The sequence below is a fragment of the Poeciliopsis prolifica genome, unplaced genomic scaffold (assembly GCF_027474105.1).
Source record: "Poeciliopsis prolifica strain line A6 unplaced genomic scaffold, Auburn_PproV2 SCAFFOLD006, whole genome shotgun sequence".
Lineage (NCBI taxonomy): Eukaryota > Metazoa > Chordata > Actinopteri > Cyprinodontiformes > Poeciliidae > Poeciliopsis > Poeciliopsis prolifica.
The window spans coordinates 10803091-10929915 of record NW_026562381.1 but is presented as its reverse complement, the minus strand read 5'-3'; the positions used below and the strand labels follow the sequence as shown (position 1 = coordinate 10929915).

The following is a 126825-nucleotide window of genomic DNA, read 5'->3' as shown; positions in this document are numbered from 1 at the left end:
CGCCGTGTCTGAGTCAGAGACCCTGAAGATGGAGCAGGAGAGCCGGGTCCTGGAAGAGGAGGACTATTCCTGTGTCGCCTGCGGCCACTGACACAGCGCGAGTGTTTACTGCTGTGCCACGCTGCCTCTCACAGTGGGAGCGGCTGAAGGATGACGACTGACATTATTGTGCCTCCAGCCTGAAGCAGGAACGGCACACAGAGAGCTTATTTAACCATCGGGTCACCAGACTGACTGCAGAGAAAGGCCCTCTGAGTTAACTCGGTTCAGGTTATCCAGAGGAATTGAGGTTTGTCTCAGAGAAACGAGGAACATTTTAATTTAAAGGCAGTAAAAATAGGAAGACAGAGCAATAAAAATAGAGAAATACATCCTTCTTTTTATATATAAATATTAGAGCAGTTTAACTTCCTGTCCACAAGATGGCAGTATTGATACATGTGTTGGATTGGAGAAATACAGAAACTCCTCATACATTCAGGTTTTCACCATCAACATCCAAACAAACGAGGAATTATTTGAAATGAAAATAAGCAGCTGGGAGTGAAATCTTTCCTGCATTTCTGATAAATAACAAAAAGCATTAATTCACTGGAAGGATTGAGTGAAAATGTCCAAACCTCTGGCCAGAGTGGAGGGAGGGCAGGGATCCTCTGAACTGTGATAACCTGGTAAATGCTCGGTATTTGTGTTTATCCTGCTGAGCAGTCACTCTTTTCCCCTCCCTCATCAAAACAGTGATAAACTGGAGCTGCAGGGGGTTTTTCTGTATGAGATGCATGAGGGAAACAGAGCAGGACTTTATTAGAAACGACACATTCTTTAATTTTCATCAGTGAGGGAGGAGTTCGCCGTCACTGAGCGCCTCGTGTCTGATGCTGGCAGAGTTGAGGCACTTTGTGCGACACAAGAACGCAAATAAACAAGATGTTTGAATTTCACAGATTTTATTTATTTTTTTTAATGAGAAATAAACTTAAAGTGTTTGTTCTTGTTATGTGGAAAAGGCTTTTGCATGTCAGTTCAGGCACCTCAGATTTTGTATCTTGACTTTTTAAAAAATGTATTTACAGTGGATGATGCTTAATGAGCCATTAGAGAATTATTTATTAAGTTGCAGCAGCTTTTACAGAAACTGGGTCAGATTCCCAATTTGTGTCTGAAGTATCGAGCAACTGCTGTACGGAAACGTTTCTCCATCAGGTTCTTCCCTGCAGGGCTTCGCTTCAGAAAAATGGGAAGAAAACAAAAACTTGTGGATCAGGGCAGCTAAAAGTTGGTTGAATTGAGGCGGCGTGATTTAGATGTCTGTGAATTTCACAAAACATCATCCAAACGGAGAGAATGTGCCAAAAATCACAGTACTGGGACACACAGATGTGAGCAACGGCGCAACGTGGCAATTACAGATTAAAAAAGAAGGATTCTTCAAAACGCAGAGATTGATTCTAGAAAATGTCAAGAACATTTCTGAGCTCCAAGTCAAAATTTGCTTGAAAAACTCAGCAATCAAAAAAATTTGACTTTTGAAACCCAGAAATGTTGCAACATTTCTGAAACTAAACTATTTTTTTTTCTTGTAAATTTTGTACTTTTGCAGTTCACAAATGTTCTTGGTTTTTTATTGAAATTTCTGAACTCAATCTCACAATTTCTGAATTATTTTCAAAACAATATTTGCTTTTTCTCACACTCTGAAACTTCCAGGCTTCTGAGATGAATCTAAAAAGTTCTGAGTTTTTCAATCACAAATTTTAGACTTTTGGAGCTCAGAAATGTTGTTTCTGAGATTAAGCTGAAAATATCTGAATGTTCAAGTTTTCAAACTCAGGACTTTCTAGTTTTTTTGTAGAAGACTTCTGATATTTAAAATGTTCATGTTTTTTGGCTTATATTTATTCCTCGTCTTTTTTCACTCTAATGTGGTGTCACAGTTTCTCCACTGATGGGCGATAAAGGATATTTCTCCTTCTGCTCCCATCAGTCGCTGAATCGTTTAGGAAAGTGTCTCCGGTATTTGATGCGTTAAATAGTGAGGAATATTTTATCCTAACTCTTGATTTTATGAACTTTTCAGAAACTTCTCGGGAGGCTTTGCGTTTCACCTGTCAGCGTTTTGAAATGTGTTTGCAATTACTGAATTTAACACACAGCAGCTTTATTTTCACTTGACACGATGCTCTGGGCTATTGGCATTATTGATTTAAAAATAACAATCTGGTTACCGTCTGAACTATGAACATGTTCACAAATCATTTGCATACATTTACATGGCGTTTGAGATAACTTTCTCCTCCACCAAAAGCAACGTCACTGCCAATTATTTTTGATTTCATTGACATTATTATCATATCAAACCCACGTGAGTCAACAGGCATATTTACATCGTAGGCGAGAGAGACGCCGTTATATCCTCATGAAAAGACGAATTATTAGTCATCAGATGCACAGAAGTTGTAAAAAAAGAAACAATAAGCGAATATATATCTGTTTTATCTCACCAAGCTAATGAGGAACGGGATTAATGGAGAGGAGAGACGGATTTGACTCTTCCATGGATTCAAACCCAGACTATCAATTCTCACACAAACACCCCTGGGTATCAAGAGTCTTTCAAGGAAATTATAACATTTCACACAATACAACCACTGACATTATTCATACAATGAAATTTTAATTGGAAAACAGCATCGAGAAGACTTCAAACAGCAACTCGACTTTTCATTCCCATTGTTTCCCTCTTGTAGCTTTGGTTCTCAGGGGCGTTCGCGCACCTTGTTATTGTGATGACAGAACATCAATTACAAATGCATATCTCTCCTGCTTATCTGTTATTTACAGATGAGGGTTTTTCAAGCTCAGCACGGCGACATGCGTTGTTTCAGATTAGAACCGTTTCAGCAAAGCAGGAAACACAAGCACCATTTTAAGCATTTTATATGTTTTTTTTTATTTTTGCAGACTGCAGCAGTGGAAACAAAGGAGGACAGATCAGTAAGTACAAAACAAAACACAGCAGAGACTCTTGCGACTTTAATTACACAAGCAAAGTTTAACTTGATGCCAAAAACAAAAAAAGAAGAAGTCACTTTGCAACATGAAGTCATCATTGTTTGGTCTCTCTTTCGTTTACCATTTTAAACCTCTTGTAACTTTTCCCTTGATATCGTATGTAAAATTAAGTGTAATTTTTACACCAAAAATGTCTTTCAATGTTTTTTCTTCACCTTTGTTTGTTGTTGTGCGTCTTGTTTTTGGAGCACGATTCTCTTCCTGTTGATTCTTTCACAATTTCTTGTTTTGCCCTTGGAGGGCTGTCGTTGGTTTTGCAAAAAACTTTTATCTGCAGGTTATGTAAGCGGGAAAAGAGACAGAGATATAAGCCGAAAACTTTACTGGGAATACCTCTGCAATCTCATGCAACCTTATAAAACTGTCATAAGTTTGTCTTCTAAATGTTTTAGTAGAAACCCTGAGAGAGGTGATCATTTCTTTTTTTTATTCAAAAAGCAACGTTCAGATGTACCAGACGGGAGAAATTCAATATATGAAAATTAATGCATGTTTATTGGATAAAAAATACAGGAATTCTTTTCAGATATGTGGAGAGCAATAAATCAAAATCAAGAATGTTTAAGCTTTACAGTTTTATTCCTGGATTGCGCTGCGGATCTTTGATCGTTTTTTTTGAAAATGAAAATACGTGAACGATGTGTCAAAAGGCCTCTGAAGTAAAGCAGCGTTGAGTTCAACATTCGAATGAAAAGTGGCCTTTCACAGCTTCTGAATGGAGCCGAAAACACTTTAAAGAAAGTTTATCTGCATTGTTTTTAGTGGAGATTTACTAAAAAACTGTTTTGACACCACCAGCAGCTTTCTTACCAGTGGTTGAGATATTATTGCAAAATTTAGCAATTTTAAACTGCAAATGTTCCTTTTCATAAGTTTCACAGCTAAATTAGTGGGACGTAACATTTTCACTTAAATGCCAACACTTCTATACACTGTTGTCTAGTTTTTTAAATTGTGTGTCACCAGGCTAAACTCACAGGTCTGCTGAGAGAGTCTGTGTCAGGATTTTATTTGTGCAACAATATCAAAGATGAGAAAGTAGTTTTTTGGGAATTATCTGAATAAACTAAAAGTCAGTGGATTGTTGCATCCAGTGAATATTACTTTCATTTATTTATTAAAAATAGCAGAAATGTAGGATGACATTGGTTCAGTAATAGGACATTGCTTAGATGAGAAAACTGTGAGAAAATAAAGAACAGTTAATTAATGTAAATAATTAATACAAATATATAAATGTTTTACAGGTAGCTATGAACCTTTTCAGTTTGTTCTAATTAGCTAAAATTAGCTCTTAGATAGGGCTAAAATATTTTTAAATAGCAATACAGACTTTACTGATATAGAAAACAGTGGCAAAACCAAACAACACCCTCCAGTGAAACAAAGTCAGCTAAGCTAATGTAGCATTGTATGAAAAGATTCAGTTAGTGTTTTAAACTGCTAGCAGTTAGCAGTTTACAACTATGTTAGCATAGTGACAGCACAATGGACATTGATAAACTGAGAAACTGTAACTAGGAACAGTTTTTAAAGTGTAGTCAGCTAATGCAAATATAGCATTGATAACATCAGCTGAAATGCAGGCATTTATCCAACTAGCTAGGTAATTCACTAGCTAGCTAGTTCACTAGATTATGCACTGCATAGCTATCTACATAGCTAGCTAAGGTAGCTAGCTACGTACCTTAGCTATGTAGATAGGTTTGTTTGACCCATCTACATAGCTAGCTAAGTAGATGGGTCAAAGCATAGCTAGCTACCTTAGCTAGCTATGTAGATGGATGGGTGCCTCTGTAAGCTAGAATGCTAGCTAGTGAGGTCTGTTTGAACATTTTCTGTCAGTAAAACAAAATTTACAATGATTTTATACAAAAACAGTTTGCTTTTGCATTAGCTTTGAGGTCTTTTTGAAAATAAAAAGATGTTTTTATTTGCATCATTTTAAAATCTGAAATTTCCTCCTTATATTAGAAAGTGAGAAGCTACGATCTAAAACAGATTCATCACAACATTTGTAAAATTTGCTTCCTAAAATATAGATTTGCAAAAATTCTTACAGATTTTTTAAAATTGAAATTTCCCCCAAAATGTTGCTTGATAAATGTTCTACCTTTTTAGACATTCAGAATAAATAAAAACCACAATTTATTCATCAATAAAAACAACAACAGAGAACAAACTTTTTTTCAAAAGGAAGATTTTAATTGAATTCTGGAACAAAGTTGGAGTCAAATTTAAAAACATGTAAAGAGAGTCCAAGCGAATCAAACAAACCCGACCAACACTTTGGGCATGTTTACCATAGTTCTTTTTTTTTTAAAAAAGCACTTGAATTACAAAAACGTTAAATAACAGATTTAACTTTCAATGACTAAAATGAATAAATTGTGAACAACTGTAAGTGTGTGTAGTTTATATTATGAATCTGCATCCTTAAAGCTTTAGCTAACAATAACAAATAAGAAGCTCAGGAAATACATCGACTGGCACAAACTCAGCAGCCGCAGAATCACTTACAGTAATAGAGCTTGTCCACTAAATATAAGCAAACTGTTAGTATGGCTCAAAAAGTCCAAACTACTCATTTACATAATACAGAAAATGTGCTTCACAACCTGAAAGTGTTTGATTATTACACAGAACATGCTGCTATTAGATATAATAGTGTGGTTAAATCTTTATTGTAGCACCAATCAGGAAAGTTTGCATGTGTATTTAAAGGGGCAGTATCATGTAAAATCAACTTTTCTTAATGTTACAACGTAGTTCCTTCATCAAGAACAACTTTTATCTATTAATCCTTTAATCTCCATGGCAACCATTCAGCTGTGCAAAATGCTGCAGTTTCCAAGCTTCTGCCTCACAGAGCAGCTCCTTCAGACTAGCCAGCATCAATTAGCAAACGTCTGGAGGAACTGCAGATCCGCTGAGGTCGTTATAGAAACTACTTCTCAGTTCAATGCTGGTAGAAACGTTGTAAAAGGGCTCTTAAAGAGACGGGCGCCCAATTTCAAAGCGTTAAGCCAGGAAGTAGAATTTCTTTTAAGTGATAATTGACATCACTTTTATGACTGACGATAACATTGTTAGTGTATTATGCCTGGAGAACACAAATATTGCCCTTTTAAAGCACTGAACATGCGCAAACAGATTTAGTGGAACATAAAAGTTTTTAAAAAAAAGAAGCATTGATTTCATTTGCTAGTATACAACACGAGGCAGTTAATGATGCCTCTGAGAATATAATCAATGAATATGAAATGCTCTTTTTCTACAAATGAGGTCTGGAATATTTCTCAGATTATTTCAGATCCAGAAACCATTAAAATTCAGCGTCAGACTCTGCCCAGCATGCGAGCGATCCACCAGTCGCACGGCATCACGACCTGGCAGATGACCCGGCCTCCTTGGTAGTAGTACGGCCAGGGGTTGAAGCCGCCCAGGGGCTCGAAGTAGCGGCGGCAGTAGCGGTAGCCGCGGCGGCAGTACTGGCAGCAGTAGCCGCGTTCGTCCAGGCGGTTATCCAGCTCGATGCCGACGTCCCTCTGCAGAGGACACAGCGGGGCCGCCATCACACACACATGACAAATGCCGGTCCTCCAGAGGCAAGGGCAGGAGGAAGAGGAGGAGGAGGAGGAATGACTGATAGGAATTGATGAGGTTGCTTTTGGTTCTAGGTCGGAAAAATGTACGCAAAAGGCAAAAAAGAGCCAAAAGATCAGAGCGAGTGTGTGTGAAAATACAGAGTTGTGTCGCGCCTGAGACGAAGCGATCAGGAGGATTGAATGAAGCTACAGGAGCTTCGATATGATGAAACCCTTGACATTTTCTATTATGACTGAGGCAAAGCGACTGACAGTAGCACAGTGAAGCCACCCTTCATAACCTCCCAACCAGCGCTGTTTCCTGTCAAAGGGACTCTTAGTTGCTAGTTACTAACATAATTGCACTATTTCTTTCATCTTTGACCTCTTAACTCCCTCGAATGGAGCATAGACTGCTCTAAAATGGCCGCCCCTCCTCCAGCAGAGCATTCAAATTAGAGATCCTCACTTTTCGCTGCCCTCGCCGTGACCTTGACTTTAAGTGCATGGCACATTCCTAAAGCAATTAGTAGAGTAATGATCGCCTAAGAAGGATTCTTTCATTTGCTCTTGCTGGCTGCCTCTGAATTTATAGAGGGGCCAAATGAAACCCAAACGAAAGGTAAATTGGGTAGAATTAATGGCCCTTGGATTTTTCCATTGTGCTGCTTGGTTCATGCCCCCATTGACTCTTTGGGCTGAGTGCCATGCCTCAGATCAAGAACCTCTGGATGGGGGTTCGGAGAAGTGCCACTTAACTGGCAACACGCGGGTTGAGGTAGCAAAATGCCCTCGGTATTCATTTGACCACATTTCAATCTCTTTTAGTAAATGAATCCTCAGAGACAATCCGGCGCTGGTTAATCTCCTCGGATCCGGAGATTTGGCCTCAACCCGGACACACGCAATGACTCAGCTATACGCAACCATGCAGAACAAAACACATCCAGAAAATGTGTGGGAAATGCTTAACCCTGAGGGAAACGGTCCTGTTTGTCCCTACCACCTCAGAAATAAAGGGATTTCTTCACTCCACTCTGCAAGTCACACAGCAGTAAATCCCTCTTTGTTTTTGTTTATGTCTTTATGCAACAGCGCCTTGTGACTGTTTTTATATCCCTTGAAACTTCCCAGTTTTTGTCACATTACAACCTGAAGGTCAATACCTTTTACTGGGATTTTAAGTGGTAGACCAGCACATAGTGGGGCATAATTGTGAAGTGGTGAAGTGAAAACACTCCAGCAGCAATCGAAATATTAGGAAACAGCTTCATTAGCAGACCGCTGTGTCCTTGTTTCTGGTTTTCATGAGGCGTTTTACTAAACATCAAACAGTTTGTGCTGAAATAAAAAAGTTTACCATGAAAAAAATATTCAAATGGCTCAATCACATCAGCTTTAAAGCTGAAACATGTGGTATATTATGAAACAGATAAAAATGCCCCGCTTCCGGTCAACAACAACCAATCGGAGCCAGGAGGCGGGTCTTAGCGCTGTCAATCAATCTGGTGTATGCTGCTCAATGTGTGAATCCATCATTACAGGAAAACTAGCATTAGCATTCATGGCAGGCTATATCGTAGCAGTTGAAGCTTATGAGCAAGTGAGAGTGATTGACAGCACTAAGACCCTCCTCCTGCCTCTGATTGGTTGTTTCTGACTGAGTGGCGTATTTCTGTAGTTTGTACTGGGAACACTGGGAACAGAAAGAAAGAGGAGATAACATTTTTTACATATGGGGAGACCGATGGTTTCGATCCGGTGAATAAAACCAGGTCGATATTAATAACCAATATTTTTTCACAAATTGTTGCCATTTGTTTTATTTCGTTTTCTGGTGTTGAAGCAGTAAAGAAAATGAAAGCCACTGAAAACCTCCCAGTTATTCCACCAAATATTGATCTCTGAAGTCTTCCTGAGATCAATATTTGGTGGTTTTGTTGTTTTCTTTGCATTATTTGAGGTCTGAAAGAATTGCATCTTTCATTATTTTGACTATTTCTCATCTTCTGCAAATAAACACTAAATTTTGCTTGTAATCTCAAGAGACATTTTGTCTGTAGTTCATAGAAAAAAAGAACAATATTCATTCTACTCAAACATTTACCTATAAAAAGTAAATCAGATGAACTGATCAATCCAGGTGGTCTCTTAACTTTTTCCAGAGCTGTAAATATCAGTAAATATCAGTTATCGGCCATAGCAGCCGTATTAAAGTCTGATATCAACATTGGCCCATATTTTTTTATTAATGTCCTTAAAACTCATAATATGGGAAAAATTAAAAAGTTTTTGTTCCACTTCAGTTTTCATTTTTTGTTCAATATTTAGGAATTAAGCGGCTATTTCTTGCTGAAAGTTACCTCAAGGTAATTTTGTCTTATTTCAGGTGAACTGATGTATTTGCACCAGAAACTGAAATATCGTACTTTAAGATTTTGTGTTTTTAGAGTATAAAAACTTTTGCCTCAATCGGTTTGATGGCTACATAAAATCCGAATAACACGTATTGATGCTTTAAAAAGTGAAGAAGCTGACGGCGATGCGAGTCGTTCTGTGAATTTGCTAAGAGCCAGAGCAGTGAGGGAGTCTGTCATGCGTCTGATTGGAGCGTTGATAAGGCGAGCGGCGTTACTCACACTCACGAGACATATTTAAAACACACAGAAACGGTGCGACAGATAAACATCGAGCATAGCTGCGTTTGATTTATGACTATGACAGGCTCAGGTAGGCTTTTAATGATTTATTGTTCCAGTCGGGTTTCAGGTCATCAGCTTCCAGGCAACAATCTGTTATGGAAACAACACGAAGGCTGTCAATGGACCGACGATAATCTTATCTGCCGCTCGCAGCCCGAACTGGGATGTAACCAAGTCTGGCGCTTCGACTCAGAAGAAATGAAGGAAATATTTTATTCAAATGACGTTTATCAACACAAACAGCCAATGGGCAGCATTGTAGCTTAAAGAGAATTAATCAGAGCTATCCTTTTGAAACGCAGACTACATATTAAACGCCTTCGCTCTGAGTTGCCGTCTCTCATGGGAAGCTGAGGTGATAAGAATAGTTCACCTTGGGAAATCTGAGACAGTCACTCACAAACAAGCCGCATTAATGAAGAGTAAAAGCCATTACCCCCTCACTGCCTCTGATTTCATCACACCGTCCTCACACACACACACACACACACACACACACACACACACACACACACACACACACACACACACACACACACACACACACACACACACACACACACACACACTCCTCCATGCATAATACGAGACACTGGATGTGAATGAGTCGGCAGAGTAGAAAACTGTGTCAGTCATTCAATAAGATGTAACGAATCAAAGCATGACTCCTCTAATCTCCACACTTGTTGGTATTATTTCACACACCCTGATCGCCGCTCTTCATGAAGCACATCCCTGGATGTGTTATTAAATCTCATCACATTCATTCTGTGATCAAAACAGCAGCGATAACGCTTCGTTCCCTGCTTTGTATTCAATAAGCCTCTGTTTCTTTTACTTTAGGTACGAGGGATGGAGCAACATTTGAAACGTGTTGCTGTGAGTCCCGGCCTCAGATTTCCATCTCTGTGTTACAGTGAGGAGGGATGACAGTGAAAACCCATGTACTGTAATTCAATAGCGCAGTCATGTTTTCCTGTATACTCAGAGTGATAAGGAGCTTTAGGTTCAGAGTGAAGATTTCTCTGCTGCCTTTACATTCCTGCAGCGTTAGGCAGGAATGAAACCCAGTGCCTTACGAAAGTACTTATGTCTCCATATTTTGATACATTTTCAACAATAACATCTATTTGTTAGGTTTTTATTTGACAGACACAAAGTACAGTAGAGCATAAAAGTGAAGTAGAAAGATTCACAGTTTTCAAACTTACAAAAAAATTGTTCATTAAATTTTTGCACAAAATCATTTTCAGATAATGAGATTCTAGTCTGCTCATTTCTGCATAAAAATGGCTGCAAGCAGATGTGCATTCAAATGTATGTCTTTGAAAAGCAGAAGTGGAGCCTGCTGCACAACCAACCAGAATGAAACAAGTGGTTTCTGAATGGTCAGTTAGCAAGAAAACGCATGCCTTTTCCAGCAGCCTTTATAAAGCACATGTAGCAGTAAAACCAGCTGACCAAACATGCTGGAGCTCCACATGGGTTGCTAGGCAACAGCGCATTATCTTAAGTTTCTGGAGGTTTTCGAAACGGCTCATTTTTGTCTTAAAAACATTAACTTTCTGCCAAAAAATGGCTGTTTTTTTAAGTGCTGTGGTTGTTTTTAGAAGCAGTAGAAAGCTAAATGGAAGTAGAAATATATAGGTAAAGTAGAAAAATGCAAAAAAATAAAAATTTTCATAATAGGGGTCCTTTAAAACATCCTGTTACTTCATATCAAAAGCTCTGTTTTGCTATTTGGGTCAAGGGCGGCGGTGCCATCTCTGTACGGGCCTGTCAGGGGAGGCAGTTATTTAGTTCGAGATGTCCAACCTGTGCTCCAACAGGGCAGCTGTGGCAAAGTTCAGCAGCATATATCTGTCGGGCTCAGCTGATTATTCCGCTTTGTGAGCGCGCTCTGCGGGCCGGAGTGGCACCGGATCCCAGGTCTGTGAAATGCAGATGAGCTGAGCGAATGTTTTTTTATGTGTGTCAGAAGAAAGGAACCAGTATGTGTGTGTGCACATCTACATGAGCGCAGGAGGAAGAATAATAATAAATAAAAATAAATGCGGCTCACATGTGGCATCCCACCGACATGAGCCAGAGCTCAGACTCCCAATTACAGACTGCTGCCTGCCCTCCGCTCGGCCACAAAGGCCTTTGTTATCAGCAGACCCACAAACAGCGGACTGGAATGGATTGCAATGGTGCGCATTGCTCGGCTGATAGCGGCAGAACATTTCAAAAGGAGCAGAGTTTTTCATCCCCTGGTCTGTTTTAATTGCACGGACAGAAGCTGAGGTGTTTCTGGGACGGGTCTGATAAATGTCAGCGCTACGGGACGACGTCTCATTTCTCCGTTTCTCATCGCTGTGAGGAGGCGTGCGAGCCTGACTCATTATCCTTGAAGTTACCTGAAGTGGCGACTCAAGTGCTGAACATAAAGCTGTATAACCTGTGTGTCACCTGCATCTTAAATCATTCGGGTGCTTGGAGGCCTTGAAAATACTTGAATTTCAATTATGTGTTTTCAAGGTCAGTAAGGTCCTTGATTTCTGTACGGACCCGTTGAAGATCCCGCCTCCATTTTCCTGCTGGTGGGCTAAAAGCTGCACGCTAACCATGACTACCATTGGTTTTAGCTGTTAAGCTATCAATATAATCCTCTAAATCTGAAATGTACACCTGATGTATAAAAGAAAATAAAATTATGCAGTGCTTTGCAACGAGAAAGAATATGACAACTAGATAACAAGGTCAGGAAAAAGCTTTAAGAATTTGCGAGGGAGAGGGCAGGAGTTCAGCTATGCTAGCTTGACTATGACAACCACAACATGTAGATGTGCTGTGGAATCTGGTGAGTTTTGGTTCAGTTAAAAATTTCAAAAAATGGCAACTTACACTCCAACTCTGACAGATCTTCTGTAGACAGCAGCGATAAATTAGCTTAAATTAGCTAATTAACCACCGCAGTGTTAGCTTAGCTGCAGCTAATCTACCGCAGCGATCACTTTTCAATAATCTTAAAATAAGCATCTCGCCTAGAAACGTAAAAATGTATGTTCTGTTTCCTGTGTGGGAAATGTTTGAGTGTCTTTTTGGGTTGAATCCTGGCACTGAAGTAACGAATCTGTGTGTAGCGTAACCGACAGAGAGCGAGAAAAAAAGTGGTTTTGAGTTGTTTTTTCTGCGTTATTCTTCCCTTTGCTGCACTAAATTAACACTACTTACATTTCCAGGTTTCATTTGATTAACTGAGTGGCAACGCAGAAATGGATGGTATGTAAAAGAATAGAATCGTCTTTCATTTGTTGTTTCTGTTTTAAATGTCTTCCAGTTCCAGTGTTAAATGTTCAATAGAATTTAAAGTTTATTGATCTTTGAGGAAATGTATTTGTGCGTTTTGGTGCCATTAGCATTGCAATTCTTGAAAATTGTCTCAAAACAACAACATTAATGTTTATCACAATAACTTGTGGGAAAATTTATCATCAAGCAAAATTTGCCTAATCTAACATTTGATTAAAACCTTAAATATGGGAAACGTAAAGTACAGCTGAAAGCAGCTGTTTTCAAATACCTAATAAGACTTTTTTTGTTCTCTCTCTCCGAGGTTAAATCAGAGTAATGGGGAGATAATTTTGTTTTATTTCAGTTTAAAAGATTATTACTAACATTAATAAATCATATCATATTATGAACTGAAACAGTTTTTTTTAGTTCATTTGTGTTGATTTTATTTCCAAAGTTTGGGGAGTTTTAAAACTTACCTTGAAAATGCTTGAAAAGTGCTTGAATTTTCTTGAAGGAAAAGAGTCTGAATTGCTTTTGTCACTGCGCTGTAATGTACGGCGCGGCGTGATTTTCCCTCAGAGCCGGCGATAATTAATCACGCTGTATTGAGAGGTCTGGATGCACGATGCAAAACCCCAACGCTTGGCCTCTGCATGCGGTTTATGTGCTTTGATAATTAAAGCGTTATTAATAAGTGCAACTTATCTGTGCAGCAGCGAGTGACCTTGGGAGTGCTGCTTTGTGCAGAGATGTCCGCTGACTGAGGAGGGGGAGAAAATGCTCCTCCAGCCGCTGCGAGGCACAAGTTGCTGCCTTTGAAAGGCTGGATATTCCTCTCAATTAATGGGGAGACATTAAGGGAGTCTTCAATGAACTAGCCTTGCTTAAACAGATATATAGAGCAATTGCTATGCCCTCTGGTGCACAAAGTCAGTTTTAACATCAATTAGTGAGCAATTTATATGCAGAAAGAGTCGAGGCAGAGCGGCCTGATTGAAGTAGCTCACTGTATCTCGTGGTGTGGTCTCTGGCAGAGAGGAAGAAGAGAGGAAGAGGAAGAGCAGATCCTCCACTTACGTAATCGCTCACTGGAATGTGGTCCGGGACGTCCCGGGTGAAACGCTGACCTGTGACCTCAGTGTCGGGCGTGTCTACGTCCTGAGTCTCGGCGTCTGCAGGAGGGAAGGAGATGAGGACGGTGAGTTTCTGCTGTTTGAAAAGGAAATGAGGAAGATTAAAATTTCACCCTGTTCTCCCTGTGGCTTTTTGTAATTAACAAGTGAAATGTGCTCAGATTCAACCTGGGCTCTTTTTTTTCCTTGTTCAGTTAAACAATAATGTTCTTGTTGTACTAACATGAAATTATAATTTGTGAAACATCACGTTTTACAGCATGTTGGAAGGAATCCCAGGAATCCCAGTCTCACCACAACCAAGCAGGCGCGTTGGTTTTACACTGCAAAAACACAAAATCTCACCAAGTATTTTAGGCCTAGATTATCATCCAAATAACTGACTAGAAATACGACAAAACTAACTCATACACAGGAGCTTGTGTTAAAGTAAATGATTCCTTAACACTGATGAAAAGTAATCAGAAATTGGATCTTCTGAATTGATTACAGTTTTGTGACATTATCACTTCATTTCCATTAATATTTCTCATCCAAACAAGGTTTTAGGAGAAATGTTTTCTAACGAGTATATCAGTTAAATATTAAAAGCCTGGATTTCTGTAAATTGAATAATAAACACCGATACATGTAAAGTATCAATGATCTCTCACTAATCACAGATTCTCAGACTTTGCAAGATGTTTATATTTAACAAAATGTTTTCAGTTCAATTTGTTTAGTTTTATCATAAACACATCAAATCCTACTCAGCCTTATTTATCTTGATGACTACAGCTTTCATTTTTACATTTATCTGACAATTGGCCAAAACTAGTTTGTTTTTTCTATTTTCCATAAATATTCTCAGCAAATATACAGAAATATTGTTGTGATGTTCTCGCCAAAACAATGATTTTCTTGTCCTTCATCCACTTTATCTAATTTGGCAGCTTGCTTAGGGTCACGGTCACAATACGTAGAAAGCTTCAACTTCCTGGCTCATATCTTCAGATGTTGATAAAAGATTTCTACAGAATGTTGTTCTTTCCTCTTGATACCATCTGTTGGTGTTTTTCGGCTGGCGAGCTTCTCCCTTTACTCCTCCAAAATGTCACCATGATCATTGTGAACAAACACAACAGGACATTTCTGCATAAATCATCCCAGTTTATAGTTGTTTCTTTTGACTTCTTCCTCTCTTGAGTCGCCTTTCAGTCCAGCGGGACGGGACTTGTCTAATTATTGGAAATGATACTTTCTTACCTGCTTCAACAAGAATCTTCACAAGATCTTTTCGTTCTGAGATTTAAAAACAGATTTTACAAATCTGTTTTTAAAGAGACAGTTTTGGTTCTGTTCATCACAGAACAAATCAATCCCTCAAATCATTTGCATAATTATCTTGTGACACTTGCAGAGCTTCAGAAATATATTTAACCAAATGAGCTAATTGTTCCAGAAACACAAATATTATCAGGATGCACAAAGTCGGTTCAATAAATGGACCTTTTAAGACTTTTTTAAATATTGTGGTATCTAAGATACCAATTTTTTTCAAATCTATTTTTATTTGGCCAAATTTTACACAATTTTAATAAAAAGTTGTTTCACTCTTTCACTGTTCAACAAAACCGCTGGACAAAAAAATTATTTTTAGAGGAATGAAAACATGAAACTCTTTTCCTTTAGCTGTTATAAATGTAACAAATGCTGGAGCTTTTAAAAGAGCCTGCGTAATTATTTTATTACAGAGTTATAACAGTGAAAATATGCTATGTGTCTAATAAAATGTAACTATTTCATTATATAAAGTGTTATATGTTATGTTTCTAATATTATGTTGAGTGTGTGTAACTATTTTTATAATAAATGTTTTATTTTTCATAATGTGGACCCTGGGAAACATAATCTTACTTTCCATGTTTTCCCAGTGTTCAACAGGGAAGCAGTGTGTTTGAGGTGTTGCTTTAAAATTCCTGCACAGATGTGCCTCCATTTGACTCAAATTTCAAATTCAGTGGTGTTTTTTCCTCTGATTTCTCCCTCCATCGCAGCCCTTCAGCCTCTAAACTCTCCTGACACACAAAGAGCAGCTTGAACAAGCTGCTCATGCAGTTGGTAAATCGTGCCGCCTCCACGGACCTCCACATGGCCTGTGGGGAAGCCCTGCAGCTACAGTCTTAATAGTCTGCATTTAGAGGCAGATATGCCCCCTGCTCTCACCAGTCATGGGGGAGGGATGGATCCAGTGGATGGGCATCTGCTGGCAAATCTCCCAGATCTTGGAGTCAAGCAGGAAGTCCGGGTTAACGACGGGCTCCTCGGCAGGAACCCACACTCTGGAGTCCTCCACCTGCACATCCACGGCCTCGGCCTCGTCAACCTGCCGGACGACACCGCACACAACACTCGCGGCTGCACGTCTGTTACACAAACACATTAAAAAGCATGTCGGCTCCTGCTAAAAACACCTCGCTGTCCTGCATTTGCACTCTTCTCCCTGGAGCTGTTCCAGCCTTGTAGCTCCATCTATCACCTTTGTGTCTTCAGAGAGGAGAGCAACCTCCTGACTCCTGACACCCACTGCCCTCCCCTGCTCTCGCCCGCCTCTCAAGCTCCTGGCATGCTTCTTTCTAATATACATCATTGAAATTCACAGAAGCTGATGATTTGACTTTTAAATGACTTTAGAAGTGGTCTTCATTACTCTGAGAGTGGTAGCAATGTCGCGTAATGTGACAGACACAATAAAGTCGTGCATTCTCCCTCCACCCTCCAGACTTTACTTTGCACCCAACGCCATCAGACGGCTTAATTTGTTGGTACTGTAGTTCATGAGCTGTAAAGTAAACTATTATTGCTTAATGATAGGGACTGCATGTCAGTGTTGTCTAATAAAGACATATGACGGGGATTTGTTAATGCTCTCCCCTAACAGTGCAGATATTTATTTTCTCATGTACATACACACGCAAACAAACCCTCTCTTGTTCCTTGTTAAGCAGGACAGAGAAAGTTCACTTGACAAATGTTTTTACAAGGTGATTTTCTTCCAGTCTGCAGCTTAATTGCACATTAGTTAAGCTTGATGGTGTAGAATCCTGGGGCAATAGCAGGAGTGGGAATCATTTATACTGGGTCCTGCCCCCCTCCCTCATCTAGATGCTGTCACTCTCACTTGAGTTACAATTTCACTCCATTTGCTGCTTTTTGTTTATCAGTAGTAGCAACTGCCCCCAGAAAGCTCAGTTTAGAGGAGGCGCATTTCACAAGATGCACATTTTGCCTGTTTTTGTATTTCCATGTGGGTTTCTATTGCTTCTAAAAACAGAACAAAAACAAAGTCTTTTAGTGTCTAGAAAAAGAGCTGTTTTCAAAAACCTTCTGAATGTAACGTCACCAATCAGCACAGATTGCCCAGCCCGTTACCTAGCAACCCCAGGGAATTCCAGCCCGTTACCTAGCAACCCCAGGGAATTCCAGCCCGTTACCTAGCAACCCCATGGAATTCCAGCCCGTTACCTAGCAACCCCAGCTGAGTGCTAGTTCTGAGTTCAAGTGTTTCGATTCGTGCCACCAGCTAATTTGAGCATTTGCTAGAAGAAATACTTGGAGGGAGGGTATTTGTTTCTATTCCTATGTCATTGTAGTTGTAAAAGTAGTGAATGATTGCAGGAGAATAAAAACAAATAAGGATAAAAATGGTTAAAACACATTTTGCTGGACTGCTACTGAAAAAAAAATCAGGTATTTGTATGTGCCTGTGAACAATAATCAAAAGTAATAAATTGTAGACATTATATAGTCTACAATCTGCTAACACCTTCAGTTAATGTCATAAAAGATGCGATTATTATAAAAATAAAGTCTTGTTTTGTCCATGATGAGTCCACTAGAGGGCGTACTGACAGTAGTTTACCGTTCCAATGGGTCCAATACACAATCCTCGACAGAATTATAATTTATGGATTAAATTATGGCAACTATTATCTTGAAACAAGTATTTGAATTAACATAAATAAATATGCTACACTTTATTGAGATACATTTTAAAAATAACCCAGAAGTATTTCTTCGGTGCATGAGCCAACGGTACGATTCGTCATTCAGTGACCAGTTGGGTGACGTCTCATTTGGATTTAAAGAAACAGGAGGCCATAAAATAACTCATTTTTAAATGAGCTCAAAACAGGCAGAACTGATCTCAGAAGGTTTTTGAGCAGGTTTTGTATAGGCCATTGACCCATCTCAACCTGTTAAGGGAAGCATTATAAGTCACCTTTAAGCCAATTCTGCTAGGTCAGAGGTCATGTTGGATGCAGGAGGTATTCACCCTTTTTTTTTTACACTCTCCTTCACTTTTAATCACCAAGCAGAACAGTAATGATAACTGGGACGACTGGAGTGTGCCGCATGGTGATGGTGGTACGACAACAGAGGTGGTGCTCCGGCGCTGTGCAGCAGAAATTAAAATCAAACACAAACAGCACTCTCTAATTGGACCTCTTAACCACTGGAGCCAAGTGAGACTTCACTGGGAAGTAAATGGAGGTCAGGACACGGGGCTCACAACAAGACTTTGACTTCACAGTTGAGAAACGACTCCAATAACTTGCAGTAGGAGAGAGAGAGAGAGAGAAGAGAGAGAGAGAGAGAGAGAGAGAGAGAGAGAGAGAGAGAGAGAGAGAGAGAGAGAGAGAGCACCCAGGGGGAAGTGGGAAAGGTCAGTATTTTAGCATGGGGCATGGATTTCTAAATGCCAGTTGACAAGCACAAAGACAACATGATTACACACTGCCAGTTTGTACACACTTCTGAAAGGCTTTTCCATTTTCTATTGACAAATGATATATTATTAAGACACAAGCAACTTTTTATCATGTATTGGACCTTGGAAATGATGGCAATTTGTTTTCCAGCAGCCTGCTCCTGGAGCATGTATGGCTTTCGCCTACAGTGCACAACTTAATTATATACCAGTTGTGCTGTAGTTAACAAATTTACCCTCTCCTGCCACCGTGTCCCAAGGGGGGAAAAGCCTGTCGACATGACACATTGTTTAAGCGCCACTGTTTGCCAGAGATCAACAAAGATTTTCTCATCGTACCCAAGAGCTTTCACATGCCAAAGCCACGGAGGTTTTTTATCTGGTTAACTAGTGACTGACAAGTTCTGCTAAGAAAGTAAAACATCTGATTCACACACTGTAAAACGTTTGAGCCGCATTTAGTTGCGTTTACTGTCTTCTGCTTGCAAAGTCGAATAAATTTACGTTACATTGATCTGACTCTTGTGGTTATTTCAATGTCCTGTTCACACAAAATGTTTTTGAGTGGAATTCATTGTGATGTTTAACAAAATTTATTAAAATTTGAAATTTTATTATTCTAAATAATTATTTTAATGTGATATTGTGAGTAAAATAATAGATAGAAGTTTTTTTTCTTGCATATTGTGCAATAGTTATATGGTTTACATTGCAGCATTAAGTTAAAACCCACAATTCAATATTAATGAACTTAAAAACAATGTTTAGACAATTTGTCTCCTGTTGTCAAATCGACTTCATGAACTTTAATTTCTGAGTTAAAACCAAAACAATTTTCTTGTTGACTTAAATTGTGTTTTCCAGGCAGCAACTGGGCTTTCATTTTCAAGTTAAAACACCTTCAAATGTTTTACAGTGCAAAGCAAATAGCAACAATATAATACTAAACATGTCCAACAGGGGGCAGCAGCTTATTAGCTATTTGCATTGTTTTTTGTCCAATTGCACTTCTCTTTTATTTTAGTTATTTGACACATATTTGTTAACATCTGGATGAAACACATGTTTCACAATTTGTTTCCATTAAAAACATGCACAATTTTTTGTTGATATCCTGCTGGAAACACAATTGTGTTTCCATTAAATAAGGAATAAAATTAAAATCCCACCTAAATAAACTTGGTGATTAAGGCAATAAGTATGTCTTATTGCATACTTGATGCAATAAGGCATCAAGTATCACAGCAGCGATGGACGTAAACTGTTAGATAAAATATATTCATAATTCAGCCGATCAGAGCTGCGGTCTCTATTAAGCAAAATTATTTTTGTAATTTCAATTTGTGAGATTTGATGGTCAATGAAAACACAGCCAATGTTACACAAGAATAAAAATTGGTTTCAGAATATAAAACAAGGTTTTTAAATTATGTTTTAATAACAAGAAACTGGATTTAATACCAACCAAAAAGTTTTAAAGTGACTGAATATAAATGTTGGTTAAAAGAAATTTAAATTACATTAAATTACACCTTTTCACTTTGAATAGCACATTTCATCAAAATGGAAAACTAAAAAAAAAACCCCAGTCAGTGTCGGAGAAAAGCCTGGATAAATTGGTTCTAAGAGAAAAAAATATTTTGGCTCAGGTGAAGCCCACCTTAAGCCTGCCTCTCTTTTTCTGACCACTTTACCTTTTTAGCCTGTTTCTTTGAGCTGCAGCTTTAGAAACAGCCTGCAGTAGTTTTAAATGTACCGTGTTCAGTGTGGGACAAATTACGCTGGTTTTTGAAAATCAGGTATTTTATCTAGTGGTTGTAATCTAGAGAAAAAAGCCATAAGTCTGTGAGACTTTTTTTTCTAACCTCATGCAGCAAACCTTGTTTAAATGAGACTGATGCAGAGAGAAGCCATATGCTTGGCAGCAGAGCATAAGGTACCAGGTTGTGTTTTGAGGGCTTTGTAATTCACATCGACAAAATCTCTTCTGTTATTGTTTAAGGGACAAAAGCTACAGGATCTTTTGAGTGCAGAGATCCCAAAACGGCAGATCATGATCTCAATGTGATTAGTAATAACGGCTAATCTCCACAGATTTACTAGATTTCATAATAATTCAGCAGGAGCCGGTGGGTTCAGTGGAGAAGAAGAGATGTGGAAAACCAGAGTGGGTTAAAGAAGAAACACCGCCTGGTTGCCTCCAAGCAGAAGACCCCAGAGGTGACAGGAATGTTTTTTTTAGGCTGGTCAGACCCACAGGTGCTCTTTTCTTCTTTAGAGAGTTAAAAACCTTTGCTTCATATTTTCAGATTGCAAAGAGGATTCAATTTTGCATTGGATTGTGTTGATATTAAACACAAATTACACAATAATTACATTTCTGCAGACATAAAAAGTAGACTTTATACTTTCTATGCTGAAGTCATTTACCATAAAAATACTAGTAAGTACTTTATTGATGACTATTATAAAAGTGATGTATGTCATTTTTATTAAAAAAATATTTTTTTTTTTACATATTTGTTAAAACTGTTGCTATGCTGTGACAGATAATCTGTGAAGAAAATCTCCTCTGCAACTAGTGCAACTAGACAACCAATCAGAGCCAGGAGGAGGGCCTTAGTGCTGTCAATCACAGTCTTGTGTGGCGCTGCTCATTCTCCCTCTCCATTTTCCCCTTGGTCTTTGTAACGCTGCAGCTCGCATAGGCTATTTTGAATGCTAGGATAGTTAGCATGGCATAATGGCAGCTAAACAGTTTTCCTGTAACGGTAAATTGTTTCATCCACATTAGCGTATTTAACAGCAAGTACATGAGATTGACTGACAGCGGTAAAACCCGCCTTCTGGCTCTGATTGGTTGTTTTCGCCACATTTCTTTAAACGGCCGTAGCAGCTCAGAGACAAGGTAGAGATCAATCTTTTTACAAATTATCTATATTATGACAAACTGCCACAACATGGTGACAATTGTAACAAATACGTAAAAAAGTAATTACAAGAACCTCGGCTGACCAAAGTACTTCATAATAATCACAACATCACAGGCTGATAAATGATAAAACAAAAAATAAATAAAAATTAAGTTTGCTAATAATAATAATAATAATAATAATAATAAATACAATTCTAAAATTGGCAGAAAACACAAAAAAACCCCCCAAAAAACACTTAATTTCAGCTGAAATTCCCAAAGCCTCTAATCAATCAAGTACAAATAACTCCCTGAACCCTTTAAAAAAGTTAAGGCTAATGAGCCAATTTTCCGTCATTCTTTTCTCAAAATTGTAAAATACAGTAAATATTACTTTTTGTAAGTTGGTGTGACTTTAATAAAATCTTGACACTGACAGTATTTCAACTTCTCAAAACGAATTTAAAACACAATCGTTGCAAATAACAGTTATGTTTTTAAAGAGTGTCAACCAAATGAAGATTGAAACCAAATCTCGATTTAATTTTGCTGTTCAGCTTTACGTTTTCTGTGATTTTGCAGCACAAATGTCAGATTTCCCCCCGAATGTTTCGGTCCATTCACCGACTTTCTGTAGAATATTCTGAAACCATTCACACAGTGCACCGCAGGACTTTGATGTATTTACATCCTCTGCAGTGTTTTTGTTTCTTTGCGCACCGTTTTGTTGTCTTGAGTGGGCGGTTTGGGGTCGGTGGGTGAACGCTGGCCATCCATATTAAGAAGCTGCTTAATGGACCAAACATCATCTACTGACAATGTTAAAGACTGTGAGGGAGGGAGCTGCTGATTTCTGACTCACACTGCAGGGAACTGGGATGAAGCTCAGGGATTACTCCCTCAGACATTTCATTGAGAAGGAAAATTGAAAAGTGGAGAAAAAAACCTGGCGAACAATTCGTATTTGTCACCTGGTTCCCCCACCACATGGGCTGCATTTCCTTATCAGCGACTTGCAGTTTTCTTACAGTTTTCTCTTTTGTTTTTCCCATCAGCTCCTAAGCCTGCTGCTGTTCCTCTGAGCCCCTTTTTTTCTTGAAAGCCTGTGTTGAGTTTAAGCTGGGAACCATTACTGCTTAGGTTTAACCCCTGTGTGCTTCAGCACTTGAGGAGGAACTTGTCGTGTTGATCCTTTACAGGGTCACATATGGGTGGATGCTCATGGAGGACAGATTAGAGGGGGGCGCACTGAGTGTGAGGACAGATTTGGGTCACCGTTTATTACCTGAACATGTTCTACCCCCAATATTGAGAAGGAAAATATTAAGTTTAATGATTCTGCTTGTAGGTTCCCGTAACGTGTGACGTATTGAGCACGCTCCCTATTTATATCCAAGATGGCGTTGCGTTATATTTCACAGAAACAGACGAAGCTGGGGCCACTTGCACCATGTTCAGGAGTCCAATCATAATAAAAAGAGTAAACAGTTGAACGACTGTAGCGTTTGACTCTTTGCTTAGCCCATCCTACATGCATAATCTCCATCTCACATTAACATTTATAGCATTTATATTTTCAGTAAATTAAAATATATTTTCCGACAAGTGTACGATATTAAAAGCATAAAAGCTTTCGAGGTGCAAAATGTTCGTTTGACGGAGGGATTTTTATTGTTTAAGTTTTAATTTTGTTTAAATGGAACACAACAACATGGTGCACATTTTGGACTTCAGATTTTATTTCCTAATTCAATGAGAATCAATAAGGAGCCGAATCGATAAGTCAGACTAGCAATGGGATCGGTATTGATGACTTCTTATCAATTGGCATAAACCATGAAGAGGATGACAGGAAGTAGTTGGCAAGTATTTTGAACCATATTTTGAATTTAATTTTAATTTAACCAAAATTGCGAAATTGTGATTTTACGACAAAGTTTTGTCAACCTCACCAACCCTGTGCGTCACATCAAACTTCATCGCATTTCTCTGTTTGGCTTTCAGTCAAAACCCACAAAAAAATCCCCAAACAGGTGTGCATGTTCCCACAGAGTGGTGTCAAGTAGTTTCTCAAAGGCACCGCAGCACATCTGGTAGAATAACAAGCATTTTGCAGACGGGGCGCGATAAACGCTGGAAAGACACTGAAATGTCTCTTGTGGAATCGGTGAAGGAGGATCAGGACAGCAATTAGATGCTTCAGAAACTGAAAACAACTGGGAGATGTGACACTGTTTTTATTGAACCTTCATGATTGTCATTTGATACAAATCTCTTTTGTGCATCAGGTTTTTATAATTCTGATGTTACAGTCCTCAAAATGTAATGGGCGTTGAACTCTTCTTCTGCAAAAATGCCAAATATTTAATTAAAAAGAAGGTAGTTTGGATAACCCTGTATTTGAAGGTCATGACATAAACATGAAGGAGACTTTGTAAATGTGTATAAATGTTGTCATAAAGTGTCATTTGGTAAATAATGACACTTTTAATGCAAAGTGGCCTTTTTTATTTCAAATTTTAAAGCAGTTTTGCTTCAAAAGTGAGTAGAATAATACAAAGTTAACTCTTTTAATGCACTTAATTCAACATTTAATACAACTTTGCATTAAAGATGTCATTATAGAAAAATACAAAGTCGACTCCTTTCATGCACTTTTTACTCAACTTTTAATGCAACTTTGCTTTAAAAATGTGATTATTTACCAAATGACACTTCATGAAGGAAGACTCCTTCATGTTTATGACAGTAGTTATGTCAGTCTTAAGCAACACCCCTTCAAATAAAGTGTCATCGTTGTTTGTGGTTAAGATTGTTCCTGAAATATAGATAAATTTGTAATAAAAAAATCAAATTTGTAAAAGTTAAGGCAACCTTTGATAGTCAGGAATCCCACTTGACTCTTTGCTTCCTAAAGGCAAAGTTGCACCAGTGAGAGCAAATTGCAGTGAAACGTGGCTTAAATGGCCCTTTGAACCATTATTTTTATTAAACATAAGCGTGTCTGTCAATACTGGGATGAGCCCAAGTCACTTTGCTGTCCTTTCATGCTTCACTCTGGAGCTACGAATTGAGCCAATTAGGCTTTCCGGTACACAAAAGAAGACGGAGATGGCACGGACATATGGTGCTGCCTGGGCAATTAGTATCTGTAAACGCAGATCAGACAATATGAAGATGAGAGGAACAAAAAAAATGCTTTTTGGTGTAACAGCTTGTGTTACTAAAGTTTAAAAACTAAAGCTGGACTGACAATTGGCTTTTTTTAGAAAGATAAAGCGATGAGTGGGGAGCGATATTTGCCAGCCACTTCTTCTTAGCTTAAATCTGAAATGTAAATGAGAGCATGCTTGGAGTTGAGACGTTTGAGGAAAGGATTTTCTCTTTCAACGCGCGGCCCACTCGCCGAATTTTACTGTGACACTGAAAAATGGGAATTTTGATTGACTGAATTTTTTCCCACTCCTTGTTCTGAAGTTCACATTCGACTTTAAGAAGCCTGATAACTAAAATGAATCACCCTAAACTTGGAGAAGGGGAGTCTTCTGAATTTTACAAAGAAAGGCATTGCTTAAAAATACAATTTTAATGGTTTACCTCTCGCTCAGACCTCTGCAGCAACCCTTCCCCCTTTAGGCTATTTGGGTAGAGTCTTTGGAGGAGATGATTAAAAATTAATGGTGGCTCAAGATTGACAGCAAGCACCATTTGATGTGAGCCACAAAGAGGCAGAGGGTTTGTGGTTAGCTTTCTGGCAGTTTCACAGGCACCACAAACCCCAGCTTATTCCTCAGTGAGGGTAGGGGAGATAGGATGAGATGGACAGACTGAGGATTTGAGTGCTGGTTATCTTCTGACAATATGCATGGCCGCCTCCTGCAGGTCGGCATATAGGAAGAGCATGAAGGTGTACTGTACCGTCCTTTCCCCGCCGTCAGCCTCCGCCTCGTCCACTGTGGGTAGTTTCTTCGTTTGGGTCCTGATGTAGCACCTCTGATGTTCAGCAAACCGTATCCCAGTGATCCCCTTTTTGAAAAGGAAAGAGAAATGAAGAGGCACTCAGAAATTCAGATGTATGTATCATTCATCGTGCCGTCTGTGATGTGGATGTGCCGTAAGAAGTGCGGCGTTCATTTTAAAACACTGCTTTTTACTGATAGCCAAAGTTGTTAAAGTTAAACCTAATGAATGAGAAGAGGTGTGTTTTGAACTCCTTCTGCTTATATAAAATTGATGACTGCTTGGACCTTCACAACTCTCCGCTCGCTTCAAAGCTGGATGAAGCAAAAGGAAAAAGGCAGGGGACGTTCCACCGGGGCTGCATGGCGGGATGCATCACGCCGGAGAGCCGAGTGACATTGTTGAGAATGAAGTGTTTTCTACAGAGAGCGCTCCCATTGAATTAGCCAGTCATAGGACCCTGTCACTCTCTTAATCTGCTCACTGGAGTGTGGAGATGCTCTCTTCAGCTCCAATGATGATCCTCCACCGCGTGGACGGCGGCGCCATTCAGTCTGACACACAGGGCCTCAAAAGGCAGAGAAGATCTGTTGATTTTTCCCCTCATAGCTATTCTGTGTTAATCTAAGATATTCAGCCAGAATAAGGCTGAAAGACTTTCTGGAGCTCATTTTAATTTTCCTCTTCTTCTTTTTTGCACAGCTTCCTGTATTAGAATAGACGGCTCGATCTACATCTGAGACCGCCGCTTTAAACTTGTATGAAGTGAAATTTGCATGAACCAGAGCACAATAATGGACGTGGTTCAACCTAAATTTAATTACAGTAACACATAAGGCTGTTACAACGTCTCTTATTAATCTGTTAACGTAACCATGTGGTTATAATTTCACTTTTTTGTAAATTTTTGCAGTACCATCACTCTGGAAACTAGATAGAAGAGACGCAGAACAAAGTGATGGCTGCCATAATCTAATACAAGTGATTTTTATCTCTGAAAAGAGCAATAATGGTCTGGAGCAGGAGAGCATGATGTTTATGCCAGGCTTTATTGTGATGAGTCTTTGTTTAATTTGGGCCGGCTGTGTTGGTGAGAAGAAGGAAAGAGGGCAACGCCACGATGAGATCCAATGATTACCGGGCCTGGTCAAGCAGAAAATGAAGAAAGACACATTAACACAGGGAATGGGAATGGAAAAGTGATTTCATTTTAATAGACGCTGCTGAAATATTTGTATGTGCATGCTCCAAGTCTCTGATAACATGTTGCTGCCTGTCAAGACATCCGGCTCCGTCGCAGCTAAAGTTGTGAGAGTTTTCTGGAAACATATTCAAACTGTAAAAACTCAAAACTACATTGATAAAAAATGCAGAACTCTAAAGTCCAACCTTTATCTTGAGTAAATTTATTAAGGACTGTTAAGAAATTACTGGTCTTAGACAATTATTGGGTTTCCTAGAAATAATTTTTTTCATTGATACTTTATTTTTTCCAATTTGAGAAAACTTTAATTAGTAATATCTTGCTTTTTCTTTCCTTGGGATATCAACATAACTAAATGCAAAGTTCAGTTTTCTTCAGCCTCTGGCCATTTGGCTGGACAAGCAGCCATTTTGTTTCTTTTGTTCCTCACACACATCATGAAGAATTTGCAGGAGTCTTTGTTGTGATGGAGTTACAATCTCCAAAACAAAATTTAGACGCCATGTTCTAACCTTTCTTTTAAAAAAAAGCCTTTATTGGTTCATGTCAGTCTGTATTAATTAACATTTAATACATCAAAAATGCATTATAAAGAGGGAAAATATACACATTAGTGACATCTGACTTTAAGTCATAAAACTCAGAAAAAAGTTAAACTTATAGTCTGTAAGATATGATATTTTTGACATGGGAATTCCAAAAAGTAAATCTATTCAGATAAAGGTTGAATTTTTCATTTTGAGAACTGAAAATAAAGACAGTAATGTAAATATTCATTCTTTAACGTTATACTTTTAATATCAGAGCAAGACTTAGAGAAACTCCTGTTAGTTTACAAATCTAGAACAAAATTAAAAAGTACCATCTTCTTAACAGCCCAGAACAATAATCGAACATGGAGAACCAACATTTAGTTTTATACCTCACTAATCTTAAACTAGTTTTATCAGAACAAGAATCCAGAGAAACTAGTTTATAAATTCAACTTATTCTTATTACACACAGGGAACCAATATGTAGTTTTATACTTTTACCTTTTTGTTTGTATTTCCTTCTAAACAATGTAAAGCTCATTGAAATGCCTTGTTGCTGAAAATGTGCAACATAAATAAAATTACCTTACCTTGATATTGATAAAAGTACCACATTATTTCACTTACAACAAACATTTTTCTCATAAGTGAAACAATCTGCCAGTAGAACTCACACTTTTTTAATGTTAAATTATTTATTTGTTGAAAGTTACTTATAATTTAATTTAGTCTTACTCCAAGTGAACTAAGACATTTGCACCAGAAACCAGGCCAAATTACCTGATAAGATTGTGCGTTTGCAGTGATATTTTACATCTGAAGTGAAGCATCAAACATAATGCAACACATTTTCCAGGTTGGCTTTGCTTTTGTTGCTGCATCTGGACCTTCTCCCACTGTTCGGGGGTTGCACTCAATCATGTACATCCAGGGAGGATGTTGAGTTTCTGTAGGCTATCCTCCTCACTCATCATCATCATCATCATAATCATCATCATCATCAGTAGAGTTCCTGGCAGTCATGAATTTATTTTAAAAAATGCTCCAAAGAAATTTCAGATGGATGAACGCCTGAGGCAAGTTTTGATGGTTCCGTTTCATTTGCAGCAAGAAGAGGAGGCAGCAGAGCACATGGCAGAAGAAAAGAGGTTAGATTTCTTTTAAATTCCCCTTTGACCAATATATTCTCACCGCTAACAGCTATCTGAGAGAAGATAAATGCATAAAGCCTGCATAACCACCTTTGAGAAGCAGCTTCTCCTGCACCATTTGCAGACAATGAGAGCTTTAATTTTCTGTGTTTTACAGATAAATTAAAGCTTAACCCCCCGAAAAAGAAAACAAACTAAGTCAATTGCCATTTTTATTTATTTTTTTTATTAAGAATGTCTGAGCTCACCCGCTATTTCCCGAAACATCTGTGTTGATTTATTGCAGGTGGCTACCTCATACTTCAGGCTAGATGCCATTTGAAGGTAGGAAGCCAAAACTGATTACTGACAGCTTCTGGACCACGAAAGGAGCCAAATATCCCCGTATCTTTGCAGAGAGGTGGCAGCACTCATGTCTGAGGGTTATGTCTGATCAAAACCTGGCAGGTGGTAAATGAAAGAAAAACACTGTTCACTCTTGTTAAACATGTTCTGCTGTAGTATAAAATTTGAAGAAAGAATCTCTGCTTTCCTTTCACACATGGATATTTGTCCAAATGTAACTACTAATTCACATAATTATCTTCAAATATTGCATTTGCAAAGTAAAATATCTTCCGACTGTGTTTCAGCTGTTGTGTAGGTTTTAAAGCTTTGGCTTCAGACCTGATCTAATGAATATTTCAGGCCGGCGTGGTCAGTGTAACAGCATGAACACATTTTTAGCAGCCAGTCGGTTTTCAAAACTGGTCTTATCTATGAAGTTTATTTGGTATTCTTCTTCAATCGCTCTTCAATACCTCTTTGGTGTAGTTTGGTACAATATTTTATAGTCTGTGTATTCAGGAGAACATTTCCCGCATACCAATGCGATGACAAACTTAACACACTGGTAGGCCTTGTGTTTGTCTCAAGCAGTAATGTTTTACTGTCACCCCGCTAATGCCGCTGTTTGACGCCATTAGCTCCGCCCTCACTCTGCAGTACCATTGTGATATGGATCCTTTCCAACGCATGTAAGATTCTGCTACAAAACTGCTTGCTAACAATGACTAGCATTGGTTTTAGCTGTGAAGTTATCAATATAACTGGATAAATCTTAAAAATATGCCTGATACGTTGAAGAAAAACACATAGTTCATCAACACTACAACTAGATGATAAAGTCAGGAAAAAGTTTTAATTAAGAAGAAAAATAGCGAGGGAGGGGGAAGTAGTTTAGTTACGCTAGCTTGACTTTGACAATTGGGACGTGTAGATGTGCTGTGGAATCCGATTTGATTCGGATCAGTTAAAAAGTATTAAAAAGAGACCTAAACAATCTGACAGATAAGTGGAGCATCTGTTTAAATGAACTAGTCAACCACCGCTGGTTGGCTTAGCTAATAGCAGCAGTAGCAAATATACCACAGTGATCATTTATTAATAATCACAAAATAAACATCAAGCCCAAAACCATAAATCTGTAATGGACTGCATGTTCAGTTCTTTGTGTGGGTAATGTTTGAGTGTCTTTTGGTGTTGAATCCTAAAACATACGGTCTCGTTGTTGCTATGTTCAGTTGTATAGGCCTCTTTTACAATGGAACCAACATGACGAACCGAGCCACACCGACCCGGACCATAGTGGTAACTGGGCCAAGAGGCTTATTGTTTGGGAGTTACTTGGGTTCAGTAAAACTATCTGCAGCTAAACTGGAAAATCTTTTTACATTTTAAACACTTATGGGTTCCACTTTTTGCAGAAATTGTCTTGGTACTCGTGCGGCCACAGGTACAAAATTTTGCTGTTTTTGTCAAGTTTTGACAAAAATATCAAAATGTGCCCAGAAACATAAAAATTGAACGCTAAATAACTTTTTAAGTGTGTCAGCAAAAAAATATTGATTTGGGGATTATTTACAGAGTAAAACTTTGTTAAAGAATCTGTTAGGTGACATCAAACTACAACTTTGGGGAACTTGTTGTGTTTTTGGAACACTTTCTTCATTCCTTTGTTTCCTACTTTGTTTGATAAATGATTAATCTTAGGTGCTTTGCTTTTTTCTACACCAAACAAAATATTCCCTGTGATCTTTATGCCTGGAGGAAGAAAAGGACATGGTAAGCACTTCAACATGCAGGGGACAAACTGAGGCTAACTGTCTGTCAAACATATTCTCTTTGTTGCAAGTTTGAATTTGAAAACCTCTCCTATGGTTTTGCTTTCTATTTCATTGTCAAATTTCACAACAGAAATACCAAAACATCTTTTAAATCATCCAGCAGGTCTCTGATTTTCCTCTCTGGCAGTCCAACAAGATATTTTGATTTATTGGTCTACCACTTTAAAACTATTATTCATGCTGACTTCCACTGCTTAATTACATTACAAACTGAGGAAATGACCCCTGAAAACACTTTGCTGTCCTCTGACGGGCTTCTCCTGCTTTGTAAGCTTAGATGACTTTAATTTTCATAATGCCAGGGTGCTGCTTTAAGCTGCTGATTGCTGTGATGAGGTTTAAGGAATCAGATATTAATGAAGCTTTAAATTGTCGTCAGCTAACAAAGGCTAAATAACTGACACACCTAACAAACTAATCAAGATCTGATTTAAAAGTTATTTGGGAGGTTAAAGGTGTATGAAGTTTTGCAGCTACCTGGATCTTTGTTAATGAATCTACATTTTTAACTTTATATCTATTAGGAAATATTTTGTTCTCTACTCAGTAGTTCCAGATGTTTAAGGCAGCAGTGCTCAAATAAAAAAGTTTAGATTTAAAGTCATTATGTGAGGGGAAAACATTACAGCTTCAACAAAAAAGGAGTTTTCTACATGACAAGGTCAAACTGGGATCACCGGAAAAGGTTAAAGGAGAAATGTTCAGTGAAAATAAAGCTAATGCAGACGTGTGGAGTGATATAAAGTATTCGATACACACAATAGAGTTTGTTTGAGGGCAGGAAGTCTCTTCACTCAAAAAAAGATACCAAATACAACAATTTTGAGTCTTGTTAATAAACTTAAAGTGTCTTTTTTTTTATACCTTTTTTATCTTCTGCTGTAATTCTGCAGAGGAAGAGGAAGCTTGATGGAGGTAACAAATTTATATGCAATATGCTAAATGTACGGGCCTCGTTTTCCTGGACACTTTTCACGTTCAGTCCAGAACATCTGGGGGATTGTCATTGGTTGACAACAATGTTTAGGTTTTCATTAAAGGGACGCATTATGTGTTTTCCAGGCACATAGTGTCATTTTATAGCACAATCAAGTATCTCCAGTTATAAAAAATGCTATATATGTCAAATATGACTTTAAAAAAATGTTGTTTCCTGATTTAACCCCTTAATGCCTTGAAATTGGGCCTCTCTCTCTTTCTGAAACTCTACCTTCAGGAAGTCACCACAACATGGCTCCTCTATTAACCCTTTATTAACCCTTCACACTGAGAAGTAGCTCCTATAATGAGCTCAGCAGACGTGCACAGAGGTGTTCGCTAATTGATGCTGGCTAGTCTGAAGGAGCTGAGTAGAGCTGTTTTGTAAGGCAGAAGCTCGGAAGCTTGGCAACTGAAACTCTGAAGAGGAGCTTGGTACTCAGAGGCGGAGCCAGGTTCACCTGGTTGTCATGGAGACTAAAGGATTTGTCAAGCATGCATGAAAGAATCCAGGCAACACGGCAGGTGGGTTTTTGAAGAGGGAATAACATTATAGGATGAAGTAAAACTCAAACAAAGTTGATTTTAAATAATTACATAATGCCCTTTAATAATAAAAAAAATACAGGATGGAGTGAAATGAGAAAATTGGCACAACAGCTCAAGAAAGGAAAGTTCATGCTACTGGTTTGGCAGTACTTACTTCAATAATTATTAATGTTGACTGATCTATTATTTCAGCTGCTGCGCTCCTATTCCTAACCCTGTTTCATTTCTTATTTATGTTGTTTTTTCTTGGCTATAATTTGTACATTTCCAGGCCTATAAACTCTTTCCTTCTCTTTGTCCACCCTCCCTGCTGCAACTAAGTCACACAATAAAAAGCAACAACATGATGTTAGAGAGGTCAGTCTCAAAGCATTATCCTAACATTAGGTGGTTTTGATACAGATGATACAGATGAACCATTTTACAGATTTAAAAAAATTCATATTGATTGCAGCAATACATTCTCTCAGGTTGTCTTCTTTCCCCAGCTAGGGCAAATATAATGCTCTTCAGCCCCAAGGGGAATAATAGTTTCATTTTCCACTTTCTCAACAGCTCCCAGGTTTGATTGAGTTCATGTTAGAAGGTGCTTCATAACAACCAAGGATATTCACCTTTTCTTATCCTAAAAAATCAATTCTAACATAATTGCTCAAGCACAAACTACCTGCAAACTATTGTGAGCTTTGTTAGTTCCTCTCCTCCAATGAGGCCTGAATCATTGTGTTCAGTCAGTTGCTTTTATTCTTTAATGTCGGAGCGCCGGATCAAACAAACCTCCTCAGGGACATGCTTCACCCGCAGGAAGCGGGACAACAGCGAGCAGATGTGTTTATGCACGTTTCCGATTTATTCACACAGACATACATTCAGTTTCTTATTGGTGTGGAAGAATGAGACTTCAGAGGTTAATGCCGTCTTTCGCTGTGCTGGTTTCCATCATTGATTCATTTTCCACTCACAAAGACCATTGTAACAAAAACAATACCCGCTCAGTGTGGGGTTTTTGTTCGGGATGAAGTGCAACCTGTAACTTTCAGCCTTGCAACCCCAACATTTCACAGTAAATAATGGAGTGAGAGTAAGAGCATTCATTACCCAGTCAGGCTGTGCACTCCTTTCTCCCAGATGCAGAAGGTGTAACATCCTGCACACTCGAGCAGGATTTGGGAATGAAAGGTAAGTTAATGAGTTTTACTGCAGACAAAATAGCAGCTCCAGAAAGTGAGGAACACATAAAGGAAGGCTACTTAATGGTGTTTGTTTTTGCACTGTAAAGAAGTTGCTGTATAGAATTAGTGTGAAGAAAGCACTTCTTGTTTCTTTCTTTTTTTTTTTTAGCAAGACTGATCTTTTTTCTGTGTTGCTGAATGCTCATAAATCTCAACATCTGCTGCTGCTTTAGCACCATTTACTGATGTGTGTGAACATTATTTAAAAAGGCTGATTAAACCTTCAGTATTTATAAAAACATTCATGAACATTCATATATTCATATATATATATGTATATATATATGAATATAAAAAGCTTTAATTTTCTTTTCCACTTTCTATTTCTGTTGTTTGTCAAACATTTTTTTTTCTGTTCAAAGGATCAAAATCTAAGAGAAAAACATGACTGGAGGGAAATGAGAAGAGCCGTCTTTTGGCTCTTCAGCATGACCGTTTCTCTTCTGAAGAGAAGATATGATTGTGTTTTCGATTAGCATCAACGAAGGGTCAGCTCCATACGGACTTGTTTAACCTTTTTACTTACATTCTTGAAGTCGTGCACCTCCACAACCTCCTTACTGCCGTTCCCCATTCTGAAGATCTCAGTGAGGTCAGCTGGGTCAATCTCCATCACACTGTTTGTCTCTACGCCGTCCACCACGGCTTTGTACTCATGGTCATACACCTGCAATGATATGAACCACCAGAAAACTCTTACAATAGCTCAGACCGTTAAAGAGATGGTGAAATTCAGAGTGTTTTAAGTTGCAGCTACAATGTCTGTCAAAAGTGCTTTGGGCTTTAGCAACACAGCATCTCAGATTTTTAATTCAAACGGGTCTGGATCTTACCGACAGCTGTTCTTCCAAATGGAAAAAAATATCTTAATGAGGATTAAATAATATTATATGCCGAAAGAAAAAAAACAGTGTTAAGAAGAAAAACAGAGACAGAAAAATTGCAGCTAGCATGGCTTAGAAGGACATCATCACATCTTACAGAAAAGCAAAGGACAACAGCTAGAATGTGCTAAATATTACATTGGCTCATATTAAATAAAGAAGCTGGTCAAAAATGACTATACTCATTTTCATTTTGAGAAAATGTTATGATATATAAGTGTTCTTAAGAGACGGTTGTGTCAGAATATATTGATAAAACCCCTTAAACTATTAAAATATAAACAAATAGCAGTCTATCCTTACAAAAAGTACTTTTGAGTGAATATTTGCTAAAACTGGAGGAACTGATTGATGTAATTTGGCGTCGAGAATCTAAAGGGACTCTTTAGCTATGGTGGACCATATTTGGCCTTGAGTTTGACACGTGCAGTAAACAGTATTTACCTCGTTGCCAAGTCGTTGTTCAGAAGCTATTTAGTTGTTGAAACAAAGTTGTTTAATCACTTTGCTGATGAAAGGATTGAGGCAACAAAGCAAAACCTCCTTTATTTTCCAGCCCCGTCTGCTTCAATGTTTAACAAACTTTTTCACTGACCCCATTTAAGAAACCCTCACAGACCCAAAACTGCCCCTGAAATAACACATCCTAATATACGCAACCTGAAACTAAAGTATTAGTCTCTTATCTCATCGTCTTTGTTGCTCCTAATGTGAAGGGTGGCGCTGTTTTAGAAATGCGACAATGAAAAAGCCAACTGGGGTGATTTGAGTTATTTACAAATTCTGAAAGTATGGATTCTAATTTTTCCAAAGATTGAAAATACATAGAAATCAAAAAGGTTCTTTACTAGAAGTGTTGTGTGAATTAACATTTTATTGCTGTTTGTACTTCAGAAACACAATAAAAGAAAAATAGACTAAACAAATATTTTCTTTCAGCCAGTAGAGAGCCCAACATTAATTTTATTATGATGTACTTAGTCAGCGTGGGGTGCAGCACTGTTCACCATTTTGAGCTCAGAATGTGACGCTACTGTTAGCTTACCAAAAGATTGTGTTTAAAATGAATGATAATGGATAAATAGCTGAGACAGTCATTAAAAAAAAACCCTGAAGATACCGGTGGAGACTTTCTCAGGGTGAGTTGCAGAACTTTTTTTTTTAACACTATTTCAACAAGTAAGCAATTGTTTACATGCAGTACCTGGCAAACCACTAGGGGGGGCCCCTAATGAGAAAGACTGATCTACTTGATAAAAAATAAAAATAATTGTGAGCACCTTTAAACTATAAGAACTTGATTATTTCTTTTAAAGCCTCACAATATTCTCTGAAATACAACAGCAGGAGGGTGAAAAGAAAAAATACCCCCACAAACTAATGTTGATGCAGTGGAATAGCTCACATTACTTTTAAAATGTAAAACTATATGGATAATGTTGAATTGTTGAAGTAAAATATTTGCGTTTGCAAACTAAAAGGTCAAATATGAAAATGCACTTCTCGAACTTTGCCTCCAGAAATCAAAATAAAGACGTTTTAAATCGGTGGTACAGTTGAGGTTTTCTCTCCAGTGCGTTGCCTTTAAGCAATGTTGTTTATCACAACCGCTCGCTTATGTACTGTTCTTGGACACGCATGGATAGCTCTTAAAATTCCCTGTCTGAAAAAATGATTCATGCCCACCAGCTGAAAATATGCTATTAATATTTATGTGAGGGTTGTGTTATGATGAGAAATATATTGCTGGGTTCATCTTCATCTGTCTCAGTGGCAAATCAGAGCCTCGCCAATGAGACACATGATTAATGAACACACTCATATGGGGAGTCCATCAGGATTTATATCCCCCATCAGAACCATCTCAATGTCCTCTAACACTCTAATGCAAAATTAGCTTTCAGTCTAAACTCCTCCTCTTGTTCCGTATTTAACGTGTTTTGTATTGACTAGCTTGTACACGGCTATAGGACATGTAGGTGTTCCACATTACAGACAATGATCACTTCTCGCTTTTCTGTGGTGGAGAAAGAAGTAATGGGATATGATTCCTAATGCCATAAGCCAATAAATTTCTGTTAAAATGGGTCGCAGAGCTCTGAAAAGTAACCTAAAATTATGAGGAGAAGGGAAATTAAGATGGGCTTGGAATTTAAGTGTCAATTGAGTAGTGATAGATAAAATTGGGGCTATTAAACCTCCTGGCTGTGTGGTGCATTAAAGTCCTATTTGGGAATTTCTTTTGTATTAACATAAAGGTGGGAGAGAGGGAATAGATTTTGGAGGCTTATTGATTTATACTAAAACAGAGAATTACATTTTCAGCAGGCTATCTCGTCTGATGAAAATCCAGCAGCGAGAATCTCCCCACCACACCGGGCTGAAATAGATAATAATGTATTACAACAGTTTGACTTAAACTGGTTCAATAGCTAAAGCTGCTGCTGTGCACAGTAATTGGCATTCTGAAAATAGAAATGAATAGCCTTTGAAAGCCTTTTAATACTCATGCTCAAGTACACAGAAGAACCTTCAGTGCGATTTATGCCACAGATGCCTTTTCAGCACAATGTAATGCTTTACCTTTGTGTATTGAGGATAATGTTTTTGGATAGTTTATGAATAGATTTTGTGCATGTTTCAAAATCCTTGTCAACAAATTTCGATTTAGAAGAGAAAATATTTATGAAATTCAAAGAAACTCTGTCTAAGTTTATTATCTTCATACAATAAAAACACTCAAACATCCGACATCTGTCTACATTTCCTCTAAAGTTTCTACATTTTCACTTGATGTCTGTGAGTGCTTAAAACTATTCTTGTTTCTGGATGATGAGTCAACAACAAAACCCTTATCTTTTCCAACAGCCATTGTAAAACCAAAAACCCAGCTGACCAAACATGCTAGAGTTTAACGTTGGTTGCTAGGTAACGGCGCAGAGCGTGTAGATTGTGATTTAACAATTTGGAGGTTTTTGAAATGGCTCATTTCCCAGACATCAATAAATATGAACGACTTGCCTAAGAAATGGCTGGGTGCATGTAAGCTGGTTTTAAAAGCAGTTGAAACCCAAATGGAAGCATAACAGTGTGGAGATGTGAATTTAGGACAACAAAACAACTTTAAAGCACATATTGGATATATATTACTATAGTAGTGAAGCTGCAGAGGCAACTGATTCCTCAACTGAAACAGAAGAAGAATGGGGACAACTTTATCAAGTTAGCTGAGGGCAAAAAACAGACTCAGAGTGCACACATCCCCAAATTGCACATTTGCAGAGAATCAAGAAGCTGATGGATTCATCAAGTTATATTTTTAAATTAAAAGCGAATTTACAAAATGGTAAAAGACAAGACCTCCCATCATCCTCTATGACGAGGAGAGGGGACAGTCTACAAACATTTTAGTGTGATTATAATTGTACTGAACAGTCAGAACCGACAGACACAAGTGACCAGTGGAAAAACAGTAGTACGTACAGTGAGAGATGATGGTGGTGCAGCACCAAACATGTCTGGCATCAACAAATCAGCAGAGAATGCTGAGAATCTCATTCTACACCTGATTGAATATGATTGCATATTACTTTCTGCTAGTCAGCTGTGAATGAGACAGTGATTGTGACAAATGAATAAACCAGATGATGCAAATAAATTAATGCAGACGCCACTGCTGTGCCGCGCTCAAATTAGCGCTTTGCTCCACTTTCCTGAATCGGCCACATTTCACAGGTCTTGTCACCTTGGCGGCAGCAGAAGCTCACGCCATCTGACATGCTCTGGAAAACACACAGATTTAGATAAAATAGAACCTGTTGATGAGCCGAAGCCTGAGGTAGAATCTATAAAATAGATCTACGTAAAAAGGAGCAGTGATTTTTCTTTCTACTTATTGTGTCTTTGCTATTTAGTTTATGTACAACTAACCAAAATTGAAGTTATTCCTGATTTCTGATACTTAAATCACAACATTTTATTTTTACATGTTGCAGTATTTAATTTTTTATTTATTTTTTTAAGTTATAATTCATTTTTTAAGTAAAGTTCACTTAATGTGCAGATTTGATTACAGAGGACCTCAAGGGAGAAGGAGTGGCCATCGAGGTTGCCTGACTTCAGCTCTGGTGGTAACTGTAAAGGTCTGTGGCAGCAGGATAAACCCAATAACTAATAATTATTTTAATGAACTGCATGTCTTTGCCCATGAGGAGTGTGCAGAGACTCCTCAGGATCGCTGCCAAACGCTGCCGCCTGGCTATGAATCACTTTAACAGCAGATCAGGGCAGCAAACGGGCGCTCTACTAAGGAGTAAAGATGCTTGTCATAATTTGGAGTCATTAAAAAGAACATTTTACATTGAATTTAAAGAACCCACTGTGATATTAGTTACGGTTTTATTTGTTTACTGGAAACAGTAACGCATACTAACCTGCAGTAGGGTTGAATAAATTTAGATGCATAAATAACCTTAATGGAAGACAAAGCAATAGGTTTATTTAAAGATCACAATGTGCTGCAAAGGTCAACATTTTTATCGTTTATCAGTTATCGTGACAAATTTCTTATTATAAGAGTTTTTGACTTATCACTGTCACAATTAGCACCCTAGGTTGATCATTTAAAAATTTTCTCCAGTTTGTTCAATGAAAGCGTCAATAAATACCAATAAATCTGAAAATACAGTTTTCATGTGCAAATTAGCAATTAAAAAAAAAAAAAACACTTTTACGTGACTGTATTCTTAAAGAAGCATATTACCATCAGGAATGTTTTTCAAAAGCTTATTTAAAAATATAAAAAGCTTACTTCAATAATGAAATATTGAATCACTATGAAGATATTCTGACACATATGATGGTGTAAGTCTCAAATCTTAGCCATTAAACATGTTTTTTCTCTGCTTATAACTATAAAGCAATAAATAAACGCTGAAAGGAAGTTACTAAAGAGATGCGGTCCTCCCTTTACATAAATATTCTTTTCTATCATTAAAAGCTTCCAGTAAAAATTTCATTCTCGGAGTGCATCTTCTCCTTCCTCTCAGCCTGGCTGTAAGTCATATTTTAGAATAAACTGTCTTCTTTGATACATCTGACCATTCTTTGAAACGTTCGTAGCCCACCGAAAATCACAGCCTGCGATTTCTGGAATTTGACATTTGCGAATTCAAACGAGTTTCCTTTTTACATGTGAAGTTTCTCGCTGCCGCTGTAAGCAACAGCCTCTCATCTCAAGTTCAGTGTCGACTCCCAAACGTCTCACTAGCCTTGCAACATCTAAGAGCATGCTGAAGTGCAAAAACAAATCTCAGGGATGGTTTATAAGAAACACCAGGAAGGCAACAATACAGCGGTGTGTTTGGACGGACAAAACTGAGAGATGTACTTGAACACTTCAAAGTTATTGCATTAAAGTGGAAGAAACAGTAGATGCAAAAGGATTATTTCTAATAAAACTACATATGATTAATTTAAAAACCTCCCTTCAAGGGTTTATGATAGCCCTGAAGGACTGCTTGCATCACAAGACACCTCCGACTTTTTCTGAGTACAAGATAAAGAATTCAGATCTACAAAAGAAAGAAAAAAATAACATTCAGGATCTGGAGGAAGAAGCCTTCACAAACAATGCCTTGTTTATTTCCTCTGCTCAAGGTTTCCATCTGAAGTAGTTCTTTACAACCCCCACCTTGAAGGTTTCAAGCTTAGACTCTCAGGGAAAGGGAGCGAATGAGTAGCGGCAGGCGCAGCCGGTCCTGCAGGCTGTTTGTGCGAATGGGTTGTGGTGTGGCACCCGAGGACATTAAGCAAAGGTCACGTAGATGTTGTTACAGGTGACTGGCTCGCAGTAGGCTGTGTGTGTATGTGTGGAGGAGGCAGTCGTGGGAATGAGAGAGATGAGCTGATGACAATGTGTCCTCTTAGTTGTCCTTGAGGGTTGGAAGAAAAAGGCTCCAGTCAGGCGGAACCGGATGCCTGTCACTCATGGCGGGGTGGTAATGGCCGTGGAGGCTGTCGAGGGGCAGGAAGGTTGAGGATGAGGGGTGAAAAGACGGCGTGGGGGCTGCACATTGCACATGGCCTCCTGGGAGCCATTGGCAGTGTCGTGATAGATCGAGGTGGGCACCGGCTATGACAGTATAACCACCAAATGTTGTGTCCTTTTGGTTTTAGAGCTTCCCAAGTCTTCCATGGTTTGAAATCAGCAGTAATGCTACATAAAGGTAGCATTATGTGTTTTCCTGCCGCACAGTGCAATTTTATAGCATAATAAACTAAGTTCAGTTGTTATAAAAAATGCTATTTATAGCAAATAAATTTTACTTTGAAATTTAATGGCTTAAAATTGAGCCTCTGTCTCTTTAAAAACTCCTGCTCTTTCTGAAACTACTGAAGACTCCACTGTTAACCCTTTAACAAAAGTTTTTTTTTTTTTAACCAGTGTTTCACTGAGAACTTGAATAATGAGCTCAGCAGATGTGCAATCCCACCAGGTGTTTGGTAATTGCTGCTGCCCCTAGTCTGAAGGAGCTGAGCGGGGGGAGTCTCATGAAAAGGCTGGCCTAAGGCAGAAGCTCTGAAGTTTGAAAACTGCAGTTCAAAGAAAGAGCTGAGTCCTTAAAGGTGGAAAATTTGAAAATCAGGTCAATATTCAGAAAACAATATAGTTTAGTTTAAAATATAATATTGATAGGACCACATAATAAATCAATAACAACATATATTGTGATAAACACATGATCTATATCATGTGTAACACATCTGATAGAACATTCAGTGTTCAATAGCATATTCATTGAACTCTGATCCAGAACCGCACAGAATTCTGGGAGATGTAGGCAGAGGGTCGCACTAATAATATATATCTATGTAGAAACAGTGAACTCAAGATTTGATTTCTGCTTGGACTCAATAGAATAAGCAGATTATCAAAGTCTTAATTTAATCTATCTAAATCTGATGTTTTAACACTTTGAAAGACATTTATAAAGAAAGTTTTAATGGAGCAGAAATTTTCTTTCACTCTCCTTGTCCTCATAAGTCACTTTCCTGAATGCCTTTCTTTGAAGTGTTTCAGACTTCCCCCTCTTTTTTTAGATAAGGTCAGAGGGCAAATATCTGCTTTGAAACTCTTACACCATTAATGGTCTCTTTAACCTTGTCTAAGATGTGCTTTTACATCTTGTTTCTGATTCAGACAAAACTATATGTTCAGCACTTTTTCTTTCTCTCTCGCTCAAAAGCTAACTGGTGTCTCAGCCAAATAAGAACTAAGGATGTTTTACTCGGGGTGAAGAGCGACCTGCAAAATATTTGAACATTTCTTTAGTATTTTTTTTCAAGGTTTGAAGAATAAGAGACATTATCACCTCTAAATGTCAGTCAGGTTTTTTAACCTCCCTGAAAGTCCTAATGAGTCAATTAAAGCCCAAGAAACCAGTGGAGCCAGTATTTTGGAGTTCATTAAAATGCAACACCCCATTAACATAAAAAAGAGGCCAAAATTTCAATGCATGTTTACTTCTTGAGCTGTAATTCCTCATTTTATTTCAAATACCACAAACAGTTTCTTTAATAAGGCTAACCTTTCAAATGAAGATGAAACACGCATGTTCATTCTATCATGTTTCCATATATTCTCTGTTGGGAGATAGTAAGCTCTTTTGAAGATCAGAAAAAGTACATTAATCCTCTCCTTTGTGCTAAAAAGGAGCTTCACCTTGTTATCAATGACAGTAACTCTCCCACTTGAGCCTTTAAATGAAACACTTATCCAGGTTTGAAGCAGCAGCCATTCTTAAACGATTCTCAGGGAAACTGCTGAATGCCACTCAATAAACTGCAGATAGCTGTGCAGCCTGAGCGCTGAGTCACTCTGAGTTTGACATCTCTTTGCTGCAGTACTGTTGTTTATGTAACGTCAGCCAGGTGAGTATATATTTACTGCGCCTTTCACTGCTTTTTTCTGCGTCTGACTGTCCAGAGTTTCCGTCTAAGAAGTGATATTGTTGCAGCATGTTGCAGGAAAACTATCTAGACATGCTGCGGCTGGAGCATCACATGTCTCATAAATGATTTAACTGACTCGTTCTTTTTTCTTACAGCAAAACTTAAAACTTAAGACGTGGGAAGCGTCCGATGATCACCTCAGCCAGCGACGCAGAGGAAACTTTATTTCTCTCAACTTCAGTTGTAACTTCAGAATCCTGAAACTAAAATGCTTTGAATCTACAGAGCTCATTTCTTACATAGATACTTATAGAGCAACTATATTACCCTGCAAAAACAAAAGTATTTTTGGTGTAGTGTCTAGTGCATTTTTTGTACACTTGAAATGAGATAAAACTAACTTACAGGTAACTTTTCAGCTTGGTTTAACTCAGTAATTTCTCAATAGTGATGAAAAGGTTGTTTCATTTATCACAGAATAATTTCCTGCAATAAGTGAAATAATCTGCCTGTGGCACTAGTACTTTCATACATATAAGAAAACTATTTACTAAACACAAATTCTTATACAGCTCTGGAAAAGTTAAGAGATCACTTAAAATGATCTGTTTTTCTGATTTTACTCTTTATAGGTCTATGTCTGAGTAAAATGAATATTGTGTTTTAATTCTATGAACTACTGACAACGTATCTGTCAGATTCCAAGCAAAATGTAGTATTTATTTGTAGAAAATGAAATGGTCAAAATTAAAAACATGCAGGGAGAGTCTGGAAATCAACATTTGGTGGAACCAGGAGGTTTTCAGTGGGATTCACAGCAGTGGGCTCTTAGTTTTGTTTTTTTTCCAGAGCTGTATCTTGCTGAATAGTTACATTTAAGTTACTTTGTCTTATTTCAAATAATAATATATTTGCACTAGAAACCATACAAAAATACTTAATAGAATTTGGTGTTTTTGCAGCAAAAACACCAACTATTTTACATTTTCCCATATTACAACTATTAACTTTCATCACAAAATTGGGATTTTATGTGGCAGACCAGCACAAAACGGTGCATGCTTTTTTTATAGTGAGGAGGCTTTAAAAATCAGCAGCTCGAGTTTCAAGTTTTAGAAAATGTGCAAGAAGAAAACTGGTTTGATGACGCGCTAAAGCGTCAGAAAGAGTAGGAGCTTCTTAAAGAGACAGAGACAAATTTCAAGGCGTCAAATTTCTTTTAAGTCATGTTTGATATATAAAGTCTTTCTTATAACAATAGTGACTTGATTGTGCAATAAAATGGTACTGTGTCTGGAAATTACATAACAGTTCCCATTAGTTTATTACATTAAAGCCCAATAAAACTTATTGACAATCGTGTTTGTAATGTGAAAAATCATTTTTATTTTTCAAAGACTTTCTTTTCTTCTATTGGGGAAAAACGTGACATCATTGTCACATACAGAAAACATTCACTCCAGAAGCGTAACCTTTTTACAGTCACTGCCAGAATAATTAATCCTCCCCTACAATACAGACAAGGAACGGGTAACAAACACACACCAGACTTTACCCTGGACGCAAAAATATTATAAATATGAAAACAAATGCAGAAGAATTTGCTGCAACAGAACACATTTGGCTGTGATAAAAGTGGAGACGGGCTCCAATGGAAGTATTACTTGAAAATGAGGATCCACAAAGGACATAATTACAGCTGGCAGAGCGCCCCACCCAGAAACAGCAGTGCAGATGGCCCTCTCACACGTGAACACATGCTTCTTGATACCATGTGTTGTGCATATATATTTATGCATGCATTTTCCATAGTTAGGTAATTTTTTTAAATCAAATATGAAACAGAGAAAGTAGGGTGCAAAGATTTGATTGTTTGTTGTCTTGCGGCCGTAGGGATTTCGCTTGTGGACGCTGATTACCAAGCCTGTCAAGTCTCAAGGTCTGGTGAATTTGGATAAATGAAGTAGGAATGTTTTGCAGCTGCCGTACGCATGCAGGCTGGTTTTTAGGGATGCCTGCTGAACACGAGCAGCGGCGTCTGGATGGACGCCAGCTCGGGAAAATTCAATTTAGAAAATACTGGTCAGTCACTAATGCGTCATCAACTTAGTCAGAACAGGGTAAAATGAGCCCACTGGCAGAGCATGACATTAATCTCACTGAAGTCAGCCTGACAGAACATTACAGTATGCTGCTACATGTTGCAAACTAAAGTAATGCAATATGAGCTTGTACAGCAGCATTTTATCATCACTCAATTTTCCTTTCTGTTTCAGAGTCTCATCAATATGTTCAGCTGAAACCAGGGATTTACGTAGGCTGAATAAAAATAAAATCCTTTATTTTTCACCGTCTGAAAAATAAGAGACTAGACTGTTGTCGTCAGCAGCTAGGCCAGTTAGGATTGACAAAGTTGTCTTTATTTATTGAATGCTAGAATAATGAGAGAACAAAAATTAGAAGTTTGATTTTTCTCATTATTTCTCTTTTTAAACTGTGTAACTTATTTCATAGTTTGCTGTGATTTTGGCCAATTCCTCTGAACAGAACTGGTAAAAAAGACATTTTTATAGTTTGTCTTGCCTTTACAGACACAGTTTTTGGGACAATTAAACTTGTCCCAAAGTGTAATTTTTTTCTCACTAAGCCAATTTGTAATTAATGAGAAATTCAGTTTTAACATCATTCCTGATGTCTTGAAATGTTGCTTCAGTGCTATTTAATCATGATGCCATCTATTTCGTTAAGTTCACCGCTCTCTCATGTGTAAAATACCTCCACAGCATGATGCTTCCACCCTCGTACTTCACAGTTATAATAGCATTCTTACATTTGAAAGCTTCTTTTTTTTCTCCAAACTGATTATGATGGCCAAACACTACAACTTTAGCTTCATCAGACCACTGGGGTGGCTTCAATAAGAGTCAGGTCTTTGATTTAAACTGCAGTCTGTGTTTTATTTATTTGCTGTTGCTTTTGGAGTAATGACTTCTTCCTTACTGAGCGACCTTTCAGTTTTACATAAGTGCAGCTTTTGACTAACTGTGGCTATGACACTCTGCTACCAGCTATATTCACACATTTGTGGCATAAACCCGTTTTCACTGAATGGCATGAAGCCGTTTATCCTGGAACACAAGAGGCACTTTCAGACATCTGGAAATGATACCAAAAGATGAACCAGAATTGTGGCGATACACAAGTGCTTCCTGATTTTCTTTGATTTTCCCTTAATGCCTTAAAATAGCTTCGCTAACAGCAGCGGTAGCTAAACTACCACTAATTGCAAAATAAACATAAAACTGTAACAGATTGAATGTCCTGTTCTTTGTGTGGGAATTGTTTGAGTGTTTTTTGGTGTTGAATCCTGAAACATTTTGTGGGGTTGTAGTCAGTTGCTACGGCAACAAGTCTGTGTGTAGCGTAGACGACACGAAGAGCGATAAAGTGGTTTTGAGTTGTCCTACTGCGTTATTTTTCCTTTTAATGTGGAGCACTGCACTGTATTAATAATGCCGACATCTCCAGGTTTCATTAGTCACCTGAGTTGTTGTACCACGGCAGCATCGCTGTGGATGGCATGTAAAAGAATAGAATAGTCTTTTTGCCCTCCAGCATGTTAGTCATAAAAAGGGGTAAATAAAATATCTACTGAAAAACAGGTAAAAATATGCTTGAAAGTACAAAAATAAAAAGAAACTTTTGACTTTTTCTATTCATGTAATTGTATTAGCACTTCTTGTGACAGTGCTGAGGTGACCAGTCGTGCAGGTGGACTAATCCAGTTAGTGCTGCTATGTTTATCACAATCCAGAGGAACAAAGTCCCTCATTTTTCTTCAACTCTGTTTGAGCTACATGACACTAAAATAAAAAATGTCTCCATCGTGACTAAGCTCCGACAATCTGGAGATTGACTATACTCAAGGTTTCCCCTAGGACATTTACTGAGCCTGGTGGTTGGGTGTAAGGGCCCATTGTGTTTTTGAATTAAAAAAATGTTTAAAATTGACAGGAAATTTGAAAATATCACTTAATAATTGTGCTATTGAAAGATGAGAAGAATAATACCTGAACACCAAATATAAAGTCTTAAAAAATGCAAACATTTTAAAAGAACTTAAATTAATAAACAATGCTCAGCCTGCAAAGTCTGGTGGCCCACCAGGCTTATGATACACTCAGGGAAACAATATTTCCACCAAGACTGAAAAACATCAAAACTTTTCCACTTAATAAAAGCCAACAAACAAAAAAAACTGAGAAAAATTGAAGTAAAATTCATGTTGTATATTTGTGAGATTTGTGTGCAGCAGGAGAGATGAGAAAGTGAATTTAAAAACATCTTTTCAATGATTTTCTCTCTAGTTTTTATTTCTGTCCAGTGAATTGATCTGAAATTGCAGTGTCTCTACCACTGTCAGTAAATATTACTTCAAGAGAAAAAAAAAACAATCAGTAAGACTTCATACAGGCACGGTCTGGACTCAAAGTATCATTCACAGTTGTTTTTAATGTTTGATCCAATTTCACAGGTGAAACCTCAGCATCCTGTCTCAGGAGATTTCAGTCTGCAGAAATCACTTGTTTCTGAGAAATTTCCAGCCTCTGATTATTTTTCTTTATTTCTGATCCAGCATCAGATCAACACATGGCCCGCAGCATGACCACGCACCGTTTGTCGTCCTCCTCACATCGTGTCCTACACCTACGCACATATTTAAACTAGACATTATACACAACCATTTTCAAGGTAATATAAAGTCCTGAGGTCTTAAAAAAGTGTCTGAGACAAACTTTAACTGTCGCTCTAATCCTTTGTATTTTCTTTAAGTTTTAGCACCTAATAGTGGGAACAATGGCTTCTGATGAGGTTTACTGATTGTCATTGTGACAGAGCGCACTTAATAAAAATACAAATGAAGAAGAAGACAATAAGACTGATTCGCTCATTGGGTCACAAAACTTTTGATAAAGTTCTGACAGCATTCTAGGCTAATTTCTCCAAAACAAAAACAGAACATCTGAGAAACGATAAATAATTTGAAGTTAAACTGACACTGAGATAAAGACGGAGAGCTTCCTGAACTTTTATTTTAGCTGGGATTAAAATGTACCAACTCTGCAAAAACTCCATGTACATTTTTAAAACTAAGGGTTTTAAAACTAAGTGCAAAGCTTTAGCTTCTAATATGCTCTGAGCTGGCTTTTACTTCAAGTCACACAGTATATTCTCCAAAGCATTGAGACAGGAAACCCATTTCACAATATGTGCCATTTAAGTATGTAAAGCACCAAAAGACTGCAACAAGTTTTCTCTGCTCCAACAGGAGTGATCAGAGAAATGTTTTTTCAAACATAATAGCCCAGTGGAAGCTAAGTGTAGAAAATAATAAGCTGTAATTGTTTCACAACTGCCTCTGGCTATTTTCTTGATCTAAAAGCTTTGCTGGTCTGAAAGTTTTAGTTCAGCAGCAGCACACGCACCTCCTCTGATCTTTTGCCCGTTTTTTGGTACTGCGGTTAGTTAAGCTACTGTTCAACACCTGCCAGCTTTCCGGTTATTAAACAAAATTGAGTTACTTTCGTTTTCAGTTGCTTTGGTTATAAAGGGCAACACAGAATCCGAAATAGGACTCGACAGTGTAGCCACACGTCGACGCCGCTGCTGGCATTTTTAGTCATATTAAGCCAAAATACTATAAACTGAGTTTAATTTTTACTTTACTTCTAATTAAATAATGTTCTGTGAAGTATTAATTAAATTTGACCCTGATATATTAGAACATTCTCATATTGTAAAAGACTTTAAAGTCAGAAAATCTTCCCGTTGTTTTCTTTAAGAAGAAAACTAATTTTAAAACAATTCTCTGACTGTTAGTTGCGCTTTCATAAAGACTATCTTCAGTGTGTATATAACACAGTCAAGTAACTGTGTTGCCTTCATTTGTGATGAAAATGCTGTATAAATTAAACATAACCTGAACAAAATTGGGCCTCTGTCTCTTTAAGAACTTCCTATTCTTTCCAGCACTCCGTCGTCACAACAATGTTTTTCTATTATGCCATTTTCAATGTTTGGACTAAGAAGCAGTTCATATGATTCCAGTTCCACCAAATGTTTGCTAACTGGTGCCGACACTAGTCTGGAGGAGCTGAGTGGGAGAGTGGCGGTTGCCAGGGGAGATTCAAGGATTTCTCAACATGGATTAAAGAATCAGCAACACTCAGTATCTTTCTCTATGAGGGAATAATATTATTACGTGATAGCAAGCTCAAGAAGTCATTTTTACATAACTGTCTCTCTTTAAATGCAGATGAGATTCTTTCACCTTTAGAACTACCGTAAAATTATTTAGATTTTACCAATGGTTGGAAACATTCCTCAGAGTTTTAGATATGAATATCGTAAATACTATGAAATGCTGTTAAAGCCAAGTTAACATAACACTAATTTATTGAACGATGCTACAGATGTAAGTATGTAAATCCTAATTATGCTTTACTGTCGTTTCTTCTTCTTCGTGCTTAGTTTTTAAATATACTTTGTTTGTACATAGGTTTGTTTATTCTTTTATTAAACTACCTTCAAAAATGTTTCACTATTTTGATCCTTACTGGCATGATGCCATCCCATCGTAGCTGCATACCCCAGATTCAATTCTATAGTTTCCTTAACATTAGTTCATTAAAATATGGTAACAATGAATCAGTCATCAGTTTAGATTATATATGTCTTTCAGTAATAGTGTCTTTTTGAAACCTCAGTTTCACTGAAACCAGGTCACAAAACATTTTTATTCTCTCTTTTTATAAAAGTAAATTATAATATCCTTAGCATTCAGAAAATCTGAAGAACTGTCGTCCTCCAATTTAGAACTGAAACCTGTAGTTGGTGCTTTTGTCTGGGAGCAGTAAACATGGTACCAGGCACTGTATAATGAAAGGACTCAAAATTGGAGTCCTGCTCCAAATATAAACATTTGCAAGGCCCTGGAACATTCCTTCATTGTAATTAGTCTAAGCCTCTGTGTGGTTATGTTGTATGCGGAGGTAAATAGCTGGATGTAAGTAATTAAGAAGCTGTTTGCCTTTTTTATCCCCAGGAAGTTCTATCAATAGTACCAACAAACACCACAGGGATGTTTAAGCAGAAAACTCTCTGAACTACTCACATTTCCGACTCTTTAATGACAACCAATTTTGATCTCTGTAAATGCTTTGAAGTCGTTATGTACCCCAGTTTGAAATTGGACGACATACAAAAATCACAGTTGGTTTATATGGTGTATGTTATATTAAATTGAAGCTAGAACTAGGTTGGCGTGAGGTTGAAGTGCTTCAGGAATTCCACAAGCAATTACTTTAAGCATCAATTTGTTGTTAAAATGTTTTGCAGCTTCTGATGCAAAAGACCGTTTGAGCAAAATGCCAAGGTCACTAGCCTTTCAAAGGAGAAGCTACAGCATGTCAAGATGCAAAAGTTTAATGGAGCCATCTTCCTGAAGCACATTAATCGTTCAAAACAAGCAGCCACTGGCAATGTGTCTTGCATGTACCTCCCTTCTCGGTTTGTTCTGCTTCCTGACAGGGATTGTTTTTGGGTTTGTTTTGTTTCAGCTGACAATTTGCCAACACAAATTCAGACCAGCAGTAGGAATATTTCATCCCATCTTTAACAGCTGGAGGTTTTAAATAATTTCTTATATTCTGTGCAACGTCCATAGTAAAGAAATGCGGTCTTTAAACTCTTAAATGAAATCTACACTAGTGGGGTAGTTAGTGGTGGAATCAGTGTTCTTATTTTATTCCTAAATAGTCACAAACAAACATATTTTCCAAAGTGTTTAAGAGTTCTTTCAAACAAGCTCTGACAAAAATGTTTCTTTAGACCTCCTACTCATGCTAAAAGTAGAGGTAAAAAAGAAAAAAAATGAAGTACAAAATCTGACTAAAGAACAGGCAGTAGTTTTGTTCAGGAATAATGGAGTGGATACTTGAGGAATTGTGTGAGATTTGGGGCATATTTCTGCAGAAACTCAGCAGAGTTCTGTCAGTCTTCTCGGGGTCTCATCCTACTCTTGCTGTATTTCTTATTCATGGACTTAATTTATTGCTGTGAATCTTGAACAGACCCTATCTCTGGGCCTGCATCAAGCCACTGATACCTGTAAGGAGTGTAATGACCCACTTTCTGCCCTTCTCCCTCTGAGACTCTGACGCTTACCACGTTTGACCACTTTACCGTGGTCGACTACTGTGTGCAGCTGCTGTTAATTTACAGGAGCGCCGTGCACCGCCTTTTCAGCTCTGAAGCATATATGACTAATCACACCAGTCATTTTAAACAACTTGAGCTCTCTGTGGCTATAAATCACCATGATGCGTGCTACTGTGCCCATAATAGAGCTGCATTCAGATGGGAGGAGGGCAGGGGGACTTTGGGAACTATTCAGCACTATTGGTCAATAGACTATTGTGAAACAAACTCAGGGGTAAGAACATATTGTTGTTCAATGTGTTGCTTGTTTCTGTGATCTCAATAAAAGTCAAGGTGAACTAAAACAAAGGCTTGTATTGTCTTTCAGAACAATCCCATTTGCTTTTGTTTTTATTTTTGTACTGAGATGGTGCAGCCTTCATAATTTTACAAAGTTTCTAAAGATGATCGTTAGGCAAATTATCACACGTTTTATACATTTCTGAAGCCGATGTGAGAGGAAGAGCCTTGTAAAATGAAGCAATTCAAAGGAGTACAGCTCTTGTTACTTTACAACAGCTGAACTGCAAAAAATATTATTTATAAATAAAAATCTAAAAAAAATGTGTGATGCATTTTTATTCAAATACTCAATTCTTCCGAAATCCCTAAATAAAGTCTGAGATCCCTCAAAGTAACTATTGACTGCTTCTCCAGATACTGTAATCAGATTACAGTGCAAGCAGACTGCGTTACTGTGTCACAAACTCTACAAAACCAAGTTACTTGGAAACAGAAATTAGTTACTAATTCTTGATTACTTCCCCAACAAAGATGAAAATTGACTGATTACTTATTTTCAACAATTGTATACTTTATTATTTTTTTAAAAACAACGCACAACTGGAATACACTATAAATTGATTCTTTTCAGCCTAATTCTAGTATTTCTGCATTTTCTTTAACATAAAATTTAATTAAACGAAACAACAAATGTTGCTTTGCTCTTTTAACTTCATCCACATTGCTTCAAAAATGTAAGGAAATGCAACAGACTACTATAAATCAAGTCCCTTTTCTGTTCATCTGTATTTATTACTATTCCAACATATAAAATAAAATTATTTTTATGTCTGCACTTCATTCGAATGGATATAAAATACAACTTTTAGACAAAACTATTAAAATCAGTCTCTCCTGAATGTACTCCTAAATAGTAGCATTTACATACGTTAGTTGGTGAAGTGCAGAGCGGAGCAATAATTAGGTTTTTAAAAATTATTTTCACCTGTTGAGCCGGAGAGGAGCCGCCGGTGCCCCGTAAGCTTCATCGGGATGTCTGTTGCTAGTTTCCGGTAGTTTCTGCGGCTTGCTAGGTGCTAGCTCAGACTTGAAGTAGGGTTGTTATCTGGTTATAAGTTTTCCTTTCCACGTTGAGCGAACTGGGAACGCTAATGTTGGTTAGCCTGACTGAAACTAATGTCGGTCCAACCGAGTATTAAACCGCTCAAGTGTCCCACTGCACTCTCAAAGACGTCATTTTGTCTGTTGTTGATCTACGCTCCTGCCTGTTATCAGAACGACGCAAGTTCCTACTTGATTATCGCGAGACTTCATAAACAAAGTCAGGCAAAATCTCGCTGCAAAATCCGCGGATGTAACAGGAGTCTAATGATTTTTTTGTTTGTAATCTGATTACAGTAACACTTTACTTGTAACGTATGTTGTCCATCACTGTCCAGAACCGGAGATGGACTCACCTGTGTCAGTTTATCACATTCAATTTCAACTAAATGTGGTAAAGTTTGTTAAAACGTTTGTTTTATAGCATATACTGAATACAATAGTTCAATCACTGCAAATGGACAAAATCTTAGCAAGTATTTTTTTCTCTAGTTTATAGTGCAAATATCTGAATACACTTGACATGAGACAAACGAACTTACAAGTAGCTTTTCAGCAAGAAATAAGAACTTTTTTAATTAATGATTTTTTTTTAACAAAAGAAAAATTTCTTATCTGTGAAATAATTTGTTAGTTGAACTAGTATTTTTTCATCAATAGTAATCAGCTGCTATATTTGTTGAAAAATTTGTTTTGTGTACTGAAATATCTACACTTGAAACTAGACCAAATGTTCTTGGTAGGATTTTGTGTTTTTGCAGTGAAGCTTCAGGAAAACAGTTTCAAATGAACTGAAACTCAACATCACAGAGGCCTGGGTTACGACCGAGCCGTGCTGTTTCTTTTTTAGTCTCCATCTCTGCTTGCTGTTGCGTCCCCCATTCATACCTGCCAAGTAACCACAGTGCCGAACTGAGGACCAATCTCCTTCTTGTCAGGAGCCTTGAATGAATCCTGTAGCCTATTGTTTAGGGTGAACACGCTACTTGAATATGACCAATCTCCTCTAATAAAAGTGCTGTTCCGATTTATGAAATATTCATCAAAGGTATGCCTCGGAGATGTATTCCGATGCATATCTCAAAAAATCTGCAACCAACAAAAGATAGTGGGCAGCGGCTGTGTGCCTTTTATCCGTAAGGCTGCCAGTCACCGGGGGACTGACCTCTACAGTGGACGTGTCCCCTTGTCGCTCTGCTGGTTTTCAGCAATTCTACCTCCTAATAAATCAACAAGAGCAGACTCTGGGATCCAGCAGCTAAGTGGCATTTAAGAAACAGCTTGTGAGACCTGTAAGGCAATTTGGATCATTTAGACGCCAGGCAGTAATTTGGCCAGATGAACAACATTAACAGCACCCAGAAAGTTTTAAGCCACTTAAGCCCTGAAAGAAAAAGTCGAAAGTAACGTTTTATTAAGAAAGTGAAGGTTGAATATCTTGCCATTCAGAAGGACAAAAATGCTCTCTGTTTATTCAGTATTAAGACGGTGGCACACAGAAAGTTAATGGCAATTTTACAAGCTGATGGATAGTCGGCTCGCTTTTCAATGGTTGTGCATTTAATTTGGGCCATCAAAGTAGTGCAAGGAAAGCAATAAAGGTTTCTGCCACAAATAACGACAACAGTTTTGCTCAAAAACGATGTCGTCGCCACCACTTTATTGGTCTTTTAGGATCACAACATGGCTGGTTTAGCCAGAATCCACACACCACAGTACACATAAAACAGGCCAGCAAACCCACTAACATGGTAGATTCCTTAGAACTGGTTTTAAAGTGGGAGCTGTTGTAATTGTTCAAACACTGTTTACTCCATGGCTCTGCATAGAACACACACAATAAAAGGGGAAGTGATAATTCCAGGCAGAGACACTGGGGTGTCGCTTTGGGACTGTGGGTACTGATGAGAAGCTCTGGGTCTGTTGCCATGGTCCCTGTATGCGTTAGCATGTCAGAGCTGGCCTGCCCTTCTTCCTGATAACACTGAGAAGACCTGCTTTAAAGACCCGCAGAAGGAAAACAACACATTACACTCCCCATGGTGTGCTTCTGCAATTTTACTGCTCAACATCAGCTCCCAACATGAAAAACAGAGAAAATAAAAATACTAAGGAGTATCATCAATTCGTTCAGCTTTCTGCAAAATGTATATTTAAATATATTTGGAAACAAAAATACACATGCAGATGAAGCCCTTTGTAGGAGCAGATCAATAATGTTTTGCATATTTTCTAACCCCAGTTGGGAGTAAAAAGCTTGTTTTGCTTGAAGGGATCAATCAATGTGATTAGTTTTATACCAAAGCCTAAATGGTCACTACCAATTGTTTTCAACAAGGTGTTCCTATGGTTTAAGTTTCTTTTAATGACTTGCCATGCACAAGAGTTTGGGCAAAGAGTTATTCTGCAAAACAATATTTTGCATGTGTTAAAAAATTAATCCAGCTAGTTTTTGAAACTTTTAAACAAAAACAATCTAGTTTGAAACTTATTGTCAGGATCCCAGTTTGTGTGAGCCAACCGGCAGCCAACGTTTGCACCATTAACCAGCTTCTGCATCCAGATCCGGTATTGGAAAGTGAAGACCGTCCACTTTGATCCTGATTGGATTGTTTTTGCAGAGATTAGAGCTGACATGTAATTATTCACAAACAGATTTATTGTATTTGCGTAATGAGGCGGATGTGGCGCCGTCCTTTGATTAGGAGATCCGTGTTTCACATTTCACGTCGGCAGCTGAGACTGATTAAGAGTCAGCTTGGAAAACTTTGAAAACACAAAACTGAGACTGGGAAACAATGCGGCTTTCTGAAGATGAAATGAAAGCAACATGTCTGATGCATCTTTTTGTTCTCTCTTTTTATAAAGTTGTTACATGGTTGGAACAATAATGATCATATTGAGAAAACAGGACATGTAAAGAGCTGGTTACATTTCCCAAAATGTCCCAACTGTTCTTTAAATCCAGTGAATTATGAAATGTTGCAACATTTCAATTCCATTTAGTTTGATTAAATTCAACTGAAAAATACTTTATCCGAAAGGAAAATTAAATGTCACTGTAACTCATACTCTCTAGGATCATCTGAGTTGGTGTTGCTGGATTTCTCGTAGCAGTCTGTCTTGCAGCTATTCAGAATTAGCCTCTGACTGAAGTCTCAAGACTGTAATCACATGCTAACAACTCAATTTCCAGGAATCAGAGGCAATATTCAGCAGAAACATGTCACATCTGTATTCTTCTCACATTAAAAAGTTTACCTCCACATAAAGTATGAATGATTTAAGAAAACAAAGAAAAAGAAATATGGTATATTACATCATTATGCACATAGAAGAAGAAGAGGTTGTCTGTGTTTGAGTGCGTAACGTGACCACAGGTGGGTAAAGTAACCAAAAACTGTACTTAAATATAGTATTACTCAAGTAAAAATAAAAAAATAAGTCAAAGAGTTGTCTACATCAGTTGTTGTTCACCTTTTTTGTCCAAAAAACAAGAAAAACAATGTTTAACTGTGATGAAACTTCAATTTTTAAGTGTTTACTCTGGTTTTAATAATGCCACAGTAACATTTTTAAGACCACAGTGATATCATTTAAGTGAAAAAACATCAAATTCCTAGCAAGGAACTTTGAATTCAGGGCTAAACGGCAGATCGGACCATTTTTAATGGTTGCAGGTGGATCCGGAAACCAAGGACTCCAAACATCGAGCTTCACACAAAATGTTTTGAACTAACAAATTCTTTTAAAATCCCATTAACATTTTTGGAGAGCAATTCAATTAAAAAGGAGTTTAAGGTTTGACCCCTGTGTGTTTGGATGCTTGAACCCTTCAGTTGATCGACGGCACGAGAGTCTCCTTCACAGCGGGGAACATTTTGATATTAATATTTAGTGCACAACGGCAATGTTGTTAATTAAACCCTGCAACATTTCACCCAGGCTATTATTTGTTCCTGCCACACAGCTAATGAGCCTGATATTATCTCAGCAAGAGACAAAAGACCAGAGGACACTCTGTTCTTTAAGGGCCTTGGACCCCTGGTGGAGACGGCAGCGTGTCTGGACTCGCAGTGCAGAGGGAGGAAGATCAAAACACGCATTACAGCCATTTTAGAGAGAAAAGAAGCAGGGATAAATGTTCTTCTGAAATAAAATAAATACAAAAACAGAAATGTAGAGATAAGCTTCAGAAAGTTTATTTTAAAAAATTGGAAATTACTGAGTTTGAAAAGTGAAAAATCTACAAGAAAAAAACAGTTTGAGATTAATTTCAGAAATGTGATAGAAAATTTCAGATATGAGATAGAAAATCTCAGAAATGAGATAGAAAATCTCAGATATGAGATAGAAAATCTCAGATATGAGATAGAAAATCTCAGAAAGTTTAAAGAAAAAAAAACCTTGGAAATTTCTGAATTTGAAAAGTAGAAAAACGGCAAGTAAATGCCCTGAAATTTTGAGATTAATTTCAGAAAATTTCTGCTAAATATCCCATTAATACTGAGCTTGAGAAAAAGAAAATCTGCATACAAAAAGTCTGAAATTTTGAGATTAATCTAATACATTTTCTATATTAAAAAAAAAAAAAATATTTGTGAGATTCAGAAGTAGAAAAAATGAAAATTTTAGATTAATCTTAGAAATTCTCTATAAAAAATGGAATTGAAAACATTTATTTGAAAGGTTGAACATTTCTGATGTTTGAAAATTTTCTGAGTTTCAAAAGTTAAAATTTTGTAACTTTTCAAAATTCCTGAAATTAATCTCACAATTTCTGAGTTTTTTTCTTATAGATTTTCCACTTTTCAAACTGAGGATTATCCAAGTTTTCTAGAAAATCCTTTGATGGAAATTCTCTCATATTTCTTTGTATCTGCATCGGTCCTCCTGCTGTGCCGTCGTAAAAACTGGCCTCCTGCTCAGACGGTGTTTAGCATTTATTAGTCACCTCCGGTTTCATCTGTTCGTGTTACGGTTGCTGCAGGTCAGCAGGTCGGCGCTGCTGCCACCAGGAAATGAAGCTTGACAAGCGTTATCGCCGTCAGCTGACAGAGGGAGGTACGTTTTCTGGCCAAATGAGACGCAGCAGCCGAGCCGTCGCTGTCATCCGTCATACTTGTAGTGATGATTGCTGGATAAGTAACCAGCCAATCGGGATGATAGGGATAAAAAATTAAAAAAAACACATCAATGCCTCAAAACCGATGTTGCATTTTAAGTGGAAAAAACAAACATGGATCACTTCAATTGTGAAAACAGAGAAAATTAGGCAGATTTAGATGGTGTTTTCTTATTTCAAAGAGTTTTTTCTCAGTGCAATCTGCAGTTAATATAAAAAATTCATATTAAACTTTACCCAAACTGTCAGAGTTGTTTAGCCATAAAAGACGAGGCACACTGACAATGTGCTGACAGTTAACTTGAGAGAGGGACTGGCTTCTTCATCTTCTCCATTTGACTGACATGTTTGCTTAATGAGCTTCACCAGTTTTGCATTTCTTCACTGTCAAAGATATGCCCAACTTGTACTTTACATGTAATTTGGGGTTTTTTATTTTTGCTTTAACTTTCCAACATTACATGCACCCATGCAAAGAGCAGGAAACTTCTGTGCAGTTCTGTGAAAATGTATTTGGATTTCTTCTGTTTAATCCTGGATAAATAATTTTTTTTATTTATTAGAGGCAAAAAGCTATCCTAATTTTCTGCTCTTTCCAGCTCATCCAGAGTAATAGATTCAAAATAATTCTGTCATTGGTTAACATTTATTTCATGGTGATGTAAAAGACTAATGGCCAGTTATTTTAAACAGATAAGAACCTAATTTTAGTTTAATGGAATTGTTTCTTTATTCTGTATTTACCAAGCTCATAAGTCTAACAAAAATACCAAAACTGTAGAAATATGTAAGAAGGTGAATACTTTTCACACAAGCAAAATATGAAAGAAAGACAAAATTCGCTCTAAAGCCAAATGTGCTTGAAATGCAAGAGATCATAGTGATGATAGCTACAATATGTGCAGTTTAGCAAGCAGGTCAAAGAAGTATTAAATGATTTTTCCAGAAGATTATAAAGAATTAAAGCACATTAAAATTTTCCAAAACTAAAAGAAACATTTAAAAAATTTCCTCTAAAGGTACAACGTGGCGTTATTGATCAAGAAGGACCACATAAAAAGTTATGGCATGCCAGATTTGGCCCACAGGCCTTGAGTTTGACCTCTGTTGAACTGTAATAGAAGATTACTTCAATTATCTTGATCTGGAAAGAAAAGGTTTCTGTTCTCCTTCGATCCTGAGGGATTGTTGCTGACTCAGCATTCGCCCTAGACGGTTCTGAGTGAATCTAAACCAGCTTCAAAACCACAAGAAGCAACAAAGAGACCCGTCTCTGCAGGAACAACATGAAAGACGGACTGAAATCCTGCAGGAGCCATTATGGTGGACAATAGGCAAAGTTATTTTCTCTGCTGAATCCTTTTCCCGTTTCTATCGGACATCTGGAAAATAAATTGTCGGGGAAGAAAAGGTGAGCACAAACAGTTCTGTGTCATTCCAGCAGTGAAGCATCCAGATATAATCCATTTTCACTCAAGGAACTGGGCTGATTCACATTTTTTGCAAGAATCCTCACATGAATCAAAAGGTACAAAAACAAACAAAACAACTTCTTCCAGCAACTCAGGTGCAGTTTAGTGTTGATGTCTGTTAGCATGATGGGGAATTGTTTATAGAAATGAAGTTCACTAGTGACAAAAAGCCAAAACAAGTGTTTAAATAGGGGTGTCCAAAGTGTGGCCCGAGGGCCACTTGGGCCACAAACATCGACCTACTTTTACTCAAACGCAAAGCATTGAGCCCAAAAAAGAAAACAAAAAGTTAGAAACTCTGGGCGTGTTTATGACACAACCGTTAATCACTTTAAAAATTAATTTAGCTTATTACTGAGCAGATAAACTTTGAAAAAAGGCCCAAGATATTTGTCATTTAGCTTTTTACTTTTAGTAAGACCTACAGAAGCTCCTGTTAGTTTACTTAACAGCCCAGAATAAGAATCAAACATGGAGAACCTACATTCAGCTTTGTACTGCACAAATCCAGAACTGAACCCAGAACTGGAACCGACATTTACTTCTATCTAGAACAAACTTAAGATCCAGAGAAACCATCCATCCACAGCATAGCAGCTCCTGATCTTTGCTCCTGAATATGTTGATGAAGGGCAGACAAACAATATTTCTAGTCTGCTGCTTGTGGCTGTGAATGCATGTTTAGGCTGTGAGCGGCACCGACTTACTGAGGGAACAAAAGTGGATGTCAAAGCTCAGTCTCAGAGAAAATTGTACAACGGAGCAGAGAGTCTTCTTGGCAGTCACACTGGTGAGCTGGAGAGGAGGGAGACAGAATCTGGAACGGGAAAGGCGGCACGTTTATGTCTGTTTACCCACCACACCGTACATTAAACATGGCGCATATGAGCTGCTGGTGGATTGGCAAGACGAAGCTCTGGCAATTAGGAGGCGGATTTCCACCACATTTGTATCATTTCAGGGTCTAAAAATAACGTTTGTGCTGAAATGCAAAGTGTCCCAGCACTTTTAGTACTGTGCCTCGCTACCTGAGGGATCTCACTCAAACTCAAGGCCCGTGGGCCAAATCTGGCCCGCCATAGCTTTTTATGTGGCCCTCTAGATTCTCAACTAAACACTAAGGCTGTGTTCACACTGAAATTCCGATTAATTTTCTATAATGCGACCTGTATCCAATCTTTCCATGACAGTCTGAACAGCACAGGCTGGATTCTTTTCGGATGTGACCCAAACCACTTCGGTATCCGATACAAATGTGACCTTTGACCAGGTCGCATTCATCTGACCTGAATGTCACTGATACTTGACAAAAGTCACTATTCTGCGCTCTGATAGCGGGAATAAAAACAACCACCATGATGAGGATTAAGTTGTTAAAGTGCTGCTCCAGTTGAACAACAACTTCAAATGTCTAAGCTATGCGCAGTTTTTATCTGCTCACTGGTAATTACACCAATCAGTCCCTTCAGCTTCTTGAAAATTACTGTGGAAATTCACACAAAATCAACAAATCCCAGCATCTTTTTGAGCTGATACACTATCGGGAGTTTATTGCAGATTTTTCTCCAAAACTTTCTTACTTGTACTAAACAAATGTTTCAGCCTGAATTGATGTCCGATTATTGTCCATAATTTATGCGGCGAGTGATGAAAAGTCACATTTACCATCATAAATAAATGCAAATATTTCCAAATTAGTACTACAAACATGAAATCTTGGAGGGAATGAACAAGGTGTTCAGTAATATAATCAAATTTTCAGAATTCATTAATATTTTAACGGTTTATAAACCTGTTTTATCAACTTATTCTGGCACTGCCGGCCCTTAAAGAGCCTTCATGGTCTTGATTTGGCCCAAAATGAAAATGAGTTTGACGCCCCTGATGTTCTAGAACAACTCTCTCCTGTTTTTCACACACTGCGATTCTTTCCACCTTTGAGTCGAAGGCGTAATGCATCATCTGAGGAGGGAGCCTGTTGTGGCCTAATTTAACAGCCAGGGAGAAACACCGGCGGACATTGGCTTGCTAATGAATGAATGAGCCTGACAAGTAAATTCAGAAAAGATTACAGACTGAGGGGCAAGCCTCCCACAAGGGCCAGCTGTTTAGATAAGGCCTAATATCCTCACTTGAAACTGACACCACAAAATCCGGTTGGATCATTTTGTTTTACTGCAGCAGAAGAGCTGGAAAAACAAACAAACCAAAAAAAAAAAAAAAAAGAACTAGCAAAATGACGACACGACAGGAAGATAGAATCATATCATGATCAAATCTTGTGTCTTCCTCTGCTGTTGACATCTGGACACTCGGGGGGCTGCTGGGCGTACACACGCTCCCAGCAATAAAGAAACAGAGGCAGCGCCGGCCTTGGAAAGCCGCGCACCTGCGACCAGCAGAAAAGCAGCAGGAGCAACCGTGTTCATTAAAGCAGCCGCTGCTGACAGTGAGGCCTCTAAGAGGCCAACAGGAGATGCAACTCTGCAGCTACCTTGGGACCGGAGAGGGAAAGGGATCAAGGTGAGTAATGCAATTTCAACTTGAATAATGGAGCACTTTCCTCCAGTTTGACATTCATGAATTTCTCAGGCAGTTCTGCCATACAGAGGAGCAACAGCACCTGCGATCTATTCAAGGTTCCCCAGGAAAACCGGTTTACAAGATCCACAGGTTCACAATTACTCTGCACACGACTGCTGGCCCAGAGATAATCTCACCAAAAGTGGTTCATGAATTAAAAATAGAGCCAAGTGTATGAAATGAGATGTGATAATATATTTAGAAAACGTAAATTTGGGGGTTGGGAGCTGCATTTATCACCACTGTGTTGACATTTCTAATAGCATTTTTTCCTGGTGGTGTGTGTGTGTGTGTGTGTGTGTGTGTGTGTGTGTTGTGTGTGTGTGTGTGTGTGTGTGTGTGTGTGTGTGTGTGTCTGTGTGTGTGTGTGTGTGTGTGTATGCATGCGTGTGTGCGTGTGTTCAAAATGCCATCACGTTTTTATGTATTTTAAATTCATTTATCTCCTTTAACCAGAAATAATGTGAAACAAATTTGCTTCAGAAGCCACCTAATTTATAAATGTACCGCTTTTATAAACATAATTCAGAAATGGAAAACTGTTGTTTATTGATGCTGATGATAAATTTGAATTACCTTAAATGTTTTAACATGTCATGCTTCTTTATGTGAAGCAAACTAAATGATTAAACTTGTCATTTTATACACACTTAATAAATTCAGTTAAAAAAACTCAATAAATTAAGTTGTATAAACTCAACTGAACTACTTGTTACCAATTGATTCTATTCTATTCTATTCTATTCTATTCTATTCTATTCTATTCTATTCTATTCTATTCTATTCTCTGTTGGCTCCAGCTGTCAGATTTCATTTTCACAGACTTGCTGATGTGAACTGGTAATAAAAGAGGATTAATTTACAAGCAGGAAGAATCCCCCAGTGAGACTCGAGGCCCACAACAATAATGAGCGCACGGCAATCAGTTTTACTGGGAGCCAAAAGACGATGCAGAGAATCTAATCTAGACTCTGAACTGTTTCCTCTCTTTTTTTAAAAAGACGCCCGGCTCGTCTTTTCCTCCGTCTCTCCCATGCAGGGGGAGAAAACGACGACAAACTATCATCCTCGGGCCTCTGCAACAACATATGTTTGCAGGTAATTAAAAGGAGTTTCCAGGCGGTTATGGTGCCATATTGAAAGACAATGCACTGAGCAAATTACCTTTTTGTGGATATTTATACAAAGCTGGGTGGGGGAGGTCACGATGCTTTGGCGAACTGGTCGAGCAGTAGATGAGGATCAGTCTAATTGCTGCGCTACGGTCAAATCCCTGATATACGTGGTAGTGTGCAGACCGTGTACATCACTATGATCCAGTAGCTTAACAAGTTCATGTAAATTAATCTATTAAATGAGTGTAAAAGAAAGTGCAGAAGTGATTGCGAGCTGTATCTCTGGAGTTGGGAAGTAATTTCTGGAGTGGAGAACAAATTTTGTGATTGCTGTTTTTGGTGAAACAATCTCCATCGGCATTCAAAGCAGCTTCGCCTGTTTGTCTTCAACGCACCTGCAAATTCTTCGATTTGTCAGCTTAAATCTGCATCACTGACTTCCAACTCAGAGAACACATCACACTGTAAATGGTTAGAATATCTAATTTCACCAAGTGCATTGGAAAAGTCTTTAAACCGCTTTAAATTTCACATTATAAAACTTTTTCTTTATTTTACATTTTAGACCAGCGGTATCAAACTAATTTTTGTTTTGGGCCAAATCAAGCTCAGGAATGCTCTTAAAGGGCCGGTATCTACTGATAAAACCTTTTCACAAACTGATACAAAATAATAATGAATTCTTAATCTTGAATAAAATTATTGAACATCTTTTCAGAACCTCCAGGATTTTGTGTTTGCAGAAGTAATTTTGAAACATTTGCACTTATTTTTTATGGTAAATGCAACTCTTTATTACTTTCAGTATAGATTATGGGTTGTAATTTGGCATCAATTAAGGCTGAGGCAGATGTTTAGTACAAATAAAAGAGTTTTTGACAATTCTGCCATAAATTCCCAAATATTAGTGCAATAAAAAGAGCGTGGATTTGATTGATAACATAATATCTAAGCACACATTAGTCTAGGTTGAATATAGAGGGCCACAAAAAAAGCTATGGCAGACCGGATTTGGCCCACGGGCCTCGGGTTTGACACATGTTTTAGCCCATAATTGAAAAGTGCAAGAAAAAAAAGTGTATAGTTTTCTTGTTTTTATTTACAAATCTTAATTTCAGTTTGTTTCCAAGCAGCAAAGAGATGAAGTAGAAAAAAGAAACTACCGGTACCTCTGGGAGCCATAGCAACAGACAGCATGTCTACATCTCTGCACGTGATTGAGAATGCTGATATTAGCTCTTTATTCATGTTAAGTTCAGGTTATCAGCGTCTCTCTGATTTAAAACACACACCTCTTCCAAGCAGCTTTGAATGACACACTGGCCTAATTCCTTACATGTAGAGATGCAGCTCAGGATTAGCTGCTGAATCAATAAATGCTGTATAGGTGCTGGCTGCCAAAACTGAGCAAGCGAACCATCAATCAGTTGCAGCAATCCATCTGTTAACCTTCAGGATGGCTGTGTTACGTTCAACATTTAAAAAATGTTTGCGTTCTGTCATGCCAAAATGTTTTAGAGCATTAAACAAAGCTAACCCGCAGAAAGACTAAAATAATTGTTTAGATGACAGTTTCCACACCAACCAGGTGAAAAAGTAAATCCCCCAACTCTGCGTTAAATTTGATTAGCTACATTTTTTTAAACTCATTTTGACAAGCCAAATGCTGCCTGATTACTTATTGGACCTGAAGGCAACAATATGTCAAAAACCAACAGCGTACAAATGTACATTCAAGAACAAATGAGAAACATTGTTATCAGAACCAATCAGTCTGGAAAAGGTTTCAAAATCATTCCTAATACCTTAGGACTCCAGAGAACCACAGAAAGATCCAAAACACTGTAAACACTTTAACTTGAAAATGAAAGTTCACCTGCTTCCTTGAAAATGCAATTTAAGACAATCAGAAAATTGGGAACCACTGGTCCAAACATTTTTTTTAAGTTAATTAATCTTGAATTGTGTTTTAAATTAAAATTTCATTTTAAGCCAAATGATATTGGGTATTATTTCACCATATGCAAGAAGAAACTGACCTCGCCTAGTAAAAGAGCCACATTTCTCTGTTATTTTTACTCACATTATCAAAATAAAATGTTACTTATTTTACTTTAGAATACTTTGAATTCTTGATTCAAATTGCATGAACAAAATATCTGAGATGATAATAAATTTTATTAAACATCACAATGAATTCTGCTCAAAAACATTTAGTGTGAACAGGATATTAAAATAATAATTTACCTTAATGAAACACAAGAGTCAGATTAATGTAACACACTTCTAGAATGCCGCTAAGCATTCTGGGAAATCAGTCCCATCCCTGTCTTTTTCTTCTTTCAGTTTTTTAAAGTGCTCACCTAAAAACTCTAGTTTATTCAACTCTTTAAGGTTTAATAAAATGAATAAAAAGTTAACACAGCTTACTAATATGCGTTTATGTCTCACAAACTCATTCATTTAGGTTTAAAATCTAAAACTGGCTAAATTTATTTGACTTACAGAGTAGAAGATGTACATGCAAGAAAATGCGGCTCAAATATTTTTGAACAAATGGAGAAAACAAAAACTGCGTTTCCATTGCAAATGTGCTCAAAATAAATTGGTGTCATTTTCACCAAGCGTGGCGCAACCAGTTATCATAAAATGTTTTAAAGGTGAGTTTGCATAGCTGTTTTCCTTGTTTACTGAAATCATCACATAAAAACTATATATTTTTAATTTACCAAGGTTACCTTTCATGTTAAAATTTGTTTTGAATGCAAGTGTGATTTATTTAAAAAGCCAAATAAATCTGTAATATTGTTTCATACTGAATCTCGGTTTTCCCATGTTTTGTGAAGTTTCCATCTGACATACAGGTGATTTTTTTTGTTATTTTTTTGAGTGGATCTGTCTCGCTCTCTGATGCAGAGACCAGACAATGAGCCTCCCCCTCAAGGCCCCATTAAAGCAAAACCCAGGGTCTGCAGGTCTGATATTCATCGCCCCGGCAACCTCTGCCATCAACACATTTTGAGCCACGTGAGAATGATCACAGCTTATTAAAGTGGAAATAATGACTGCTCTGCCTCCGGCATGAAATATTTAACAAGGACAAAGGAGATGGCTCAAAGGTGATTCATATCTGTGTTGAAAGGAGGGCGTGCGGACAACGCCGTCCTGACAGGAAGTGCATGTGACCCTTTGCTAACCTGAGCTGAGGCGGCGCTCTCTGCAGCCGAATCTTTTGCCTAAGAGACGAATAAGGCGATTGTGATTTAATGTTTATTAGCCATAACAATGATATTGGCATTAAAACAAGCAACGCCAAGGACACCGCAGGCCCTTCTTCTCATCTCTTGACATTTACTGTGCACACAAAGCAGCCTTATAAATTCGGCTCTAAAATGTCTGCGTTTCGTTTGTAGCCATCATATCAGTTTAATAATTTCTCTTTCCACCCCGGCCCACAACCTACACAGCATCCAATTCCTGGATGTGAGATTATTGATGTGTCCGCCTTCCAACTTGGATAAATTAGCTCTTTTGGCCTCTTGGGAAAAGTCTGGGGGAAAAGGAGGAGAGCGAAAAATGTTCTCCATCAAGCACGATTGAATTGGATTTCACAAGATGAATTGCCTGGACAAGAGTTTATCCCAATTACATTGCCAAGAGGCTCCAGTCCTTCTGTGGCCACTTTGTTCAACAGCAATTAGGACCAGCTTTTAGTTACCAGGACCCTCCATTGTGAAAAGATGTTTACAATCCAAGCAGAAAGTAGATAAGTGCATCAGTCCAACGTTCTGAAGACGTTAAAAGTGGTTTGTGGTTTGAGCCAAGAACTCACAAAAATTACAGATTTGACAGCCAAAACACGAAGACCAACAGCTGTTACCCGAAGTCCACACGTTTTAATCTGCAGGAGCGCGACATCCAGAGACCGCCCCTGGCTGCTTGTGTGACCGCCCGCTTCCCTCTCTTACTTATTTTATTGTCTTTGATGAGAGCTGGATGATTTGCAGATGTGGAAACTCAGGTTGTCTTTCATCCATCATGAAGAGCACATTTACCTCAGGTCCAGTAGCAATAAGGCTCAGTTATGTTTCTCAGTCTTACCTTTCCCAAGCTGGGGCCCCACAGATACATCAGACTGAAGATGCAGACGGCCAGAACCAGAAACACCACAGCCAGCACCAGAGCCACCCAGTGGAAGTTGTGAAATCTGGTCTTCCTCTGTTTTTCTGCCTCCACCTGCAAACAGCAGCGGCTTGCAAATTGTTTATACGACCACAATGTTTCAAAACATTTGAAATAATCAAAACGATTATGTATTTAAAGGGGAACTATTATTCAAAACTCATATGTTGTACATTTTTATTTTATACTTCCATTTGGGTCTCAACTGCTCATAAAAAACAACTCAACCGCTTAAAAACAAACGAGCCGTTTCAAAAACCTACCGATTTTTAAGTCACATTCAATGGCCACTGTGCCGTTACCTAGCAAACCCTGACGAGCCCAGCCTGTCACCAAGCAACCCAAGTGGAGCTCCAGAACATTTAGTCAGCTGGTTTAACTGCTGTATGTGCTGTACAATGGCTGCTGGAAAAGATCAGTGTTTTGTTGTTGACTTACCACCCAGAAACCCCTTGCTGCATTGTTGTTGGTTGTGCAGGAGGCACTACTTATGCTTTTGAAAGATCTAATTAGATTTTGGCGGTGTGAACAGGTGCTAATAAATGTTGGTATCGTATTTACCAGACTATAGAGCTCACAATAAGCCACAACTACAAAGTTTTAAAATAAACTGGAAACATATATAAGCCGCACCGGGCAATAAGCCGCTGGTATCTCCACTGCTCTCGGTTTTCCATAAGGACGCAGCAGAAGGAAGATTCTTCTTTGATTTATAATTTTGACTTCCAGTGATTCACTTCTTGCTAAAGCACTCCCTGGTGGTTGAAGAAAAATCCACAGAAAAGCAGCACCAGGCTATTAGCCGTTGGAAAAAAAGTAGCGGCTTATAGTCCGGAAAATACGATAAATAAAATCAGCATGTCTGCAAACCAGCACCTGGAACCAAGCAGATCCTGTGTTTGAAGGATGCGTGTCGGGTTGTAGCCCGTAGCCCTGCACTCTCTAAGCATCATGAATGCCTCTAAGGCTGAGAGCTGTGGTTGGTTTTGTGTTGTCTGGCTGAAGGACTTGCCTGCAGGACACAAACTGCCCTTAGAAAACTTTACAGTCTTTCTCCGCCTGTAATCTTGCATTGCCTTTCTGTGCAGAGTTTTTGTGATTGAGATAAAAATTCCTGGCTTGATAGGGGATAACAATACTGTCCCCAGTTTATCTTATTGTTTCTATTTAGGGTTGCGTTTAATTTTAAACATATTATTATTTTTTTTTATCATGCATGTGGTCCCTATAATTTGTCATTTTATATGTCAAACCTTCACTTTAACTCAGTTTTGTGTCAGAATTGAAAAGCTCCACCTCCATCCCCCCCTTTTTTTGTTTTTACTTCCTATTATTGTGACAAAAGCAGCAAGAAATTAAGCTTTTGTGTATTTGTTGAAGCATTGCCCTAACCAGATTGTTCCAGCTGAAACCTAAAAATAACCTAAATATTACTCTGTCTTCAGTCTGTGAAAACATATTGCAAGATCTTATTTCACACGGACACCTCTGCATTTCATTTGTAGGTCCTGCATGTGGGCCACTCAAAAAAAAAAAAAAAATGCAATGGCTCAGATAGAAAAAATAATACAAATCTACTCGTGTCAAAGAAAGGTTACATTTATTAAACTTCCTTTCGGATTAAAACTCTGCCCGCTGCCAACTATTCCCCAAGCTTAGGGTCACAAATTAATAAAGACAGTCTTTTGTTCCAGAGGAGCTCCAGCGGGGAGAAAATGAAAACTTCTCATTCACAGTGGACCGCATGTGAAGGTCTCAGAGGACAACGGAAAAGTAGATACGCAAAAAAAGAGGGGCCGAGTTCAATTAGCAAAATTGCTGTTGCTTATCTTTGTGTCTTTTAAAGTGATGATAAAGCAGCTTTGGATATTTTTTTTTTTTATTGTGGCTGAGCTTGTTACAGTTGTTAAGCATGTTGTAGATTGGCCAGCACATTTACATACTCATGTTTTAATATAATGCAGTGCTTTAAAAATTTATGTTGCTTTAGCTTCTCACAGTTTGTCACTTCACCACCACAGACATATTCTATTGGGGTTTGAAGCAATAGCCCACAAAAATAAAAATTAAAAAGAATTGAAGCTCAGATCACATCAATGTTTGCGTCATGTTTTTAAGAGGATGTAAGTCAGGGCTTTGACTGAGCCAATCTGGGATGGCTGGAAGGTGAACACAGTGCTTTACATGGAAGAGGTTGTTTCAGAACCTCTTGTCATTTTAAATCCAAATTAACCACTGATGGCCACACTCAGCATTTACACTCGCATGTAAAAACAGGTGCACAAACATACATCTTTGAAAAGCAGAAGTAGAGCCTCCTGCACAACCAGAAAGAAAGCAGCAAGAGGTTTTCTTTCTTTCTCAAAAACAAAACACAACCTTATACAGTGCATAATATGGTAAAACCAGCTGATTAAACGTCCTGCAACTCTGCTTGCGTTGCTAGGTTACAGGCTGTACTTCATTGGGGTTGCTAGGTAACAGCAGGGGGAGGGCCAGAGCCTGCTGATTTGTGGCGATACTTTCTGAAGGTTTTGGAAATGGCTCATTTTCCAGACACCAAAAAATATTAACTTGTTGCCAAAAACCAAATAAGTGTTGTTTTTTTCAGCATTTAAGCTGTTTTTAGAAACTCAACCAGAAGTACAAAACATACAAATGGCTTAAAACGAACAATAAAATATATCGAGGTTTTTGGCTGCAACGTCACAAAATCTGAAAATGTCTAAATGAGTGGTTATGCAATCCATCATTTAAAATTCAGATGTGAGGTGGAGTGGCGATTTTCCACATGTGAAGGACAGAGATTACATTACAGAGGGCAGACTGAAAATGTCAAACTACTGTTTTTCCATTTGATGAAACCAAGCTGGACAATTCCTCATTGGACGTATTTAAGTCAGCAGCCAGAAATGTGAGGCACATCAAAGTATAATTAATCCTGAGGGAATAATAAAAAACAGACATCTGCGGTGAAAGCCAGAAATTCCATACTCTGAATTTCTCAGTGAGCAAAGAGGAAGAACAAAAAAATAAATAAAAATAAATAAAAAGCAGTGGATGAAATTCAGTCTCATGTGGCAGGTTGCATAAGCAGTGGAAACTTAACTGGAGGACAAACCTCTTGCTGGCTGCTCTTTGAATATCAAATGCTCAGAGGGAAAACGGTGGGATTGAAAGACAGACGGTTGATCGGACAGAAATAAAGACAGGGATGGAGCAGTCTGAGTGCACAGCGCCCGCCAACTAGTGTTTAAAGGTTTAGGAGTTCAGAATCAGCCAGGCAATTCTTCCTGAGCTCTGGGAGGAAAAGTGCCCAGAGCCCTCCTGTTGTTATCAAGCCAAGAAAGAGCACTTTCTTAAGAAAACAACAGAAAAAACCCCACTCGCCTACGTAGCCAGCAAGCTGAGGCTGTGGTTCACCCCACCAGGCCAGGCTCATTTCCACATTTAAATTCCTGTGGAAGCTAAAACAGGCCACAGGTGACTTCTTATTTATAACCCTTCTTGCATTTGTACTCGCAGTATTGGTGACCTTATCTTAAAGCCACAATAAAACAATTAACTTTTTTATTCACCTATATGTAGCAATAATATTGTGCTGATACCTGTTGCTGTGTTCATAGCAGGAAAGAGAGAAAAGAAAATTCCCTTTGAGCTTTCATTTCAAGAAGCAAGAACACCATGAAGACCTTAAAACGGTCGGGATTAAACAACAAAAGAGTGGAGATGAAGGTAAAAAACCCTCCAGGATTTACCAGCACCACGTATAATTCTGGGGGAAAAACTCAATGGATATTCTGAAAGAAATAAAGTCACCAAAAACCAGACTACTGAAATATTTAAATTGAATCTTACACTCCAGTTTCACTATTTTCTCCTTCTCTAATTTTCAAGGAACTTCTTCTGCCACCTGCCACTGCTTTAACGAGCTTAAATATTTCAAAGCTCATTAACTAAGATTCAATAAAATATACATATAAAATATCCTTTTAAGTTCTCCTTGCAGCTGATTAATCGGCTGCAGTCAAACAAATGGAAAATGAGAAAAATGTACTCACATCTTTCCACAGAAGTTGCTGACTGCTGGATTGACTGCGAGCCTCCATGATGCAAGCCCACAGGAGGAAACTTTCCGATCCTCTTAGCTGCGGAAAATACCAACGCAATGCACGGCAAAGAGTCCAAGCTTCATTCCTCTGCTGTAATTTGGGAGAGCGCTGAAAAGGGAGGAGAGTTTGGGATGGAGTGGAATAACTGTAGGAGTCGCGATACCCATTAAGGCAAAGCAGATGTCCCTCCTGCCGGCCTGCTCCCGTTTTAAAAGGTGGTAAAAACGTTTCAGGCTGAAAAAGTAACCCTCTGTTGAATAAATTACAAACTGTAGTTGGATAATAATACTACAGTGGATCACCAGCATCCTGATGTCCTGGAAAACACAATGATTGGGCAGAAAATAATAACAGTGGTTCTCCAAAGTGTACAAAGAGCCTGATTGCTGTTGTAGAAAAAGGAGACCATGATAAGTCATTTTTCTATTTAGTTTCACCTCTAAACTTTTTCACCTCTAATCTTTGACTCTCCAATAAGGAGAGTCAAAGCTCCACGATTATCTTGTGTTAGAGGTAAACATTTAAAGAATAGAGTGTGACTTGAACCACCTTTTGACTCCCTTTCAATATTCAGTGTCCAATTACTGAATTTCCTATTCACCCAAAATAAACTTCTGCTGTCTATAACTTCTTGGTACCACAACTAATTGGACCTTAAACGACAATCCAAGGAGGAACTTTAACAAGTTTTATTGATTATCACAGAGAGTATCTTCTTAAAACAACCAGAGGATTCTCAGCCTAGGAGAGAGAGAAAGTTTTGGTTTCAGAAGGACTTAAATGAAGAAGGCGTTACCTGCTTGAGGTGCACTGAAGAACATCAAGTGTCAGACAGGATGGAGAAAAAGTTTCAAAGCCTGTACCTTGGTCATCCATCTACTATTTACCGTTAGCCGATTGCCCTTAGCCATTTACAGTTAACAGTTAGCCGATTACCCTTAGCCATTTACCGTTAACAGTTAGCCGATTACCCTTAGCCATTTACCGTTAGCCGATCACCCTTAGCCATTTACCGTTAACCGTTAGCCGATTACCTTTAGCCGTTTACCGTTAGCCGATTACCTTTAGCCATTAACCATTAGCCGATTACCTTTAGCCGTTTACCATTAACCATTAGCCGATTACCCTTAGCCGTTAACCGTTAGCCGATTACCTTTAGCCGTAGGGCTTTCTGATAGAAGTCTTATTGTGTTTAATTAGGAAAAAAAATCAGCAACCAAGATCAAAATCCTCTACACCATGTTACCGCAGCCTTTCTAAATTTTCACATTCTTCCCACTGACAAGAATCTTTATTTTTGTGAACTATTTTCCAGGTTAAATGTCATATTTAAGGTGGAATCAGTTTTAGGATAATTTGATGTGGTAACATATTTTTATTTTGCAGAAGTTGGCATTTTAACACACTTTTATTACACTTTTTTTTTTTATCTTGGAGAGCTTAAATAACTTCTGGCTTTTTTCTTCTCAGTTAAACCTCTGTGGTTGAGTAAACAAAAACAGAACTCTAGTAGAAAGGATCTAACTATGTAGCAACAAAGAATTTGAATGAAAGGATTAAGATTATAGGTCAGCTTCAGTGAAGCTTTTATGACACAATAGAGAAAGAAAACTCCCCCACAAAAACCTGTATCTGTAAAAATGTAATAATAAAAAAATGGTTCATTTCAAAAACGAAGCGTACGATCCTCATTCTTGGTGAGTGCACACTCACTTTCCCAAATTCCATATTGCAAGTCGGCCTGCGACGGTTCTCCTTGTGATGTGATAAAATTAAACCACTCATGCAAGTCTTAACTCAAGGGCTGCACGTACATCAGGCGCATGAACTGTAAACTGGTTTTAAAGGTTCGCACCGGAGCGGGATGAATAACACATGCAGCAACTGGAGCTAGTCAAACTTTAACAACCTCAGACCTGTGCAGCGCTCAGATACCAATCTGCCGGCCTGGAGTTACTTTCTCTCAAGCTGCAAATGGAAATATGAGACTTTGTCACGTTATCATTTAGAATTAGAATATTTAGAGTGGGTGAATTACCATGCCAATGGAAAGATGCAGAGTTGGTACTCTTCCAGGACTCAAAAACTATTTAATTTATTTTACAGATAAACCTAAAATATACAGAGAAATTCCTTAAAACTGTTAATAATTCTGAAAATAATTTAAATAATGAACGACAACAGAAGAAAACGTATGTTTTAGTAATTGGATGAATCTATATTGGATTCTCCGACAGCTTAAACTCACTGAGTCCTGGATTTTAATAATCCAGAACAATAATCTTCATCCATCCGGATCAACCATTCCCATATAACAGCTGACAGATCAGCTTTTCTCATAACTTTCAGTTGACTTCAGATTCAGACTGTTTACTGATCATGTTTTCTGTCCTTAGGGATAAGATGATCAATCATCCTAAAAAATGCAGTCACTAAATATACTTTTGCTGCTGTGAGATCAGTGCTCACAGATATTTAATACTGTAGTTTGACTTGAAGTTTTAATTTGCAGTATTTTTTTTGAAGACTAAAAATTGGAAATCAATTCTTATTTGTTATATTTGGTTTAAGGACCTTATGAATTTGTGGACAGGGTCATAGTTTCTGCTAATTTCTCCTTAATTAGCTTTGCCTTTAGCTGTAATTCAGTGAACATTTCTTTACACATACCATAAAAGACAACTCAAGATCTGTCAGAGGTACTTGCACCACAATTTGAAAACCATGATTAGGTATTTAGTTTTCAATTATTGTTTATAGTTGACTTTTCTATGCAGAAATTTAATTTCCTTCCATTGAACTATGAAGATTGGCAAAACTGACAACTTTTTCTGTCCATTTGTCCTCAATTTCTATAAGTCAAATTTGAACATTTAAGTTTAGCTTTTAGATATTGATTTAAAATTTAGATTTGGCATTTAGAATTAATATTTAGATTGGGATGTAATATTTAGATTTGCTAGAATTTGGGGGAATGTAAACATGATGATGAATATCTAGGCTGGAGTATTAGGTCCATTATAGATGAAAGAAAAAAAATTAGTACATTTCCTAAGAAAACACAGAAAATTTCTTGAACAAAACAATAAAATTTCTGTTTATAGAAAGTTGAAAAAAAACTCAGAAGTTTTTAGATTAATATCAAAATCTTTCTAGGAAAAACAAGAAACGCTCTGAGTTTGCCCCCCCAAAAGAACCTCTAATTTAAAAAAAATTCTAGAGAAAACATGGAAATTTCTGGTTTTCAAAACTAGATTTCTAACTTTTTTCCCAAAACTTAATTTGTTTCCCCTTCTTTCTAACTACAGTAGCCCTCATTTACTGTCGTATATATGACAGTTTTTTAAACATCTCCATTTTAAATATGATAAAAATGCATTAAAATTTTCCACTTGACAGCTGAACGACACATCAGCATCAACGTTTTCTCAGCGCTCTGCCTGCTCCTTTGTTAAAACTTGCACAATGAACAATTAATTTCATCCGAGGGAAGGAAAGATCTGAATCAAAGAATAGCTTGTGTAAGGGTTGCCTGTTTGCACAAACCACCTGCCAGCTGACGTAAATGTTATCTGAAACGGCACACAAAGCAAAAGCTCAACTGTTTGATGAAAGCTCTGTGAAGTAATTCCAGCTTATTAAAAACACAATTTCACAACCTAAAGGTTCCACTTCACACTTGATTTGCCCGAGTGAAAACCACCAGCTCGGTCAATATCAGCTGAGGTGGAGCATTCCAGGTAAAATTGGTCAACCTGCAAGCCTTTAGTGTGGCAGGCAACATTTGAGCACATATTAGGTCTGTCAGATCTGATAGCCGCGGGTCCTCGTCAGCTCTTTCCCATTGATATAAATCTTCACAATTACCGTGACATTTTGCTCGAGCAAATCAAGTGGTGGGTCTTTCAGGAATAGTTGTTGTGTCAGCAGCCAGTGTGGAAAGCATCCTGGGACCCTCGTTCCCCGATAGCATTCAGCGGCAGCCGTCGGCTTTCACATCCACAGAATAGAATAAACAGCAATTTAGTCTGGAGTGTATAGCAGATAGTCGCAGATTAGAGCGGGGCTTGATAGAGGCCGCCTTGGCAAAGCAGAAAGAATCACAAAATATTTACTCTCTCCTTGTCATGCCTCGGCCCCGATAGCTTCGAAAGGAATTTTTCTCTTTTGTATTTGTCACTTTTGCAAACACACAGCGCTGCGACCAACAGCGGCGAGGCCCATTACAAATCCAACAGACCAAGCTGGAATCTAGGGCTTTGTTTTTCTTTTTTTTTTAAATAAATAAATAGACTGTTTTCCGGCAGATAACAGTAATTCTGCTCGAAATGACTTGTGGTACTTCAGGCAGGCGCAGCCTCTGGTATATTTCGCTCTGTTTTTCCATGGCCAGCTGTAAAAAAGATGATCCTTGTTTGCTGCTTCTTTTCTTTTTTTTAAAGAAATTTCTCAGCCAGCCTCTAAAACCTTGTTGAGCTTCTGTCACTCAGAGAGGGAGAGAATAAGCAACACATTCCCCACATCCACAATGACATTCATTAACAGCATCTTTTCATGCGAAGGGAGGCCATCACTGGTAAAAATGTGCATGAAAGTCTCCATAAAAGAAGTGCTTCGTTTTTGTTCGATAACTAAAGAACATTTAGTTTACCTTTTCCACCTCGAGGTTGAATTCACAGGGGACAAACGTGACATTTAATCCTGATTTTATCTGATTGTCAGCCTCCGTCTTCTCTGCAGCTGCAGCATTTTGTGTTTTATGGAAAAGGAGAGCCAGGTCGCACTGGACTCCTGACGAAAAGCCAGGACGGGATCCTGACTGGGTCTGGAGAGGGGAAAGAAGAAAAAAGAAATCCTAGCACTTCCATCCATCATCTTTCAGCATTCTCCTCATGCTTCAGTGGCTGTGGGAAGAAAGTGTACCTCTGCACAGGAAGTTGGTGTTTCCCAGGAGTGGCTTGGATCTTCAGCAGACTGTAGCAAAGGTCTGACACATTGTGCTGATATACTCCTGCAGATTCCTGAGTGCAAAACTCTCAGTAAGGCACAGCAGAGCAGGAGCAATAAAATTTCACCGACACTCAGATTACGCTCTTTTCCAAATACATTTTCAACCCTCCAGTGTGGTATTCATCGAGTTCATCAAAATTAAACCAGTGGAGAGCTGCCAGTGGTTCATCAATGCAGTGGAAAATGCATTTTGTTGGATAATTACAATTAGAACCCAAGTGGGAGAAAATCTTTTTTTATTTGTTGTTTTCATGATCTACTGATGCTACAGCCACTGCATAAATTGCCCACTAAATCATATCTCAGGTAGACCTGTCATAATAAACAATAAATCAATTAATCACATGATAAATTAAAAGAAACTAAATTATTTTCATTTGCTAGATTTATTATTTTTCTCTTTTCTTTCTCCTTTTACCAAAAACTGGATTTTTTTTTTTACAGATAATTTGGTTTACAGAGGCTTCACAATTCCTTTTATTTGTTGTTTCTGTTGTTTTCTTTATTTATCTTAGATATTTCAGTTTGTTGATCTTTGAGAATGTGTTCATGCATTATTGTGCCATTATTGCACAATAATACTTGAAAATGATCTCAATATTATTGTTTATTGCAATAACTTCTGGGAGAATTTATCCTTCAGAAAAATGTGTTATCGTGACAGGCCTGATCTCAGGTTTCAAATTCTTTGAATATTTGCCCTGGAATTTTTTTATTTTGTCCTAAAGTTTTGTTTTTACAATTTCTACAAGTGAAATTTAATAATAATAAAAAAAAAGTTTAATCTTTCAATAAGGACATTTCAAACTTAAGGAAGTAGTTAGAGTGATTATTGAAAAGCTCTTAAAAATCTAGTATCTTGTTGTTCAAAAAAAGAAAATCCACATCTAACTTGTATTCAAAGAAAAACATTTTAAAATGTTTTTCGAGAACTTTGGGGCAGCTTTTTGTTCCGAATGGAGTTTTCTCTCTACTGAAACACTAAATTATATTTTGTTTTTATGCCTCATCTTTTTATTTCGTTGCATAAACATGTAATTGGCCACGGCTCAGTACATTTGGACACAAAAGTCAACATGCATGTTGGTCTGCTGAGGATCTTTGCGCAGGGAGACGTTTGCAGAGGTTAATGCTAACTTGCTTTCTCTCTTTCTTAATATGATTTGTTGGTAATTTTGCTCATGACATGTTTGCTTTGCAGTTCCAATTAGTAGTCTGTGGACAAAACTCAGCGCTAAATATTTTCTCCCAACTCATAAAGTCGGCGCATTGCTTTGAGCTTTGTAATTGCTAATGACTTGATTTGGCCTGAAGCGGAGATGAGCCCGACTGAGCCTCCCTTTCACTGTGGACATGGATCCACACCGACTCCTGTTGGTGGGAAAACTGAACGTTACGCCAAATGATCAAACTTGATTGGATTCAATGTTTAACAGTGGATCTCATGATACTTGTAATAATCTGAGATTCTTTCTCCATTTTCTTGACAGCAGAAATCAAAAAGTCTGCAAGAGTTGACGGTTTCTGTGGATTTATTTTTACATTTCAGAAATATCTGCATAAACATTTCTTGCAAAAGAAAAAATCGGATTAAGCAAATAAAGCTCGATCTTTAAGGGGGAGAACAACAGTTAACAGTGGGGCATAAATGTTGGTGGGAAATTTTGTGAATCTGAGCAAATGGTCCAAAGTTTTGTTAATGCATAATTATACAATCTACACTCTTGAAAAGCAGAAGTAGAACCTCCTGCGCAACCAACAAAAAAGCAGTAAGTGAATTCTGGGGAGTAACTCAACAATAAAAGACTTGTCTCTTAAAGCAGCCATTGTACAGCGCATACAGTAGTAAAACCAGCTGATCAAATGTGCTGGAGCTCTGTTTGGGTTGCTAGGTAACATACTGGGGTTGCTAGGTGAGGGGCGCTGCCTGCTGATTTGTGACATTGCAATTAAGAGATTTTTGAAAAGGCTCTTTTTCCAGACACAAAAAATTATGCTTATTTCTTTTTTATGCGCTTGGGATGTTTTGGAATCAGCGGAAACCCAAATGGGAGATTAGAAATGTGCAAAACGTACGTCCACATTAAGTCATCTATAGCTGGTGAGAAATGCTGCTGTTCGATTTTTAAATGACGCAGCAAACGAGAGCACATAAATCTAGTTTTGGTGTCCCTTCATTGGCTTCTTGTCCAGTTTTTGACCGATTTTAAATTTATTTTTTGTTTTTTAGCAGGTTTAGCCACTCTTATAAAGATCAGATGCTATTAGCAGTGTCGAATTCCTCGTATAAATCCAGAGGCGCAGGAGCCTTTACGAACGGCCAGGCAGGCCTCATTTATTTCTAAAACGCGTTTAAAAACATGTTTTTGTGTTTGGTTTTTAACCCGGAGAGAATTAGCATCTCTGTAATTTTTGCACGCTGTCTTTCTATCTGTGATTGTTTTGAGTTCTCTTTTTTTCTACAGTTGTTTTATTGTTCTTTGTTTTTCATTTTTCTACAGGACTTTGGTCAGCTGCTATGTTGCATTTTATGTGCTTTAGAAAGAAAGTGGTATGGCATGGAGCACTTTACAACAAACAGCTGCTTTATGATCAATTCTTTAAAAAAATACAGCTTCCAATAAAACACTACAAAACACAACCTTCTGGTAAAGCAATATGAATATCTTTGCGATGTATGGCTCATATTTAAACACTCTGCAGAACTGTGGATATTTTATTTGTTCCTAGAAAATGTGACATACGTTTCATTTCTTGTTGGTGCCTAAATGATTCCTAGAAGAAGTCTATGAAACAGGAGCTTAATGCATCGCCATACACTGGTCTGTAAGGAGTTTGACATACTGAAGGAAGTGGATGAAAAATAACGGAGATTACCGGGCTGAAAATCTTCTCCAGGTTGATTTATTCAATTCCCAAATCTCACTTTGAGATGAAACCCACTTGCTGGGGGATTTTCTCAATTTTTTGCTTGATGAGACAGGTGTATTTACCTACATAATTGTATTCCTCATGCAATTCATAATGTGATTAAATATTAATACAAATCTTGAGTTTGGTGAGAGGCAGATCTGGGAAGATGATATAGATGGCATTATTGTGAAATTGTTCTTCCTGCTTTGCAACTTTGTCAATCACCCACAAATGGAGCAGAGGCAGTGAAAGAGAAAAAATATTCACCGTATTAGAATGCATTGAAAATGGTATTTCAGCAAATAAAACCCTGAGAGTGAGGGATAAAAATAGGCGCAGGTATTTTTCACCGCGGTGATCTTGACTCATCTTGGCTGAGCTTTGTTTAGTGAGTAGCAGAGCTCTCCGGGGGAACATTGAGTGGTGTAGTCAAAGTAGAACTCTCCTGAATGAGCTTTGAGCATCAAGTCCCCAATATCCCAGCATGCTCGCCACAGAGTCAGACAATGGAGCCAAACACAAGTCGTAGCCAAATCGTAATTACCTCTGCACCCTGCAGGAGCAGACCAATTGACTCCTCCAGATGAATGACAACAGGTAAAGGGCAGTGATTAGCTGCAGGGCTCAGAAGCTTTGTTTTGTGCAGAGAGAGAGAAAAAAAATCCTCAATATAGGCCAGAAGATGAGCTTCACTTAATATGCTCTGTTTTCATGGACTTATTACAGACACAGTTCAGTTTCTCAGTCCAGACCGGCAAAGGAGAGACAACAAAACAAAAACGCTAAATATAACCAAGGATTTCTGGTCAAGTTTCCAGAGCAAATATCTTAGTACACTTGAAATGAGGAGAAAATAACTTACAAGTAACTTTTCAACAAGACACAAGAGCTTGTTTAAGGTCAAATCCTCAATAAAACATTACATTTTGATGAGTACCATCACCAAAATCATATAAATCAAACATGGTTAGGATTTCTGGTTCACATCAGAAATTAAACATTTTCTGTCAGTGGAACTAGAACTTTTTTTAAATCAATTTTAAGGAATTAATAACTTAAAACAAGCTCCTATTTCTTCCTGGAAAGTTACGTGTAACTTCATGAATTGTTCTGACAGTTGTCATGAAGAGTGATCTGTAAATAATGACACTGCTAATGCAAAGTTTTACTAATTGGTGACCAAATGTTTGCACTGTAACTCAAACTCAGAGTGAAATTGCATTGATCTATTCCAAATTAATCTATAAAATATTTCTAAATGATTTCCTTTAAAGGTCCCAGATGTTTTCCTGTTGCACAGAGGGTGGATGTTTTTAAAAATTGTTTTCTAATTTCTTAAGATTACATCACTGACCCAGCAGATTTTGCTCTGCTTAGATGAAACCAAACAAACCAACATACAAAATGCTCAATGTTGTGAAAGTCAACAGTTAACAAGCAGAATAATGCCGGGAGGACGCTTTTTGTGTGAGCAAAATGCTCTCTAATGGTTGTTTTAGGCTAATTATTTCTATTAAAACTTGTTTTCTGCACACATAGTCATAGTCACCTAAGTGTTTTCCAGCTTGGAAACATGATTTAGGAAGTTATTTTTTCAACTGGGTAAAAAAGAGCCTGTAATTACACACTGCTGTTTTATTTTCTATCACATAAAAGCCCAATGAAAATCAGTGAACGTTGCTGCCATAATGTGACAGAACCTGAAACGTTTCCAGGAGAATGACGAATTTAGATTTTTGACATCAAAATTTATCTTCAGATAATTTACTGAGTCACACTGGTGACAGGTAAACAGCGATAATTATGTTTATTAAATGTTTTGTGCAGTTTAAAATATGAAAAAGATGAATATGCATGAATTACAACAACAGCTACACTGATTTGGTTATTCTATGAGGAGAAACAGGTGCAGAGTCACATTAATCTACAATCTTCATTTAGCTCAACAAACAGCTAATTTATCTGGAAATAAACCAACTAATTTTGATTAATGGGACTGGGATGCAGTGCAAGAAAGTGAATGAAAACATTATTATTATGATGACTACTATCATTATTATTATTTTTATTAAGTCTGCTAAATAGATTTTCTAAGACGTTTGTGAAGACTTTAAATTTCTGACCCTGTTTTTCTCTTGGAGATTTAAGAAAATAAACCGAATTGTCTTAATATTTTCCTCATATTTGAGAGCAGGACAGGTGTGTCATCCATAATCAAATTATAATAAATTATGATTAATTCAGCCCAAACCTTGATTTCTTATAAATTATTCTGATTCAGCAGCATCTGGCTGCATTAAGGAAGAAAAAAACAGAATGAATCCCTTCAGACCCAATCAAATTGAAACTTTCATGGCTCTCTTAAGAAGTTGTTGCATATTACCATGTTTATGAAATGCAGAGCGCCAAGTGGGCAATCTGGTTAACATTTAACGATCTGATGATGCATTGGACTGCGTCACTTTGCCTCTTCTTTTGGAGATTCAGAAGCAATAACAAACCTATTTAAGGAATTGGAGCACCCAACAAGGAGCCATTGCGTTTAGCTCTGAAGTGTTGGGCTGTACTTATAAGATTGACCACTTATTAAATCCTTATTTAACTCTGCAGCCTTGCCTGAAACAATAAGATCAGGGCCGCTCTGTAAAGACTCCGGCTCCTCCTCTCGCCAGCGTGGAGGTTATGAAAGCAAAACCTCACAGAGTGAAGCAGCAGCACATGAGCTTTTCCGTCTTGATTTGCAGAGTGCATGCTCCAGTGCATGCTGCAGCTCCAGATCCCACTACTGGACACTCCTCTGCAACATAGGCCATATTTTTGTAGAGCACTGATACAGAATTGTAATATTTATTGACAAAGGATTTTACAAAGCATATATTCATATATTGTCAACTTGATTCAATGTTATTTTCCACAAAGCAAAATTAGTGAAAACCCAGAAAAACTGAGTTGAAATCATGAAAATGTTCATTAAACCATGGCTACAATAAATGAGCAAGAGATGAAACCAAGCAAACCTTACATTATAAGGTTAATGACTGATAAATGTGCAGCTAAAAATGTAAAAAGAGTTGACAAACTGCAGCTCAACAAAGGTGCAAATTCTGAATAATTTACAACTAATTTATCTGAGAATACCAGACAATTAAAAATGGTCACAAAGGTTGCCAAAAATACCCACTGAGCAGCAAGAAAGTGCAAATAAACTGCAAAAACATGAAGTTACAATGAACCAATTATCCTCCAGTGGCAGTGGATTTCAGAGCTGTAAACTACCTCAGGGTGTGTGGAAGAACAAGGTGTCAAGTGCTCAGAAACACGGCCCCGGGTGAAAAAAGACGGAACCCACTCACCACCGCATGAGCTGTGAAATACCTGAAGACAGAGTTTTTAGAGGTTTTATGGATAGATAAAAGCAGCGTGACACTTGGTGGGGCAGATGGGTGACCTGCCCCTGGATCACTAATGGAAACAGGGCAGCACTTGGAGCTGCACCGCGGTGCTGAGGCTCAGGCACTGATATGGGCGGCGGTTTTTACGGTTGAGCTCCGGACCTTTAGAGACTAAAATAAACTCCAAAAAGTGTTTCGAGATCCTTTGGATTGCATTTATTGATTTCACATACATAAATATATTTATAACTTTGCAAAATTGTTGACATCCCTTGAAGCTTTTCTTTTTATTCTGTTGGGTTGTGTTAATATAATTTAATGAGGTTTTATGTTACATGGGAGGAAAACGATAAGTAGCTTTCAATTTTTAAATGGGACCTATTATGAAAAATATTACATTTGTAAGTTTTACACTTGGATTTGGGTCTGAACTGATTCTAAAAACAACCCAGCTCATATTTTATGGTGTCTGGAAAATAAGCTGCTTCAAAAGCATCCAGATTGCTGCGTCACAATAGACCTGCACTGGACAGTGGCCTGGCAACACAAGTAGGACTACAGAACATTTGGTCAGCTGGTTTTACCCCTGTCTGTGCTGTACAATGGCTGCTGGAAAAGTCAAGTGTTTTGTTGTTGACTTTACCATCCAGAAACAATTTTGATGCTATTTGTTCATGAACGTCCTCTTAAAGGGCCAGCAGTGTTTATGCAGCGTTTACAGGTGTATCACACTGAATAGATGATTTCTGAAGGCTTTTTTGTAGCTTGAATTTGGTTGTATTAAATACATACACGTGCCACACTTTACAGATGTTTATTAATAAAAACATTTTAATAACATGCATGATTTTTATCCTGTTTCAGCATTACGTTCTACTTTTTTTAGATGTCTTGAACTCCACACTTTCTCCAAGATTTATGGCTGTAATTTAAAAACACTTGAAAAAGTTCAAGGGCTGTGAATACTTTTGCAATGCAATGTTTGTCTGGGATTATATCCTTGATGATTTACTGTCTAATAAAAAATATTAGGTGATAACTTGGACCCTTTTTAAATCCTTTAAGTCACAGTGAAATGAGACGATACTCCACTTTGAACAGTAGGTGGGAGGAAAGTTGTTCATAAACAGATTTAAACGGCTGACATATGCAAAGCATTCAAGCAACATGATAGTTATCAAAGAGGAGAGTCAATATTTGATTCTCTGGAACAGCCAGTCATCATTTAAATGTCAGTTTGTTGTCCTAAAGTGTTCCTCTTATGATAAGAGATTTCTTTTTGTAATTTAGCTTAATGGCTGCACACAATAATTTCCTCTGAGAAATCCAAAAGTCATTTCCCCTTTTAAACAAATAAGAGCTGAAATTCATTAATGGAATGAATTTACTCAGGGCACTAATTGTTCAACAGTTCAAATAAATCCTGAAGAAAAGTTTGCTTCATTATAGAGCATTCAGTGGGGACAGAGAAGTAAACAGTATCCAAGTTAGCCACTTAAGGAACGAGAGCTTGAGATAATAAGACTGTACAACATTTTTTGTGAAAGAGCAGCTTATATTATGCAGCATGTGACTATCTGGTGAAATTAACCTCGACTGTTTATATGAGACCCATATATGAATACAGTGGAGTCCAACTATTTGCAGCTCGTTTTCAGACAAATGTAACTCTTTATTACGCACGATAAATTTGCTTTTTTGTGGATTTTCTTCGTAGAGAAATATTCAAAATCAATCAATCTTAGGAGGCTAAAATACCGCAGGCCAATTCTACTTAACACGCTATTGGCTGGTATTCTCAAATAAGCCAATCAAGGAGCGCCATTCATTTTCCTCAGTGCTGATTGGCTGAACGGAGGAACTGTATTGACGTCATCTTCCATTAATGTGCATGTTGATTTGTTTCAACTAATAAATTAAGCAGCTATAAAAAATTTTTTTTGCACATTTGCAGATATGTATAAAAACAGCTAATAGATTTCTGGAGCTAACAAAATGTTATTACAGACATAATGCAACATTTTCAACTATAGTCATTTACAAAAACTAAAGATTAAAATTCTACTTTTCAGTTATGAAATATAAGTCGAATAGGTTAATGGCTCTCTCTTTTTAAGCTGACAAACTGATGTCAGCTAAAAAAAGATAATTTCATAAGGACTATATGTGAACAGATGCTCAAGGTGGTGGAAAATAAAGCAATATATGGAATAAACCTTGCTGACTTTAATAATAATAATAATAATAATATGATTTATATGACCTATTCACTACCATAAGAGCAGTACTTTATCAACAGTAATGAAGGACTGCCTTTAGTTTCCAGCCCATAACTTTCTACACAGCAGGTGTTTATTAAAATACGTTACCCATCAATCTGTCCTACCTTGAGGCATTGTGCAGCCTGAATGGACCAGACTTTGAGAGCTACTTTATCAAAGTTTCCAACCTGTTCAATGTTCAATGTCTTTGTTCTTTCAACTTTTAATTACTATTAGTTTGACAAGCAGTGTGTGTTTCTTAACGGCTTCATAGGGTGGATTTAATGTCATGTCTGAAATGTTCAGTGTATTTGCTGCAATTTTTTATTTGGTAATTTAACTACTTTTGTTTGTTTGTTGTTGTTTTTTTTTACAGGTTCAATCTTTGTGAATTTTATTGTGCTGGATATAAACTTACATTTATGTAAACATTTATTTGCCAGACTTTGGATATATATTCAGGAGCAGCATCTTTTAAAAGGAAAAGTTTTCTTGTCGTAACAAAACCAGTTTTACGTCTCGTTATGATAACATTTCTTGTTGACTGTCCTTCTCACCCTGTTGTTTCTAGATCACACCCAAAATCCCTAAATGTGTTGGTATTTTACTGTTACAACCTTTCTCACATTAAAACTCCTGATTTCACTCCTGATTCAGAGATTTATGAAACAACATGATGGCTGTCTGTCTGATTAAAAATGCAACTATTTTTAAAGAAATTTCTCAAACAGTTTTTTGACTGAAATAAAGTGAGAAGCATTAACTGAAGCAACACAGCTGGTACAAGGCGTGAAAGTGAATCTGAGGATTAAACGCTGATCGTTTGCTCTGGTTTCTTCTTCACACCTGTTGGGCTTTGACAGCAGACATGCACATCATTTATCAGACCGTTATCCTCTGCAGTGCAGAGCAGCAATAGCTGCAATTGTATCAGAATGAGAGACAGTATTAAAAAAAACATGAATCAGAATTGGTCTTGTCTTTTTTCTTCTTTTTTTCCCCCATTATGTAGATAGATGTGTTTGTTGTGTGCATGCAGCTTCTTGCCAGTGGGGGCGATCTCGTGCCGCTCTGGGTCTAACGGGGAGAACGCGTTTCCTCGCTCTGAGCATGCGCAGCTCAGAAAACTCCTCTGATCCACAAGCCCATTTAAAATGTTCTGCAAATATATAAAGATTTGTTTTGTAGTATTTTGTATAACTTATATGAGTAATTTGCACAGTTTCATACTAGCGTTGATCTGTGTCATCATGTGGCTCACTTTTTGTTGTTTTGGATTTACTTAAATTGCTTGATTAGTCAATGTTGTGTTTGTATTCTGTGGTGTTGTTGTATTTTTTATTTTTTATTCAGGTGTATTTATCTGTGGTAGACTTGATCTCCTTTGTAACCGCTGTAATGGTCATAAATGCCCAACGTTAATGACTAAAAAACTGTTGTCACTGACAAACAGTGATTAAGAAACTGTATTGTAATTGTATTTTATTTATTTGTTTTTCTTTAATTGAACATGACACCAACTTGTTTCCTCTGTGATCAGTTGATGAATCCTGTGCAACCAGGATTCATCAGCACCAGTTGGTCCTGGCTCAGATTCCCCGAGATCTGGTTCCGGTAACATAATCATGTGATTCATCCTCCATCTAATGCAGCGACACAGTGGAGCGAAGGCAGGGGTGCTGCCACTTGGCCTTAACAATCAGAGAGGAACTGCACAAGGAATTTAATCAGATTATAACAAAGCTTTTGATGAATAAAAGCATAATTCCTGTCAGAAGGACCCATTAAAGTAAACAAGTTTTAACTGAAAGATGCAAATAATCCTCTGAAAAGCAACAATTGAGCTGGAAAAGGTGAGACGAACATTAAACCCTGCAGGTTTGAGAAAAGAGGCTCCATGGAAAGGCTGAAGTGGTTCCTAAGCAACCTTTCGCTGTGGGGAGCTGCAGAGGTCCTTTTGAAAACCCAACTATTATGAGAATTAACCTCCAGAATCTCCAAAAGGTTCTCTGTTTTGTGCAGTTAAGCACACATTACCAGGCACCCAGGGAAAATTAGTGCATATTAAAATAAAACAGGCAACCGGATGGAGGTAATTATCTGTTTGATTCTTTAATATACGTCAAAACTCTGAAGAAGAAGAAGTAGAGACCGCATTGGTATACTTTTAAACGCTCCGTCTTTGGTGTGCCTTCAAAACAAAGCAGACGGTAAATGACAGCTTAAGAAATAAATAAATAAGAAAAAACACAGGATCAGAAGAACAAAGTGAAATCCTAAAGTGACAAGCCCTTCAACTGTTTCTGCCTTTAACGAGTGAAGTCAAAGTTGAATGTTGAAAGGCGTCTCTTGAGGTGGAGTGATGCAAGCAGCGACAAGGCAGAACGGTAAACAGCGGCGGCGACGGATTAACAGTGTTGGCTGTGTAATGAAGATGTGTCTTTTGATTCTGCAGAATTCAAGGGTAAACACATGACAGGAACAAACATCTACACGTCGAGCATAACTTAACGTAAATGTCTTCTTATCTATCCTCTGCATCGGAAGAAACAGTACAAAGCAGACAAACCCGGAGTCGGAGTTAGCTGTAGCTGTCGGCTTGGAGGTGCAGAAGAAATTACTGAGGTGATTTGCAGCGACACAAAGACCTCATGTAATAAATTATACCTGCTTTATTGCATTTCTTTCATTTTATTAGCTGTGTTTGTTCAATTCGACCCTGATCTGTGACACCTCATAAAAAAATAAAATAAAAAAAATGAGTACAAATCTGAGATTTGGCTGTTTTCTTTTTCAGAATCATTTGCTTCAAAGGTAATGCACTCTTTCAACAAGAAATAATAGAGTGGCCTCTGCAAAGCGCCAAGGATGCAAAACATCACGTCATATAACTATGTAAATTACCTTGTGGCATCAACAGCAACAAGCAAATGGAGAATATTATACAACTGCGATAGAAAGAGAGGAGAAGAAAAGATCTGTAGCTACAGCGTCTTACTAATGTATTTATGTCCCTTGAACTTTTCAAAGAGCGGTAAGTGAAGCATCATTTTAAGTGGAAGAAGAAAAATAAACAGGGATTTTAAAATTCTTAACACATAAACATTTTGAAAAGCGGCACATATATTTTCAATATATGTGCCGCTAATTAAAATCTAGAGCCGGGGTGTTAAACTCATTTTTGTTTTGGGCAAAAAAAAATCAAGATCACGAATGCTCAGAACATGTTGATGAAACCTGTTCACAAACTGTTAAAATATCAATAAATTTGTAAAATTAAATGTTACTAAACATCTTCTCAGTCCCTCCAGGATTTCATGTTTCTGGTACTAATTTGGAAATGTTTGTGATATTGGTACGGCTAATGGGCTGTAATCTGACATCAATTATATCTGAAGCAGTTGTTTAGTGCAATTAAGAAGATGTTTGACGACTTTTAATAAAAATGTGAAATAAATTCCCAAATATTAATGCGAGGATTTGTTTTTTTTTTGGAGAATTTTCATAATAATTCTCAAGAAACTGGAGGAATTGATTGATTTGATTTGCCTGATAACATAATATCTAAGCTCACTTTGTGTTTAGTCTAGAATATAGAGGACTATGTATTGGTCCAAATTGGACGCTCCTCACTCTTTGGGGCGGAGCTTCAGGGAGTCATTTCAATTCAGATCTATAATGTCTTAGGTCAGATAGATTATAAATTTCAATCCACTCTAAAGTCTCTCCGATACATCTCAGTTCATCCCAATTATCCAAATTAGTTTGGTTGTTCCACTGAGTCGAAATTAGCGACTTCTCCAGGATCGATTCCATCCTGTTAGTGAGTTTTAGAGTCCTCAGCTGAGCTGCAAGTTTCAGCAAGACTCACGTCCAACTTGCATCTCTGTTCACGCCGACAGTCTGAGTGTTCACTAGTTCGGCCAAGTCCATCACAAATTCGTCGATAAGACAGGAATCCGCAAGCTCCAAACAGCAGAAATCTTGCTTTCAAGAATAAATCCAGGGTGTATCCCGCCGGGTGTTTCCCCCGCAGGACAAGACGTCTCGTAGATTCGGAGGATGTGCAAAGAAAGGACAAGACAAAAACAGAGCAAGCAGGACAGGCAAGGGCAGAGAAGAACAGGTAGATGATAGATTTAAAAACTGTGATATCTACCATTCTGAAACAGAGGTACCGTATTGAGGCGTTGCTGTTCTGCACTTTTATGGATGGAAAATAGAAGAACTGGATATACATTTCCTGCCAGACAAATCTGACAATTCAAGCTTTTGAGTACACTAAATGTTCGAGCCGGATCCCACTCAGATTGCTGCAAGCCACAAAAATGAAATGGGTACTCATAAAAACAAGAAAATGACCAAAAATCACCACCATCACAACACTTTGAAGAATCCTCCAGTTAGCTGAAAGGAGCTGTAAAAAGGCACTCCTAAAAAGTAAAATGGAGAAAAGAGAGAAAACGTAACTAAGTTAAGAGAAAGCAAAAAGCATACAAGCAGCCTGATGAGAGCCAAAAGGCCTGCAGGCCTTTTCTGGGCATTCATGCTCTGATCCTTCTGCATGGAGAGTTTAACCTTGCCCTACCTACCTTTGACCCCTACTTGCCACAGGTAGGGGTCAAAAATGAAACTTCCTTCTTTTCTCTAGAGCAGGGGTCTCAAACTCCAGTCCTCAAGGGCAGCACAGGCCGCTGTCCTGCAGTTTTTAGATGCGCCACAGGTACAAAACCCTGGAATGGGTTTGGGTTTTGGCTTCATTACCTCCTCCTTGTGTAGATCAGTTCTCCAGAGCCTTGCTAATGACCTAATTACTCTATTCAGGTGTGGTGCAGCAGAGGCACATCTAAAAGTTGCAGGGCAGTGGCCCTCCAGGGCTGGAGTTTGACACATTTGCTCTAGAGGAAGGAAAGAAGGAAAGTTTAGTCGGAAAAGTTGCACTAGATTTTTCAACCCACCAAAAATGAAGAGCGGGCAAACTGGGCATCACCTCCCATCCTGGAGAACGTGTGGAAATACAGAAGCAAATCATCCACAGACGTCACAGGGCTTCATTTTAACAATGAATGTGAAGTTTGCAAATATGAGTTTATTTATTGTTTGAGTTTACTTTGTTTTGTGAAGACGTTGTTTCTTCAGACATCTGCTCTTGGCAGTTGGTAACTGTGGTTTGTAACAGAGTCTTTACATTGACAACATTTTAACACCAATTTTAGTCAAGCGTGATAACGTGCAGTGTTTCATGAGTCGTTTGCTATGTTTTGTATGCGTTATTTAATTATCATTGTTAATGTTGTTAATTTTAGACAATTTTACAAACGTCACCTGCTGCTAACAGCTAACCACTATTAATTAATCATTGGGAGATATTGCGCTGTAGTTTGTTCAGAGTCATTTATCGTGTTTTATTTAAAGTACAGGGACAGAAGCTGCTGGACTGATGTTAACCACCATCTTTATTTTCTCTTTCGTTAGAATAAATAGAGAGAACCTGAACGTGTCTGTCCTGAAGTCAACCTGCTGGACCCGAGACAAACGGACGGGTTACACCTGCATTCTGGGAGTGTCAAAAGTTTGTCTTTTTTTTTTGGGAGGAATGTGAATGTGGGGCACCAAATAACAACAGATTATAGGACAATGTATCTTGGAAATATGAAAAATACCTACTGGAAAAAGACATGTATTTGATTAAGATTCTGTTCATTGCTTGCAAAAAAAATCCAAAAGAAAGAGCTGGTGTTGGATATCTGCTCCATCGATACAACAATAGCTGAACATTGTTAAGGGAAAAATAAGTTACCTTCATTCTTAGACTAAAAGAAGACATTTTTATGGACACCAGGCAGAAATGACTCCTGTCTTACAACTTTTATTTGTGTCCCTGCTTCAACACAGCTGAGTTGAATAATGAGGTCATTAGCAGGACTCTGGAGAGCTTGGTTGATCCAGGTGTGTTGGACCAAAGAAACATCTAAACGTTGCAGGACACCAGCCCTTAAGGACTGGAGTTGAAAATCTCTGTCAAAAACTATACAAAAATAAAACCTTTTTCTGCATAGTCCCACATTACATTTAGAGTAAACATGCACTCTTTTAGATCTTAAACAGTCAGTCATTTTGACCAACTGGCCAGACAGTCAAAATGACAGACAACGAAAAAGAACCCATTACTCCAAAAACAAAATTAAAGACAGGTTAAAGTTTGCAAATACACAGAAAGTAAAATTTTTGGAGGCATGTTCTGTTGTCTGATGAAACTAAAATAGAAATATCTGGCCATGATGATCATTTGAATGAATAAAGGAGAAGCTTGAGAAAACCATCCCAACTGTGAAAACACCCACACATGTTGCTCCTGTGTGGGAGTTTTGTTGCAGAAGGGGACTGGTGCACTTCACAAAACAGATGGAGTCACAAGGTAAGGACATTTTGTCTATTATGACTGGCTCGGTGCCAAAGCAAAAACAGGATGTGTAAAGCTGCACGAAAGGAACATTTTTGTGCAGCTACAATGGAATCCAAGTGTTGGAATCAGTGGCGTAATGCAAATGCTTGGATGTGGTATAGAATGTTGGGATTCAAAAATAAAGATAAACAGAGCGACCTGGAAGGAGGAAGCAGGCCTTAAGCACTCGCCGCTCTGGGTTCACATCAGCACAGAGGAGGAGCACAAGGGCAGACACACTCAGTCCAGCTCATAAGACCCAGGGCACAAATGGATCTTCCAAAGGGACAATGACCCCAAGCACAACACGAAAATAGTTGCAAAGTGGCCAAAGGTCAACAAAGTCATGGTTTTGGATTGGGCACTGCAAAGCCCTGATTTTGTATTCAGATCTGACAACCCTGCCTCAGTTACACCAGAAAATAAAAGGATAACTATCTGTTTATGCTGCGTATGTACAGTGAATGTTAAACTTTAAAGGTTTTCCATTATGCTTCCTTGAACTGGTTGGGTCCAGATATACGCTTCACAAAACATTTTTGCAGAATTATTCTTATATAATGAGATTTCAGTCTCCTCGGTTCTGCCTTCGTTGGAGTCATTTCAGAATGAGCGGTTTTAAACAGATGTGCAACTTTACAATCACAATCTTTGAAAACCATTAGTAGACCCTCCTGCACAACCAATAATATTGCAGCGAAACAATTGATGTTGCTTGCCGAGCCCTGGTGTGTTGTAACTTTGGAACGTGGAGAATTTTGAAACTTCTCATTTTCCAGACACCAAAAAATATGGACTTTTTGCCACTCATTCTGTTGCACTTGCTGCACAGAGACAACAACAAAAATACAATGACCTCCATCTCTCCGCTCATTATCAATAACCCATTTGTCCTGGTGGGGTCATGGGAGACGTTTGGGGGGTTGAAAGCCGGGGAACACAATGACTTGTTAGTCTAGAAAAAAATCACAGTGAATCTAAAAAACTTCACTAGATAATTTTAGTGATGTGTGATGAAATTCATTACGGAACAAAACAATGGCTGTTCCTTTCATAAAGGGTGAAGCCATGGCAAAGGAAACAGTGAAACCACTTCCTGTAGCATTTTAAATAACAACCTGCTCTTCTTTCAAGAGCAACTTGCGTACATTGAAATTGACTTGACTCTTTCACCCACATGTTTAAGATGGGAAAACATCGCCTCATGGAAGGTCATGCTTTATGGAGGTTTATATATTTTATTGCAACATAAGTAAAATGCATCTTATTCTTATTATGGTAAATTATTTTGCTTAAACAAATTCACATTTTAGTAAGTAGAAAAAGCAAAGGCAGAAAAAACAAACAAAAGATTCTTACGAAGGAATAATGTGGAGTAATCATGTTTTGACCTGCTCTCACCTACATTTTCTGCTTACTGTCATTTGCTGACGAATTTATAATTTCCGCTTTTAGAAACTCTCAGAATATGACATGGAAACAATATTTGAACCCATGGAAATGGAAATCACTTGAGATATTCACCCTCTCGCTGTGTTTTCCCCTATGACATACTTGTTTATTTCTACTTACACGTTTATTTCTGAGAAATTTTGACAATGGGGTCTGTGAGAGGTTGTATCACTGCTGGAGTGGCCATTAAATGAAAAGCGGATTTAGAGACTTGCTGTTGTCATGCTTTTTCAGCCCCCACATAGCCAAAAACAGGGCACCAAGTCCTCCCAAACGCTGAGTGTAAATAGTATTGCAAAGTAAATTTGTGCCTAAAACATTGTAGCAGATAAAAATGTTGGGATTAAAATTTCTAATTTATGATCCAGCTGCTTGTTTACACGAGTGACCCGAGTCTCACAGGAACATTTTGAAATCGGGTCTCGACTTAAACTGTTCCGTGACGCACATGCGCCTAACAGGGCTTATTCTACGCATCTTATACAGAAGCGCATTTGACCATATGCTACAGCTGCAGCGCCATCTAGTGGTCTGGCATGACAACTACAACTGACTCGAGGCTGGAGTAAGCGTTGCTCTTTCCACCAATTAAGACAGAAAAAATCCAGGCAAAAGTATGTAAGATGTTGTAAGAGCGTGTTTTTTTACCCTAACTTATGTTTTTTTTGTGTGTGTACATCTGCTACTGAGAAACTAAAAGTTTATTTCCATTAAGTGTCACTCTGGAGATAAAAACTCTGAAGGTGCTTTTAAAACTTTTATTCATCAGGCTCTATAATTATTGTTTTTTTTTTTTTTATCTCAAAACGTGACTTCATTTTAAAAGCAGAGCACTTATTTTAATAGAAAACTTGTTGGGCTATCTTGCAATTTATGAGGATTCTGCTGAAACAGCTCCTCTACCTTTAACCGAATGAAATGATAAAAACAGATTTTTTGTAGAAAGTACTTTTAAAAAGCTTCATTGATGTGAATTTTTAAACATAACTGAAACCATAACCCCAGGTGTCATTTCATCGCTGATTAATTTTCATAGCATATTTAACTTTTTATGGTTTTACTCTTTGTGTTACTTTTAAACACCAGGCAGTGAAAATATTTGATATTTTACTGTCTGGACACAAAGCCCACATAGCATTTCGATGATAAAGTTTTTTATATAGTGACCTGGGAACCATGTACAAAGAGTACAAATGCACAAAATCCAGGCTCAGATTTGTCAATAATGAGCTAACTGTGGAAATATGCACATTCCCTTGGCAACTTTATTGCTGCTGTGCTTCTACAGTCAATGTTGACAGTATCTGTTGAAGAGGAATCCAAACTGCGGCTCGGGGGCCATTTGTGCCCCTGAGAATGATTCTGTGTGGTCCCTGACGGCACTTCAGTAAGGTTCACATTTTACCAGCTATCACAGGCAATTGATAAGTTGTTGCAAACAGTTTGGAAAGAAAACTGACCCACATTCTTCCCTTGTTGCAATACCTAATTAAAACAAATCCCAAAAATTCACAATTTGCTTTCTGTTTAATGGACCAAAAGTGAGTATATACTTTTTAGTCTTGAATTACAGATTAATTTTCTTCAAAACATTGCTTCTGCTATTAGAATATTGCATGATTATATGATTAGTTAATTGTTGAGCATCTAAATAATAATAATAAAAAAACAAAAAGTCAATTTTAATTCAAAAATTGACATTTTGTTGCTCAGTCCTTTTTACTTTTAAACTTCAGTCTTTGAGGCCAAAATGTTCGAGCATCTACAAAATTTCAGTTACATGACTGGATAGCAAAATATGTGCAAGATGGTGCAGAAAATAACTTTCAAAACACAAACATGCTTTGATCAAATGATCAAAGCAAATTGATTGACCATGAACACACCATCCTCACAGTGAAACATGGTGGTGTCACCGTCATGCTGTGGGTATACTTGCTTTACTAGGAACAGGGAAGATACTGAGAGTCAATAATGAGATAAATGGATCTTAAATGAGGCTGCAACAGATCTGAGTCTGAAGAAAATCTACAGCCAGAAGAAAATCTGTGGAAAGTCTTGAAAATAGCTGTTTGTCCAAGAGGGTTTAACAATATTTTTCAAAGTTTTATTTCTGAAAAAATAAAAAACATTTACCATTTTCTTATTGCTTCACAATTGCACATTAAAATATGTTGTTCTGCACAAAATCCCTGAAGAACACCCTAAATTTTGATATGGTGACGTGACAAAATGTGAAAACGGCATTGTATTTGCAAAAATACTTTGTGAGAAAAACAAAACCCTTACACATCAATCTCTGGTCATTATTCTTACAATAAATTGGAGATACATGAAGAAAGATATGAGATCTCTCATCATATTAGCACTCATAAGCTTCAAAACACACCCATTCAGTCCTGATTAATTATCATGACACTATCTCTGCAGAAAAGTGTTTTTCAGGCCGCAGTGTAATCAAATGGACTTCTACTTTCTGAGAGTCTTAATTCAAAGGAGGGCTTTAAATTATTTTAATGCAGTAATTTTCTCTTCCTTTGATCAAATGAGGCCATTCATGGGACACAACTACATTTTAATTTCCCAGAGAGGGATAATTCACCTCAATGATTGAAATCACATATTTTGAAATCCATTTTATATTAAACAATAGCTCTTCGCATATTTATGTTCACAGACTGTAGCTGAAAACTGTGTCTCACGTTATAATGTTTTCGGGAGGCTGGAAAAGCTGGAAGTAGCATAAAAAGAGGAGAAACTTCATCTAATAAATTAAACATTTATTGCAATACCTGCTGCTCTGTGTGCCAAGAAGAAGAAGCGATCAGCAGATAAGAGAATGATGAATTTGTCAGTTGATGTAGTCATATTGCTCTTGTTACCTGAGCTGTGTTTTTATTACTATTTCATTAAAATGGCCTTATTCCTGTGTTTATATTTGCTCTTGATAGTGGCAGATAGACAGTGCAGTAACACCACACTGCAGTGATGAAATAAAGGGCAAACCTTAACTGCAGAAGCCCCAGGTACCTGAAAAACATCCTCAGAATCAGTCAATAATCGCTTCACAGCCATGAGGCCAAACTAAAACGAACTTTGACTCCATGAACAAGAGGAACTTGACAGAGCACTAAAAACACATTTATTGTGTGCTGCTCTGCAGTGCTGTAAAAGAAATAACGGTCGCCTTACGAATTTTGTTTGTTTTTGCTTATTTTTCTTTTTTTTAGCAGGTTTAAAGTTTGAGGAGATCAAAGACATTTTAATGTAGGACAAAAAATAAGCTGATTTAATTTATGTAAATGTCTGGAAGCTGGAAATCTCACCCCATTTTGATCTAACCTTGAATCAGATAAATGGAGCATTGACAAATAACATGCAAAGTCAAATTTTTATTGCACACATGTTGTTTACGGACTGGTTGCCGTTTCTTGCTCCAAACACTTTCTGGTATTGGGTTCAGGTGCAGATTATGGTTTTACACCCCAAACAACTCAAATCAACACCTTTAACCTGATTTATTTAAATTCAGCAATTAACTCCAAAAACACAAATGAAAAAAAAAAGTAACTTCCCTGATAGTTACCTCATTTCGTGAGGGAGATTATTTTCCAATTTAAAATATTACAAAGACTTGAAAAATTTCCCTCTTCAACCTCATTTGGTCACAACTACCTTATGAAAAGAAAGGCTGTTAAGTAAAATCAACTTTTTTTTAGCTTTATATCATGTTATAATGTTACTTCCTTCTTCAAAACCCACCTGAAGAACTGCTTCTTAAAGAGACAGGGGCTAATTTCAAGGTGTCAAATTGTGAAGTTTAATTTCTTTTCAGTCACATTTGAGATGGAAAACATTTCATAGCAACTTAAGTTGTTACTTGCTTGCACTGTAAAATCAATATATATTTTGTATAAAGCTAATTTCAGCAAGAATGCAGTTCAAAGTGTTTTATATCATAAAAACAAAAAAAATATAAAGCCATAAAACAATCAACAATTGAAGCATAATATTTAATTACCTTTTTAAAACCATACCTGAAGTGTTGCTTATAAAGAGATCAAATTTCTTCTAAGTTATATATACATATATATATATATATATATATATATATATATATATACATACAACATTTTTACAACTGGAGATACCATAGTCATTTGATTGTGCTATGAAATGGTGCTATGTGCCTGGAAAATACATATTAATGCCTCTAACAACAGTTTTTGAGATTGTTGAAATGACCACACAAACAGAGATCAAGTGGCTGTGAGGGTTTTCAGTTCCCATTTCTTTTTAAATTAACAGACATTATCTGTGAGGCCACAGACATAAACTAAATTATCGTAACATGATATGTTATTTGGGCGAGGCTTTGCAGAAAATTAAGCAAATAGAAGCAAGCCAGCATAAAAAAGTGCCATGAAGTGAATACAGATAAGTTTCATTAAGCATTTGACATTTCAACAGGCTGGAGGTTTGAAATTGAATTCACGGCCCTGCTGATAACTTTAACACGAGCCTGCATGTTTTTCTCCAAGGCAAATGTTAATGCCCAGGCCAACAAAATAATGATGAAAATTTTAGCAAGTATTGAGCAGAGAGGGGAAAAATATATTCGCACAAGTGCTATCATTAGCTCTTCTACGCTTTGCTCAGTTTTTCCTCTCGTGGGTACAGCTCCAACGAATTACAGAAAATTTATTGGATGTACAGAGGTGGATGTGGCATAGAGATGTCCACTTTCCTGACTGATCTCATTAAGCTTCCTGCTTCCTCCGCCCACGTTTCCCCAGCACACTTCTGCCTCTCATTTTCAGGGAGGCTGTCCTAATGCATGACCATTGTGTAGAGGTCACTGTTGATGTCCGAGTCATGCAGAGGAAGCTCGTCATGCGGCGTGCCGTGTGCTTCAGGGGGCAATCGCCGGCCTCCAGCTTTCCCTATCAACATTCTCCGCTGCCCTCAGGCCAACAAGCCAGATTTTTCATGTCAGCTGGCATGCATCTTCAGCTCGTAAGTAGCTGTTTGACTTTCACAAGTCTCGCATCATTTCAGCGTGCTCACTCCCAAGCAAGGTTGCCATATCCTTGGTCCATAATGATGTGCCAGTTGTAAGTGTCCACTTGTGCATGCAGATGGGCCGGGCTCTTTAAACACACCCAGGTAGCAGGTTGAACCGATCAACGTCTCACTTCATCTATCTATCTGTATGTCTGTGAATGAACAGATCTTATTGCACATATGAGAGAATTGTATATGAGACAAAGTAGAGAGCACTTTAAATAAAGATACTTTTTATGTCAAATGGAGAATGTGAAGTAGTTTCCGAACCTAAACTAGAAAGGTTCTTTAAAAGTAACTAAAAAATTATTTTAAAGGTGGCATATTATGCTTCCTTGAACAGCCAAAGGATACATATAAACACGTTTCTGTCTCTGTCACTTTAAATCCAAATGAACTGCTGCTGGCTGGCCACGCCCCCAAGTCAACGGTTACATGTAAAAAAAAAAACTATCAAGAAACCAAACATCTTTGAAAATCATTAGTAGTTTCCTGCACAAGCAACAAGAAAGCAGCAAATGGTTTCTGTGAGATAAGTCAATAACAAAACGCTCGTCTTTTCCAGCATGCCGGTTGCCAGGTGCTGGACAGTGTTTGCTGATTTGTGGCGTTACCTTTTGCAGGTTTTCTTAAACAAGACATTTGAACTTGACTTACTACCAAAAACCTTCTTTTGTGAGGGCTCGTGGTGTTTTTAGAAGTAGCAGAAACCCAAATGCAAGTTCAAAAACATGTCAGTACTTCATCTGTAACATGACTTCTTTTTAATGTGATGATTTTAATAATCTAAGGAAGAAGAAAGCTGCTGCAGATGTTAATGGGGATCTCAATAAATGAACATAAACACATCTACCTATCTATATCTGGCGTTCTAGGTAACCCAACACAGTGTTTAACGAGATGATGAACTGCTGCTACATTAATTGTAACTGAAAATATGCTCTGATGTCGAGACTGGCAGATAAGTCCAAGTGTCATGACATGAGTTATTACAGCAGATGGGACCTTGGGTGCAGGAGGCAATTTCTAGGCACCGTCAAGATCCAGTCAAACGTCTTCCAGTGGGACCGTCCAGCTCTCTCAGAATAGTTATTATAAAGTTCACCAGAGTCAGCAGATTCCTGAGGAACTTTGGAGTTCAGTGTTGGCAGCCAGGTTGATGCTCAGAGGAGGCGAACCATTACATTGGCTGTCTTTGCTCGCTATAAAAATACGGAGAGTTGTGACCTCTGCTGTTATTTAAATGGAGGAGCATGGAGAAGCACAACTCATAAGGGAAATTGTTTGCAACACAGCTGGCTCATCTGAGATTGGAGACATTTCATTTTCTTTTTTCATGTGAAGGAAATACTAAATGATAGGAAAATGCCATACATCTGCAATTACACAGGCGGTGTCGGAAATGTCTGTTGTCAGCAAATGGAAGAAAGTCTAAGAGTGCAAATGTAATTTTTTTTTGGCAGGCTGTAGTTTTGTGTTACATGTTTTATGTCTGATAGAAGTCTAGATATTAGCTCAACACGTTTGAGTTATGAGGAATAAATCCTGTGTTCAGGATAAAAAGACTCCCATTTTGAATTTTCTGCTTATCGTTGCAGGAAGAACAACTTACAATCATGTTTTTGAAAGTTATTTTCATTTCCCATGAACAAATTTTGGACCTTTCCACTGAGGACTTCTGTTGATTTTTTTTGTTTTGGCTTTAATAGTAATATTATTTAATACTTAATGTGAAGATCATTACAATCAACAAGAGCCAGTGAAGACTAGAGATGCAAATCTGAATTTTTTTAGGGTCACGATTTGATTCAGGAGCAATTTTTGATTTAACGCCTCTGCAAAATACGGTTTTAGCTAACAAATGCAACACTGCAAAAACATACAATTCGTTTGTCTAGTTTCTAGTCTAGTTTCAAATATCTCGGTCAACTTCAATTAAGACAAAAAATACAGGTAATTTAAAAGTAACGTATCAGCAAGATATAGAACCTTATTTTAAGTAAATAATTCCTTATTGTGTTGTTATAATTAAATTTATCTGCCTATGAAACAGGCATTTTTCACCAATGTTAAGGAATTATTTACTTAAAACAAGCAGAAGAGATACTTGTAAGTTAGTTTTGACTTAATACAAGTACAATGAGATATTTGCAGCATAAACGAGATTAAAAATATTTAAGATTTTGTGTTTTTACAGTGACAAGAAATCCAACAAGGACAGCTGAACTGTGTTTTAGGTTAATTACATTAACTATAGTTGATGGCAGGTGTTTATAGAAAGAGACTAAATGCTGGAACTGGATCAGAAGTTGTTTTAACCAGGTATTTGTTCAAAGGTTGGCATGATTTTGTAGCCAAGGTTTTTACAGCTTTTAACTGAAGCGAGGTTGTTTTTTCCCAGCTTATGTTTTGTAGCCAAATTATTTTTCTTCACAGATACCTGGCATTTTAACATAGTTGTGTAGATTTTTTTTTTTTACATTTCTTTATAGTAAAGTGGGAAGTGTTTGAAAGCATCTGGAGAAAATAAGTTTTTTTGCAGGTGATAGTTCACATGTGAAGTGTTTGTCTGCACTGCACTGTCAACAACAACCCAGCAGAACCACCAAACCTACTGAGGAAATCTTTTGGAACAAAAATATAGGTATTATTGGTGCTACAACAAATGTAACCCAAAGATACAGGACCCCAATTATCTGTTGAGGTGTTGTAAGAATGATGTTTTGTGTAAAAGCAATTATGTCCAGAAGCTAAAAAAGCAGCTTGAATATTGAGCAGGGGCAGGTAACATTAATCACAACCACCTCTCGGGTTTTGTGGGTCGCGCTGGCTGTGACGGGGATAAGGAAATATTTTTCCCAAAGTGCAGCTTAGTTTTATAGGAAAAAGGAAGCTCTATAAATTGAAGTGGAGCAGACCGTGCCCTTCATTGAAAAGGTTTCCCCACAGCACATACACCATGTCCACTGCATCATTCCTACGAGTCTTTATTTAAAGCCTAAGGCTGATTTAAAAAAAAAAAAAACATTTTTATTCTTCAGCAAAACCTCAACACTTATTATCCAGTGAAGTTTATTTCCATGCTCGTGATTCGTGTCTGGAGCGAAGCGGTTTTGACACACCTGCTTCCTGTGTTGGACAGTTTTCACCTTTTAATTCCTGAACAATGATTAAAAATAAAGCTGGATTTACTTGAAATGAGGATTTGTTCTCTGGAAGCAATTAGGAGGTGATGTCCACCAAACTCATGAAAGGCATTGGTATAATGGTGGTAACCTTAGAAACCATGTGGTCTTCTGGGAGACGCACTTTAATGATATATTGGCCAAGAAAAGAGGGCAAATATAATATTTCTCTATAGAAATGACAGTTAATGAATATGACTCCATTTTAAGGAGCTGGATTCATAAAAGCATATACACTGATAAAAAAAAAAAATTACTCTTTGGCAAAATCGACAGTGCGATTTTTTTTTAGATGATTATTTAATATATAGTTGAAAACTGAAAAATTAACTGAGTGTTTCAGGTCGGTAAAAAAATAAGTTGACCCACACAGCGACTCTAACAGATCATAAAAGTTTAAAGTAGCCGATTCATCACCACTGTGTTCAAACAATCGTATTAATAATAAAATAATAAAACTGTAACTGACTGGATGTTCTTTTCTTTGGGAAATTTTTTGTCTGTTTCTAATTATTTTTTGGTGTTGAGTCTTGATAGACGTGAACATGAGCTCTGCTCTGTTAGCTAGCGGAGCTGTTGTCAGTCAGTTGCTTCGGCAACCGCTCTGTTCGTCACTGTTGTTTTTTGTGTGTTATTTTGTTTTTGCTACAATAAACTGCACTGAATTAATAATGTCTACATCTCCAGTTTTTAGTTTGGTGGTGTCCAAACATTTTGCACCGAGGGCCAAAATCCCCAAGCTGAAAGTATTCAGGGGCCCCCTCACCTCCGTGGCCCCCAATTAAAAAAAACAAAAATATTATCGTAAGTTTTTTATCTTTTACCTGCACAAGAATAAATAAAACATGTAATATTTTACAGTTTTGCCTTCATATTTACAGTTATTTAACTTTGTGGACTTATTATTTTCTATTTTTCAAAATTATAAAATGTCTTTAGTTTATTCCCAGCAATGAAAATACAAATTTTCTTTTACAACTTTTGCTGTGTTTAGCCTAATGTAATGGATGCTACACAAAATTAACCCAATTAATTTGGACACTTTGGACACCCTGGACATGGATAATGGGATTGATTTACCTCAGCAGCTATGGGCTGCTAGTAAAAGAATTGTGTTTTTACCTTCCAGCCGCAAAACAATAACATTCAAAGTGTTTATACAATACATGGCAAAAAAAAAAAAAAATAAGTTGGCACCTGAATTTCATTTATTAAACAGTAAATAAAGGGTAAGAAAAGGCAGATTATCTTTCTGCTGGCAACAAGTTGTTTATTCCCAACTGATGTGATGATGAGTGGCTTCTTGTTTCTTAAACAAACAAATGTATTATGTACTAGAAAGTATGCAATATCAGCCCTTTAAGAGAGAATGCGTCACCAAGAATGTGTAAGAATGGCCTAGTCAAAGTCCAGATCTATATCTAATTGACTTTCTCAGTTGTTTCTTTTGAAGTGGAAAGCTGGCAGAAACATAAACAAGGCTAAGGTCTCTTAAATCCTTTTGTGCATTTGTTTTTACACAAAAAGGAAGAACAAGCAGTTATTTAGAAAATAAAGTTCCGGTTTCATAAACAGCACATAATGATGAAGATACATTTTTGCAGATGCAATTTTCTGCTGGCATTATCAAAACGACCCATACGGACGCCCTCCTCTGCCTTTTTAACAGAGCTCACTTTGATTTAAATTCGAAAGCAGCTCTATGTCACTTTTTCAAGGCTCAAGAACTGATTGTCATTATACGTCTTTGTCCATAGTAACATTCAATCTTCTGCATAACTCTTGGGTGCAGGCACTCAGAGTTGTTACACAATTAGCCTTGAAGTAGTTCAATTTTAGCCTGACACTTTAAGAAGCTCTGAGCCGGGTGAAAAGACACTCCAATTTGTCCAATTCCACACTTCTGTGGATATGAGTAATCATCCAGCTATACTTGCTGATTGGCTATGAGCAGAAGCTGGTACCGAACAGCAGCAGCCTGCAGAAGATATACTTCATATGTTTTTTTCATTCCTGCTCAAGGAAGAAAATGAAATTGCAGTGAAATCATACGAAGACGCACAAGAACTCTAAGAATAGGAAAAGCTAATCTAAAGCAGAACGTCAATGACTGCTCCCCCGAACTGAGAGGCTTTCTCACATCACTGCTGCAGGTAAACTAACATTTACCTTGATAATTTGTCATTTTTCTGTTTTTTCTTCCTGCAAAACATGTATTTGAGCTTTAAAAACAAATTAACCCTGAAACATTTTATACATGTGGAGTTTTAAGAGCTTTTCTTTTTGTCACACAAGGCTTTTTAAAACAAAGAACAAAACACTTAGGTATGTAAAAAAAACAAAAAGTTTGCTGTAAAATCGTAAAAAAGCTATGTTTTCTTATTTTGAATTCGAAATATATATCTTAAATCTTAAATTATTTGCAGTGAATGTTTGTTTAAATAAAAGGCTACTAGGGTTCAAGGTTGTAACGTTGGGTCACATTTCGTCGAGCTACAGGATTGATTTATGAAACATTGACTTGTTCTTCAATGTCTTCGTGGCTCCACCATGTTTGTCTTGCTGCACCCGTCGCCTCCTTCACCGACTCTAAGGTCAGCTGACCTGCTGCCCCTGAAGATGAAGCTCAGTGGTGATTAGGCTTTTGTGGTTGCATGTTCAGTCACCGTCTTCCTTAAAAACCTTTTTTAGGACTCTTAACATTTCCCTGGCATTCAAGAGAGAGTTGTTTGTTGTTCTGTGTGAACAGATGAATTATATTTTAACATGCATTTTAGAGGAATTTAATAATATACAGTGTTTCATGAGTAAATTTGCTATGTTTTTAAATTACTAATGTTGCCCATTTTAGCTACGTTTAATTGTAACTGCTGCTAACATTGGGAGTTATAGCTTTTTTAGTTTGTTTAGGGTCATTTATTGTATTTTATTTAATGCTGTTTGATGTTAACCACCAACTGATTTTCTCTTTTCTTAGAACAAAATGAACCTGAATGTGTCTGCCATGAAGTCAACCTATCATGGACATAGAAGTATTATTACAATCACAAATGTCAATTTCAAATATATGCACATTTAAAGGGCCTTAGTGAAAACATGTTTACAGATTCTTAACTCTTTGCTGCAAAAATTAATTGAAAATTGATTTATCCACTGCATGTTTATGATTATCAGCTTGCAATGGAGATGTACATGAAAATGACTCTTTGTTAATCAGACTACAAAAGAGACACAATCAAAACAGATTACTTTATTACCGCATGAAAATAACTCAGGAGTAAATAGTCCAAGCAGTTTGGATGTAGTTTTTCTTTTTTTCCTTCTTACATAAAGTTTGTTTGCATCTTAGAAAGCCCATGTTTGGCCTGATTTGCTTTTGCATTTTGCACAGAGGCTTGTGGTGCATTTCTATCCTGAAGAAAAAGATATAAAACTTCAAATATCTCACAAAAAAGATATCAGCGTACATGGAAAATCCTTATATAAAAGCAAAAAGTACAATAGCCAGCGTAAGAAAACCTTTCAGTATTCAATTATGTCGCATGAAGTGGTCTGTACATCACTGCGAAGGAACACAAAAGTTTTCCAAGGGAATGCAAAAGAAAAACAATTTCCCCATGTCCCCAATGGGGCTCCGTACTTTAAACATAAATTGGATGAGAGTTTCTATTTTCCTCTTTTCTCTAATTAGATTAAGTTTGATATTAAGAACATAATGACAGTTTGTGAGGCATCAATCTGTTTCACAGCAAACTTGTTTGAGACCCAAAACATGATTTTGCACAAGCTGCATGTTCACATAAAATTGAACAACTCTTAAAATATTTTTTATATTTTCCAACAAACTTAGGAAAACACATTAAACATTTACTTCTTACTACGTTTCAACTCAGCAGTAAAACATTTAAGATGAAGGATTCCTCGAACCAAAAACACTTTGTTTAGGGTTCTCGACACGCCAACTCAGAGGGAGAAACGGCAAATTGATACAATGCATTTCATTTTTTATTGTGTCAATGCTGCCCCAGCCGCCATCGCAGAGGTCAAAGTGATTGTCATCCAATTTACTGACAGCGACAGAGTTGATGTGGCCGCGACACATTTTGTTGTGTTTCCTTATTCTCCATCGCAACGACCCCTGACCTCTGTCTCTTGCACATTTTTCATACATTTTGAGATTTTTCTTACATGACAATTAATGTATTTTTCTTATTTACTGAACCTCAGCCAATACAGATGGATTTTTTAATAAGGGTTTATTAATGTGTATTCTGCTCATCTGGGGGTCATAGTTCAGGTATTATTTGAGCTCTTGAGCTGATCAGAAGATCCTGGTTTCAAAAAAACGATACCTTGTTACACTTCAAAACAATAGTCCTTCCAGCTGCACAGCATCTAAAACCAAAGGGAAACCTCATAGACGCACCACAAGACAGCAGCTGTAGAAAAAAATGGTCTGCAAAATATCGACTCAGGTGGTTGGAAAAAAAATTGCACACTTCATTTTCCTGATTTTTACTTGCATAAAATCCCACATCCAATTTCTTCTCCCTGCTCTGCTTTGTGATGAATTGTCTATGGTTGTAACATGAAAAAAGTGAAGAAATTTAAAAGTATAAATACATTTGCAAGGGAGTGTTGTAGGAGTGATGTTTAAAATTTAGAGGATCATACACCTGCAGGCACAATTTGTAAAGAAACATTTGTCATATTCTGACGGAGGAGGGGGCGGCAACAGCTTTGGGAATCTTTTCTTTTCTTTTTTTTTAAATTAGTCACAGAAAGAAAAATCTGTTTCCTTTTGAAAAGGGCACCAATGTAACAATGAGTAAAAGTGAACCTGCTGAAACCTGCGTTACAACTGCTGCGACTGTCAAGAAGTGCCAAAGGAAAAAGTGAGTCATCTGCATACATTAGTGCAAACTGTAGGGGTAGGTATTAATATTCAAACTTAGATAGGAAAGTTTGTATAATTTAGTATTTCTGTATCTCACCAATGCCTCCATGTGCTTTAATCTTCAGAGAATTGATTGATGCCTTCGTCTCCTCATGCAGACATCAATAAAGAGTTTTTATTTAAAATTTTGTGGTAGGATCTATTGGGGCAACTATTCCTGAATATTGTTTTCATTCTGTACATAAAGCCAAATACTTAAAACTTACCTGCCATACATTACATTGTTACATTAAAGTTATTATTTTTATCTGGCCTTATGTAGACTCACTGAAAGTGAATGTGATTTAGTTTTGAATGTGATTGCTGGTCATTTTGTGTTTTTAACCATTTGAAAATGTATATATATATTTTAAAATTTCAGTCTTTTTGTGCTGTTCAGTTACAAAAATGAACCATCTGCAACATGGCAGGTAATACTGACCGTCGCTTTAACAACTAATGGTTTAAAGCAGGGTTGTCCAAAGTGCGGCACGGGGGCCATTTGTGACCCTTGGCCTGATTTTGTGCGGCCGCCGAATGCAGTTCAAGATGGACAGACTTTTTTTGGTATCAGGGTAACATTATTAATGACATAATTTTTTTTACAAAGTAATATGCTAAGCACAACACAAAGTATTGCTATTTTTATAACCAAGCTTTTGTTATAGTCAGAACTAAGTTTATGCAGAGACTTTTATTATAATTAAAAATAAATGTGTTTGGTTGAGCCCAAATAAAATTGAGAACTAAATTCCTTTTATTGAATACAACAAATGAGGAAAAACCTTTTAAAGTTTGGATCCATAATGAATAACATCCATTACTTTTTATTTTCTTGGCCCCCCAAGTTCTTTTGACTGCATGATTTTGACATAAAGTTTGGACGCCCCTGGTTTAGAGTAAGTTTCCATACATTTCTAAAGAAATTTTGCAGTCTGACGGAGTATAGCTTGTTCAGTGGTTGGAGCAGGACTCATAATACAACCAGCATTATGACTTCTAATCACATTAACCGCAAAAGACTCCACTGCTGAAGGAAAACCATGATGATCTTCATACTAAAGTATAATGATAAGTTTGATTTGTGATTTTTAGGAAGTAATTCCATTGGTATGCTGCAGCAGGAAGTTAATTATGCTGATGTATGCAGTCCTGAGCCAGAAGGTCATTTTCTTTAACTTGCTGGTGCAAAAATAAAGCTTTATCATAAATTGTTTTAGGTAATAGGCGAAAGAAAGATAGATTATAATCCTTCAAACATTCGATTGTTTCAAATCTGTATTGCTTCTGCAAAGATGATTCAAAATGTGAGTAAAACACAGTCTTGGTTGAGAGAGCAAGTTAAAATATAAACTGCACAGTGTGTGCTCAGCAGAAGGTAATTTCATCTCGGTTTGTCTGCCAAACATGCTCTGACCTTGCAAAAAAAGAGAACATATTCAATAATGGAGTGGTTTATGGCTGCAAAGGCTAATGGATGTGTTTGTGACTTCAAAACTGAACAAGCAATGCCCCTTTTAATGATGAAATGTGCAGCATTTCTACCAATTTGTGACATTAAAACCATCAGCCTACAATTTATAGGTCCTTGTCAGACTGTCAAGGAAACACAGTTCATCTATGAAGCTCACTTGATCTCAGAATATCTGAAGTGTGAATTGTATTTACATCAATGTTATTTTCCCCTGAACATTTTACAAGTTTATTCAAACTTACTGACATTCTAAACAAGGCCGGTGTCTTTCAGGCAGGAACAATATTTTTGTAGGGAAATCTATTCACTTACTATCAAGTGAATAGATTTTCTATTTTCTAGTGTTAGAAGTACGTAATTCCAGCAGATACTCACAACATTTTCACCAGTCTGCAGTGAGATTTTACACTTTGATACAAACAAACCACTGCACTACAAAAACACAAAATCTTACCAGTTGTTTTTGCTCTAGTTCTAGTTCAAATATCTTTGCACACAATACAGAACTAACTTACATGTAACTTTTTACAAAGCTATAGAGGCTTATTTTAAGTAAATAATTCCTTAATATTGGTGAAATAGTGCTTGTTTCATTGGCAGATTATTTCATTTTCACATTGTAATTTATCTGGCAATGAAACAAGTACAATGTGTTGGCTAATTTTGTGGTTCTCAACTTTTGATTAGAAACTGCTGCCCCTGATACTCTCTACCAACGCCACATGGAAATGCATTCAAGAGCCAAAATGCTTTGGCATTTTTTCCAGAGCAGCCAGTCCTATTTTAGCCTTTCACAAAATAAAAGTTATTTTTGTTGCCTAAGCTGTCATGTAATATATGTAGGGTGACAGAACCATCACGTTTTTCATGCTACACGGCTTCTAAGTGCTACACAAGTACATGTTTGAGATTAAAACGTCAGTCATGAAGTATGGTTTCAAAAACCTCCAGAATGTAATGTTTCAATTCTCCAAAGTGCTTTACATCATAAAAACACAGAAATACAAAGAAACATAGTCAACAATTGAAGCATTTCATTTTGTCAGTGTTACACATCGAAACATTGAATGATGTTTTATTTATAATGTTTCAAAAGCAACTCTAAATATGTGGGTTTTAGTCTAGATTCAAAGGAAGTCAGTGATTCGGCCGTTTTGTTTTCTGGAAGTTTGTTCCAGATTTGTGCTGCATAGAAGCTGAATGCAGTTTCTTCATGTTTGGTTCTGGTTCAGGGACGGACAGCAGATCAGAACCAGAACACTTGAGATGTCTGGAACAGAAGATCTTTGATATATTGTGATTCAGTGACTTAAAAATTAACAGCAGTATTTTAAAATCTATTCTCTGAGCAATGTGCTGTACAACGGCTGCTGAAAAAGACAAATGTTTTGTCTACATTCCTGTTGGTTGTGCTGAAGGCTCTACTTCTGCTTTTCAGAAAAATGCGGTTGTATAATTGTTTATCTGTTTGCAGCCATTTTCTTGTGCGAGTGTAAACGTTGAGTTGGCAACAGATTATTTGGATTGAAAGCGACAAGAGGCCTTAAAATATCCAGAAAGAATTCAGGCAGAAATGACTAAATTAAAATCTAATCTAATTATAAGAATGATTTTGTGTAAAAAATTGTAATGATTGTGGTTTGTATAGCCCATGGAGCTATCCTAACCTGTTCAATGAATCATAATAGGCCACCTTTAGCATTGATCAGCTGCTGCAAACATTAGTTTTTAGGAGAAGAAAAATAATTATAGTTCTGCACCAAAGAATCATATTATTTAGAGCTCTTGGTGTTTGGGTTCCTCATCAGAGTAAATAATGTTAGGCTCTCATTGCTTAAAAAACTGTGAAGTGCTGTTCTTGAGCTTCAGGCATTAAATCTATAGAATATTCAAATGTGGGAAATGCCTTCATCTAAATTTACGTCCGGTTAAAACCAGACTCTTTTTCTGCGCTTTGCTTCACACAGACGATTCTTGATGCTCGTTAACAGCAGTAAAAACAAGTTAAAGTTACTCTTATGCTCTGAGTGAATGGCTTTGCAATAAAAGTGCCCAGACATGACTTCAATGCTACCTGACTGTTAATCTTTGTGGTTCAAAGATTGAAATGTTTTTGCAGTTTGAGTCTAAAGAGCATCTTTACCTTGGAATTAGTTGCTCCAGGATTCTGCATCTGCTCATTAGTCCCATTGTAGAGACTGATTGAAAATGCATTAGTCAGCTGCTTGTACACACTTGGAGGCAGACTGTGTGAGGGTTTCTTTTTGTTTGCTCTATGAAAGACTGAGACACTTATCAATTTATCAAACCTCTGTGCCCCACATTAAATCTCTCTTGCCTCCAGCAAGTGATGATCCAGTAAATCTTAAGTTTTGTCCATGTGCTAATCGGATTTTGAGACCCCAACAACCCGTTTGTGACCTTTGGCTTTTTTTTGAGGTATGGGACCAGAAACTTTATACCATAGATAATTAATTATCCACTTTGCTGTCAAACATTAAAAAACATTAAAACAAATGATGCTAAAACTAAATTTTAAAGAAGTTATTACGCTAAAATGAGTCTATGTGAGTAAATACTTTTTACTATACCAGTGTTATGTGTTTATACAAATTCTCACTTTGCTTTTATTGGTTCTATTGGAAAAAATGCATGAAACCAACATCTCTTTTGATGCAGCGGCATAATCTGACATGGAAAACTTTACAAAAACCTACCTCTATTTTGAGCACATTTATTGACACATTTATTATTTCCCTTCAATATCCGCCTGCTGTAGTACTTGGCATTGTGATACCAGGGGTTTTAAATATAAATCTGAAGGTCTTTGCCATCAGATTTATTCTGTATATTCAGTGAACTGTTTCTCCAGAGACAAAATGAAATTTTCAGGGCCATCATTGATCTAAATCCTATAGAAATCCTGTGAGTTAAGCTGACTACACTTTGACAAGTGTAGTTTGACATTTAAGACATCCTGGTATTTTTTTTTAAAGGGGTAGTGCCATGTTTTATTTCCATATTGACATTTTATACCTTAATCAAGTCACTTCTACCTTCAGTTATAGGAGATTTGACTTTGTAATGTAACACCTTGTAATCCCAGCAGGTGTTTGCTAATAGCTGCTGGCTAGTCTGAAGGAGCTGAATAGGGGAGGCAGAAACTTGTAACGACTGAGGAGGGGTTTCGAATTGAAAGTGTTGCTACAGGTTCACCCCGGCGTTTGTTACAGCTGAATTGTTGTCATGGAGAGTAAATATTCTCACAAACATGCATGAAAGAATGGAGGAAACACTCCAGATATGTTTCTGATGAGGGAATAACATGACGTAATTCTCAAAAAAAGTTGGTTTTAAATAATTCTGCCCCTTTAAGCGGCTTTCTAATTCTTCTGATGAGTCAGGAAAAGTTGACTGAACTTTAACTGCTCCTCTCTGGGGCAGCAGGCGGTGGTTTTTAAAGGAGGGGGTATTTCTGGAATTGTAAACAGGTTTCCAAAAAGGAGAAGAAAAAGCACAATGGCTCTTTTAATGCTTCAGAGGTGAATCTTCCGGTGAAAAATGGGAAGCATGGTGGCAATCTCTGAAATCCAGCAGGCAGCTGTGTGAGGAATTTTGAGCCTTTCACTGAAGTGCATCCAGATGGTCGTCGCTCTCCCCCAGCAGGAAAGCAGTGTTCTCACACATGCACCCAAATAATACAAAAAAACCTCATGGGTTTTAAAACGCCTTCAAAAATGTATGTCACCCCCCCAAAAAAATTTTTTTTCTGATTCACTCTAAATTAGAGAAATCCTCATTTTCAGCCAGGCTGGGTTTAAAATATTAAAATAAGAGTTTGAGACCACATCAGCGTGATCCAAGCTGCAGCCTGTGTGGCTGACACATTCAGCTTTACTGGTTCGCGGCTGTAAATATGAAGCCTGCTCCAAAACTGATAAACTCTGTCCACTGCTAGTGTTTACACAAGGTTTAAGCCTTGACATATGTTTTGGAAATGAACATCTGCTGAGGCTGGCGATAATCCTATAGGCAGCCCATTAAACACCAGAGGTTCACAGATAAGATATACAGTATCCCCACATCCCCACTCTGCTGCTATCATCTTGACACTGAATTCCCATTACATGCATGAGGCTGAACTCCAAAGCTGTCTGTGGCTAATGCTACTTATCTGGTCTGAAACATTAAGCAAGATCTTTTGCGAGGTTAAATTCACACTGATGACAGCTTTAATCATTTCACTTAATCTTATAAATGTTTCTCTCATTTAGAAATCCAGCAGATGGATTTTTTTGGGAGACAAAAGCAGATATTGTGGGTTGAGTTTCCCCTAAATCTCTGGATTTCAGAAATAGATAATACGACCCGTGTTTGTATTTTATTCTGCTGTGTTTTATGCGCTCCTAAAGCTGCCACTAACTATGTGATAATGACTGCGCATCTCATTGCACTGACCTTACAAGTTTTATACGTTGACATAAAGACAGCAGCTGCTGGGAGGAGAAGGTATAAAGTTTGTCTGATTTAATATTTTTCTTTAATTACAAGGACAATTCTTCACAAAGTAAATAAACAGCGTATTCAGAGTTTGTTTTTAAAGTTTGTGCATAAATCTACAATTTATAAATATGCGACTGCATCTCAGTGAATTTTTACTTAATCAAAAATGTAGTTTAGTGTAATAATTCAATTTAAAGAGTGGAGCTTGTATATTACACTCATTCATTGCACTTGGGTAATATTTTTAAGCATTAGTTTTTGTTTATTTTGATGACTACTGCTTACAGATGTTGAAGCTAGATAAATGTGGATCTGCTGAACAGTTTTGTTTCCTTCCTGGCTTGTTTTTGACTTTTTCTCATACATTCCTTGTGGGTTTAGTTTGTGGCCTAATCGGCTAATCGAGCAAAGTCAAAACACATTCTTTAAGGCAGGTTATGGTAATGCGCTGACTCTGAACTTGGTAAAACATTTGGAAACTAATTTTCAAATGAAATGCAGTAAATACTCCTCTCTCTCAAAGGGAAAGTAATATTTATAATCTATATCCTGGTTATGTCCACAATCATCCTTTAAGTATCACACAAAATCTTGAATGAGGTTTTTATTCTCAGTCTTCCTGTGGCTTGTGCAGCTTTTTTTAACAGGACTTTTTCCTTCCACTACATTTTCCATTAACAGGCTGTTTAGCTAAATAATGTTTAGCTTAACAGATGTCAATATTATTTTGCTTGTGTAGGTCATAAAAATATACAATAAAATATTTGCAATAATTATATATATATATATGTTTTATCTTGTAATCAAAATTTCTAATGAAGTCAGTCATAATCATCAAAATAATCAGTATGTGTGATGAGTTAGCATAAAATATTAAGTTTCAGTCTTTGCATTGAGTTAGAGATGAAATAAACTTTTTAATACTATTGTAATTTATTGATATTTCTCATTATGAGCCTGTGGCTAAAGCGCATATCTTTATTTTATTTCACTCCAGTGAAATATCCTGTTCTCAGAAGCGTTAATGACTGCTTCGCATTCAGTCAAAGAGATATTTTAATAATGTGAACGCAGCCTCCTCCTCCAGTGACAAGAGCATTTTAGGTGTGCTTCACGACGCTGACATTTCTGTGTGGACCTGGAGAAATGTTAAGACATGAAAGCATACATGAACAGGATTATTATCCGTGGGTGGAGAAGGAACAAGATGACGGTGGAGAAGGTGGCAACAAAAGCCGCTTTATGTGCAAACGATGGAGGGATGTTGGCTGTCCAGCATTGTCCATGTCGTGATGCTTGACAGTCACAACAATGCTGCGTTCACGCCACTTAAACTAGACATATCAATTTAATATGACGTGCATTTCAGCACATACAGGCAACTATTTACACACAACAAGCAATTATAGTCAGAATTTATCAGCACATGAAGAGAAAAGATGTGAATGGCTTTAAATAAATCCCATTGTTTGAAATAAGTACGAGCTGGAGAATTGTAAAACATTCATTAATTAAGTGCTTTACATTTTACATTGGTTTCATACTGGTACAAACTGAAACATTAAATCAAAGTACTGTAATTTCCGGACTATAAGTCGCAGTTTTTTTCATAGTTTGGCTGGGGGTGCGACTTATACTCCGGAGCGACTTATGTGTGGGAATTGGCACATCATTATATCACATCACATATTATTTTCACACTAAAACGCAAGAGGGCGCTCTAGGTCTGTGTTATTTTATCTTCGGAGTTAGCAGAGTTGTTTACAAGCAACACCGAGGACGAAGATTTTATTGCGTTTAGTGATTTGAAGAGACACGGATGGTTTGGTAAACTTGTTAGCATGTTATTTATGCTATAGTTATCTGAATAACTCTTAATACGTTATGCTAACTTACCAGGCACGTTCTCAGGTCATTATCATGTAATGTTAGCATATTGCCTCTATTCTATTTTTATTGCCTTTCAAGATGACATGTCTGTTCTTGGTGTTGGATTTTATTAAATAAATTTCCCTCAAAAATGCGGCTTATACTATGGTACGACTGATAGTCTGGAAAATACGGTACATGATAGCTTGAAATTCTTTTTAAAAAAATCTTGTCTTTATATAAAACTAATGAAACTAATGCTTACTGTTGGTAATGTATGCAATATATGTGAAATTTTTGTGTTTTAATGTCATTTTGAGCTACAAATGGCATTCAACAAAGCCTGTGTATGAACAAGAGGTTTCACTTCGACACAAATTACAGGGGAAGTTTCTGAGTCTGATGCATTTTTGTCTAAAACAAGCTTGTTTTTATTCAGTGAAAGTAGTTGAAGTAAGTAGAGTATCCAGTGGTTTTCTGTGTAGGCTGCAAAGTCACATATTTAATGGAATTTTTATTTTTCTATAGGGATTTAGCATAATATTTAATATAAATTAAATATTTTTCTCCCTTTTCTGCCCATTACTAAAAAGTAATTTTATTTCTTGAATGTTTTGGCTGAAATTGGCCTAAAATAAAATTAAACCCACAAAATGTAGTTTGTCTCAACAACATTTCTTCCCAGCAGAGCCGAGTTAGAAATGTTGTATAATGGCCACTTAATTTGACATAGTGAACTTGTGAGGAAAACAGTTTATGTTTCAAGCTGCCAGGCATATGTGAGGCCGATATTCTTTCTTTTAAATCTGTGTTTCGGTCTCTACTAACCCCCCTGGGAAATACATGGCACATTATACGCTGAGCGCCGCCTCGCTATAGTCACCAGCTAGTTGCAGTTTGTCTCTCCGCTGTTTGGTGCTCCTTTTCTGTTTTTGAGCTCTGGGAACTAAAATTAGTGGTGGAGAAAGAAACGAACCACGTAGTTCAACAATAAACTGCCTCACTATCATGGCTGGGAGCTGAGAAGTGCTACATATTTACGTTGTTCTAAAAATCTGCTTAATTTCATAGAGTTCTGAAATTAATGCTGGTTTTTATTCGCTGTAAATCACAGAGAGAAATAGAACTGATGTTCTGAGTGGCTTTTCACTGATTGTTTTAATCATTTAGTTCAGTTCAGGTCAGTTCTGTTGTGTTCAAACCTTTTGCCAAAATCCCCAAGGTGAAAGTATTCAGGGGCCAAAATTACATATTTTTTTCCTAATAATAATAATAATAATAATAATGATCTTTTTGTTGTACTTAACATTTTTCAATGACGATATAAGGTTGCCGTGGAAAATATCCTAAAAAAATTACAAAATGTGTTGGATTGCAGTCAGATGCCAGACAAATTTAATGAAAGGGCCACAAATGGCCCCCAGGCCGCACTTTGGACACCCTGGTTAAGATGTAACTGTGCAGACTTTGCTGTCCAGACAGAAAGTTTTACTAATTTTGTTCATAATTCAACTACTGATGCATCCTGAAGTGGATAATTCTGGGTTTTTGATTCCAGATCCAGAGTTGAACATGTAAAAAATTAAATAAAAAACAAAGATAATTGAACTTTTATGTTCTGATTCTTCAGACTGACAGGTGAAAAAAACCTGAACCTTCATCTTAATCTAGTAGAGACAGAAAGGAGAAAACAAATTAATGATTTACTATCTGAAACAAAATGTTGGAGTGTCACTATTTCTTTATATACAGTTGAAACCAGACATTTTCATACACTACAAAATTAAATTAACCTTTTTTTATCTAACCGTCTCACATTAAATCCTTCTGTAATTTAGTTTTTTTCAGTAAGCAGCAGTATTTTCCTTTACTAGATGCCAGTATTTGGCAGTGTTGCCTCTTAAACTGTATGACTTGGGTAAAATGTTTTTCATGCTAGCCTGTAGTCTAGCACCTCGGTAAACATGAAAACACCATTAACACGACCTTCATGTAAGACCTTTATACTCCAATCACTGGTTACAGAAACATGTCTGAAGACCTGCACTGTTGCACATGAATGTCTTTGTGTTATGTACATTGAAAAGAAACGTGTGAAATAGGAAATTAATAAGTGTAACAGCAAGCCTCAGTCGTTTATCTTTATATCTAGATTAGGGACACGGTCAGTCAAACGGAAATTGGAAATGTGACAAGGCATGTAAGTTGGAGGAGGAAAATGATGCTCTTTAATTTCAGTCACTAGAGCGACTCAGATTCACTGAATCATTCCTTTTAACCACCTGCAGAAAAGGAAACATTGTCCCTTTGGTTTCAGGAATGAAAATGAACTGGTTTATTAAATGCCTTCTTTAAAGAAAAGAAATATAAAGTCATTAAAGAGACCTTTATTTCAAAACCTCCAACTTTAACAGTTAGAGCTCTATCACATTAACAACGTCTAAATTGTATTTTAAACAATTTAATGTTATTTTAGATAATATAAAAAATTGGATATTTCAAAGTGACCCTAAACTTTGGAGAAGGCGTGTAAAACCAAAACCTGTCGCAACACAAATATCATCCAGTCTCATTGAGTTTAAGTTATTTTACAAGAAAATGCTGTGTTTTTTTGTAAAAACAAGGACTTCTCCTTGAATATTTGAATAATTAAAATACTCAATCCCTTTTCTGTCTTGCAGACTGTAAGAACGAACCAGTTAGAGGCAGGTTAGATTATCATTTCTGCCTTTACCCCTCTACATCTATCCCTCCATCTTTTTAGATGTAGGTTTTATCATAGACTGAAGACGAGGGTTCATTGACAATGCAGCCACATGAGGTGAAAAAGAAAAGTATTAGTCCCCGTGCTTTTTTTTAAAGACATAGTCTTCAAAAAAAAGCGACAAGGATTGACCTTGCCACTCGAGGGGCCTTTTAAAAAAGACAAAAGTCTTTAAAAAAGAGGCCATGTCACTAATACTTCCCTTTTCCATCTCTTGTGGCTGCGCTGTCAACGAACCCTCTTCTTCAGTCTATGCTAAAGCCTACATCTACAAAAGTAAATGTAGAGAGAGGGTAAAGGCAGAAATGATAATCTGGCCTTCCTCCAAGAGGTTCGTTCTTACAGTGAGCCTGCAAGACAGAAAAAGGATCAGTAAAGGTCGCAAATGGCCTACATTCAAAGACTCTGGTTCAGCCGATCATTGACGTCAGTGCGTGACGTCAGTCAGTGACGTCACCGTTCTATTTACATACAGTCTGTGATGTCACCGTTCTATTTACATACAGTCGTTGACGTCACAGTTCTATATACATACAGTCTGTGACGTCACAGTGTTTTAATGTAGGCCCATTATGGGTGAACAGACGTCCCCGATTTCCCGGAAAAGTTTCCGATTTTAGCATTTTATGAATGAGGAAAAACATAGATCGTTATTACGGTGGCCGGAAACTTCATTGCCCCTTTTCCACCGGCTCGGCAGGGAGTGGTAAAAAGCGTGTTGCGCGCAACCATAGCACTTACGGTAGCTGCTCGCTCCTGCTAACGTTACAGAGAAGAAGACGTTGGTGCTTCACAGCCAAACAGCCAATAAACGTCAAGAAAAGCAGCGCGCGCTGCCAGAAAAAACAACAAGCAGGAAGAAGAGAGCTCGAGTTTTCACCAGCTGACCTGATTCGGTACGTGTGAAACAACGTGTTTTGTTTGAACTGGGCTAATGTTTGCCGTCATAAAGATTTGAATCAATAAAATAAAGCTAAGCTTTTATTAACAAACACATCAAGACGACGAACAGCTACAGAATTAGCCAGAGTGAGAGAAATCGCAACAGGAAGATGTTTTGCAATTAACTGGCCATCATCAGGTCGTATTTTCCAAGTGTAAAGCAGTGCATAAGTGTTCCAACTGAGGGTGCTGTTGTTTTCTCTAAATGCTGGCACTACCGCAATTCTGACATGTTTGTCCTGCCGGGACACCGTAGTCCCGGGGATTTTTGTGCGTGAGCTACGGTGTGTTTACCGCCTGTACGGTAAGCAGCGGCTCTGCTAGCCCGGTGTAAGATATACATTACATTAATATGCTGAGCAGGTGATGTTTGATTATTTTGTAAAAAGAAAACGATTGAATGCTGACGGTGTGTTTACTGTCTGTAAGATGGTCGAAATAAACGCGCCAGTCTCCCCACGACGAATAGCCTTGTGTCCGATTCCTCTCCTGCACGGAACACAACAAACACAACGCAGAGTCCATTGGGTGTCTTCCACCAGCTGCAGGTTTCAGATGTTAGATATCACTTTATACATATAAAGTTTCTCACAATAAACGGAATCACTCAATGACAAGAAAACTGAACATGAATTGAAACTGATGAGGATGGAGATTATCTCTACTGTTGGTTTAGAACAATTTATTTATTTATTTTTGCTCAATATGGCATTTTTGAGATTTCATCAATTGATGAAAAAGGTTCATATTTATACTAAGATTTTACTAGAAAGAATCCAGCTTTTCATCTCAAAATTACTAAATTCTAAAAGAAAACATCTAATTTTTATTTATTAAATTGTACATTTTCAGGATGTCATATAAATAATGTTTTTGTAGGATATCATAATATGTCTTTGTCTAAGAATGATAAGATATGAGACAGGAGAAAAATATTCTGATAAACTGAATTAATGATGAAAATGGGAAAACTGAAAAAAGCTAGAATGAAATATGAAGTATAAACGTATTTAATATCTTATATTTTCATTTTAAGTGTTTCTCTTTACTATTGTTGTGGTGTTTCTTAGTTTTTCACATAATCTTTTCTGCTCTTATTCTATCTAGACCTCTCTGACCATGTGGCTGATGGATCTTCAGACAGAAGAGGATTTTCGGGTCCAGAGATGAGCTCATGTTGGTGGACTTCCTGACCAGAGTTTACTCATCTCAAACACACACAGTGTCCTCACATATCAACTACATAACTTTACACACACAACTCACGTATTTATGCACACATATGTCTCCATTCGGGCACAACATCCACATGTGGACAAAGTTTGTTGGTATCTTCTGTTAAAGACTGAGAAACCCACAGTTGTCACTGAAACAACATGAAACTGAAAAAGTGACAAATGACGATTTATTGAAAATTAACCAATAAAAAAATCAGACTTTGTTTTTGAATTGAGGTTGAACAGAATAAGAAAATGACAGACTAAGATGACTGCAGTTGCACAGATTATTCTGAAACTTAAGGTCCACAGGACTGGAACCATTCAACCTGGCTGTGGCCGCAGGAAGAACATTAATGACAAACTCAAGAGATTTATGATATGAATGGTTACTAAGAAATAGTTCAGAAAGTAAAGGTGAACTCCAAGCTCAAGGTGGGCTTCATGTGAGATGACCAAGGGTGTCCAAAGAGGAAAGCAAATAATTAAAAAATGAGGCTAAATTTACCACAGAGACCTTTGGACAGAAGAGACAAAAGGTCCATCAGCTCTAAGGTCACAGACACCAAACTGCTAATAAGTTTGAACTACCATCATTTTAATTGAGCCAGAATTTATATCAGTTACTAGAAATATTACTACTGTGTGGAGAGACGCGCTGCTGCTGTTTGATTTTTAATGTTTTAAGTATTAATAAATATGTAAACCATAACTGTCCCAGTTTCTTCATTTTATCTTGATAAATTTGCTCTTTCTCTATCACTGAGCGAGAAATGTGCAAAGATTTAGTCTTGGAAATCTGGTCACCTTTCATGCAAATGAACAGAAAATGTTCATGCTAATGAAAGGTCTAAGTTTCTACTGAATGTCTAATAAAAGTTAGTGTTACTTAGCGTTAAATGTCTAAACTAAGGTACTAAAGATTTAAAATTAACACTAATCCCTTTCCTGTTTCGCAGGCTGGAAGAACTAACCAGTTAGAGGAAGGTTAGATTATCATTTCTACCTTTACCTCTTTCTGCATCTATCTTTTTAGATGCAGGTTCTAGCACAGTCTGAGGAAGAGGGTTCGTTGACAAGTCCAGCCACATAAGACAAAAAAGAAAAGTATTCGTGCCAAGGCCTCTTTTCTTAAAGACGTAGTCTTCAAAAAAAGAGGCCCCTCGAGTGGCAACTCAAACCACGTCTTTTTTTAAAGACTAAGTCTCTAAAAAAAGGGCCGAGGCACTAATACTTTTCTTTTTCGTCTCATGTGGCTGGACTTGTCAACGAACCCTCGTCCTCAGTCTGTGATAGCACCCGCATCTAAAAAAGATGGAGGGGCAGATGCAGAGGGAGGTAAAGGCAGATGATAATCTTGCCTTCCTCTAGCTGGTTCGTTCTTACAAACAGCCCGCAAGAGAGAAAAGAAATTAGCGACCAAATGGTGGCGAGGGCCGACATTCAAGGACTCTGGTTCATATGTCATGACGTCATTATGTGACGTATGATTGGACTTTGAATGTGCAACAGGATCACGTGACCAGATGAGCCAATCAGGTGGAGGTGACGTCACAGCTCAATTTACATACAGCATTTGCATGCGGGCACTTTTACTTTGAATAATTCTACATACTGAAGAAAAATGTGTTAAACGTTCTGTTATTTGTATTCTTATGTATTTCCAACCTTTTTATAAGCGATCTTTGAATAAAAGCGACGTGTAAAACATGAAAGTACGTTATTCCACGTTGAAAAATGTTTTATAATTATGGGTCATGTTTTGAAATAAATTCCTCTTTTTAAATCATTGCCTCTTTATTAGATGTTTATTTTCCAAAGACTTTTTAAAAGTTCCAAATAATAATATGTCCACCTCATTAGTATTAATCTTAGATAGAGCTCTTATAAAACTGAAAAAATACAATGGGAGAATTGATATTTAGAACCTAACAGAGAATCTGTGTTAGTGACAGCACTCACTAACACAGATTCACATTCAGATACTGGATGTGAAGCAGTTTATCTGCAGTCAGGGAATATTATCAGATTTAACCATACAAGAGGTTAAACTTGTTTTTTATTTTTTAAATCACTGACCATAACATTGACTATTGCTTATGTTGCAGGTCCCGGAAGTCAGGACTACTGTAACAGTAATGATACAACCTGGAGGACAAACAAACAGGAGTCAGCAACGACGGTCGCTGCGCTGTCTTTAATGTCCAGATTGCGTTTTTTATTGAACACACAAAACTTCCATATTACACAATATCAATGCTTTGCACTGCAACTGGTCCACCTCCATCACAGGCAGTAATGAACTTCAGACATCAGGCCGCCCAGAATGAAGACAACCATGGCACGAACCCCAGACAGGACAAATTAACACGAAGCTTCACTGCATTCTAACTGAATATCATTCAAACAAAGCAAAATAAAACTCTCCAAAATGTAGACGTTAAAATATAACGGCCCAGTATGGAAACGTTAGCAAATAACAGTCCGACATTGAGAAATAACGGTCCTGAGTGAGCCAGCATGCTGCTAACGTTACCCTCGGTTGATGAAACTGGCAAAACGGAGCACAGAAACCGAGACTCAATTATATATTTAGGTCAATCAGTATGCAGTTTCGGTGGGGTATTTTCACCACATGCTGACCTCCAGGACAAATAAACAGGAGTCAGCAATGACGACTGTAGCGCTGTCTTCTGTGTCCAGATCGCGTTTGGGGCAAACCGGAAGTCCATCCCAAAACCAACCTTGAAGCGACGCCACTCCAAACAAAGGTTCCGCTTCGCCACTAACGCTCCCGTTCCCACCTCAGGAAAGCATTAATTCCAGCACATGAACATGCCCAACTGCAAACAAAATGTGATTTGTTAATTTTTTTTTCTTTTACAAAATAGAATAAATTGTAACTAAAAATATTTCAGTTTTGGCTAGCTCGCTGTTACTGTCTCTTACTCTGCAGTCGTGAAGTCACAATGTCTGGGATCATGAGCGCCCCCTGCCATGAGGCAAGAGAACTGCCTGCCTCACCTCGAATCTGTTCTCTGCCGTTTACGATCGCTCATCTGCATTACTTTTGTCTAAAATGTATGTTAAAATATCATACTTGAAAAGAAAATGCAGAGCGGATTCTAATACAAACCACAGTTACACACGACAACAGGAAGAAGGTTGCTATGGTAACCACCAACCGCCAGTAAATGTCTGAAGAAACAACTTTAAAAAAAATTCAAAAAAATAATAAACTAACTTTGACAAGTATATCACATCTACAATATTGTTAAAATAAACCCCTATTACACATGCAATGCCGATAAAAACGATTTCTGAATTAAAGTGGAGGAAATCAAACAGGATGTTTAATAAATTAAAGGTCTTCATTTCCTCTGTCTAAAATCACCTGCCACATCCAACTGTCTGTGACACGTCATCTTGGATTTATGTTCATGATTTTCTTCTTTCTGTTTCGTTTTTGAACAGAGTTGAAATGTTCTATATACAAAAAAATTATATATAACTCCCTCTCTATATATAAAACGGTGTATTCAGTATGTGTCGCATTGAGCCTGTGTGGGGAAATGAAAGTAGACAGAGCCACATAGATGTGCCAGCGCCACTTTCAATCTGTTGCCGGAGATGAGTATCAGTCTGGTCAGAAAGCCGGAGCCGTCCTTGGAACTATTTAATCACAACATTGAACACTGAAGCAAATTGTTGCCTTCTGATTGGACAGCTCTTGACAGCCATGACCATATGGTGGGAAATGATATACCCACCTGCTATCTTCCCATGAGTGATGTCTCGAGTAAAAATGATTACTTCATTTAACCACGCATTATTCGGCTGGATGGGGGTTGGAGGAAAATAAAAATTTATTAGACTTTTGGGCAGGAAAGTGCAGCACATCAGCTGTGTCTTTGGGATGTTTATGACACAAAAACTGGCTCAGTTTTGCTCAAACAAAGCAAGTAATAATATATGAAAGCATCTTTAAAAAGATTTAAAGTGAACAAGATAATTTTAAAGTTTATTGCTTATTTTTGTTTTGTCTAATGGGGACTGATCTGTTGTTGTCGCCAAACAATAAAAACAATTTAACAAACAAGTAGATACATCTTTAAACTTATACTGTAGAAACATAAGAGGCATAAAATTAAATAAAAACAAGTTAAAACAATTATATTAACATGAATGGTTTACAAGATAATGTTGCTGTATTATTCGCTACTAACACTGACTCTTGCATTCATGTTCTATAATGTTATATAATCAAATTTGTGCAAACCCATGTGTAGGAAACCTTATTTGAGTAGATCTTTAATAATAATAAAAAAGGTGTTTTAAAATGAGAAATAAAGGAATCAGAACCATGAGCCCTAATTCCAATTGTAATTTAAATCTTCCACCCTAACATAATTCTCAACCCTACTTGGATTGTCTATTGAGTGACCTGGTTTTAAATCACTTATATAAGCATTTTAGACTATAATAGTTTGTTTACATTCAGGACCATCAGTCGGACCACAGTTTGAAAAGGATTATAGATGGAGCAACTTAATGGTATGAAACATGGCAGTGACACACAACCACTCGCATAATCTGTCATATGCTTTAGCTAATTTCATCTTACATTGCTCTGCACTAGATGTACTGAAAATACATTTTCTTACTGTTTGTATTCTGTAACATTTGTATTTCTACTTTCTTTCAAAGCATAAAGTTTTGCTTTGAATGAAGATTGCAGACTGTTACTCTTTTAATGTTTCTAATTATCACATTTCTACGTTTTTTCACACTGCATGGTGTGAAAAAACATGTATGCAAAGATGTTTACACACAGTAAACATGCACTGAGCTAGAGGCTAGCTAAACACTAGCTTTAGCTGAAATATTAAAGGTAATATTTTAGCTAAAGCTTGCTAAATACTAGCTTTAGCTGAAATACTGAAGCTAGTATTTAGCTTTAGCATTTTAGCTCTTATTAGCTTGCAGACTGTTACTTTTTTAATGTTTCTGCTTATCACATTCCTAAGTGTTTTCACACTGCATGGAGTATGTTACTGTATGTGAACATGCTAATACTAGCCCACATGCTATACATTTTACTTTAGCTTGTTTCAGATTTTTAGCTTTTGTATGTTTTTTTTCACACTGCGATGTATGTTGCCATATGTAAACATGTATTAAGCTAGAGACTAGCTAAATACTAGCTTTAGCTGAAATACTGAAGCTATTATTTAGCTTTAGCATTTTAGCTCTTTTTAGCTTGCAGACTGTTTTGACCTTAAAATTGATCTTTTTAAACTTTTTTAAATTCTACATGAATTTATAATACTCTTTGTGTGGGATTGTTGAATTGTCTGAACATTTTTATTTCGATTTTGCATCCTTTTTTTGTAATGCTTCTGGCTAGTTCTTGCATTTCTGCAAGTCTTCTGCAGTTGACTTCAAATTCTTCTGCAAGTTTCTCTAAAATTATTCAGCTTTTCACAATGCATTTTTGCAGGAAATGCATTTTTTCCCCTAATTATATTGTTCTCTTGTAAACACATATCTACAACTCTGAGTCAAAGAAGTCTTTTAATTAATAAATGAATTAATTTAAACAGCTTATAGAACAGTGCTGTTACAGTTTGAGTATATGGTCAATTTCAAGATGGCAGCAGAAATAAATGAGAAAGCGCACATGGATACAGAAATGTAATTTACATACTGTGTAGAGAGTAGGCAGACTGGAGACGTGGCATTTGTTAAATGTCACCCTAAAGAGTAAACAGTCATAGTTTTGTCTCCCATGAGACCATTACCCATTAGTGCTGACTGACATACACTGCAATTAGAACAATTAATACATTTTAACTTAATAAAGACAGAAATAAATGTCAATAAATGATCTTTAGCGAAATGATTTTTATATTAAATGATGGCAATACAGTATGTGATTTAATAATACCCATTACTTTTACCACATCTGGATCTGAAAATCATCCAAGTCGCTGCTTATTTGAGCCATTAAAGCAACAAATTTAATTAAAGCTGCAAGCAGCCTCGAGCGGCCCTCGCAGCCAAGCGCCGCTCCGGCCTATTGCCACCGCGGGGTACGAGCAACCGCCGCCTCACGCCAGCCACCACAGAAGCTCTCACGCAGTTTTCAGCACCTCCGCCCGCACCGCGGAAGCAGTTGCTCAGTTTCCATCAACGCTGCGCACGTGCTAAGACAGAAGTTGTTGCGCAGTTTCCGCGCCCGTCCTCCAGGCGGTACGCATCTATGCGTTCGGCGGCTATCCTTCAAGATGCAAAAAAATGTGGTATAGATTCATTGGTTTAGCGAGGAAATACAGCTGGCGGATCAATGTAGGGGCGCAGTGGAGTCAAAATACATTTCAATGCTGTTTTGCTCTTTAGAGGTCAACAAAGGTCATACGTTTTCAATTTGGCGCCAGTCCGATGATCCACGTGTCATTTAGAGCCGATCATATGCACGTGGCGAAGTAATGCATTTCGTCATTTCTACACCCCAATGCGGTTCGGTCAGCAGCCAGCATTCATAGAGTTCATCATGTTATCATTTAGTCAGTATTCACATGATGAAACCCATATAAATTATAGAATAACAGTAAAACATACAGCAGAAAAAACATGTGACTGCCTCTTAAAAGTGGGCGGGGCTACAGTGAGGTCATCAAGTGACCATGGAAATGTGTTCAGGGCTGTTCTCTAGAAAGACAGAGGAAGTGTGATGATGCAGCTGTGATCTTGCATTTGGAAGTCATTTAATGTTGATGTTTCATGGTAAATAGTGAAAGTTTTACACTAAGCCACACCTACATGCTTGATGTTAACTACAACTGAGATCTAAATGCACTGCAACTTTAACGTTATCGTGAAATGAGTCAGGAAAATGGTGAAGGTTAAGATGTATCAGTTTAATAAACCGCACTGTTCAGTAATAAACCAAGGGCAATGCACAATAACAGAGCACAGTTAACTTTCAGCACTTTAGAACAATAGCACAGACTGAATCCCATCCATTAATTAGGTATTAATCACAGGAAGTGCTGCAACTAAATATTACAACCCAATGGATCGGTAAAAAGATACTTAGCATTTTCTCAGAGCTCTTTCAAACGACATTTTAAACATCTTCTATACATAATAACAAACAACTCTGAATTTATGAAACTGGATGTATCACACACACTATTCAGTTTATTGAATTAGTCAAGCGCTTCGTTAGCATTAAAAACGTTGCAGGCCTCAGGCATTGGGTTAGCATCCTCCTCAGAATAACTGTTCCAAACATGACGGCTTCCAGAACCAGCAGGAAGGAATAAATTACTCACCGCACCGCGAGTTACGACTGTTTAAACGAACAGCAATGGGCTCTTTGCACCTGCCGCGCTGACGTCACAACTGTATACCCGAATGCGGCTCTTTATTCCACTTTCAGAAACTATGACTGCTATAAAAGACAAAGTCGTACTTAAGACACAAATAAAACAATACTATGTACTTTGTTTAAGTTTTCATGGATTTCCAAGCGATCCTCAATTAAGACAGCTTGTAAATATTCGTTGCTACAAGTTAAAGCTACCACTTGAAGCTAACGCCGTACACCGCTCTAAACACCGTCGTAATGAGCCATTCACAACAAGCATGCAAAAGTAATAAAACGAAATAACACAGAAATCTTAAGCAACACGGCCATATTTTTCTAAAAGTAATAACTCTGAATCTGAACAGTCAGCTGAACTAGAACTCCGATACCAGAGTAAGCTCTGTGCTTGTTTTTCTTCGTCATACTTCAAGCAAAAACTCTGAACTGTAATCTGCCCCCCCCCCCCCTCCCCGCTGCTTTATTGTCGTTAACAATAAACACACGTAATATGCTTGAAAATAAGGCACAAACAGTGTCCTTTAGAATGGCTGAGAAATCTTTAGATAATTAAATAGCAGATTTTTACTAGAAAGCTAGCAGGCTTGTGCTAGCAGTTTAAAGAAAATAAAACTCACCTTCATATCTGTGAATGTATAACGAGGCGAACATCTTAAAACCTTTCTTTGCCTTACTTGTTGGGGTTTCGGATCGATGTACATTATAAATTGTTACCTTGGAAAAAACATTTCAGCCGTGTTTCTTGAACGTGTAAGCTGAGGTGCAAAGAGCCCATTAAACTTCTCCAACTCCGGTCCAACAGAGCCTTCTTGCTCCAAAGCGTGGTTCGTATTTGCAACTCCAAAATCCAAGCAAAATGTTGAGCGTAGTCCAGTTCTGTGGCTCCAAAAAGCAAGCAAAATGTTCAGGAAAACTTTGCAGCTCCAGCTGTCGCCGGCTGACTGTTATTACGTAGCGTCGATCTGTTTTCTCATTGATGGAGTACCACTGCCTCCTGCTGTCGCAATGCTGGTATTGCACTAGCAGTACCAGTATTTCTCCACAAGGTGCCAGTGGTACTCCATCAACACTGACCCCAGTGTGTTCTTACTTCGCTGTGTCATAAGTTTTGCTGAATGACTTTGTTTGTATTATTTCTAGCAAAAATGAATGAATGTTTGTACTTTAACCCACAAAATAAACTTATATATATATAAAAAGTTATAATAATGTATATTTAAATAATTAATAACAACATAACCTATGGGCTGCTGTTTTCTAGGGGGCGCTATAGAGAAATTAGGCCACGCCCTACAAATATTGTGATGGATTCCAGTCGGGGAGTGGATAAATATTCATCCTTGTGAGTTTGCAGCAGCTGAGCCCAAAAATGTGGAATTGAGAGCCAAACGTATGGCGATGGCGTTACAGGTAACTTCGCCACGCCGCCATGCCCACCTGCTCTATCGTAGCTGGTCGGGGTTGGAATCCTCAATACACCAACATGTCTTCGGTGTCTGGGCACAGTTTCATGTTGATGAGGTCAAAGGGGTTGGATAGCGAAACGTTCACAGTAAAACATTACACTTCCTGTTCTCAGGGGGCGTGGCCTAAGTGATGTCATCATTCGACCATAGGGTAATGTAGGAGACCCGATGATGATCAATCACAGAAACTTTGGTGCCTCTGTGAGTTTCTGTGTAGGAGATATAGCAGTTTATGTTTTTATGGCGAGTAGGTGAACTTTGACCCCTGCTAACCCCCCTTCAGCATACTCAAAAACTCACCGTT

The 126825-nt window shown here is 37.5% G+C and overlaps 1 protein-coding gene across 1 annotated transcript; it reads right to left on the bottom strand.

The window, feature by feature from the left end:
* Positions 1-5260: 5260 nt before the first annotated feature.
* On the bottom strand, positions 5261-71438 carry LOC129360634 (tenomodulin-like). The gene is made up of 8 exons (XM_055030961.1): positions 71035-71438; positions 70188-70346; positions 66046-66180; positions 33736-33876; positions 25356-25463; positions 15979-16138; positions 13718-13812; positions 5261-6620 (listed from the first exon to the last, which is right to left on the bottom strand). The coding sequence occupies exons 2-8, from the start codon at positions 70233-70235 to the stop codon at positions 6411-6413; spliced, it is 897 nt and encodes a 298-aa protein (XP_054886936.1). The 5' UTR covers positions 70236-70346; positions 71035-71438; the 3' UTR covers positions 5261-6410.
* Positions 71439-126825: the final 55387 nt, after the last annotated feature.

Excerpts from the sequence above, each read along its gene's own strand:
- LOC129360634 (XM_055030961.1), bottom strand. The coding sequence starts at position 70,235 with ATGGAGGCTCGCAGTCAATCCAGCAGTCAGCAACTTCTGTGGAAAGAT. Across the intron at positions 33,877-66,045 it reads GGGGCCCCAGCTTGGGAAAG|GTGTATGACCATGAGTACAA; the intron begins GTAAGACTGAGA and ends ATATCATTGCAG. Across the intron at positions 6,621-13,717 it reads ACATTCCAGTGAGCGATTAC|AGGGACGTCGGCATCGAGCT; the intron begins GTAAGTGGAGGA and ends TGTCCTCTGCAG.